The 122,049-nt window shown below is 26.8% G+C and overlaps 1 protein-coding gene across 2 annotated transcripts; it reads left to right on the forward strand.

Annotated features, from left to right (window-relative positions):
* Positions 1-772: 772 nt before the first annotated feature.
* LOC129610601 (diuretic hormone receptor-like) lies at positions 773-102,000 on the forward strand. 2 transcript variants are annotated; one of them, XM_055523216.1, is made up of 13 exons: positions 773-1,016; positions 69,692-69,938; positions 70,265-70,463; positions 70,546-70,639; positions 71,476-71,569; positions 72,768-72,848; positions 77,109-77,185; positions 77,271-77,393; positions 79,826-80,011; positions 80,165-80,289; positions 90,619-90,687; positions 100,877-101,030; positions 101,763-102,000. In XM_055523216.1, the coding sequence occupies exons 1-13, from the start codon at positions 1,008-1,010 to the stop codon at positions 101,790-101,792; spliced, it is 1,488 nt and encodes a 495-aa protein (XP_055379191.1). In that variant the 5' UTR covers positions 773-1,007; the 3' UTR covers positions 101,793-102,000. The 2 variants fall into 2 exon arrangements, with proteins under 2 accessions (XP_055379191.1, XP_055379199.1); XM_055523224.1 differs by lacking the exon at positions 90,619-90,687.
* Positions 102,001-122,049: the final 20,049 nt, after the last annotated feature.

The following is a 122,049-nucleotide window of genomic DNA, read 5'->3' on the forward strand; positions in this document are numbered from 1 at the left end:
GTTCAGTTATTCTTTAGCTGCCGTCAAAATCGTATGCATTTTTCATTTTATAAGAAGTGAAGTATACCGGAAATCATTGATCAGTAATAGTATTGTGTTATACTCTCTACTATAATAAATTGTAATAAATAAGTGTATGTGAATACGTTATTAATTCCATTACCATATTAATATAAAAATGAGTGTTTTAAAATAATAATAAATAAAAAAAAAATAAATTTCATTATTAAGTCCAAAAGTGTTAAATAAAATTTGAATCATTTGAAATTTAATTTAGTTTCTTTATATTAGAATAAGCTCATATATTACTATGCATATAGTTGTCTAAAATAAAATATTAAAAAATTTCTTCCTTGAAATTTTTCAGCAATTATATTAAAACATTTGAAAAAGAATTAAAAAAATTAATATTAAAATTTAAAAAAATATTTTGTTTTCCTAATTATTTGGAAACTGAATATAAAATATAATAAATTTGTTCAATATTGTGTGTGTGAAATATTTATTTTTAATATTTATTAAAATAAAGAATTAAAGTTTAAAATTGAAAAGAAAATTATGTGTTTTTTATTATCTTTCAATTTAAAATAGCTTTATTGGAAATATGAAAGAAATCAAATAAAATAAATGAGAATAAATTAATCGTGAAATTTTGATAAGTTCCTTGAAATTTCAAATTAAAAATTCAGAAATTCAAAAAAAAAAAATAATAGAAAAAAAAAAGATGAAATTTTGTTCAAAATTGTCATTTCATAGAATTTTCAATCTTCAGTACATCCTTGTGAATCAAAATGAAAAAATCTGAAGCAGTTTGCATTTAAAGAAAACAAAAATAACAAAAAACAACAAAAAAAATATTTTTAATAAATTTTCAAAATGGTATTGAATAAGAAAATATAAGAATTGTTCTAAAGGAATTTCTCATCTTTAAACATTGTTAAAAAAGGCCTCCAGAAATCAAAAATCAAAAAGAAAAGAAAAACACAAAGGCAAACAAAATTATAGACATGAAATCCGTAAGATTTGCTGCTTTTTTTATTTTTTTTTTATTTACATATATGTTTTTCTTTTTTTTTAATCTAATAAATATCAAAGAGATTTATTGTATTTAAAATTTAAGATCAGCATCAGATCTTATAAATATACGTTTTTTTTTTTAATATTAAAAAGAAAAACAAAAAAAAAACCCAAAAAGGATTCTCTAATTTTCCATAACATCCGACATACGCACATTTGTTTTCAAGTATATCAACTCATATTTATTAATATTTTATATTTTATAATTTTTTATATATACAGTAGAACCTTCATATGATGACCACTCAAGTTTGTTCTTCCCATAAATAAATTCGTGAAACTAGTCAAACTAACTAGCTATTAGCTTGGCTCGTTGTTTTTTATCTTCATTCTGCGAAGAAGGGATTGGCTTTATGCAACATCGGGAGGTCTCGGTCATTTCAGACTCTCTGTCCTAACAGGGAACACCTACCATATTACGAAGAATTTTGCTCCGGAAATTTTGTATTTGTTTATATGTGTTTTTTTTAACCCCATAATTGTGTATCATAATATCCATATAAGTTATTTTATTTTATTTTTAGTATTTCAAACACTTTATTCTATGTTTGTGACTTAGATCTATTCTATAATTTCTTTTCTATAACTTCTAATTTCTTCTATACATGTTTGGTTTTTATTTTTTTTTTTCATTTTGACATCATATTTTTACCATTTTACCTTGAAATTCGACCTTGAAAACCATTGCTAGGTTTATTGCTGTGTCTTATTTTAATACTCTAGCTATATCCATATTTAATTCTGATATAAAATTTTAGATGTACACATTTTCTTTAATGTAGTTTTATTTTCCATTTATTTGCCCATTTGCTTGTAATAATATAAGTAAATGTAATTTTTTTCTCGATTCTTTAACATTAGACCTGATGCTAATATTGCCATATAACATATTGAATAACATACTATGCTAAAATTTTTACTAAGTTCAAAGGTGACAAAAATCTGTCAAATTGTGAAGTTGGACTCGCCATAGAAATGAATATATATGGAGATTTTACTGTAAACACATACACATATTTTAAAAAATAAAAGAGAAAAAAAAAGTTGCCTTCAGGTTTTTAACTTCTTTTACTTTTTATTCATCTAGATGTAACTTTACATAATTTTCATATCTCCATAATATTAAAATATGTACGTAGGTATACATATATTAAAAAAAAATGAAAACGTTTAAATAATAAAGATAATATCGGTGGAAATAAAGGAAAAACCATAAATTTCCCATTAAAAAGGATTTTTTCTTGGTTTTTTTTGTTATAAGAAAAAAATTAATATGATTTATGCCTGCAAATTTAAAAAAGAAAAATAAACGTAAAAATGTTCAAAAATTTAATAATGGTGATTAGAATTTTTCACCTTGTACTTTTCTTTTATATTATGTGACATGACATGCATTTTTCTTTAGATTATATTTTCTCCCACGGTTTGTATTCTTTTAAATAAGCGACATAAAGGCCAAAAGTGAAAAACCAAGAAAAAATTGATTTTATTTTGATTACTTAATTTTTTGCTTTTTTCACGTCCTAATGAGAACCTTTTATAAATATAGGTACGATATACATTTTCAATTTGAGATAAATTCCATACACATTTTACCCGTAGTTTCTAAATTCATTTTAGGCATTATACATTTTCATAATTTGGCAGTTATGGTCCTTGGATTCTAAAAATTTAAATTTTATTGCTATTAACTTTATAAACCTAATAATAAAATGTAAATTATTAGAAGAGAATTTTGAACAAAAATTTATTTATATTTTTTTTGGCATTAATAAAATAATTGCATTAACACCGAATGCCTACTTATTATGACGTATGCTTATACGTATTTTATTTACAAGAAGTAGAGTAATCAGTCACATAGCAATTAGAGCTGTAGTCAGAAGACCAATATATTGTATAAGAAAATATTGAAGCAATATGTAGAATAAGGATAGTTTAAAAGTATTAGTCAATTTTCTACCCTTATAATTCTCTGGCGAATTGATTAATATAATACGGGCATTATACAAAACTATTAAAAAATTTTATTTGAAAATAATAAAGTTTAAAAGAAACATGATCTTATTATCAGTTACCGCATCTCATTTTATTTATTTTTATATTTTTATTGTAAGAGTTTGAATTCGTAAAAGTTCATATAAGAAAAATTATATTAGCTAGGTGATAAAATTAGCTAGATATTATACGAAGTACTTTTATGTTTCTTGTTTCAATACAATGAAAATATTGAATATAAAATTTAATGAACTCGATTTCTATATAGCCAAGGATGTCCAATAAAACTAGAAGTGATAATAATAATAGGAAAAGATGATATTCCACCAGTTGTACAAAGTAATATTAAAGTAATAATAGCAATACAAAAAAATCTGATGTGGTCAGCACATAACCGACCGCATTGTCTATTGTCTAGTTAAATGAAATTGTTACAGAATATTATAAAAATGTCTTTTAAATACTTTTTTCCAATTTTTAGGACATTAGTAAGCTTATAGTTAACATACCTAGAAAAATGTAAATTTGGCTCTTAGTAGAGTTTCGCTTTGTGCTACCCGAATTATCTGAAATGCGCGCCAGTTAGTTTCGGTAACAACCAGAACTCAAATATCAAATTTCAAGAAATTCCATCAATTCGTTCCGTAGATATGGTGAAAAATGTAAAATCGGCCCTCAGATCAGTTTTCAAGCCCTGTTCTTTCCAAAAAATTTATATGTTCATTGTTTTAATACGAGGAATTCATATTTTAAATTTCAATGAAATCGGTTGATTATTTCTCTTTATATACACAAAAAAGTATATTTGGCCCGTAGTAAACGTTTAGTTGCCGATGCCTGATTTCTTCCAAAACATAGGAATTTTCGCGGACGGTCGAGCTGAGCTTATATATAAAATTTCAAGTAAATTGGTTGAATATTTTCTTCAAAATGTTCAAAAAAGTAAAACAGGCCCGCTAAAAAGTGCAGTTCCCGAGGCCTGATATATACCAAAAGATCAATCCGTGCCATGGTGGAAATAAACTTACATATAAAATTTCATCAAAATCGGGTCAGCCGAACTTGAGATACACTCGTGCACACACAAACCGACAGACCGACAGGTTGCTAAAAATAGTTTATTTACGCTTCCCTACTATGGAGAAGTATGTTCCCACCGAAAACTCGATATGCAAAATTTGTTGCCATCACATAACCTACCTATTGTATACAAAATAGGGTCGGTAAAAATGTAAAAGTATACAATTTGGTTGCAATATCGTTGTAACAGCAATGATATTGGGAAATTTCTATTTGCAATATGGAATTTATCGCACTTCAATAATAGTTAATCTTATTACAGAACGAGTTTTTTTAAAAAATTTAATTGTTAGCAAAAATATAATAATTACATTTTTAGCACTTTTCCAAAAAAATATTGAAAAAAGTGCTTATTTATTACACTTTGTCCGTCCGTCCGTTCGTGGACTTGCCTACAAAACTTCTACACCTGTGAAGACAGAAAGTTGAAAGTTTTTACTAGAAAATTATTTCCATAGAAGAAAAAATTTTACCTACCAATTCCCCTCTATCCCTAAAATGCCTATAAAATGAAAAGGTTTTAGACTTGTAATAAAATGAAAAGTTATAGCCCCTAAAACTCTTAAAATGCCTTTTTCAGGGCTATTTATTGCAGCGAAACTATAAGCATTTTTCAAACGCAGCAAATAAATGGCTGGATTTTCTACCGCGGAATATCATATTTAAATTTAAAAAAACAAAATTGCCGTTAACATTCACCGTTACCTAAATTCCGTTTTTTTCAAATTTTTCAAGTTCTAGACCTCAGATTGTAGAAATCTGAAATTTAGCAACTTTTAGACATCAATAAATGATTAATTTCGTAATAAGAAGATTTTATTCCACCTACACTCCCCTTTCAAGTTATTGCCTCTTAAAATTTGTAAAATTTCAAGTTTTGGCAGCTTATATTTCCGAAACTGCAAGCTTTTCCGAATTTCTACGAATGCAAAATCTAACAATGGTTTTATATTTAAATGAAATCTAACGCAAATATTACAGGTTTCACCTTTCTTCAAATTCGTACACATTATGCACCCCCTTAACAAAACTAATTCAAATAGAATTTTAAGTATCAACGTAAATGAATTTGAGTAGTTAAAAGAATTTTAAAGAGCATTTTATTTAAATTGTTTGCAACTCAAGCTCATTCATTTTGTTGCGCAATGAATTTTTTATGGTAAAAAGTTCGCCGAAATATATGCAATATTTATGAATTTAATTTTTAAGAATGAATTTTTAAAATACATTAAGGTAAATTATTTTGTAAAGCTCAAAGTTCTTTTGGAAATTTGTTCTTCTAATTTTTTAAAGTTATAAAAAGTTCATGTGAATTTTATGTACAGAAAATGTATGGGTAACATAAATTTGTTGTGTTCAACAAAAAGTTGAATAAAAAACAAAAGTTTATAATTCTTATGAGAATATTTTAAGATCGATTATTAAAATATGTTAAGGTTTAAGAACGACATGTTTATATACACATATACAAGCTATAAAATTTAATATTTATGAAAAACTTTAACTAAAAGAACAAAAGTGTTTAAGTTAAAACATTAAAATATACACAGAGCAGCACACACAAATTTACAAGTTTGACATAATCATTTCATATACTTACAATATGCACATACATTATGTGTACATGAGTACAAAAATACTCTTTTAAGAGTAAAACTTGGTACCGTGGTTGATGAAAATTTCTTCATTTTTTTTTTTTAATTGAAAACTGCATTATGTTGTCAAAAAAAAACAATATGTGAAAATATTATGAAAATTCAATATGGTTTCTTTAAATTCTTCTAAAATTCACAAAGAATTTATTATAACTTAAAAATTGATTAGGCCAATTGATTCCACGTGAATTTTCATTCGAATTTAACTGAATTATTGCGTTAAAATAATATCAATACTGTTAATATCGAATTAACATAAAAAGTTGCAATAAACAATTATCCAGAAAATCCTTTTGACTCTTTGAAAAATTCCCTAATTTTATTGAAAATTCCTGACATTCCACTTATATGTCGGCAAGCAATTTGTTCTCAGATTATACAAACCTGTACAAGTAAATAATTATATGAGCATTTTAAATGAAATTTTTCTCAACTTAAAAGTAGGCAATCAAAGTAACGATTTAATTGAAAATTTTTGAAATTCGTCATGTAAATTATTTAATTTATCGTTCTGGAATAATTTTAATTGAAATTTATTTGAAATACAATACTCTTTTAAATTGCAATCTCTTAATGTTTATTCAATTATCCAATTAAATATGATATTCAGAAATAATTTATTTTAACCCATTATAAAACCAACAATATAAAAAATATTTTACATGTAACATAATCTTAACAATTAATTGAGGTTATAAAATTTTACAAAAATTCAATTCAAATATTTTTTGTGTATCATAACATTTCTGTTCAGAACTAAATTTTTACTAAGATCTGAATATAAATGTAGTGTGCATCAACAAAACATAATAATGGATGCATTTATATTTGAGCTCATTTAAGTTTTCAAATTAGAGTAAATTACAGCTTTAACTTAAGATTATAGATGTATTATGGTCATATTAAAGTATTCCATTATTAAGCACTTAAGATGGCTTAAAAACCAATAAAGTATGCACATATTTTATTAAGTTTTATACATTAATCAGTAAAAAAGCTTTAAAGAATTCATTACCTTAACAATATTGCAAATTAAGGAGAGTTTAGAAATATACCATATAAAAATAATGAAGCTATACAAATGAAGAAAAATAATATTAATTTAAGATTTTTACAATAAAAATTCTTTGAGTTTCTTTAATAAAGACATTCATATTAAAAATAACTAACTGTAAATAAAAATTGACATACATTTTATTGATTAAGTGGTCAATTATCTAGAGCTTAATAAGAATCTATTATACATACAAGCATTATAATGTTTAAAAACTATATCATTGTAGAGCCTTATACAAATTTGACCACAATTTTTTATTGCAGCATTCAACTATAAAGTTGTAGATATTTTGAAAATAAATTGCCCAAACATTAAATAAATGTTTTAGATGAAAAACTTTTCAATTCTTTTATTGTTTTGATTTATAAACCCACAAGAATATTGATGAATACACACACAAACTTTGTAAATATAAAGTATATAATGTGGTATGAGGTGAAATATTTTCATACACACATATACATGCATGTCAAATTTTTGTTTTTCAAAAAATTCTGAGAGAAAATAAAAAAATAAATTTCTTTAGGCATAATTTTGTTTTAAAATTTTTAAAAATATGAGAAATTTCATTATTGCTTTCATTATATTATGATTACTCTATATATTTATTTTTCAATTGATGGATTTAATTAAGGATACCAAGATAAAAATTAAATTGCTAGACAAAATTGGAAAATAATGACAATGGCGGTATTTTTAAGGCACATAGAAAGAAATATAATTAATAATCGAAATTTTTTTAAATTAGCTTTTGAACTTACTAGTGTCGAAACAAAGACATTTCTTAATTGAAGAGTTAGCGTTTCCAAATCTTGATTAAACATCATTATTAAATTAATCATTACTTTGAATTAATTTCCTCTTTCAATTTTGTTTATGTAACTTTGTTTTTGGACGACAACTTGTAGTAGTCTAAAATTTTATTGATAATAATAAATCGTTTATTTCGTTTGAACAGATTTTTCATTCATCTACTTCTTCTCTTAAGTTACCGACCTCAAAAATTTTAATTTTGGTTGAAAATTTGAACTATGTGCGTACTGTTTATAAATGAAATATGTGCGTTCCATTTACATCTACACTGTAGTCATGAATAACTAAAACTAAACACAATTAAACAACCTCATGTTGAGAGAAGGTGATCCGTGCAATTGATTTTTGAGCAATTCGAAATTCAAAAATTTTTTTTTTTTCAAATTTGAAATTTTTGAACAGCTTTTAATTTTATTTACGTTTTGAAAATAAAATGATAAGTAGGTTGTCTTATTTTTGTAATTTAAATTGGATTTTAAAAAAATAAGTTTATGTTTTACTCATTCAAACACCTAAAAAGGCTGTTTCATTTTTAAACTATGCATACGGAAGCTCATTAGTAATTTGATCACGTATAAATGGAGCGCAGTTACTATTTCGCATAAAAATACTATTATAGTAAAAAATTCAAAATGTTAAAAATTCTATTATTAATACAAGCCATCTATCGTAATAGATGTGCGAAAACTATTCCAAACTATGATGATTTGTTTGGAACTGTTATACACTTGCTGTGTAATACTTTTGAAATCTTATACTATTTTGAATGGTACGCAATGAATTTGATTCGTTTACAAAAATTAACGCGAACTTTGCTATTATTTGCATACCTAATTGCTATACAAGCTATCTTAGAAGTCAGAGTCAGAGTTATGATTGACTGATTAATGATTAATCATTCTATTTTTATCCTATAATTAAATGTAAATTTTACACTTCTATGTTTAGGGCACTTAACTTATCAAAATATTTCGAAAAAGATTAAAATTCAGTAGCAGCATGATGTAAAAACAACCATCACAAATTTTTCTTGTATAACAAGAAAAGAAACACAATTTTTTTTTGTTGCTGTCAATAGCAACTGCCAAAAAATCATTTTAATTTTTTATTATGTGGTTGTTTAGTCTTCTTCCCCGTTTTAAGATAACTTTTATTTATGTTACGGAATTTTATTCATAGTACGGGCAATTTTTTTTATTCCACATAAGAATTAAAAAAGTTTCCATTTTTAAAGAAAACACTTTGATAACCATTCAATATTGTAGGAAGTTTTTTGTAACGTTACTTATTCATGGAATTCCAGAAGTGTATATAATGATACCAAATAATTCTGCTAATATACTCCCCGATCTAACAATATGAATGATTTGTATAGAATTAATAATGACAAGGGGGAGAACGTAGTCTTAATACGAGAAATATATTATATGGTATAGCATTATAAGATGAGATGTTCAAAGAACCACAGTGAAATTTTCAAGAACAAAAAAAATTTTTCTTACTTTTCAAGCCATAAAACAAAATTTTTATTATTTCGGTCTTTTATTACTTTAACTCTTTCTTCCGATTTTCAATTTCTGATGATTTCGAGTAAATTTCTTTTTTTCCACTTGTTTCGACAAAATTTCCCTTTGAAAAAGTAATATTCAAAATGTTTTTTTTTAGTGAAAACTGAACTGAAATAGTGAAGATGACATTTATTTTTCCTTTTGTTCCAAACGAATAAGTGCTGTATATTCCATTTGAGTAATATAAAAAAAGAAAATGTAAAGTAATGCAATGGAAACTTTTAGGATATTTGTTCGAAATTTCAATGGTTGACGATTACCTTACTGTGTGTAAATACTAGTAACTTGAACTTATTGAATATTTCAAAAACTTAATTTTGATTTTAATGAATAACTGGCGATTACAGAAATTTTCCAATTAATTAAGTGGCTCATAAATATTATAAAATACCATTGTCGTTGAAGTAGTTATTTTGTTATAACTGATTCACATTTAAATCCAAGTTTAATTAACTAGACATGAAATTCAATTTTTAAATAGGTATAAACTTCATTCAGACACAAATAGTTCGGAAAATATAAGGCGAACAAATCTAATTTATTCCTATAAATTATATACGTATGCATACTAAATTTTTAGCATTACAAATTAAATAACAAAATTTTTATGATCCTGAAATTTTTCTTGAGCCGTCAGAAATACAATAATTGTGTACATACAAAGTTGTGAATTTGCTGTTCTTTCCGTTTTTCCTAAAAAGCAAAAATTGAAAAATAAAAAACAAAAAAATTTCTTTTTTTTTTCACCAAACTGATGATATTTACAGCCATGTTCACATATCACATCATCTTTTCGCTAAACAACAGTTAATAAATGCGAAATAATCCTGTAACAAGTAAACTAGCATTTTTCCCTTTAAAAAATATTGCAAATACTACTTTCAACTTAAGTTATTCTCATTTCTTGCAAATTGCTTTTATGAAACAAAAAATTATCGCATACTTTTCGGAGAGGAATAAAAATTCAATCATACGACAATAAAATATTTTGAAAAACTTATGGCTCGGGAAATATAATAAGCTAAAAATTGAAACTTTTCTTACTTTAAGAGATGAGATTTGAGATAAGCCTCTAATAGAGTGTGAGGTATGTAAAAATTTTCTTCTAAAATAAAAGGTTTCACGAAATATTCCATTTATATTACAATTAACAGCTTTATATCTGAGAAAGTAAAAAATTTTTATAAACAGACATAAAGACGAACAGATTGAAAGATATAACTACTTCGTTTTTTCAATTTTATTGGAAAATTTCTAAAAATACGAGTATATCAGTTTTGTATATAGTATTATACACAAACAAACATGAATATGCTCATATGAAAGAATTTCTGGTGACATATAATATACTTATTTACATATTATACAATAATATAGACCTGTTACGAAAATATTCAAATAGATCGCTAACAATAGATATGGGCTTGGAAAAAATCGGAATCATTATTTATTAAATTACATAACAGCTAAAATAAAGTAAAAAAAAAGGAGTTTATTTTTTTTAATGTTGAATGATATATGGGTTAAAAATGACAGTTTATAAAGCCTTTGCTTCTAAATCCTATTACATGTATACATAATTATATTCGTACATACATAATGTATGTCTATTGTCAAATTGAATTAAGAGAATATTATAAAAACAATTGATGTAGACAAATTACATTAAATTTCATTCCATAGAAATTTTTCCATTTGAAAATGTGTAAAATTTTTAAATCTTTAAATTTTCAAAAATTCACAATTGTTACAATATTTTTTTTTTGATATGTATTTGAAAATCATAAAAATTAAATATGAAAAAATGTTTGGTTTTAATAAATGCTCTTGATCAATAATAAATACCTGCCTTGAAAGCGAAATCTGCTCATTTGAACATTTGATCAAGAATTCATTGTTATAATTACTACTTAAGACAACATAAAAACAATTTTTTAATTTGAAAAATAAGTTCATATGCTATATCTTCTTTACGATTTTAAAGTTCCATTACAAAATAATTTAAACTAAGCCCTATGATTCTTCAACATTTCATGCTATCTGATTCTCATAATATTTTTAGAAATAATTTCTATTGTTTAATTAATTCAAGTTATTTAATAAGAAAATTTTCATTAATTTTGATTGATTTTGTATTAAAAATGCCTTGTAAGTTTTATTACTGTAGGTTTTATTTAAATTTCCAAAAAGAAAATATTTTCTTTGAAGAACACTCGAGACACATTTGAGCGTAATATACAAGTACATAATAAATATCAAAATTAAATACTTGAATTTAAAATAAATTTTTCAATGAAACCATCCTGTAAAACAACTCATGTGATTAATTTTTCTCATATTAAAATTATTTGATACGGAAAATAATAATATTTCCAATTATTATGTAATTACTAGAAATATTAATTTAATAAAAATAATTAATTTGTATTAAATTATTCCATGGCTTCATTAACTTATGCGCAGCAAAATATCTAGTTCTAATGTAATGTAGTTGTAATTTTAAAATAATTTAAGACGATTTGTTTCGTACAGTTCCGTACTAACATATAATATTTTCGATAATAATTAGTAGGTACACTGTTATGACTTAATTTATTTTATATAAAATTATTAATGCATTTTAAGTTCGACTCACTGAATTAAGCTATTATGACCAACACAATAATTTTTTACATATTTTGAAAGTGTGTTTTAGAAAATATTTCACTGGACAGAAGTTTAATTCCAATGAAACCAATGAATATTGTTAAAAAAATTAAGCATGACTTTAATTTTTGTTGTAAATATAAATTTTATTTTAAGAATAGATTAAACGTTTCTAAAATTTCGAATTTTAAAATCGAATCTAGTACAGAATTCTAACTTAATCGCATACAAATTAATCGCAAATGCGAAAATTTGATATACTGTTCAGGGTAGCTCTGATTTTAGACTCTGTCGATTTAGACTATATTATTTAAGCCATCAAGTTCAATAAACCTAAATAAGCGTAAAATATTTCGTATATACATAAACTGTTCACACGCTTATACGTATACGTTATTTAACATTGTTATTTTTTGGTGTTACAAGAAGTGTGATGAATTTATAATCTACAGAAAGTCTTTCGTACTTGTTGAAAAATTGATTGATATCTTTAATTTGAAAATTTGTTTAAATAATTATATTTTCTATAGATGCAAATTAAATATTGAAATATTATATGCGAATTTTTGCAGATTGAAATTCACAGATTGCCTCCCATTATTTTCACCCGTTCATTGTTTATTTACTGTGCTAGCACACATCGTTGTTAATTAAAATAAATGTCATTCTTAATTAAATTGAAAACCTACGTAACAAAATTTTTTTTAGTTTTATTTTTAAAGAAAAATTAATCAATATTCCACATAATCTGTGAAAAAATCAAAATCCATTAAAAATTAAACTAAAATTTAGGTTGGCTCGATTAGATTACTGAAACAATGAAAATTTTATATTTAGAACACTGCAAAAAAAAGGAAAATTGAAGTTAATTAAGATTAAGTTGCTTTAAAAAAAAATGTGTTGATAAAATTTTCAAGTTACGATAATAATCGATCAAATATGTTATCGATCAAATATTTACTGGCACACATTTTCAATTGTTATATTTGATATGTAATGCTCTAAATTTGATAGGTAAGTGGTTTTATGCGTATGAATGCAGAAATTGTATAGAAAAAAAAAATGGGATATCGTCAGGACATAACCAACAGCAAACTGTATTATTTAGTTTGGCGAAGATTATGAAGATGACCTTTAAATTCTTCTTTCAAATTTTAAGTATCCCAGAAAGCTTTCTAATAACAATCAGAGGAAAATGTGAATTTGGCTCTGAGTAAAGTTTCATTTCGTGACATTCGAAAATCCTAAAAATTCTCCAGTTACTTCCTGCAACACAAAGCATTCAAATATTAAAATTGAACAAATTCCGTTATTTAGTTTCTTAGATATGTTAATAAATGTAAATTCCGCTTCCAGTTAGGTTTGCGTGCCCTAATATTGGGAATATTAGGGAATAAATTTTACAATTTTATTGTTTTAACACCCTGAATTCGCATATCAAATTTCAAGGAAATTAGTTGATTATATCCCTTTACATAAGCAAAAATGTGAATTTGTACCATAGAAAACATCAAGTCTGATATCTTTTAAAAGTTAGATGGTTTCTCGAACTGTCGGACAATAACTTATGGATAAGATTTGACGAAAACATGCTGATTACATTCTCAACTATAGCAAAAAATGTAATAATAGTTTCCACCAAAAACTCGACTAGCAAAATTTGGTGCCATTATACATAACCACCCTTATTGTATGCAATGCGGTCGGTACTTAAATTACATAACATAGTATCCAAATTTAAAAAATCATTATAGAAAATTCACTGAAAAAAAAAATTGATTCATACTACAACGGCTTGTATTAATATAAAAACATTTTCATACTCATGCAAAATACAACAAATTCGCAACTCAAATATTAAGCAAAACTTAACAAAGGCGTGATTTTGGTAGAATTGAAGATGTAGTTAATCTTTAATCAGCTTTAAAAAGAATCTTCAAATGAACTCAAATTAGGTCCTGCACTGTATAATCTACAAAGTCTTTCCGAAGTATGATTTTTGCAAACGGTATTATGCAACGCTTTGATCAGAATCCCAATCGTTATTCCAAATACAATATTGCACAAATTTTGTTGTTTTAATTTTAGCATTTCAATTTTTTCCAAGTCCATTATGTCAAATATTATGTAAATATTGATATTTCTCGTTCTTGACTTTTCAACTGCACTTATATAACTACATAAATCCAAAAGTCATAAAAACTATTACAAAAGTTTTCTTCAAACCTTCCATAAAAAAAATTAAAATAAATAAAGGGAACTGAATATAAATGAAAAATTTTTCCTGAGTAAATAAAATATTTTTAAAACAAAAAAAAGAAACTTTTTTGTTAATGCAAAACTTGTCTATTCTATGACTTTCAAGGAAAATTTTTACTAGGAAAAACTTAAAGTGTATAAGACGCGATTATTTATTTTAGTAATATTTCTTTCTTCACATTTTAACTTTAAAATTCAAGTAAAGTATTCAAATTGAAAAATGCTAAAAATTTTTCTAAGAGAATTTGGCAAATTCTTAAATAAAAATTCAAACATTTACGTTGATATTGAATTTTGATTATGCAATATTTTTTCCGGGAAACGAATTTTCTCACGAAATTGTAGTCCACCAGAAGCATATTTTGCAAAATAGCACATTTCTTTAACAATTCAACTATAGAATAACTCGTATTTCTTTATATATAGCTTTAGATCCAAGTATTTAAAACGATTTATTACATTTCTCGGATTTTTTATATAATTTTGCATAAATTTAGGCGAATCCAAGAGTTGTAATTTTTGCGGAAATTTATACGAGTATTAATATAAATCATGAATTGTAGTGCTAATTGATTTAAATAAAGAACAACGGTATACTTGACAGTAAGAGAGCGGTCTGTGGATAAATTTATGGTTATATAGGGCAATAAGTTGGATCGCGAGTGAGTTGCAAAATATCAATATCTATAAAATATATTAAAATTTCAAATTCTTGTGAAGGCATGTATAGAAAAACTGTAAATTACGTGTGAAGGGAAAGAAAGATATTTTAGTACAAAATTTTATTTTTCTATCAAGTTTTGTAAACAGACGGACATGAACACACTAACGAACCGAGTCAAATTATCAGCAACGTTTTTTCCAAAAATTGTTTAAAATTGGCCAATGATCATCAACAAATTTGACGAAAATTCGCATAAACAATATGGAAGAGTAGGAGAGTTATTTTGCGAAAAGCGTATATTATCCTTTGTTTTAAGGTGATGCTAAAAATAATGATAGCAAAATATCGAAAATAATAAATTATTAAATGTCAATGTTTTCCGCTAAAATTAAATTACTTAATCAAAAGGGACGTTGATCCTATGGTAAGCGGTTTTGTAACCAAAAATTTTTTCCCTAATTTTAATCTTTGATAGACTCTTTTCATGCATTCCAGTTTTCATATAGTGTTTTCACATGTTGGATCTTAATTAATTTAAAAACTTTTCCAAAAATAAAAATTTAGATATGAAAATTATTGTAAAAGCCATCCAATTTTAATTTAAATCACTCATTTCACTAACATATATACATACATACGTATATAAGTAAAAATATAACAGTAAACCATATTTCAATATATGTGGGAATATAGAAAGAAATTTTAGATAAACTAATTAACTAAAAGCCAATTCCATTAATTAAAAAATCACACTTCATAAAAGTTTAAAAGTAAGCATAATTAATTTTTTTGTTAAATAAAAAAATCGTTGATTGAAATGAAAAATACGTCACCCATGTTAAAAGGAAAAACCACATGAGTTAAAATTGTATTTAAAATTAGAGAATATAATTTTTGTCTAAAACTTAATTTTAAAACTTAATTAAAATTTCCTCTTCAATATCGTAATAAAACACATACACAACAATATTCTATATATGTATATGGTAATAAATTTGAATGACTACATGCCTATTTATATGAATAGAGTTACAGGTTTCCACTGTTCAACATAGGCATATCATGCTGACTGATATTGTATAAAACAAAATCATACAAACCACATAAATAATTAACAGGAAACATAAATTTAGATAGCAAAGAGTAAAAATTAAAATAGTGAATTGCACTAAAAAGTAATTGTAATAGAAATTAATAAGGATAATTATTGTATACACACATGGACATGGGAATAATTGAATATCCTTTTATGAATAGAATTAAGAACATGAATAATTTATTTATGAGATAAATGTGAAATGTAATAAATAAGCCTTTTAATGATAACATTCAACAATTTTGCACTAATTGTATCTTAAAACCGATTCAAATTATACAAAAAAACTTCATGATCCAAAAGCCCAAAACCAAATAGGTTCCGACAATTTATTTTTCCAAACTAATAAAATTTTGTACGAGCAACAAACCTTATTGTTTTCCTAATTAAACAAGCTTTTGTGTTTAATTACGTATCTCAGGTTTTTATTCACCATGTGAGAAAAACGTGGGTGAGAAAAGTAGCATATGTTTGTATATTGTAATTTTCAGATCAAGTTAGTAGAATTTTTTCGTATTCCCTAATCTGCACCCAGTTTTTTTTTCCAAAATTTAGTTATTATTTTTTATTAGTTATGATCTTTTGGGTAAAAATTAGAAAAATTTTGTTGAAAAAATATGCAATTTTATAGGAAAAATGGCATATGCAATTCAATAAAACGAAAATTCCAGTTCGAAAGTGAATTATAAAGGTGACTGAAAAAGCGAGATATTAATAATCAGACTGTTTAGATTCATCCACTAAGAACAGTACTGAAGAAAAACTGAAATCACTTTTATAATAAACACATCAAATGTGCTCAGCATTATAGTATAAAAACTCGGATTTACTAAGCTAACAAATGTTTAAATTTTAAATTTTATTTGATAAGAAAATTGCTGCATGAATATTAAAAACACAAAAGAGATGAAAATTACCAAATTTTCCGGTCATCGGATTCAATTTTCTAGTTAATTGAATTGTTTTGTTTTCAAATAAACGTTTAATATTCCTCTGTTCTTTTAAGAGAGAGAAAATTGTTATTAATCACAGTATGAGTAAAAATGCATATAAGAATACATACATATACACACTCACATATACCGGGATAAGTTATTCTATTTGTTTATGTTCAACAAAAGGGTCATTGTTGTATGGCAATAGGTCCGAAATTAATCATATCGAGTTATCTGAGTTTAATTATTCTCGACAGTCTTGATTAATCTTCTGTATCTCTGTTTTTATTTGCGAAAATGATTTGTAGTTATTGTTATCCGAATTAAAGGAATTTTGCTTTAGAATTTGTTTTGTATATACATGTACATACATGTATAGTTTTTGATTAACAACCATCAGTATTAAAGAAACCATCCAGTTTCCTAAAAATGTCTTCAGATAAATGATTCGGACGAGTAAAAATTAAGCTTATTGTTAATATAAAAAATAGAATAAATAAAAATTCTACTTAACCAATTTAATTTTCAAATCTAATAAAAATTAAATTAAAATTTTTGAAAACTAAATTACAATTTTTTGAAATTAAAATTTGAATATTAATACGATTAAAAATAAATTTGCCCATATCATTAATATTTAAAAAATAATTTCTGTTACATTTTCGTTGGGTATTTTTTAATTTTTCACTATAATTTCAAAATTTGCTACAAGACCATTTATTGTGTACAATACCTATGTGCCTACACTCTAACACTCCTATTATCTATATTATAAAAATATGTTCAGATTGAGCATCATACTATTATTATGTATAATAATTATGTACATAATATTTTAAACAATAAATATATAAAAACGTTGATTGACATTGGACAGCAAAAATTTTGGTCAGTCAGTAGGTATATGAGTATGTAAAAAAAGTCTCTTTTTTTCTGAGAATACCTAAATAACATGTACATATTTCTTTGAAATTTAGTGACCCTGGTAATATAGAAGAATATATAAACCTTCATTAATAACATTACATTGCTTTTCATGGAGAATGTTAATAACATTACAAGGGTTTTTTTGCTCTTTTTTTTGGTAAACATATTAGAAAAAACATAAGTTATTCATGAGACAACGAATGGAAAAAATTTAGAAAACTTTAAATTTTTTTCCTACCTAAAGATATTTGTTTAGGAAATAAAAAGGAATGCAAATTTCGTATTAAAAATAAATTTCAACACTTGATTTTTAAAGAGAACACTGAGAAAAATTTAACAAGTAAAAACGTTTCAGCCGATCTTGATGGACAGAATTATAAAGCAATTCAACAAGAATTTCAAAGGTGTGTCTGAGTGGACACATGACTGCCCGGCGTTATGCAGCTAACATTACTATTTTTGCAAACATTCAAAACTAGGTTTTAGGGTTGTAAAGCTGTTATCTGAACCAATACAGATATTGCAATAAAACTTTCAGAGTATGCATATGATGCAATTGGACACGCGATGCCAAATATTTATGTTAAAAACTTTATAAACTGTTGAAATAATTAAAAAAAATTTCTTTAAATCTTATAATATCTTCCCGATTTCGTTATTTAAATTTATCGCTGTTGAAAAAAAAAAACAATTTCTAAAAATTATCGTATCCAAAAACAAGATGAGCAAGAATTTAATATATACATGTTCATATGGCAAACGACTCTTTCAAGCGATTACAAATTACAAGCGGCGTACCAAAATTAACACACACTTCTAATGCTAACTATAAGATGTAGGGGATAAAAAATCCATATCTAACCTAGCATACGTGTTGTTAAACAAAATATTATCTAACATTGCCCGGTTAGTTGCTCGGATAGACTTCCAATTTTTATCTTTAATTAAAGTTTGCATTCAGTTATTTCATAACCACGCAACTGATTCCAATAACTTGTTTCAATTTGAATGTAATTTCTGCGTTGGCGATTGTATTTTCTAAAATCATTTAAAACTATTACATAGAACTTTTATCATAATATGCACATTCTTACTAAAATTCAAATGCTGTTGAAATGTTAGTATTCTTTAGATAGAAAATAATAATCGCCCATATTATGTATGTAGTTGGTCATCAATAAATTTATCTATACTTGTATAAATATATCATCTATTAAATTAATTGCCGGAAAATTTTTGGACTGTTGATTTGATTACGAATGACTGTTGAATTTCATGCGGCAAATGAACTGATCGTCCATTCAACTGAATAATTGAATCTTCCAAATTATTCATTTTATATGAAAATTTAATTTCTATTTACATTTAATTATAATTAAACGAAAGTTCAAACATGTGCACACATTTGTATATCCTGGGGATCATAATGCAAGTTCCTGTGAATCATTTGCCCAATTTGATCAATTTGCCGTATCACAGAAATTATTTCTTTTATGTACATGTGTATATGTGTGTGTATTTATGTATGTGTCTCTTATTATTCCTATATTGTGATTTCAATATTAAATTTAAATCCGGAAACCCATAATTTTCTGTCAAACCAAAATGTTTATTTTGTTTTCAAATTTTGAATTTATTATTTTAATATCATTTAGTTATATACATACATACATATGTGTGCCTATGAACCCACGGATTTAAATGACGTGAATTTTTTTCATATTCCCAGTGAAAAAATATCCTTCATTGGAATTGTTTTATACTAAAAAGTTAGAAAAACTGAAAACAATTATATTTCGTTCCCAGCAGTAGATTTTTCATTGAAAATTATTTATTCTATTATTATAAGGTTATTATTATTTGCAATGAAACTTTTCGATTTCCCTAGTTGTGACTTATATTTGCGACTAATAAATTTTTAGATAGAATTTGGGGTACATAATACACAAATTTTTTTAGTATATAAGTAGATTCAACACAAATGCTGTGACACATATGTACATACATACAAATATAACAATTACATACACTCATATACATAGATATACATATATGTATCTAATCAAATTATGTCTCTCTACATAAATCGTATAGTATGTGCTGATTGGTTTTTTTTTATTTCGAAATTCTAATGGGTCCATCGGGATCACAAATTTTATTAGTTTATTACCGTTATTAAAACACTGAATTACATTTTTCTTTATCCTGTACTCTTTATATATTAAGAACAAGCATGCACAATTATTTATAGCACAAAATTCATACACAGTTCTTTGGCAGTAATACAGAAATATTTATGTTTGCATAAATGATGCGTGTAATAAGGTCGTAGAAAGAAAAAAAAAAGCACAGAGAATTTGTTCTCTAAAAACTATTAAAATAAGGTCCAAATTAAGAAATTAAAATATATTTCTAATGAAGAGCCCGATTGTCTATCTCGATAATTTTACTCGGCAAGTGAGAAGAAAGTGAGTAATTAACATTATATTTGTATAATGTAATTTTCGAGTGAGAAAAGTTATTCAGTATCGTTCTCGTGAGAAGAGTTATTCAGCATCTCTTCGTGAGAAGAGTTATTCAGTATTAAGAGTTATTCAGTATCTCGTTTTTTACGAATCATACAAAATTCTAAAATTCTAAAATTCATACTGAATTCAAAATTCTAAATTGTTTTTAATAGTGACGACACGTTCGGTCGATTATTTGAGAAGAAATGCAAAAATCCAATTGAAAAAATGAGTAATCTTATTGGAAAAATGAAATATTCATTAGAAAAAGGGAGAATTCTGATCTAAAAGTGAATAAAAAGTGGGTAAAAAAACGAGATACACTATTGAATGTAGCAAACATGTACACTACAATTACACTACAATTTGAAACTCACTTAAATAATAAAAAAGAAACTAAAGTTAATTTAAACAATTATCAAACTACGTATGTGTGTATATATCAAAATTGATGTATGCCAACCTAATCACCATGAAATTTCGGGAAGTTGTCTTGTAAAGTTTCGTGATGCGTATAAATCGTTTTTCCCCCAGTTTTGTTAAAATTGAAAGCTGAAAAATACAGAGAAAATCAACACGAAAATATAATTTGGAGTTATTTCTTTGGTTCTTGCTACACAACATCTCTTTTTGTTCTGAGTTTATACTTTGCATATATTTAATATGATCTAAAAGTAGAACTTTCACTGATTTTATTCTCACCAAACTTATATTCATATATTCCTAATCTTTTTCCGCCATATTCCACATTGAGAACGTTGTTTTAGAGATGTAGATTACACAAAGTAAAAAATTTTTTTTTAAATTTAAAATTTTATCTTCTCTACACTCACACATTTGTAATTCAGGTTTACGAAATTTATGTTAAAATTTTCTTTGTATTTTTGGTACGAATCATTAACACACTGCTTTATCCGGTTAAAACAATTAACACAAGTTCAAACTGTAAGTTAAAAAGGAAAACAAATCAATTTTTCACACTTCTCTACTGTTAAATGAAGAAGATAGAAATTTTTAAAGCTCAGTGAATCAACAACAGAAAATCAATAAAGAAGTTTCTTATCTTAAAGTGTTTTATAATCTTTTAGAATCTTAAATAAAATTTTCTTGTTGCCGCCTTAATTAATTCTCTTTACCGAAAATTAAAGTAAAGCGAATGATTTCTTCATGCGCCGGGATTTCATTTATTAATTTAATTTGAAAGTACAAATTCATTAAAATATACGAAACTTCAACATATAAGAAAAGCAGCGTTTATTTTATCAGCATTTGTTTGCTCTTGTAGCTCGCTATCTCATCACTTTTTACACCAATTGTATATCCCATCCACATACTTAATCATACACTTACACATGTTTTGTTTCACATAAATATAAGAATAATAAACGATGAATTTAAGGATATTTTCAAAATGCTAAAGGACAATTGAAAAGGATTTTGTTCAGATATCGTTTTTTATGCAAATTTATTATTGCTTATAAATTATACGAGATGTGTTCATATATTTATAATAACAAATGCATAAATTACAAAATAAATCAAATTTTCGATTTTAAGCATTTCATTTGAAAAATGCAAGGATTTTTGTGGGTTTTGGATTTTAGGATTCATACAATTAAATTTTTCAAATTATTAAAAAAAATTTGAAAATTTTCGAAGAAATTTTTAATTATTATTAAGTAGTTTTCATAACTTCAAAAAAAAATATTAAAGATTAAAAATCCTTTTTTAATGATCAAGATCAAAATAAGTTTACATAGACATAATTATTATTACATTTTTAAATATTTGGAAAACATTTGGATTTTCTAAATGCGTAACAAAGAGAAAAAGAAAATTTTGATTTTCATCTTTTGTTTTCTTTGCCCTTAAATCATACATAAATAATGCAAGCCCATGGGCAATAAAATAGTTCACAAGGAAACTTTAAAGTGATAAAAGGTAAAATGTTTAAAAATTACTTGTTTATCGAAAAAGGTAAACATGTGTCTGTATATATATAAATTTAAGTCTGCTTGAAATTCGGATCAAAAAGGAAATTTTAAAGATTTCTTTGGAATATTTTTTTATAGCATTTTTCTTGAAAAATATTGTGTAAATCTTTAAACTTTAATTTTACCTCACTTGATTTTATTTGCTTATTACTTATATATATATATATATATACATGTATGTGAATAAGTTCGAGATATAAAATCAATATTTATTTAATGACTGCTTACATTAAATATTTAAGACTATACCTACATACATATGTCCGAAATCATAAGGTAATAAAAGCAATATTTAAAAATTTTCTACTATTTTCATAAAAGTGTAAGAACTGAACGTATGCTTGTATGTATATACATCTATAAGTCTATTATTTTACATCATGTTAATACCATAATATCTCAAAACAATACTAGGACTAAACGTAGAATAAAACAATTGCATTATTTAAGACGCATCACACAATATTTTTACCGACCGTATCGTGTATACAATAGGAAGGTGATGTGATGGCAACAAATTTTGCATATCGAGTTTTCGATGGGAATGCACTTCTCCATAGTAGGGAAGTGTAAATAAACTATTTTCAGCAACCTGTCGGTCTGTCGGTCTATCGGTCTGTCGGTCTGTGTATGCACGCGTGTATCTCAAGTTCTGCTGAACCGATTTTGATGAAATTTTATATGTAAGTTTATTTCCACAATGGCAATTGATCAACTTTTGGGATATATCAGGCCTCGGGAACTACTTTTTTTAGCGGGCCTGTTTTACATTTTTGACCATTTTGAAGAAAATATTCAATCGATTTACTTGAAATTTCCTATATAAGCTCCGCTCGACCGTCCGTGAAACCTTCTAACTTTTGAAAAAATCAGATGTCAACAACTGGACGTTTACTACGAGCCAAATATACATTTTTACGTATATAAAGAGAAATAATCAACCGATTTCATTGAAATTTAATATTTTAATTCTTCGTATTAAAACAATGAACATGTGAATTTCTTGGAAATATCAGGGCTCGAGAACTGATCTGCGTCCCGATTTTAATTTTTCACCACGGAACGAATTGGTGGAATTTTTTGAAATTTGATATTTCTGTTCTGGTTGTCACCGAAACTAACTAACGAGTATTTCAGGAAATTCGGGTAGCACAAAGCGAAACTCTACTAAGAGCCAAATTTACATTTTTCTAGGTATGTTAACTATAAGCTTACAAATGTCCTAAAAATTGGAAACAAGTATTTAGCAGACATTTTTATAATATTCTGTAACACTTTCACATAACTAGACAATACACATTGCGGTCGATTATGTGCTGCCACATCAGATTTTTTTAAATAACTTCGGCATATTTAAACTAATTATGCGAAGTTTGTGAAGTGAATCTAAAGTAATTAACAAAATATTTTTGATAATAAAGATCAAATATGTAAATAACATACATATGTATGTTTGTATGTATATACATTTTTCTAAGCTATTTCTGCTATGAAATGGTTCAGACAAATACCACTATGACATAAAAACAATAACTTTCTTGAACCGTTTTTTTTTCTAATTTTTAACATAATTTTTCCTTTAGTTGGTGAATTGTAAAAGTTAGAAATTTTCACAGATTCTGATTAATCTTTCTCAAAAAATTATCAAAATTATTTAAATTTTCGGTGAATTGTTTTTTTTGAATCTAAAATTCTTCTTGCCGGAAAACTATATTATGGATATGTACATGAGAATATACTATATGTATGAAAATTTCTACTTTTCTCACCCTCTTTAAAAGTTTTGGCTCCTCAACGACATTAAAATGTAATTTTTTGACTTTTTATTGTAACAATACCACAAACATTTTTTAATTTTGTAAACACAGAAAGATAGAGGCCTTAGCATTGCACATTTTACCTTAGCATTGCACATTTCACCCGTTTTTTTTTTCAAAACTTTAGTGGCGTTTTTTTCTAGACGATTAAGCAGCCTTTAGATACTAATAAACAGTTTATTTTATTAAAGAAAAATTTTTTCTTGGTTGAAATCCCCTCTCAAGTTATTGCCCTAGTCTTTAAATGGAGAATATACTAATGGTAAATTCCGTGCAATTCAAAAATTTAATTACATTTCTTAACTCACGCAATTAACCCTTGAATTCGAGCATTATGTTAACGCCTCTTTCAATTTTTTTTTTTTGTCAGCCTAATGTTATGCAATCTATGAAATGTTTTGGTATATCAATAAAATTAATTTTAATAATGTAGTAGATTGTTTTTTAGAAACAGTTCTTATTTTCATCTGTTGATGGGAAAAGTTCTACTTTACCAAACATTTTTTTTGGGTTTGGACCAACTTTATTTAACTATTAAAATTTAAAATAAATAGTTTTCGTAATTCTGAAATAAATTTTCGAAATGCTATTATTCTTCAAAATTAGCAATAAGAAAAAAAAAATGGGCCATATACTTTAAATTTTTTTAATAATAAAATTAAAAATTCATATTGAAAATTTAGTGTTTATCGTGATAAGTACGAGTATTACAAATACATTTTTTATGTACTTATTTCATTTAATATTCAAAATGCCTAACATGTTAATTAGAAAATAATCGTAACATTTACTGCTAAAAATTTTCTTGCTACTATGTAGGCATATTGCAAAATATCGTTAAAACCTTGTAAAAAAATTCTATACTTTATACTTGAAATAATTTAATTTTATCAGTTTTAAAAGAAAATGTCAACTTAAACTTCTTCAATTTTATCAGCAAGTTAAATTTATTACTTAATTTACTTATTTTGTTATTCAAACAATATTATTCTAACAAAAATCCAAAAAAAATTGTGTAGATTATGTAGTTTCGTTGAAATTGTTACGATAAAACTATGTTTGCCTTACAATTTTCATAATTTGTGTTCACTCAATTGAATTTTCAAGTATACAACTTGTTAGAATAATCAGTAAATGCTCAACAATATTCTTTATTGAAAGACATTAAACAAAATACCAAAGTACACAAATTCCTTTACAGTCCCTTGATTAAATAAATAAAGTTTTTAACTTTTAATGTCCTCAACTTTTCCCATAATATACCAAGGATTCTTTTGGTTAGATTCTAAAAATATTTGTTTGTGTATAACATAATTATATTGACTTAAAATTTACAAATATTGATTACGGGTAGTTGTTTTTTTTTTTTTGTTTTTTAAAAGAAAAATATGTTACCGTGGAGTACAAACAAAAAAAAAACAAGTATTTCTATATTAACATGAAAAGGACAATTTTAGGATTTGATAAGCACCTATATTTATATGACATATCTATACATAAATTCCATTGCTTTTTCATATCATTTAAAAATTTAAGAATTTTACGGAAAACAGAGGAAAATTTTGTCACTAAATGACATTTTATACTGAAAGTGTGAGTAATAAGAAACATCTGGCTCTTTGGCAAGAGCATAATTTTTAATAAATACTTTTAAACATAACAACCAATAATCCGCAAAAGGTATTTATTGTATATAATTTGAATGGTCAGCACAAAATCAGATTTAAATATTCGAAAATAATGAAAGAGATAGATTAAAATAATAATTTCAAAGTTTAGAGCTTATTCATTAGATTTTTCATATTAAAGACTTGAAATAATACGCACTCGGGCTATCAGGCACTATAGAATGAATTTTGTCTTAATTGTGGAATTTTATTTTGCTTTTCATTTAAAATTAATAGCGACTAACAAAATGAACAATAAATTCTGATAATATTATTTCAATCCATATAAAAATGGAATTGGTTAAAAAACTATATAATTCTCTATCGATACTATATTATTATATTGCCTAAGAGACTAGAGATTTTGACTGTAAAATGAATTACATATAATATACAGTACGAAGCATATATTAATGTTAATTTTACAATAATAAAGTAATGAACAATATAAAATGTATGACCCCATCTAGATGTAGACTACTAAATAAAAGATAAGCAATCTCAAATATTGAGCAGCCAAATTGTGAAAATAAAAACCTAAAAAATTATTTCGAACTCAAGAGTTTACTTTTCTTTTTGTTTACTTTTATTTCTTGCTAGCCCCTGAATTCCAATTAAAAATGAAATGAGTTTTTATTAACAAGAACGATTGGAAACGAAAAACCTGATAAGAGCGACTTGATCACAAAAAAAGAGAAAGAAGAGAGAATTGCTAGCAGTTTTCATGTTAAATCATTTTGTTCATTTTTTAGTGACTTTTATATTATATGAAGTGTAAAAAAGAACTCTTGTTTTTTTCTTTTTGTTTTCTGATGACAACGAAAAAAATAAAATTAATTAAGAAGTAGAATGGCAAATGAGCAATGAAAAAGAAAATTTCGAGAATTTAAAACATTTCCCCTGCAGCAATTTGTCCTTTTCGCAGAATTTGTGTTTTTTTGTTTTGTTTGTGCTTTTAATTTTTCTCGTCTGTTCGTTTGTACTTACGTGTATTTTATTTTATTATCTTCATTTTCCATTTCGGTTTTTTTGATTACCCACATCAAGATTATGGTCCAGAAACACAAAAAAAAAAATTAAAATTAAAATATGGTATTTTGGCAATACAAATTTTTTTTTCTGTTTAACTGAATTAAAAAATATAAAATTTTCTTTAATACTTCGAATTTTACATGGACAAAATTTTCATTTTTTAAAATGTAAACCTGTAAGGTACCTTTATACTTATAGTTGCTTCATTAAATATATAAATGTGTGTGTTTATTTCTATTTAATTAAAAATTCCCTTGATGGTTTTTCTTGTTGTATGTTTATTTGCAAATTTAATGTTTAAAAAACGTCTGCTTAAAGAAAATTAAAAATATTTTTAATATTCAAGGAAAATTAATTGAATTTTTTTGAAATTGTTTAATGCAAATTATTGAATAATGTAGGTAATGATTATATTATACATGAATTAAAAGTACCTTGTTTTTTTTGACTTTCGTCGCAGAATTTTTTTTCATCATAATAAATATTCTGTTTCTGCTTTTTAATCATAAGCCAAATTTAATATGGCAGTTATTGGTCCTTTTTCTTTGTTTTTCGTGCAAAAATTTTAAAAAGAAATTTAAGATTTTATAAAATCCCATTTCAATATTTCACTATTGGTTCAAAAAAAAGGCATTTTTTTTTTGCAAGGGACAAGGTTTTTGGAAATAATTTTAACAACACAAAAGGCAACATACAGCAACAGAAAATTTTCATAAAGGAAAAAAATTTTGGAAAAATTTAAAAATGGAATGCATTCTTTTCCTTCTTTTCAAACTTTTCAGTATTTTCAGTATTTTCCAAAAATACTTTCTTTTCAGTATTTTCCAAAATCCAAACTATTTCATTTGCAGCAATGCTCTTTTTGAAACTTTTCCAAAAAAGTTTTGTTTATAAAACCTCTACATTCTTCAAGAAAGAAAACTTAAATATAGTTATAACTCCCTAAAAACTTAAAAATTCCATTTTTTAAATATTTATTGCAGCGAAACCACAAGAATTTTTAAAATTTTGCAAACGCACAACAGCAGTGAATGGCTTCTTTTACCGCTGGATACAATATTTGAACTTTAAAGAAACAAAATGGCCGTTAAAATTTACCACTATCTAAAATCCGCTTTTTCCAAATTTTTGATAATTTTTTTCTTCTAGACCTCAGGCTGTAAGGGCCTGAACAGTTCTTAGACACTAATAAATATTTTTTTTCCACCACCAATTTCCTTTCAAGTTATCGACTCTCGAAATATGTAAAATTTGAATTTTTAGCCGCTTGTATTTCTGAAATTGTAAGCTTTTCAAATTTCTATAAATGCACAAAGCTAACGGTAAATGTCATGGCATTAAAAAATATAATTATTTTTCTTAATTCATGCAACTAATCGAGCATTATGTTAACGCCTTTTAAAATTTTTTTTTGTTTTATTATATACAGTGCTTATCCTAAACGTATGCAATTTTTGAAATATATACGTATATGAATGAAAGTATGTAATTTTAATAATGTAGTACATAAATTACATTTAAACACAGTATTTTCACTTGTTGAAGGGAAAAGTGCTAAGTTACATACCATTTGTTTGACCCAACTTTATTTTTAAAAATTTCAAAATTAACGAAAACACAATTTAAATTATTTAAAAAAAATTGTATTTTACACACATTATATAAGAGTAAATGGAAGCAAAATAATTCCCTATAAACCCTTTATAATAAAATATTTAATAAAAAATTGTAGGAACGTGTAAATATTCGTTTACACAATACACAATTGATTCCGCAAAAATAACATGAAGAGTACAATTAGAGAATATTACAATTATATAGTTATTTAATTATAGGTTTTATAAATAACATTATTCAACAAATTCAACACAATTTTTATACATTATACATATACGAGTCATTCATATACATTATACATCCATATGGTGTGTTTAATTGAAAATCACATTTTAAGAAATAATTTGAAAGTTAACAAGCATTATTAGTTCAATTAAGAAATTCTGATTTGAAATTTTTGCTGAGTAATTTATTTTTAATTTAGAAAAATAAAAATTATTATTATTAATAAAGAAAAATTATTTTGGTATTTTTATTTTCATTCAGGATAAATTAAAATTCGATCTAATATTCGGGATATTGCCGTCATGTAGAAATACTTATGTATAAAGTATTGCTTTATTATAGTACAAGAAATAAATAAGTGTAGGTAAAATGAACTTCTTGATGGAAATAAAATAATATGATTGTTAGAAAATATCAAAATTCTTGGAAATTTGTTTTTACCTTTAGGTCATTCATAGAAACAATTCTTATGTTATCTAGTTTCATTCTATATTTTTTGATAATTAATTCATGAAATAACAACATTTAATATAGGAATATATACTCGTAATGATTGCTGTGGACCTGCTATACTGGCCACTTCAACCAACCAAACCCGTAATTTTTGAATAGTTACAATGCGAGTTTTAGTTTTTCTTGAAATACACACGAAAAATTTCTAATAGTTTTTGTTTTCTTTTATTTTATTTTATAAACAAAAGAAAGTTTTCTAGTTGAAAAAAAACTTCTTATTTCAACAAAATATCCAAGAATCTAGAAAAACTGCCACAACTAGAGTTTTCAACTACTAGTTGTGGCAGTCACTAAATAAAGTCACTAGAATGCCAACTTAAAGCCCAACAGCCTTTTTTCTATTTTCCTTGTTTATATTGTTTCTAAACTTCTACAAAAGCAAAAGCATCGAATGAACAATATCCGTCACGTCAGCCGCCTTTTAACATCACCTCATCAGCCTTCTCTAAAAAATTTGAACATGAGACAAAATATGGAAAAATATCTACAGTGGTGTATCGTATATGTATTAAAAAAGGTCGAATCGAAAAAAGCACCGCTTATTTTTGTTATATTCCAAGTATGTATGAGAAAAATCTCACAATTCTCATTGTGTCTTCAATATTAAATGTTTAACATTTAATGTTAAATGAAAAATACGCATAAAATGTTTCTTTTTCCGTTATACTTTAATATTTTCTTTTAATAAATTTTGAAAATACTGCATAATGACATGTTGTTATCCTTTTTATAACGATTACTGCTTCCATTGTATAATTATTATTAAGTCCTACATCAGATTATCATTTTGAATTAGATTATAGTGAAAGAACTAATAAAAAGATATTAAAACTAACATTGGAATTTAGTTAAAGTTGCAATTACAAAAATCATTAAGAAAATGAAGAACATTAAAAGTTTTATGATTTACCTTGAAAAACTGCTTACCTGAAACAAGATTATTATTTTTAGATATAGTTGTATTGTATATATACTTCTTATAATTAAAAAAGTGTAGAAATAAATTGTAAAATAAAATGTTAATGTAAAATTTTTCACACTGATCAGAAACTTGTACAATAGAAAATAAATACATTTATGACCCCCAATTTAAAACTATATAGATAAATTTAGTATAGACAAGGAAAATTTAAGAAGATTATGTTATTTAGAAAAAGCTATTTTTAGTCAAGGAAGGAACTTTTAATGTACGTAATGTCATTGCGCTCACAGAACTAGCGTCACAATATAGAGAGAAGGCCAGAAAAGTAAAGAAGTCAGCAAGAAAAGACAAGAGAAACTACTACAACGAACTGGCAAAAGAGGCGCAGAGAGCTGCAGCAAACAACAATATGCGCGCTCTATACAAGAACATACGGACACTCTCAAACAAGTACAAGAAGCAAAATCAACCAGTCAAAGACAGGGAAGGCCGGCCACTCACATCCACACAAGAACAATTACAGAGATGGCAGGAATACTTCGGGGAGGTCAGCAATGGCGACCAGCAGTATCAGCAAGAACAGCGTCCACAAGAGGGCAGCGGCAACACCAACAGAGTAAATCAGGGCCCGCCAAGCAAAAGAGAAATAATTGATGCTATCCAAAAACTGAAAAATAACAAAGCAGAAGGTCTCGATGGAATACCAGCAGAACTCCTGAAAGCAGGCGCTAAGACAATAGCCGACACTATGCATCCAATCCTGAACACAATATGGAGCACAGAAAGTATACCTAGAGGCTGGAAAAGCGGCATCATAATAAAGATACCAAAAAAGGGTGACCTATCAGAATGCCGAAATTGGCGAGGCATCACAATACTAAACTCTGTTGTCAAAGTGCTAGCACTCATAATCTACACAAGATTAGAAAGTAAAATAGAAGCGGACCTCAGGGAAGAACAAGCGGGCTTCAGAAAGGGACGAAGCTGTATAGACCAGACTAACACGTTAAGGATAATAATAGAACAGTCAGTTGAGTGGAACTCACCGCTATACGTCGCCTTCGTTGACTTTGAAAGGGCCTTCGACACGATTGACCAAAAAGCATTGTGGCGCTCCCTGACAGCTAGAGGAATTCCTCAGAAATTAATAAATATAATCAGGGCACTATATGAAGAAGCGGAATTGGCAGTGCTTCATCATGGGCGCTTGAGCGACCCAATAGAGCTGCGAGCAGGAGTCAGACAGGGATGTCCACTTTCTCCCCTCCTGTTCAATGTAGTGCTTGATGAAATAATGAAGAAAACAACAAACACTGCTAGAGGAATAAAGTGGACCCTCACAGATAGATTGGAGAGTCTAGAATATGCGGATGATATAGCTCTTCTCACACACACACACAACGACATGCAAGAAAAATTAAGAAGCCTGGAACAAAATGCCGCGGAAGCTGGTCTTCGTATAAATATAAACAAGACGAAATGCCTAAGAATTAATGCGAGAACAACAACACCTCTTCAAATAAATAACAAAACCATAGAGGATGTCTCCGAGTTCTGCTACCTGGGTAGTATAGTTACTACAGATGGGGGTGCTGAAAGAGACATAGAGAACAGACTTAAACTTGCTAGAATGGCATTCGGAAGACTGTGGGCGGTTTGGAGGCAACGTCACTTGGCAAGGGGCACCAAAATTAAAATCTTTGACGCGTGCGTAAAATCGGTGCTCCTGTATGGCAGCGAAACATGGCTGATTAAGAAGAACTATACAGATAGGGTGCAGACCTTCATAAATAGATGCCTGCGAACAATATGCAGAATATTCTGGCCTAGAACAATTAGTAACAAGGATCTATGGGATTTAACGGGGCAGGAACCAGTGTACGCCCAGATCAAGAGAAGGAAGTGGAGCTGGATAGGTCACACACTCCGAAGGCCAGTAAGTAACATCCCGCGAAGGGCCCTTGAATGGAACCCACAGGGTAAAAGGAAAGTAGGCAGACCAAAAGAGACATGGCGCAGATCTGTGAACAAAGAAGTGGGGGGCACCCGAAAATCATGGTCAGAAATAAAAGAAATGGCGCAAAACAGAGTCAGATGGCGAAGCTTTGTGGATGCCCTATGCTCCCAAAGGGAGTAGAAAAAAGGAAAAAAAAAAAAAAAAAAAAAAAAAAAATGTCATTGCGCTAAGAAAACTTATAATTGTCAATAAAGCATTAAGGGAATTACGATAGAATTTTCCGTTTGTAGTGAGTTTTCTACTGAGCTTAATTTGAACTATATCTATTTTATAAGCTGTTATTATACGCTAGTTCTCGATCAGTATAAAGCGCATAATTTCTTACATTTTTTCTATAAATATTTTATAAATCTAAAATCCTAATTTAAGTAAATCTAACTGAAGCAATTTTTCGCCTACAATTATCTTAATAGAAACTAAAACTAAAAAAATTTTTAGAATAAGTTTAATATGTATAACATTTCAATGTATTATGAAGAAGAATTTCGGTAACATCATAAAAAATTTAAAGAAAATTATAAACATACACACAGACACACATTAAAAACACTTTATAAATATTGCGAATTTAAAGGAAAAAAAAGCGAAACGCGTGTGGAATTTAGAAATATTTTTCATTTTGCTTTTCTAATAAAACAATATCATATGAATCTCTTAGGATTAATTAACCATTGTATATTATAAACATAAAATGCATATAAACAGGATAATATAAGTATACATACATACATTTTGTGTTGTGCCTTATTGAAGATAAAGGATTTCAAATTATGTGATTAAATAAAACAATAAAAAACCAAAAAAAAAGTTCATTAAGTAATTTATTTAAATGGAACTAACGCATATTGGAGTTGTATTACCGTATTATTACCAACTTCTTTATATAAATTCAAACATAAATAAAAATATGGTTTATTTAATATGTACGCTTGTATGCGGTATAGGTATATATTTATAAAAGAGAACTATATACGAGTATGTGTGCCGTGAAAAATATTCATGACTTCTTAATATTCTTTGAGCTTTGATTTCATTTTCAAAATTCATGAAAAAATTTTTGTTCATTTGTTTCTGTGTTTTCTTTCATTAGTAAAAACAAAACAGTAGTTTGAATTAAATTACATAAAAGGATACAAGTTAAATTTATAGGTATAGATAGGTATATGCCTAAAAAAATGTGCGTAAATTTTTCTCTTTTATCATAAAATTACTAAAAAATTTGTATAAAAGTATAAAAAAAAGTGGAGTAGTAACGAAATTTCAAAAGAATGAACAAATCAGAAAAAAAGCAGAAGAGGGTAAAATAAAAGAATAAAATTTAAAAGGATTCTGTTTTCTTTCACTTATACACTCTAGTATAGAAGGGTTAATATGGCAAAGGAGCAAACATCTAAAATGATATAAATGGTGAGCAATTTTTCTCTGTTTATTTTCCACCTGTCTCATATATGTATATACAAAGAGAGTGAAGGAGAAAGCGGGAAACAAAGTTCTTTTCAGTTCTTTAATAAATTCTTTTAATGCTTTCAATAACCTTTTCTTCAGAGTACGTTGAATGTGAAATATTACAAACAATTTGTATAAAAAATTTTTTTATTCAGTGTTTTTTTTTTGTAACTTAAATAAAAGTTCATAACGATTCATATTGTTTAAAATATGATTAAAAAAATTTTACGGAACAAACAAAAACATAAAAAATGTTTTCTTTTTTTAACTTCTGGCATTATTTGCAATTATTATTAATAAAATTTATGCTTCGATATTTTAATTGAAACTGAAAGTAAAATAGGTAGTAATCAAGTTAATGGACAGTATAGCAAAGGTGTAAATTTCTTTTTTAATCTGACGACAAAAATATTAAAAACAAAACTATAAGTCAATAAGTTGGTGCACAAAGTTTTTCTTCAAAATAAATTTTTCCACGTTTTTTATTTTACAATTTTTTTTTCTATTCAGGTGTACAAGTGAATCATGTATTGAATATAAATATGTAGAATTATATTTTACTAACGTAATTAACAGAGTTTTACTTTGCAAGAGCACTGGAGACAAGAAAGTATAATTCTATAGCTTCAGACCTAAGGCAGGCATATTTGTTGTTGGTTATGTCATAATTAATAAATACCCAAACGTCAAAGTAAATAACTGAACGTTTTCATTATGAATAAAAATTTTGTAAAATATTCATTTTCAACATTTTTCTCACAGAATGAAAAATAATTTCTGAAAAAATGGCCAAGTTAAATATATCTGAATATTAAATTTCTTATCTTTTCGTTAATCACTATAAGTACATAAGCCCATTGACATAACACGTTGGGCAATCATTATTTAATGATCTCCTCACTCACATGTAGAATTCAATACAAAATTTCTTCTTATGTTAATTGATATACAAAATGATATATAAAAATGAAAGTTTTATTGCATTACCAGTCTGATAACTATGAAACTTTTAGAGGTTGCTTTCAAGGCTTTCAATGGCTTCCTCAAGGTGCTATGTGGTCATTCAAGTTTGTTGTGTATGTTGAATATGTATGTTGGTTATGCACGTTGCTGATGCATGTTGGTCATGCGTATTCATCTTACTTATTGTTTATTCAAGTTGGTTATGCATGTTAGTTTTGCAGATTACTCTTGTAGGTTGGTCATGCAAGTTGGTCATACCGATTGCTCATGCATGTTTGACATACAGGTTGCTCTTGCAAGTAGATTATTCATGTTGGACATGCCGATCGCTCATTCAACTTAGTCATGCGTATTAATTTCATTTATGTTGGTCGCATGTCGATTGCTTATGCAACTTGATCGCGAATGTTGACCATACTGATTTCTCTTTCATGTTGACCATGCCCTTTAAAAACTAATATTAATCTTCTGAAAAGATATAGTATGGAACGCGGACTAACGTCATTATTACAAAATGACCATTAAAACTGCTAGCTTTAGAAATCTATGAGAAAACATTTTGTGTAAGCTATGAATTTTCTCTGAATATTTTGGTATTTCTTGACAATTCATTTAAACAATATTTTTTTTTTCAATCCTCCTTATATTTCCCGAATTCTCGCCTCGCAAATTTTTATAAAATTCAAACTTTTGGTATGTTATTTCCCCAAGACTATTGAATTTTCTAAACAGATTAATATCTGTTTTTTCCAGAAAATAAGATAATCTGGAAAGAAGTCTCTCTAACTTTTTTAAAAAATTTAAACTTAATAATTTTTAATTTTAATGTATAAAAATGCATACATTTTCATATAAAATATTTAAATACACATGTATACAATGGTCTAATTCTTTATTATTAAAAATTATTTTAATATTCAAGCGTTTTAAAATCCAACTGGTTTGATTGAAAACTGACAAAATAGCCCACACAGCAAATTTTTTCTTTAGTGTAACGATTATGCTTGGTAATTAAAATTCATAATTGCTTCGGGGAATAATTTACAACCGCTTAGAAAATTCTATGTTCCACCGATTCAAAGAAATCCTTTCCTATTGTAAAGGATCCTTTCTTATTGTAAATCAGTAGTACATAAATAATTTTCCTCGTATATGAAGCATATAATTAAACATAATATTAAATGTCGAAAATGTTGATAACTAACTGCCTTAGAAGTTATTTCTTATGACTACTTTTAATTAAAGTAAAATATTTTGTTTAATATTATAAAGGAAATTATAACAAATTTTCTCATAACAATTTAACCGTACATTTAAGTAATTAATTATGTAAAAAGTACTAAATGTAAATAGGATGCTAACATATTTTCAGAATTTTGGTTTATGAGTCATCAAAAGTAAATGAATTTTTTAAAGGTTGTTATAGTTTTATATCAGTGACGGCGTTAGCTATTTTTAATTAAACAGAAATGCTAGATTTTTTTCAGATACAATTTTAGGATAACATTTAGTTTAAAAAGATTTGGCAATTCTACTAAGTGATTTTTATGTGTAATAAAAATTTCTATGATTTCCGCAAATTTGAAATGTTTCGTACAAATGCATACCTTGTGCACCCTCTGTTCAAAACGAAATATTTAAATTGATAAAATTATTGCGAACCTTATTTTATCAAAAAAATTTTCATACATACATACATACATACGTTATAATAATATGTATACATGTACCTAGAATTACATATTTACAATAAAAATATAGGGCATGAAGTTAAGGATATTTTTGCGTTGGAAATGAAATTTCCGGTAAATCGAAATAATAATTCAATTTTTGAAAAAACAAAGGTCTAAGGAATTTTAGTTTCATTCTTTTGTAAAAAAAATGATGATTGCCTTAATTTTGTAAATAAAATATAAGCATTGAGATTATGCTTCAATGGAAAATATAATAAACCAAGTGTTCAATTTTATATCAGAAGTCATTCTGAATTTGTTTATATTAAAAATCACTTTTACATTGGGAAAGAATAAAAATGGACGACAAAATTTCATGTAAATTGTGCAAAAAGAATTCGTAATCAAAAATGCTCCTTAAATGTATAGATTACTTAATATTTTTTTTTGTTACTAGGTGAAAAAATCTCGAAAGACGAAGACGGACGGTGCTACATGCCTTTTTCCTCTGACAATGGGGGAGCGTGACTCCTATACCCTAAAAAAATCACCTAAATTCTGAACGGATAAAACTGGTCCTTTAGACCAACTTCTACCTCTGCGCGAACTTGGTCTTTCCGTACAGGAATTAAATACCTTCCATAAGGAAATGGTTATTTTGTGTTAAATCGGAAAGTCATGTTCGTTTAAGTCTTTCTGTCATAATGTCATTGTCTAGCAGTCGAGCTGCTTCTATATTTACATGCTGTTCTAGACAAGCCCTATGCTTTGTAGCACAACTTCTAATTTCCTTTACAACCAAAGGAATCCCTAAGTCCCTTTGGGTGTCTCTGTTACGTATATACCATGGTACATTTACCATGCCCCGTAGAACTTTATTCTTGAAAGTTTGAATTTTATTAATGTGAGTCTTCTTGGCACAACCCCACAGTTGAATGCCATATAGTCATATTGGTTTAATTATTTGGCTATAAATCATTACTTTATTATCAGTTTCCAAATTGGACTTACGACCTAGCCAATAATTTTCTCTATATATATTTTCTAATTCTATGTGTTTCTTCTTTACATGCTCTTTCCACCTTAGCTTGACATCCAAAGTCATTCCTATGAGTTTTGCTAAGTAATGGATTACTACGTTCGTTCCATTTGAGTTAATTTTTGAGAACTACTTAATATAACTTAATATGTCAGATATTATAGTCTCGTGTCATTAATATTCTCGTTCAAAAATGGGTAAATAAGTAGTATCAGAGCTTAAGTCTTTTCGAAGAAGGCCAAAATTCACACAATGATTAAAATTCACATAATGATCAAAATATGGATATGACTATTTATATTAGCGCAAACCCAATGATTAGCTTATTAAAAGTCGTGTAATTTTCAAATTCCATCATTCATGTTCATACTTGTTTAAAATTTAAAGTTTCGAAGCTAATAGAAATTTACGATTGACTGATCAATACTTCAATGGTGACCTTTATTTTCCATAAAGCAATAATATTTATAAGAAACACATTCAATTTTAATATTCCATAACGCCAATAAATTTTTCGAATGAACTTCCAAACATCCAAAGCTTGCATAATAGCGTTCATACATTAAATTCCTTTTACCAATTACTTATTGAATGAAAAATAATGGAAAATTATATTTTTTACAAAACAAAAATATTATTATTGTCCTTTACTCATAAAATGTATTCCAAAAAAGAAATAATAAATAGCCGACCAAATATAATATATGTGTGTGCATTACGTATACAAATAATATAAACTATTTTGAAAAATTGTCAACTTTATACAATTGATTTTGTTCACTACTGCATGAAACAAAAAAGAAGAAACTAATAATTTCCAAGAAAATTCGAAGACAAAAGGAAATTGTGATAACTACAAAATAAAATCTATTGAAAATTTACAAAGAACCAAAAAAAACTAAACTTTTCAAATATAGCCAGAAGATTACAAAGCTATATAAGAAATTCTGTTAACATGTATACAAATAATATATTTTCCAGTTTCAAGTTTGTTTCTATAATCAAATTACATTTTCGAGAAAGTTAGTTGTCATGTCGCATTATCGTCGTACTGAGAAGATTATTTGATTTGAAGGAGCTCTTGTACATTGTGCATCGGAAATGGCAATATGTTACATTTATAACACAACTAATATTATGTATACCATTATCTACACATATGCATATCTATGCTCTGAAAATACAAGAACTTGAATGTATATTAGTGATTCGATATTATTCGATATTCAATATGCATATAAAATATTACATCTGTATAGTATGTTACTGCTTAATGTAGAGAGATTTTGTACATAAGTACATTCCATCTTGATAACTGTACATTACTATTATTATTAAGCTAGCTTTTGAAACCGTTTTATTGTACTAATATAATTCAAAATTATCATCACCCTAAACTGATGACAAGACGGTGCACTTCTTTTCAACTTGTTGCCATCTTTTTTAATCTTTTGAATTGATGTGGCGTTTTTTCCAGTTATAGCGTTATCATTTATGTAGTCCTTTCAACTTAGATTTTCCGCAATTTCTATTCATTCTGGCTCTGGTAGTATTCCATCCCTTGGTAGTCGGTTTCCATCTTTTTAAAAAGTGTGTCTTACTTTATATGATATGAATTTTATAAAGTATATCGTCATAAATAATTATTAAGTATTTGCTGCTAAAGCTTTTGGATAACTAGCCTGACTTTAAAATTAAACTAATAAGGTAAAACCGTACAACATAAATTTATATTTAAGTAGCATGTTGAAGTCTTCACCTAGTATGAAGAATCTTGGTTTTCATTATTTTACTTTCATTTTTAAGAATATAATATGTATGATCGATCTATAGTATACATAAGAACTAAAAATAAATTTCAATGATTTCTGTAAGGATACAGAAATCAATTAAATTATTTGGAATTATAGAAAAATATTTTCATAATAGAAATTCCAAAGGAATTTACTTTTAATTTTTCTTTTTTTTTAGAAATAATTGAAAGAAAAATTATTTTTAATTTATATTTCTCTCTAAATTTTACAAAAACCGCATAAATAAACGTAGGAGTTCCATTAAATTTTTAAAGGTATACTCTATAGATTCTATGAAAAAATACTATACAAAAATAAAATTGATACCGGTTCAATCAGGTGAAACATGTCTGAAGTAATCATTGATAGTTATTTGTTGAGACAACAAGCCATACCAAAAGTTTTATTTTCTAAATCAAATTTTATTTCGAAAATATTTTGTATTTTAATCAAAAGAAAAAACTTCAGATTCGAAATACCTTATTAAAGAGGGTTTAAATCCTACATATTTCTTTTTAAAGCACTAAACATGTACAATGGTAAACATACATATTTACATGTAGTTATACACATAATGAACAATATTTGGTAAAATACTTTAATTTCATTTTAGACATTATTCTTCTCCTTCTATATTCTAAACTTGTTTTTTCCTTATAATACTTTAATTCCTTAAATGACGTACATAAGTCTATTATAATATTCTAAAAGGCTTATTTCATAGAATCATTGATATTTCATTTGTGTAACGGTACATTTTTTTTTTTGTTAGAATGTATCTCATTGTGATGCAATAGCTAACATAAGCGATAAATATTCTTCCTTTTATTCTAACGATATTTTATATCCTTTCAAATATTAGAAGGGATTATCTTTGAATAGTGTGTATATGTTCTTTGTTTTGATATTAAATTTTTGATTCTATGATAGTATGCTAAAAAGTTTAAAGATATTTCACGATAAAACCAAAATTGTATATGTTTTGTTAAATTAGACAAAAAGTAAGAATAGATTGAGAAAGCTCAAAGAACTCTCATATACGCAGTGCTTTCTTACTATCTTTTCTGATGAGAAAAGAAAACCACGAAATGGCATATTTCAATATTTGAGAGGCTTTGAAAATTACCAAATAATTTCCGAATGTTCGCTTTCCACGATGAATATTAATTTACATGTAAATAGATACTTAAAAATTTGCTAACCAAAGAGTATATACAAATGTAAAATTGAATTTACGAACTAAATAATTCAATAGTATGTAAGTTACTTGTCAAGTTATAGAATTTTTTTAATAGTAAAATTCAGAGAAACTTTCTTCACAACATCGTACTTTATATTAACTTAGAGGATAAAATTTTACAAAAAAAAAATTTGTTGTCAGTTTTGTATAATTATAAAAATAAAAAGTTGTTAGTGCTCTGTCTCGAAAGTTTCAATAATGAGTGTATAAAACATAAAGTGGGAAAATCTATTTCGAAAACTTAAACTGTTACACAAAAAAATAAAGTTAAAATATTAAAATTTTTTAGTAATGACCATAAAACTATAATGAATCAATTTGAATGAAAAACAATATTTTTCCTAGGTGGTCAAAATTTATTGTAGTTCTAATCAAGAAAGATAATTTGCGACCCCATTTTTCTCTAAACTTTTAATAAATTTTTAAAAGGAATATTGAAATATTTTATAAAAAATAAAAAGCGTTGTAGTGCATGAACTAAATTGCATAATTTTAGGCTACCATTTAATTATTCACAAATAGACTTTTCATTTTAAAAATTATTCTACCTGGTAAAGTATTTTTGCGATTTTAGACACAACGTTTTTAAGCAATGATTTTTAGTCACAACAAAAATACACATGTCTTCTGCAAATATACAAGGATGCCCTTATAGTGTAGCACTACTTAGGAGCTGTGGGGATTTTGTTAAATTTTAATATTTTTATTTACGAACCCTAACATGTATGCCAAAAGATGTTATTACCGTAGGCATTACAGTCTCGTACGGCTTCCATACACATTATTGACAAAAAATGATTTTTCTAAGCGTAGTAGTATCTGAACTAAAGCTGCTATTTAGGTAGTTACATGCATTCGTGGAATAACCTTGTGTACCCTTCTCTATTACACCTTTCTTAAAATATGTATAAAAGTGACAATATATTTCACACAGCCAAAGTTATAACTTGCTTTCAGTAAATTTAGCCATAAAAAAATTTTTGTTTTTAAGAGCCTTCAACTCTTAAATGGTGTGTGATAGAGGTCTTCCTCTCCAATCAAAATTTACCGCTAGTGTATGTTAACGCACCACTATAAGGAACACACTGTATAGGCACCAATATGTACAAACTTTGTAAAACAAAATTTCACATCAATCCGCCTATTTTTCCACACATTAAAAATAACACTCACATTTAATTTTTATTTTTTAAATGAGAAATGAAATTTTTTCGATTCATTTCTTTTATTTTAATTATATCTTAGGCCCATAAAAAAAGAAATCAAATTAATTTTAAAATAATGCCTTTCATTTTGCTTGACTGATTTTTGCTTGAATGGAATTTTTTTCTAAATTCCTACAAACATATGCACGTCTATGTTTACATATATTTGTAAATGTCCATATTTAAAAAAATTTTTACAATTGCTTTGTTTTTCTTTCTGACCGACATAAAATTAATTCCTGAGGGTCCCGAAATCGTACTTATTCCAAAGTTATGTGTTATATACGTTTAATAGACCGATTGAGTGTTTGGGTATCTGCAATATAAAAAAAAAAACATTTTTTAGTTTGTTTTCTTTTGAAAAAAACATCAAAGATCTTGAAAGAAATTCAAAGAAATGAGGAATAGAATAAATAAAAAAAAAATCCCAGACGAAAAATAGAACTAATCACGCCAACTAACAAAAAACTCATAAAGCAACTAATAAAAACCTCAAAAATTTGTCAAAATCATCAAGTAATCCTTAACATAAATAATTTAATTAAAGTTAATATGAAAGTAACTGATGCTCAGTAAACTACTCGATCTTTGTTTTCTGTGTACGTACTGTAAATATTTTCGACAATTTCTGTTTTATATCACAAACGTGCTGTTAAATTAATCTTACCAGAATATTAATTGTGATTAAAAACCATTGTTTCAAATATTCGAGTTTATCATATGTCATTTTTGAAAAATATTTACCAGTACTTAATCAATAATTCAATTTCATCATAAATGTTTAGATTTCTCGTAATTATAAAACATAAAAATTACTAAAATTCAAAAACTCATCAGAAGATCAAATTCATAAGAATTTTAATTTTTTTAATTATGGTTCAGAATTTAGACTATAATTAAAATTTTAAGAAATTCGTCCAGTAAAATTTTTATTAAATGAAAGGTTTATGCCAGGTATAAGCAATGTAAGTTAAACTATTCTTAAGCTTTACATATAACAATATTTCGGCAAGTATTTTCAAAATACATTGTCGCTGTTATCACTATACATAATAAGACAGTATCTTGTTATCTTCCAAAAAATATCTGCTCCATCATGACACTCTTTAAAAGTGTACCTTGAAAATTTCTCACTAGTTTGCCTTAAATGTGCTTGATTTTCGTATTGTAGTCGCAATAAAATTTTATACTATTAAGCATACCCTTTTACTCTTGTTCCTGTAATGCATAAAATCAGTTTTGAAGAGTATGAATTAGAGACTACTCTTAATGAAACTTTCATTATAAACTCTGTAGCGAGTTTTGATAAGAACTAATTCTTAAAGAGTTTTGGAATAATATTGTTAAATATTTTTAGCACTTTTCCAAGAAATTTTTCAGTCCGTCCGTCCGTCCGCTAACATGTTTACAAAACTTCTACACTCTTGAAGATAGAAAGCTGAAATTTAATATGTACATTGATCTTTACTAGAAATTTATTTTCGTAGAACAAAATTTTTTCACATCTCCCCCCTCTAGAAGTTATAACTCTAAAACCCTAAAATACCATTTTTTTAGTATTCATTACAGTGAAACCATAAGCATTTTTCAAATTGTGCAAACGAAAAAAGGCAGTGGCTTGCTTTCCCTAGCGCGGTATACTACAATTAAATTTTTAAAAAAACAAAGTGGCTGTTAAAATTTACCGTTATATAAAATCCGTCTTTTTCAAATTTTTTACCTCGTTTTTCTTCTAGACCCCAGGTTGTGTGATGCCTGAAATTTTACCAGCTTTTAGACACTAATAAATAGTTCATTTCGCTTGAAGAAAATTTTTTTCCATCTCCACATCCTCTCGAATTATCGCCTCTTGAAATTTGTAAAATTTGAATTTTTGAAGCCTTGTATTTCCAAAAACGCAACCTGTTACAAATTCCTAAAAACGCCAAAATCTTAAGGTAAATTCCAAAACATTAAAAAATATATGTAATTATTTTTCTTAACTCACGCAATTAACCCTTAAAATCGAACAATATGTTGATCCCTCTTTAAATTAATTTTTGCTTTATTTCAGACTGCAAAAATCTTAGAAAAAGTTTCGTATATGAATGAAAATAATTTTAATGCTTTGGTACACAGACTGTATTTAAAAGCAGTATTTTCACTTGTTAAAGGGAAAAGTGCTACAATACAAACCATTGGTTTGACTCAACTTTATTAATATGTAAGCTTTTATCTAATAAAATATATCCTGTTAAAGATACTGTACCCGTACATTTCTATAACAGGATAAAACCAAATACACAATGAATTATGAAAAAAGGACAGAAATGTGTAGAAATTGTACTTAATTTCAATGATACGCTAAAAAAATGTGTACTAGATCCTTAATGTTTACGTAATTAAGAATTTACCTTGTTATTTATGCTGTGAATACTTTTTCTCAAAATAAATAAGAAAATGTTACATAAGCGTAATTTTTATCTTTTCATTCACAATTATTCTAGATTTCAAAGACGTTAACACAAGCTAAAAATTACCATTTAGACTATAGTAGAAATTATTTCCTACACTCTAAGATTCTTTTCTTATGCTAATTAAATTAAATATTATTATTATAAAAAATGTCCTACAAGAACAACCATCTGTGTGTTAGTAGAACATTAAAATTGTTATTTATGTGAATTGTATATAAATGTACATATGTAAGTACTATAAATTTAGGACTTCGGCTTTAAAACTGAAATATGTACATTTTATTACTAAAATATTTGTAACTATACTTAAAGTACGTAACTCATATAATTTTATAAAAATATTCCCATTCCATTAGTGAAAAATTAGTGAAAAATTCTATTGGCACATAGTTGTTCCAAGAATTATGAATAAAAAATTATTCTCAAAAAAATTAAATTAATTTTTTTTAAGCTATAAGTAATCATTTTATCAAAAACTCTACCTTTTAAAAACTCAACTTCTAAGAATATTTTTTTTTTTTATTTTCATATACCAATTTTGTTAGAAATCCAAGTTAGCAGATTAATTCAAATAGTATAGCTAACACAAATGTACTATGAAAGTTGAAAATTGCTCGAAGTCCTGGTACCCGTGAAGTCGTTTAATATTTTGTCTAACATATTCTACTTTTCTTAATGGAATAGAAATAAACATTTCAAATTGTCATTTTAATTCAGACTTTTGAATGTTGGTTAGGATCAGTGTTGCCAAATCGCAGCTAATTTTCCATTTAGTTTGAAAGCACTCTGAAGGAGAGAGGTGAAATTAAAAAATACCGTGGCAAATTTAGTGAAAATTTTTGATAATTAATTTTTTCTTATAAATTTTATGTTGTTACACATGTGAAAATTGTACGCAATGCGGTAGGTAAAAATAAAAATCTACATAACGTATAGATGGAACTGAAAAATGAATATTATTCGTTAAGTTCTGCAATTGAAAATTTAAGTACAAAACTATAAACATATACAATAAATTTCTAAACGGAAATTTTTTGGGAAAAATAGGTTTCTAAAATAGAAAAAGTGGAATTTTCGGATAGGGGATGGTAAATTGAGAAAAAAATAGTTGACAATACTGCTTAGAACCTTTTTTGTACCACTTAAGCAATCATAGAATGTTAGAAGAAAGTTAAAAGAAAGTGAATGATTCGTATTCTATAATTTTTACACGTTAAAAATCTTTACCGAATTTTATATCCAAAAGTAAAACCATAAAATTTAATCATACTTCAGTCACGTTCTTTTAGATGGGTGCTATAGCTTATTTAAAAAATGCAAATTTTTGTGTGATACAGAAAAAATTAGTTCTCTTTCTCTTAATCATAAAAAATATTCTCATTCTACTTTTAAAGTGTTAAAAAAAAGGTGAGTTAGAAAATGAATTACAGACTGAAAAGCTGTTAAAATTTTTTTCTTTACAAAATTTTTCGATTAGATATCCAAAAATATATCATTTTAAATTAGATATTATTCATTATGAGAAAACTGTTTACACCTACTCTAAAATGTAATATTCTTTTAAATTATTTGACAACGAGCTGCTAAATACTTTAAAATTTCCATGATTATAGTGAAAACTGTAATAAAACCAATCGAAGATCATTTTTATTTTATAGTATAACCATTCTATTTTTGGTTTTTCAATTCTAGTATATTTTCTATAATATTAGAATAAATGACTACAATTTCGATATATTGTGTTTGTTTCTATATACATATACATATGTACATTAAGTATAAATAAAGTAAAAACTATTCACAAAAGGATAAGAAAACGTGAGAATGAAATTGAATGAAATTTTATTCATGAATCAAACATTGCTTAATGTAAACTTGGGACCTGAATTGGAACGTTTTTATTTTCTTTTCTTTTGCGTATTCAGTTATTATCATTGTGTTCATTACTTTCTTTCCATTTATTTTCATCATTTTTTTTTTTTTTTTTTTTTTTTTTTTTTTATTATATTTCATATTGCAACTAAGAAAGTAATTCCTATCTAGCAATTTCTTTCTGTCTTGAAGTGGGGGTTATGGGCGCATCATCCACCGATGAGTTCCCCGTAACAAAATTTATTTTGATCTAGTCGACGAGTTCAAGTGGTCTGGTCCGTTTTAGGCGTCTTTGCACTTGACCAACATCTAATAGTTGCAGCATCTCGGGATTGTCATGTTGAAGTAATCTTGACTGATGGTGTATGGCGTGATTTTTAATCTCTTCTTTGACTGTACGCACATTCAGATCTCGATGTAGAGTATCGTTACTTACGTACCATGGCGCATTAGTAATGATTCTGAGGACCTTATTTTGGAAAGTCTGTATAATTTTAATATTGCTGTCTTTGGCGCAGCCCCAGAGCTGTATACCATAAGTCCATATAGGCTTAAGAACCTGGTTGTAGAGCAAGAGTTTATTATGTATGTTAAGCTCAGAATGTCTTCCCAGGAGCCAATACATATTTCTAAGTCTGATATTTAGTTCTGTTTTTTTCTTTTTGACATGTTCCTTCCATTTAAGCTTTGCATCGAGTGTCATACCAAGGTACTTTGCTTCGTTGGCATATGGAACTACTACACCATTAAGTTGGACCCCAACCGGATCGTCCCTCCTGTTGGTATAATTTACATGAACCGATTTGGATTCATTCAGCTGAAATCTCCATTTTTTAGTCCAAGAAGACACTTCGTCTAACGAAACTTGCAGCTTACTTGTGGCCTCAACAACAGTTTTACCTGTTGCCAGAATCGCTGTATCATCTGCGAATGTTGCAAGAAATGTTTCATCATTTTGCGGGATATCTCTAGTGTAAAGAAGGTAGAGAAGAGGTCCAAGAACACTTCCCTGAGGCACACCAGCCTCTAACTTTTTGAAGCTTGAGTATTCCTCCTCAAATTTAACCCTGAACAGCCTGTTCGAAAGGTATGATTTTAATATCTTAGGAAACGGCTCCGGCAGATTTTCTTTTATTTTGAAGTTGAGACCCCCGTGCCAAACTCTGTCGAACGCCTGGGCCACATCTAAAAAGACGGTTGAGCAATACTCTTTTTTTTCTAAGGCGTTTTCAATGACGTTCGTCAGCCTGTGGACCTGATCAATAGTGGAGTGCCTAGTCCGAAATCCAAACTGGTGATCAGGAATCAAACCTCTGCTCTCGATAACTGGTTTTAGACGATTTAATAACACTCTTTCAAAAAGTTTTGAAATCACTGGTAGAAGGGAAATTGGTCTATATGACTTCATTTCATTGGCCGGTTTGCCAGGTTTAGGTACCATGATGATTTCTGCGACCTTCCACTGGTCTGGCACATGCTTTATTCGTAAAGATGCATTGAACAAGTAAAGCAATTTCTTTACAGCGATTTCAGGTAGTTTTTTTAATACTTCAGCTGTTATCAAATCGTATCCTGGAGCCTTATTATTTTTTAGGTTCTTGATTTCAGCTGTTAATTCGCCCATTTTAATTTTCGGGATTTGAACAGGAGCAATTTGATTTACTGGAGTTAGATTTTCCTCTGATGTTTGTCTGGGTAGTGGCACAAAGGTTTTTTCAAGGAATTCCGCAAAACAATTTGCCTTCTCTGCATCATTTATTATCCAAGAACCATCGTCTTTTCTAATTGGGGGCACTTGATACTTAGGCCTCTTAACATTTTTAACGGCCCTCCACAAAGAGTAGTCGTGTTCCTTGTCAGCAGATAAATTACTCAAGTAGTTGGCTATAGCTGCATTTTTTATCTCTTTTAGCAATTTTTTAAGTTTGTTTCCAAGTTGGTTAACACGGGCTTTGTCCTGTGGAAACCTTGTACCTTGCCATATTTTACGTGCTTTTCTTTTTTCAGCTACGAGATTCCTTACTTCCAATGGATACAATACATTTTTTCCTTTTATTTTGATTTCTGAGGAGCTATCCCAAGCAGCGTTTTGCACATTTGTGATGAATGTGTCGAGTTCATCCTCAAGTTGGTGTTTATTTCTGAGGGGTACGTTTAGCAAAGTGTTATTTTCAAGTATACTCTTAAATAAATCCCAGTTGGTTGTTCTGTTAGTTAATTTGGGTATATCTGGCTTGAGTATCACTGTTTCGGAGACTGTCAAAATAACTGGAGAATGGTCTGAGTTTAAATCGTAACTTTCACTTACATGTATGTAATTTTCGGAGACTCCTCTACTTATGAAAAAGTCCAAAAGGTCTGGAATTCTATTTCTGTCAGTCGGCCAGTATGTAGGCCTCCCCGTAGAATGAAAAATACAACCCATTCCAGCTGCTGCTTCATATAAGGCTTTACCTTTAGGAGTGGTGAGTCTAGATCCCCAGAATGTGTTTTTAGCATTGAAATCGCCGCCGACCAGAAAATCTTCACCCATACAATCCAGCATTGATTTGTAATCCTCCATTTTCAAATTGTACCTTGGAGGACAGTAGATGGAGGAAATCATTAGATTTTTATTTTTAATATTAATTTTGACCGAAGCCACTTGCATTGTTTGTTTTTCGATATTTACTTGTCTTTGATGCTTAATATTGCTTTTAACAAAGATTGTCGAGCCACCTTTAGCTCTATTATCTGGATGAACAGCGTTATAGCACATATAACCACTTATTTCTAAGTGAGTTTCTTTGGTAAAGTGGGTTTCTGTAACCAAACAAGCGTCAATTTTTTCTCTGTTGAGAAAGAGCTCAAGCTCTTGGGTATGTTGCAGAAGACCATCGGCATTCCAAGTCATAATTCTTAGGGTTTGCGTCATCTTTTAATTAATCTCGAGTTTATTTTATTTTCTAATCTGTCTAATCTATCATTAAAATGTTTTTCAGCTACTTTTTGGTCGTCAAGTCTTTTTAGTATCAATTCTAAAATTTCTTCTGTTGTAGATCTTGAAACCATTTGGGCATAGGTCTTTTTGGTCGAGTTGGTTTTGGCAGTTGCTTTTTTCTCAATTATTTGAGGTATCACAGGTACATTCATATTCTTTGGCTTAGCTTGGGATATTGGAGGAGCCCCCGAAGAAGCTTTAGATTTTTGTCTTGCATTTAGGGCCAAGTTTCTTCTACGCTGGAGTTCCTTAGCAACTTCACATCCCCTATAGTTGGCAGGATGCGCCCCATTACAGTTGGAACATTTTGGTGGAGTATTGCGGCTCTTGTTGCATGCAGAGGTAAGATGATTTGCACCACATTTTACGCATCTGGGAGATTTTTTGCAGTAGGATTTGGTGTGATTGAATTCCTGGCATCTTGTACACTGTGGTATAACTTTTGTATTTTTCCTTACTGGTTCAATTTTGACTCTTAGGTTAAGGATCGATTTGATGTTATATATTTTTTGAGTGTCCTGATTTTTATCGAATGTTAGCATGAACAAAGACAGCTTTTTATTGTGGACGACTACTTCTCCCCTTTCATTTTCTGACCTGTCCTTTTTCATTATGTTGGTTGCATCTTTGACTTCGAAACCTTGGTGTAGAAGATCATTGATGATATCATTTTTTTCGCACGACCAATGTAATCCCCTGGCCATAACTTTGATCGGTCTGTCATTTTTATCTTCATATGAAAACCATTGAATCTTATCTTCTTCTAGCTTTTTAACTAAAGTGCGATAACTTGAAGGGCTTTCGGTGTTAACCTTGAATACATTGTTACCCAATGTAGTTATTTTGTAATTTGTGATGACAGCGTTTAGTAATTTGCACAGCTTGGGGTAATCAGTAATCCCCACAATATTAACGGGAGGTGGTCTGTGCACGTAAGTTTCCTTAATCTCGGCCGGTAGGTCTATGTTATTGTCAGTGTTCCGGGTATTCAATTGTAAGCTGGACATGGTTGGTTCATTATTTGCAGCTGGTTGCTGGACAGTATTCACTTCAGGTGACGACTTTGTTTTTCTCTTTTTACAAGGTCTTTTCTCTCTATGACTGGTCACAGGTTCCATTTCCGTGTCATATCCGGTAAGATCAGACAGCTCACTTGAGCCCACTGCTGCTCTTGAAACGACTGAAGGTTGTCCGCCCCTCGCTTCTTTGATTTGAGTTTTTAAGGCCTCGTTTTCAGACTTAATTTCGTTTATTTCTTTTCTCACGGTTAGAAGAATTTCTTCCATTGATATTATTTTTTGACGAAGCTTTTCATTTTCCTCTTCAAGAAGAGTGCTGGACCTTTCTGAAATGTCTTGGTACAGATTTGAAAGTGAAGAGCTTGTTGCGTTGGCCTTCTTTTCCACATTGTTGGCCAAGTCCGCACGCCTGCACCTTGTTGAGGGTGTATCATGCGATAATTTTTTAGGTGGAGTCCTTGGTGTTAATTTGCTCCTGCTGGAAATATTTGAAGAAAGCAATGTTTGGCCCCCCCCAGAATCCATGGGACCGACCTCCGAAGAGGGTGGATTTTCCAGATCAACTGGTCTGCCACCTGGGGTAATAAATCCTTTTGTTTTCGACATTGCATATTGTTTTTCTTTTTTTCTAAAGATGTAGAATTTGGATGCACATTTATAAAGCGAGCCGCTTGCTGCAAGACAGACGCCCGCCCGGAGCCGCCAATTATTGGAACAGACGCTCCAAATTAAGCTTTGATATTATCTCCACTTAACCGCCAATCTCGTCTGCTAGCCGACCCGAACTACACCATCTGGGTTGGAACCAGATCTTTCATTGGGGTTGCTCAGCGTAACAGGAGGGACCACTTGTAGGTGAGATGTGGCGTTGAGTAGTTTAAGCTAGGCTGCGGTAACAGGAAACCCGACAGCTATATTGCGCAATACTACCCCATTCCCCCCCCAATTTTCATCATAAACTAAGATAAAATATAAATATATCTAAAAATTTTTTTTTGTTTTTTATAATAATAGTTCTATGTAGAAACAAAGTAAATTTTCACTTCTTTTCAAATGCTGAGGAAAGTGTAAAAACTTCATGCTTTCAATAAGAAACGCTTTGTCACTAATAGAGTAATCTAAAAGTAGTTGTTGATAAAAAAAATTTGAATGACACAAAATTTTTATTATCTTTTTACAAGTATTTTATGTTTCATATAATACCACATATACACATACCTTTTGTTATTTTATCTATGCTGTTATATAAGGGGATCTCATCTATATGTGCTTATTTATTTATTTAAAGTGAAAGCAGTTTAAATATGACGTCTCTTTTAAAAGTTCGCTGAGATAAATTTTTTTTCGGTGTTTTCTCAAAGAGTAAATTCTAATACGAATGTAAAATGAATAATTTCTTATCATCATTGTGATGAATTCTGATTGATTTCATAAAATTTTATAAAAGAAGTAATTTTGTACAATTACTTAAAATATTTTAAATTTGATTTTGATTTCTTCGGATAATTCAAAAAATTTTGCCATTAAATTTTGTCATTACAATTTATTATTTGTGTTAATTGAAGAACAACATTAACGCAGATGAAACCAACAAAAGTTTAAAGTTGAAATTAAGGCAATAAAGTACTGACAATCTCACTAATAATCTTTCATAACAATAGCAGCAAAGGTACGTCTATAACTTATGACATTTTGAAAATTATTTTGCAAAAAAATATTCGATATTCTCAATAAAAACCTCACACAAATCCTTTTTTTTTTTTTCTTCAAAATAATTTCAAAATGAACAAAGGTATTACGAAGCATTAAAAGCCTTATATGAAGACAGTTATGAATTTTTGCCAGAAAATAAATATGACAGAAAAATTGTAGTTAGAAATTTCATAAATAATAAAAAATTATAGAGTATGATTGGTTATTTCTATGGTATTAAGCAGAACTGCCTAAATCGAATAATCGAATATTTTGGTCAAAAATTGCAATGAATTCTTAACTAACTATGCTAATCAAATTTTGTGACTGAATAATATAAAAGATAAAATTTAAAACGATTATTAAATAAATTAAAAATCTCCACGTTAACATTAAGTTAAAACTTTGCTTGGATTCGACTTTTATAAAATATTTTTTACGCCTTTTGCCTGAAAACATATTCGCTGTTAATTAAGACACATGTAAATTTGTTAGATTTTAACGGATTGTGATATATGTTAAATTATTGTAAGACTCAATATGAATTAGACAGTTGTTACCTATAACTATATACAAATTTATTTTTCAAATTTAAAATGGATCTAAAAGTCCGTCTTAAAGATTTTATTCTTTCATGTGAATTCCAAAAAATAAAAAATTGAAAATAAAAATATCAAAAACGTTTCCAAGACAAGAAAAAAAATTCATTTTACCTTGAGAAAATTTTACTTAGAATTAAAGATTTACAATTTTTCTAAGGATAAAAATAGCTTTCTTCAACAAATTGAAAACGATTTATTTAAATACTATGGTTATGGAATAATGATTACGCCACATCTCTTTTGTATAGTTAGTCTTATAAAACGAATTACAATATTACCAATCCAAATAAAAATTTAAAATAAAATATTTAAAAATGTAAAATATGCCCACAATCGGTTCTGGCAAACGATTCAATCCCATATTGTACAAATTAGATCATCCCAAATCATATTCAAAATGCTTGCTTTTAAATCAAACAAAAATTTTAATTTTCAAGTTTTTTCACAAAACTTAGGAGGAAAACAGCTTTTTTTTGGAAAATTTCCTAAATGTATAGCTCTTATAAACTAAGACAAAACACCATAACATCATACTTTAATATTTTGCAAGACCTACCCTAGAGTTCTTCTTTATTTTTTAAGCACAAAAAGAAGTAGAAAGAATATTATTTATAGCTTGGTAATTTTTAATTTAACACATTTTTTTTAAATTTGACTACACTGTAAAATATACTATGTATCTTCTTATTGGGTGCGTTTTAAGTCTATGATAGCAGATTTGTATTTATTCATAATAATGCTCAGTAATTTTGTTTCTTTATAGGATTAGCGATTACATTTTGCCACATTAATGATTTGCTTTATTATCATATTTTTATCATCATCTCCAGCAAAAAATTTTATCCGAAAACAATCTGCATGAACATAAATTATTAAAACTGATCTGCCATTTTATTTTATGGATAGAAAAATTAAAAAAAAAAATTTGTTAAGTGTGTACGGTTCGTTAAATTTTTATTGGAATTCAAAGTAAATCGAAAATACATAAATTTTGTTAAAGAAAATACTAAAAAATTGAAATGCAAAATTAATTTATATATTTTTTTTATTAATTTATAACAAAAATGTGGAAATGAACCTATTAATATATTTTTTTCATTTTTAAATCCCATATTTGTAATGTGGTAGTAAGAAAAAAGTAAGATAAGTTGGAAGAGATATAATATTAAAAGAACGAAGAGATGATGTAAAGAGATGACAATCCAATACTTACGCATATTATACGCTATTTAATGCAAAAAAAGTAAACAGTTCACTCATAAGGTAAAGCAAAGGCAATAAACTCACAGCAAATTCTCTTTTCTAGAATATCTTTCCCCTAGAGTCCTCTGACTAACTGTGAGAACAAAATATGAACAGATTCACAAAAGAAAATGTTTTCATGAGTGGAATATTGCTGCCAAAACCAGTAACGTGATGAATAACATCGCAAAAATCTGCAGACTACGTAACTCTTAATTAAACCTCATTAAGTGAGAGCAGTGAAACAGTGATCCTACAGGCAACTTAGTACACAAACACATTATAAGCAATTATTCCACGTGAACCCAGTAATTCTAAATTAATTAATAGTAATCAATTCTCATTGCGATGCAAAGAAGATCAGATTATTCCAGATATATTGATAATTAAAAAATTATACTATCATAAAGTTTTCTTACTTTATTTGTGATTTCTTAAGTTAAAGTTTCTGCAAACTACTTTTTATATTAGTGCATTAACAGAATTGTTTAACCAATTCCAAAAAGAACCGTATTTGCTCTGTAATACTGTATCTGACCGATGACAACGGCTCAAACTTACCAGTCACCGTTGGACAAGATTTCGTTTCAAATCCGAAATTAAATCATAGACTTACTCAAGAAGTCCCGTTTCTATTCTAATATACCCGATAAAATGAAAAAAAAGAGCTGAGAACAGAGTCATTTCTTCGAATACATAAATTTCGAATCGAGAAATTCACGTTTGTAGTTTAGAAACAATTATTTCAAATTGCGTGATGGAATTTCCTAAATTTTTTGCAGTAGGTTTATTAAGTTCAAAAATTTGTTTGCTTGCTTATCTTTATATAGTTCATTTATTATATATTTATTATAATACCCAGCAGGCCAACATAAATAAAATTGCAACACAAAAAAAAATTCCTTCCTTACCATCCATCCATTTCAATTAAATATAAGAACGCATTACCAATGTATCTTTGTCATTCTTTTAAAACTAAAATATTTTGTTCATAGTAATTTCCTTAGAGAGTGACATACATAAAAAATTTTTGTTACAAAAAAAATTTAGTAATTACAAAGTTCTATTACTAACTATCTTTCCAGTATTAGAACTTGGGAATATTTTAAAAAAGTTTCAAAATTTGTCACCGTCAGCTAGCCTACTTAGCCATTAAAAAACTCAAAAGTATCTTTTTATAAAAAATCACTTTATAAAACTTTCTAGTAAAATAATGAATCACCTACGTTTTCCTATATATTCCTAAAGAATAAAACAAAATAGGAATAGCCAAAGAACCGTTTTACAAAACTTTCTCAATTTAGATTTATCAACTTCCAGGATGAAATATTTTTTTACTTTTACCTTTTACATAAAAAAACGTAGAACAATTGCATTTTAAATAAAAAAGCATTTTGTTTTTACCTCTGGAAGAGTAAATAAATTAAATAGAAAAAGTTTCTATGACAAAGAAAGAAACAATTCACATAGGTTTAAAACTTTTAACCTTTCAGGACTAAGAGATAATATTAATCACATAAATTTGAAATTTCAAAGGCTTTCAATCAACTTTCTCTGTCTTATCGTAATATAAATGCAATGAAATATTAATAGAATTAGAGCTATAACAATGAATGAAACCGCGCTATCGAGAATATTTAAACTGTGTACGTTAATAAATATATAAAATTCAATAAAATATTTTTAATTTAAACGCACATTAGAACATTTAAAATATGTAATTCAGGGTTTGTTGAAACAATGTAACAAATGATGATATAACTTCAATGCCCCTAAATATATGCAATATTACTGCAATTTATAGATGTTAGACGCGATGGTGGTCTTCGTAAGTTTTTCATTTAGCACACAATCGACATATTACACAAAATTATCTCATATGAATTGCAACTTGCTCCAATTGAATTACTATGAGTGTCATACAGAGCTATAGTGGCGTAATTCACAAACAAAAAAAAAATTATTTTATTATGTTAATCACTTATGTACGGTTTTTAGAATTTGTTATATTCTAAACTAAGAATTCAAAGCATTTTAATATTTGGTATTTCATAAAAAATGTTTTCGTTTTTATGAATAAAATTTAAATATGGATAATGTCACTGAAGTTCTCAGCTGTTCATTTAAAATTGTGTGCTTATGATTTGTAAATAACTTATGCGAATATCCACGAAACAAAATTAAAAAGAAATGTGCTTATTAACTTTACTTATATTTGCTCGTTTTGATATCTTCTCTTAGTTCTTTCATTCCGCTTCACCTGTATACAAATTTACAAAAATCTGATGTGATCAACACATAACCGACCGCAATGTGTATTGTCTAGTTAATTGAAAGTGTTACAGAATATTATAAAAATGTCTGTTAAATACATCTTTCCAATTTTTAGAACATTATTAAGCTTATAGTTAACATACCTAGAAAAACGTAAATTTGGCTCTTAGTAGAGTTTCGCTTTGTGCTACCCGAATTCCCTGAAATGCTCGCCAGTTAGTTTCGGTAACAACCAGAACTCAAATATCAAATTTCAAGAAATTCCATCAATTCGTTCTGTGGATATGGTGAAAAATGTAAAATCGGCCCGCAAATCAGTTCTTGAGCCGTGATCTTTCCAAAAAAGTTATATGTTCATTGCTTTTATATGAGGAATTCATATATTAAATTTCAATGAAATCGGTTGATTATTTCTCTTTATATACACAAAAGTGTATGTTTGGCCCGTAGTAAACGCCGAGTTGCTAATGCCTGATTTCTTCCAAAAGCTAGGAATTTTTGCGTGGGATCGAGCAAAGCTTATATATGAAATTTCAAGTAAATCGGTTGAATAATTTCTTCAAAATGGTGAAAAATATAAAATCGGCCCGCAAATCAGTTTTCGAGCCCTGATCTTTCCAAAAAATCTATATGTTCATTGTTTTAATACGAGGAATTTAAATATTAAATTTCAATGAAATCGATTGATTATTTCTCCTTATACACGAAAAATTTATATTTGGCCCGCAGTAAACGTCCAGTTGCTGATGCCTAATTTCTTCCAAAAGTTGGGAGTTTTTGCGGACGGTCGACCAAAGCTTATATATGAAATCAAAAAAATCGGTTGAATATTTTCTTCAAAATGTTCAATGTAAAATGTTAAATGTAAAACAGGCCCGCTAAAAAGTGCAGTACCCGAGGCCTGATATATCCCAAAAGTTGATCAATCCGCGCCATGGTGGAAATAAACTTACATATAAACTTTCATCAAAATCGGTTCAGCAGAACTTGAGATACACGCGTGCACACACAGACCGACAGACCAACAGACTCATAGATCGACAGACCGACAGGTTGCTAAAAATAATTTATTTACACTTCCCTACTATGGAGAAGTGCATTCCCACCGAAACTCGATATGCAAAAAATGTTGCCATCACATAACCTACGTATTGTATACACAATACGGTCGGTAACAAATTAAATGAACTTTGCATTTTAATTATGTGAAATTTAAATCACAACTCGTCATATTACGGAATAATATTTTTTTATGAAAATATTCTAAAAAGAACATGATTGCATTACAATTGTGTTTTTGTCTTGAAAATTGCTTACGCATCAACGTGGTTATTGTTCGGACAAATTCAAGTTCAAGTATGTTAGTGAAAATTATTTTTTGCTTCTTTTCGTTTTCCGGTTGACGTGATTTTTTACGTACTTTGCTTTTACGATTTCAATCAACACCATGGTTTTCTAATATAGTTATTAATTTGTTTGTACAAAATGTAAAATTACAACTAGAATGAGTTTTCTTTTAACTTTTCTCGAAATTCTTAAGTGTGTAATTAAAATTTTTTATAATTCTGACATCAAAATGAATCACTCAATGATTTTTCTCATGTGTATGTCAGACCAAATAAAAAAAAATCCGATGTGGCCAGCATATAACCGATCGCAATGTGTGTCTTACTGTTCAGCGAAAGTGTTACAAAACATTATGAAAATGTCTTTTAAACAATTTTAAGGAAGTTAGCAAGTATTTAGTTTCTTTATTATTTCTAGCAAAGCTAGAAAAATGCAAATTTGATTCTTAGTAGAATAGCGATTTGTACCATTCGAATTCCCTGAAGATTTCTCCAGGTATTTTGGATAGCAAGTAGAGCTCAAATATTTAAGTTCAACAAGTTTCATCAATTAGTTTTGTAGATTACAGTAAACAATGTAAAAGTCCAGTTCGATTTCCAAGTCCTGCAAAAAACTTACAAGTTAATAATTATTTAACACCCCGAATTTAAATATTAAATTTTAGGGAAATCGGTTGATTATTTCTCTTTATATGCGCAAAAATTTAAAACCAGTCCGCGAAAGATTCAGATCCCGAAGCCAGATAAACCTCAAATGTTGATTATACCGTGACATAGCCAAAAGAAACTCACATATAAAATTTCATCAAATTTGGTTCAACCGAACTTGAAATACACTCAGACCGCAAAAAAAGTTTATTTTTACTTCCTTACTATGTAGAAGTACGTTTCCATCGCAACTTGATATGCAAAATTTGGTATAAAATGAATAAACTCTAAATTAAAAAATTTTTAGTTTGTTATTATTTTTTAGGTTCTTTGGTAGATTCAAGTTACAGAGTCTTAAATGTATTCTGAGTTTGAAGTGTATTCAGTGCGTTATGATTGATCATGTTTCTATGATCAATTACATTGGTGTGTTTGATTATAATTATATAAATTATATGAAATTATCCTAGAAGTTTTCATAGAATGTCACAGTAGGTCAAGTAGTTGCTGTATAATATTGAAAGGTAAATGTTTTATTATAGTGTGGCTATGAGTTATAACGTCGATTACAAAGTGTTTACTTATTCAAATCACGTGAATAAAAACGAAAAAAGTTATAATTATAAAATGTTCAACTTTTTAAATAAAAGTTTTAATTTTTATGTGCGGAGTTTGATTTTTAATTTTGAAACCATAAATACAACTTTTACATGCATATGATATCCATAAATATACTCTAGTTAGACATCCGTGTATTATTTAAGTAGATATTGAAGTACATGCACATACTTACTATTCGCTTTACCTTATAAAATTAATTATAAGTGGTAGATACGTTTTTGCAAAAATTCAAAAATTATATACAAGGATCATATAAATGTATTTAACTCTCACAAAGTAGAAAGTTTTAAAAGGGCCACTTATATCGACAAACTTTATCGATGTAAGTAGCCATTTTTAAAAATTTTACAAAAAACAAAAAAAGTTTTTCTAAAATGTCAACTGTAATATAGTTTTTAAATTAGTTACAAACTTTCATAAAAAATTCCTTTACTTTTAGACACGTAAAGTTACATACATAAATAAAATTTTTAACTAAAATAATTGTATACATATGTATGTAATGGATTTTTCAAGGAATATACATAAATATAGGGAACCATAATCGGTTTAAAAGAATTAGTTAGAGTTTAGTTGGTAATAAAATTTACTAAGAAGTTTCGTGAAGTATGAATAATTATTTTAAAATATACGGAAACAAAATATACAAAGTATGAATGCAACATACTCACATACTTTGATTCCTGATTCAGCACACAACCAGTTTGTATGCATACATATAAGAACATAATAATAAGTTTAGTTTGCAATTTAAATTATATAGGTTTTATGTATATAAAATTTTACAACTTTTAAGAAGATTTCAAAATATATTATTGAGCAGCATAAAAGATGCTCGTATACTCGATGGTATTTCCGAAGCAGGCTGATAAATGAGTCCAATAATAAATAATGGATGACATTTCCTACTTTTGGTTTTCATTTACAACTCGTTCAACGTTACAACTCGTGAAATATGTTAAGAAGAATGAATATAGTGAATTCATTTTATAACAGATTAAACAATTCTTTTCTTTAGGCATCCGTGAAATCAAAGGCCTCTTTAGTTTAGTAACTATTTAAGTGCACAGTCTAAACTTTCAAGAATATTTTTACACAATCTTTTCCTCAGTCGTCCACTGGGAATAATTGTACGTCACTCAATAACTAGAGATAAAGGAAATTCTTCAAAAATTTTGACTTATTCTAAAGTCTTGTATAATTTAAGGATTGTAAAGAGTTCGCTTATGATTTAAAAATTGATTATTAATCCAATCATTCATTTATGGGAAGAAAACATATAATATGCGTTATGTTTCTATATCATTTAAAAACACTAGCTCTAAAACAAACAAGTCAAACAAGCTAAAACTTATTGTCTTACCTTAATAATGTACTAGTATATAAGATAGATTTTGAATTAGACTATATACAGTTAAATTAACTTACATACTTACATATGTACACAAAAACCTAATTTATATTATTTAAAAGGAGCAATAACTAAAAACTATTCTGCTTTCCTACGTCTTCAAAAACTTTTTGTTCTTTTAGAGCTAAAATAAGATTAAAAAAAATTATTTACTCCACATTATACAAGTACAATTATTTTTAATTACAAAAGTCCATTATTAAAGGAAAATTTTAGCGGAAAATTATTATGTTGTTAACTGCCTACAAAAATTTTCCCAAAGCCATAACTTTTATAAAATTTATTGTAGTGGACAACACTAAAATAACTATATTTTACTACTATAATAAAAACAAAATAAAAACACCAGATTAAGTTTTAGTATGTAAAAGAGAAGTTCTATGAAAAGTGGAGTAGAAATTTATTGAATTGATTTAAGCATGTATTAGAAAGTTGTACTTCTATTGAAATTAAACAATAAAGTGACTCTTCCTCGAACTGAAATTTTGATTTTTATATATGTTGCAATAAACTAAATCTTAAAAGCAAAAAATTTATCATAAAAATCGTAGTTTTATAAACAGTAGTAGGAAATTTTTAAGCTTAATGTATGTATATATAGATAATTGCATATTACATTCATACTATTAATATATGTATATATTATTATTATGTCGAAGACCAAATTTTCAAAAATTTATAGGAATTTTTTTTAGATCATGAGCCTAAATAGAGTTAACACATAAAATAGCAAAAAAATGTACACACATAGCTGATATCTTGAAAATTTTTCGAAATATAGTTCGACTTGAAACAAAAATGTCAATATTTTACTGTTTGTTCCACTCTACTATAACATCCAGTAAAGCTCTTTTAGACAACACGTACATGTATGAAAATACAAGTATGAAAGAATAAAAAAATGTTGCGAATATCACGAAATGGGGTTATGCTGCAGTAAACCAGTAAGGAATTGATCAGCGAGCATCAACAACTGAATTTCACAAAAACCTGGAATTCTTGCACCTCAATCTATGCAAAAATATTAAATAGGTTCCCTAACTTTATAATATTGGAAAAATAATAACGTGGAAAATATTGTTATTGAAACTCTGAAAATTTGGTATATTTATTGACACATCGATTGCTGTAGCGCTCTTCGGGTATTTACAAATAATGTAATTATTATTCACAAAAATTAATTGCAGATTCTAATTATTTAGCATTTTCTTCATTCTCCCTTTATTATTTAATAAATTTAAATTTTAAAAAACAAAAATGGCGTATTAGAGAATTTATTAGTGAAATTCATTAAGATCTTAAATTTGTAAATTTTGAAATTTTTAAGGTATCTTCGGTATTTTTAACATAAAAATCTTGCATAAATATTAATCCACTACAATCAAACTAGAACGTTACATCTAATTCATTATAACATATTTACCAACATAAACAGATATGGTTAAGATGATTTTTTAAATACATATGCAAAAATATATCAAATAATTGCATATATTTGAGATGAAATAAAAAAATTTTGAAAGAGGCATTAAAATAAAGGTCGAATTCAAGAGTTAATTGTTGGAGATAAGATAAACAATTATATATTTTTTTTTTTGGGATAAGAAGCACTAAAATACTTTTATCACTATAATATTTTACAGACTTTCACTATACATCCTTTATACATTTTAGAAATTTTCAAACTAGAGAATAAGGCATTTGAGCTAAAATTTACTGAAGCGCAAACTTAACGCGAACGGAATTTCACAAAATATTTTATTTTCGTATAAATTGCAAAAACAGATAATGCATCGCATAGTTGAAACTATTTGTTATTTATAGAAAAAATTTTTGTATATTATAGGAATCTCAATTCAAATTTTCACAAACTTTGATTTCGTGAACTTTGGTTATTATAGAAATAATTATTATATTAAAAAAATGATATATTAGTAAGATTTGGGTATCCGAATACATTTACTGAAATATCAATTCAAATAGTTGAAGTATGCATTTATGATCATAAATAACGCTTAACCCTTATTTGGTCAATTTTCATTATCATTCCAAGTAAAATTCGTATACTTCAATTTTCATCTGGTTATATTAACTTTTGCTCTTACATTTAATTTAAATGTTTATTACAAATTTCATTATATTGTCATCCCTAATTTAAACGATTTGAATAAGGACTGCTTCTTGAAAAAATCATGAAAAACAAAAAACACTTTTACAAAATATAACTATAAGTTGAAAAATCAACAAAATCGATCAAATGAAAGTCAAAGAAAAGAGCGTATAATGGAAAGTTGATGATAAACTTATTATTGATAAATAAAACGCGGTAAGAATTAAAATTAGCACAGAAAATTGGATATCCTTTAAATTGTATGCTAAAGACTCGAAGAAATAAATAAATAAACCAAAATTAAATGAAGATGCTGAAAATTTAACTTCCTTCAAAAGAACTTGAAAGAGAATTAAACATTCCAATCAAAATATTATTAAACAATGATTTTTGTTCATTGTCAGAATGGCAATTATTAACTGTTAGTAGTTTTTTAATGAATTATTTAATTATTTAATTAGAAGAAGATTTGAGGACGTTGAAAATGAGGTGATACTACATCTAGTATCAGTTAGTGTCTTGTGTCATAGAAGAAATTTACGAAATCCTTCAAATTCTTTGAACTCGAAATAGGATACTCCTCGGTAGTAGGAGTATAAGTCAATTTTTTGCAAAAACCTGATAAGTACACCAATGTAATCTAGAGCTCAAAATACATCTTCTATCAAAAATTCATAGCGCTACGACACTTACAAACCTTTGAAACAAATGCATTTAAATATATTGTTCAAAGCAAAAGTGAACAGTTTTATTAAGTTTTTTTGCTCTAGTGAAAAGTTGATATTTTTGACTTATACTCCTACTACCGCCCATCAAAGAATTTATCAGACAAAGTTTAATATAATAAAATTACATTCGCAGACTTAAAAATTTGTTCTAATAATGATTGATTGTTTCTCAAGGGCTACTAGTTTTTTGAGTTTTTTAGCCCAATTATTATAAGGTCCTAAACTATTTAAAATAACATTTTTAGACACTATTCATAAAAAATTAATCTCTTTTATTAATATTCTCGAAAAATTTGTTTGTCTGGAATCTGGATTTTAGGTTCTCATCACTTATAATATGTCAGTTTCGATTAATTGAATTTGCCTTAAAGCCACAAAATTTTTATTAAAATTGATTTTAATTTTTAATCTCAAATTGTATAATGCTTAAATAATATTAAAGCTATTGTATTTGATTACAATTGTATACAAAACATTATAAATTTAATCACATTTACATATATGTAGTTATTCTAGTTTAAAAGTTAATCCGATCCAAAAGTAGATTAAAAAAATTCTTAATAACTTTATGTTTTATTAGCATATTACGAAATCATGTACACATGTACACGGATTACAATTATACATATGTAATTATGTACAAATGATAATTCATCAACAAAACAAGAGACATACGCATTTATTGTATGTACATATGTATATAAAATAAATTAAAAATTATTAATATTCATTAAAATTAATTAGTTTTTAATAATAATAGCAATAACCGAAACTTAAAGCTCATAAATACACCATTATATGCCCGTTCTGTATCTATATATTTACATAGGTAGAAAATGAGATTTAAGTAGAAATAAAAATATTTTATGAAACCAAAAATAAAAAATTTGTTTCATACCTAATTTTGTTTTGTACGTCCAACATATCTATATGAGAACTATAAAACAATTGAACTTTAATCAAAAATAAAAACAGGATAGTAAAGTAAGTAAGGGTGTTCCAAAGCTTAGTAATAATACGTATAGAAAAAATTATATTGTAATATTCAATTTTGTGTCCTTAATCCTTATTATGTTGTTGAGTTAAATTTTAGCCATTCTGCAATCCTAATACATACATGGTATATATTAAAAATAATTTAGTAATTGCACTTTGAATAATTGAACAATGATTTTATTACCAATTTTATTTGCTCGCCATTATTATAGTAATTTAACTACGAGTATATATAAAATCTCTTCAAACCAATAAAGTTTATTTTTGAAACTAATTTTGAATATTAATATTCCAATTAATTTGCAATTTCAAATGTAAAATTTTTCAAATTCTATACTTGTATAACAAATTGTTTCTTATGCCCTGTCAAGGGTAGATAATTCAAAAAGTTTTGATTATTTTGACTTTGATTTTTACCGACCGTATTGTATATAAAATAGGTAGGTTATGTGATGGCAACAAATTTTGCATATCGAGTTTTCGGTGGGAATGCACTTCTCCATAGTAGGGAAGTGTAAGTAAACTATTTTTAGCAACCTGTCGGTCTGTCGGTCTGTGTGTGCACGCGCGTATCTAAAGTTCGGCTGGACCGATTTTAATGAAATTTTATATGTAAGTTTATCAGGGCTCGAAAACTGATTTGCGGGCCGATTTTACATTTTTCAACATTCCATTATTCCATTAATTTCCATTAACAAGAAATTCCATTCATTTGAAATATCAAATTTCTAATTAATGGAATTTCTTTAAATTTGATATTTGAGTTCTGGTTGTTTCCGGAAATAACTGGCGAGCATTTCAGCGAATTCGGGTAGCACAAAGCGAAACTCTACTAAGAGCCAAATTTACATTTTTCTAGGTATGTTAACTATAAGCTTACTAATGTCCTAAAAATTGGAAAAAAGTATTTAACAGTCATTTTTATAATATTCCGTAACAGTTTCACTTAACTAGACAATACACAATGCGGTCGGTTACGTGCTGACCACATCAGATTTTTTTTTTATACAGTTGGGATTATTATGAGCATATTATATATGCTGTAACTACAAAAGCTAGTCATAGGTAATTGAATAAGTAATTGAAATTGATTGTTTAACATTTACATTGATACGAGTATAAAATTACTAGCGATTTCCATCATATTTCAATTAGCTTGAATATACAAACGTGTGCACGTAATGTATTTTTATAAATTTGAACTTATCTTTATTCATACACATATTACATATTATGTATTACATAATAATGCGTATTTTTCTATTCTATGGCACTAGTATTCATGTACATATATGAATTTCTCTATGAATTTTGTATAACAAACTCATTAAATTGCCTATTACAAAGTCAGATAAAATTGAAGCTAGAAAATTATCTAAATAAATTTTAAATTGGGTTCAGATTTGTTTTTCTTATAATTTCTTCTTTGTATACCGTTATATTATGAAATGAATGTTATAAATGAAAATTGCAAACAATGGCAAAAAAAATTCTTAAAGAAAAAAACCCTTATAATTGAGTCAAAGAGAAAAGAGAAAAGGAGAAAGAAAAAAGTGATTAGTTATGTAACAAAAGGACTTTACGACAATAAAAAGAGAGAGAACCGTTTCTTAATTTTAACCAAAATGAAATAGTGACATGGGAATTTAAAGTTTATTTATGTAGCAATATGCTGAGTCATGATAGAAAATCACAATTAACTTGAGGAATCCTTTATTCTTTTAATGTTTTTGTATATAGAATCGAAGACTGTGATAGTATTTTTGTAACTTATTGGTTGACATCAACATTTTATCATATACTCACTTACATATTTTTTGTAGTCTTCAAGTGAAAAATGGAGTAATTTCAATATTATCACGTGAATTTAAAGTAAAAAATTCTAAATTATTTCGTAGAAACAAATGAGTTAAAAAACTAGTTAATTTCTTTAGTTAAATATACCATAGCTTTAGTTAATTATACATTAGCTTCACTGCACAAGTTATAAAGCTTTAAAGCAATTCTGATAGTGGCCAAGAATAATTAATCAATTTAATTTAAAAATTAAATTTAGCAAACACTAATCGCACTTCAACAAATGTGCCTTAAATTTTGTATATTTCCTTTTCTTCTATTATAAGATTATAATTCTTCTATTCTACATTATAAAAGAATTACGAAGATTGGCATGCTTATTTTCCCGTATAATTTGACGTACATTGATTTACTCTTTACACGAATATACAATATGGAAATTTTCCCGCATGTACGCATAGATAATACGAAATATATATGTATGCATAAGATGTATGTATATGTTTATTAAGTGATATTTGAGTCATAGAACATTATTTTAAAAGTTAAATTTTAGAGAAAATAAATATTTGTTTTGAGAATAAAATTAAAATAAAATTTTCTTTAAAAATCATTGAGATTATTTTCATCCACTTTGTGGTTAAAAAAAAAAACTTAAGTTAACTTACGACAGATATTGTCAAAAATTTTATCTGCAAAATATTAACTAAATCTCGATATATAACAGATTATTTCATAAAATGGGACGACATATCGAAGTTAAGTTTTAAATTTACAAGCATTTTTATATGCAAAGAAATTTGTGTTGGAATTTTTAACTTTGCTTTAACCCTGTTGTAGTATTAAATAGATTTGTTGAATAATTCGAACGATTTCTCAAATAAATCTAACATAAGATCATTAGTTTTTTTCCCTGAATTTTCAAATGCAATTCAGCGAGGAAATAATAATCCTTTAAATTTTTATAGAAAAAACTTTACAGTATAGAAAATTATTTAATTTTAATTTTGAATTTTTTAAAAACTTCAAAATTATTTTACAGGGATCTAGTATGTTTTTAATACGTTTTGAAAACATTTTAATATTTTAAGTTTAAACATATGTATGTATGTAAGTATATGCACATATATACATAATTAGAATTGTGTACAAAAAATGTACATATGTATATATAAAAACAGTTTGGTTAAACAATATAATTTGCAAAAAAATCTCGTTATATTCACAAAAATTTGATGCTGAATTGAATTTTTTATAAAAATAGAAAATTGTACAGGATTTAAATATGTATGTTTGTATGTTATGTATATGCGTATAAAAAAAAAATTAATTAAAAAATTGTGTTGAATTTTAAAAACAATAATTTTTTCAAGTTTTCCCAAATTGCAGCTATTTAATATAAGCCCAAAATGCATCAGAATTAATTCATTTTCACTGATGTAATGGAAACTTACTCTTTAATTTTATATAAAAATAAATTTAGAATTAAAAGTTAAAAAGAAATTATTTGAAAAACTTTATCTGATGTCCTATAATTTCGGGTTAACAATATTTTCAAAAAAATTTAAATACATACATACATACATGTATATCTAATATTTTTCCAAAGTGTCGAGAATATAAAAGCCATTAAACTTTTGAAGAATACTAGAGATGAATTTTACATTCTCGATCATAGCTCTTTAACGAAATTTTATGTTTCAGCCCAAAAATTTAACTAAAAAATTATTAAAGAGAGTCTGATTCAACAATTGAACCTATAATTATCATCTAAATTTTCAAATTATTTCAAAATTTTTAAAATGTAGGGTTCAATATGCTGACGCATCAAATTTTTGCAAATTTTAAAATACATACACAACATTCATCTGCACACAGCCTTTTAGCATTTATGAACAATAAGCATACTAATAACAAATACGTAGTCGCATACCAATTATATGTATATACATATATATATACATACATAATATGCACATGAAATTGACATAAATGCCATAGCATATTTATCTTTGTATATTTATATTTATATTGTGTATCTCACATAGTAAATGTATTTTAATATTAATGTTTGTATATTGGTTACCTTAAATTTATATAGCATTATTGCTATAACGTATGTTATAAATTATATAATAACATATTTAAAGTGTATTTAACATATTGAATAGTAAATCACTCATTTTTTAAATAAAATTTACATGTCATAATAACAATTATGTTTAATAAAATTATGTTGTCAAAATGTCAAATATTGTAAAACTTTTGAAATTATGTCAGTATTACTTATTAATAACATTTAAGTTTAGGTCATAATTTTTATAAAATTCAATTGAAAATCTAATTGATTTTAACTTAAATTTCATAAAATATGTACCTACAGATTTACAGCCAGAAATTTAATTGGCATCCTATTTCATAAACAAAAATTTTTCATAAATTGATTTTTAAAATAGAATCAAACTCTATGTAGTCTATATAGAATACCGACTGCATATTATTAATTCATAAGATCGACTCAAATGCACAATACACAGTTTGTTTGAAAATTCCTATTTGATAAATCTAAAGAGGGTTTGTGGAGCTGCATACATACAAAATGACAGATTTTGTGAGGTTAAATAATATAAAAGCCTATTTTGTTATACGATATACCCAAACTTCATATTTAGTACTAAATCTTATGAAAATATACATAATTCTACGCACTCTTTTTATTTTGTGATTTTGCAAATAAAATTTTTTTATTTTATTTTGCAAATAAAATAAAAACAAAAGAGAAAATACGAACACGTTTTAGCGACGAAAATTTTCAAATATAAATTAAAAAACAATTATTGCTCTAGTAGTTTTTAACCCTGAAAGAAATTGGAATTAGTTCACTGTACGTAAAATTCACGTACGAAAAATTTCAAAGCTTAAAATTTAGATATAAAAACTGACACAATTATCAATTTGGTATCAGTAAAATCTTACCGTAATATGAGTTACAATGAAACTAATTAAAGTAATATTGTTTGTACAGCTATTGCTGTTAACTTTTGATTTGACTTGCAGTAATCCAGGTCTATTAAAGAAACGTAATGGAGGTGAAGGTGGCCCATTACGTAAAAATAAAAAAGGTTCACCAAAAAGAGGTGGACAAATATCAGCTTTAATATCAACTATAGGTATTTCATTTAAGTGTAGCCAAAAAATGTAATTTAACAAATTTTTAATTCTACAGGAACTTTACTACCAAGACCATTACCGAAGCCGAAAAAATCCTCTCCTACTCCATCACCATGTTCACCACCACCAACAACTCCATCATGTCCATCACCACCATCTCCTACACCAACATGTCCATCACCTAGTCCACCACCTTGTCCACCAGTTCCAGTTCCACCCACTACACCGCCATGTCCGCCAGTTCCAGTTCCATCCACACCACCGTCATGTCCGCCAGTTCCAGTTCCACCCACAACACCGCCATGTCCACCAGTTCCCGTTCCATCCACACCACCGTCATGTCCGCCAGTTCCAGTTACACCCACACCGCCTTCATGTCCGCCAGTTCCAGTACCTACACCATGTCCAGAGCCTCCTGCACTTACACCATGCCCAGAACCTACGCCACCAGTATCATGTCCAGAACCAGTGCCGTGTCCAGTATGTCCACCAGCTGGAACACCACCAGATACACCTCCAACAGGTACAACACCACCAGCCACACCTCCACCAGACACACCTCCACCAGATACACCTCCACCAAATGTAACACCACCAGTTACGCCTCCACCAGATACTCCACCCCCAAGCTAAGCAATCAGCGCAATGTAAAAGATCAATTAAAAAAAAAGCGTTTTGAAGATCATCATTTTCTTATCCCACTCATTGTTTTACGTTATCTTTATACATAATTGTTCTCTTTATAAATTTTACTGCTCATTTTATTGGCTTATTTGGTGAAACATCATTATGTTGTAAATTCTATTTATAAAAGTGAATATGTTGAATAACTTCTAATGGTAAATTAATATTTATTAGTTTGTTAATATTTATGTAGTTTTCTATCTTTACAATTATATATAATTTAAATATAATATTTATGTAATAAACAAACTTTTATTAATGTTCAAAGGGTCAAATTTTTCGTTCTTTACATATTGTATATAACTAGTTTCCACGGCGTTGCCACAACTTCGGTTTCTCATATTTTGTCGAGAAAAATGTCGAGAAGTCGTATATGTGTCTTATTTGTGCATCCACCATCGTCTAACTATAATATACTAAAATTACTTAGAAGCTTCAATTCGTGCACTTATAATTGTGTTTCATATTAGTAAAGTACAAAAGACACACTTTGCATTTTGTTTCAAAAATTTTCAATATATTATTTGTATTAAATTTATCTACTTAAAATGTTTATAACATGCAAGTCTTACCTATTTATTTTTTATTATTATTTAGTCATCAAGTGAAGTTGGAGAACTAAGTGATCTAGAGTTTTTTATACATTCGAATACATCGACGGCCAATCAAACAGCTCTAACCCAATGCCTTATTCGCCAATTTGAAGAGCTATCACTTTATGAAAATGATACTTATTGTCCAACAAATTTTGATTCAGTATTATGCTGGCCTAGAACTCCTCGGGGAACGATAGCATCATTACCGTGTATGGAAGAATTAGTGGGCTTGCGTTACGATACATCACGTAAGTGAATTTTTTTTAAATTAATAAAAAGTATTGGGCTTCTTTTTAGGATTCTGCGAAAAAGTTTTGTGAAGATTTTTCAAATCTTTTACTATGGCATTAAAAATGATCATACAAAAGGAAACTTTCATTCAAATGTATGTTGAGGACTAAAATTTTAAAACTTAACAATTCACCGCTAAAAGTTTTTTTTATAACAGATATAGTTTTTAATGTATTTTTAGATGATCGACCACAAAACCTCTTTTTCCTGCAATCGTCTACATCTGAATCTATTCTTTTTAAAAAAACTTATGTTCGATCTAACCAAATTTCTTTTTTTTTAGAGAATGCGACAAGGTATTGTCATATTAATGGAACATGGAATTCTAGAACAGATTATGAAGCCTGCGATTACATTAGTTTGAATACGCCTCCAGAATCTGAATTTGGAATAGCGGAATTAACAAGTATCACATATTCAATAGGCTATTCTTTAAGTCTTATATCACTATCATTGGCGTTAATAGTTTTTACCTATTTTAAGTAAGTTAATATAACTTTAATTTTAAAATGAATTTTTAATAATTAAAATTTAAATTCATTAGCTTTACTTTTTATATTATAGAGAGCTAAGATGTTTACGTAACACGATACATGCGAATTTATTTTTTACACATATTATGTCCGCTTTAATGTGGATTTTAACGCTTTCTGTACATGTAAGTATATAATAATTGGCGTAGATTAGATAGAAACAAAAAATCAGCAAATTTTTTTACCTATGTATATGTGTATGTAATCGAAATTCAGTCAACATAAAATTGTACCAAATGCAAATATTTTTTTTAATTTTATGACGTTAAGTATTTTTGCTGACTATTATTTTTCTAATTGTAGTTTTTAAAAGTTTTTGTAATATGCGTTCGCTCTGTTTTTTTGGAAAGAGAAAAATTTTACACTCATAGATTTTTTTTTGTAGACTTCTTCACTGCACGAATCAGACAAAACAAAGACTTTTTACAAAAAGAAACAGCACATTAGCTTTGATTTTTTTCTGATTTTATTTATTTATTTTTTTTTATTGTATTTAAGATACTTCATATCCTGTTGTGCTCATACTTAATTTTATTGATGTTACTTATACAATTTTTGCTTTTCAAATAAATTGATTTAAACATGCACACAAAAATTGTAACCTGTAAAAGCTATATTCCCAATTGAATCGTAAAAAATGGAGACTTCTTTCGTATTCTGTTGAATACAATTTTAAAAACAAAGTACATAATTCAAAAACGGCTGAAAGTGCATAGCATTTTATTTTTGCACGCTGATGAGCAATACTTTTAGTCAGAAATTCATTAAATAAAGCTCATTTTAATTGTCGCTGAAATTCAATCTAATTTTAAACTTAAAATTCTACAAGTTATTCAAAAATAATTTAAAACTTAGTTTAGGTGACTATCAAAATTAACAAAAATTCATACAGCTATATATAAGCTTTACATATTATACAAAATTTCTAGTGAAAATTAAATTTAATACCCTGTTTTTTCAGATTTCGGTGCAAATTGGTGTAGCAGGTTGTATAGTGTTAGTATTCTTATTAAATTTTTTTACGGTAACAAACTTTTTCTGGATGATGGTTGAAGGTGAGTTAAATTTTTTTTTCTTCAATCTAAATTAGAATTATTTTAAATTAACCCCTATGTAAATGTAAGTGAATGTAAGTAAACGCTCAGGTGCGAATCAAATTTTGATTAACTTTTGTTAATGTCCTTTCGTTTGCTTTTGTATACATTTGTAGGAATGCACCATAAATCTTGAGTGTTTTTTCAATACTTTTCAAGCAAATTCAGATACTTAAACTAAAATTTTAAAATGGGGATTTTTTTAGGTAGTTTCCCAATAGATTTTTTCTTTTTCTTATTTTCTCTCTCTCTTGAGAGAGAGCATTTTTATAAGAAAATTGTTGATATTTTTAACATTTCGTTTTTTTGTTGTTTTAAACTGAAATAAAAGTTTAACATTCTACATATGTAATAGTTAATTTTTTTCGTCTTTACTCACTTTGATTTAAGATTTTACTATCATGCACTAGCCCTATACTCCTCCTGGGAGTGAAGAAGGAAAAAAAAAAATATGGAAAGGCTATTGCTTAAATAGCGCTTTCTAATTACTATATGCGGTGAGCAATTTGTTGCGTGTTTTGCAAAATACCTATGTCAATTGCTTACCAAAATCGTGTTAATTAACACTTTTCACCAATTTTTTTAAGGGGCTCGTGCAATCTCTGATCTTATATCTGAATATGTGAAAAAAAGTGAACGTCATATGCAAGTAAAGTGAACGTTGCTTTAGTAGGTGGCCTATTTTATTGAAATTTTATTTTAAAAGCAAATGGCAACGATTTCTTCATCAATTCTGATACAAGTTGAATAAAAGTTTTATGTTTCTTCTTCTAAATATAAAAAGCTTCAATCACCCAATAAAACAGTATAAAGTAAATAATTTTATTTTCTGTTTATCCTAGTTCGAGATTAAAGTAAATGAATCGCTTGCTTAAGAAAACTATCTTATTTTATGCTTTAGAAATTTGAAATATTCTGTTGTTCCTTCTTGGAACAAGAAAAAAATTATTATAAATTGGAAAATTTTTATAAAAAACCTCCTCTTATACGTTGTTCTCCATTTGAAGTTTAAAGTTTTTAATAATTCTGGTCGCTTTAAAATTTAGATTTTAAATTTTTAAACTTTGTTAATTATTACAAAAACATTCTGCTTTTTTTATAATCGATATTAATGCACTTTAAATTTTTTTCTTATCTCATTTTTATTCCACTTATAAAGGACTCTACTTATACATTTTAGTTGTAAAGACATTTTCTGGTGATAACATTCGCTTTAACATTTATGCTCTAATAGGTTGGGGTAAGTATTCTAACAAAACGTTAAATAGAAAATTATATACACTTCCTCATTACATTGTGGTTGAATATAATATTTTTATACATAAAACTTGGGCAATATTTTCTTATATTACAATAACAAAATCATTTTGGGGTCAACCAAACGTTTTTTTAAGAATTTTGCCATTATTTTGCGATAATTTACAGATTAAAAAATTCTCTGTTTTGAATTTTCTATATGTAGTCCAAATTAACAACAATATATTTAACTTTAAAGAAATACCAAATTTCTTTTAGAATTCTTGCAAATAAGTTCAGATTTTTAAGTTTATGAATTTCAAAATTTTAAGTTTACTTTTGAGCAAGATCATTGTAGGATGAAATCTTGCTATTTATTTAATGCATTTATAAATATTTTACCGATTTTCTTTTTTTGGAATATTTAAAAACACACAATTGGTCTGATAAATACATCACAAGTCACTCAGAATGTTACAAATTCGAGTAGTTAAGCAAATGATGAACATAAACAAACCCGTATATTTATCTTAAGTAGGTATTTATCGGAGAAAATAATTGAATATTATATGCATTTTCGTTTATTTTTCAGAAAATTATTGACGCCATTTTCGAAAATCTTGATGAATATAAAATCTATATCCGTCAATTCAGCGAACCAGGAAAATTTTCGGGAAAATGAGTTATCAAATTGTACTTACATTTTCTATAACAAATTCAATTATTTTTTCATCAGTAAAAAAAAAATTGTTCTTTGTATATACAGGGTGATTCAGAAAGGTATACAACAACATATACCATTGGTTAGAGGATCGAAAATGGGTAAAACATTAGTTCCGGACTGGGAGCCAAATCTCAAGGGTTTCCGAGTTCGAAGGATTTTAACAAATTTTCAAGAAATTTTTACTTATCCAATTTTTTTTAAATAACTTCCGTTCTGAAAAAGATGGGGACTTCAAACAAACAGTTTCAGAAAGGCCTAGTAAAGGGCTTAAAATAAACAAGTTGCTTGATTTTATATTTTATGTAACTTCGGAATTTAAAGAATTCAAATAATTTCGTAAGAAATTTTTTAATACCTTGAAATTTTTTCATAGAGTTTTTCCCAGCTGTTTAAACTTTAATTTAAGTTCTCAAACATTAAAAAATATTAAAACCATTTCTATGTCAAGATTTTAAAGACCCTAAAAGGCAAGGATTTTAAGCGTTGTAATTATCAACTGTCATTAATGACAAGAGTCACTCGAAAAAACAGTTGGCATTTTAAGAGCCGTTATTTTGATAAAAAATCTGAATTTTAATTTTTTTATTGAAATGTAACAAATAATAATAAAATTGAAACGAAATTTTATACAAACTTTTTAATTTAAAAACAAAAATTGAATTTAAAAAATTTGAAATTTTTGAAAAGAAAACTAGAATTTTGTATTGGCGAAAAAAAAATCTAGTAATCGAAAATTTTTTTCCGAAACTTTTCTTGGTAAAGAAAATTTATAGGTTTTTAATTTTTGCCTGTTTTCATAAGAAATGGTACCTATATGGTTTGAAATTTTTAAATGCATTTTTCTCAAATTGGGTGCAATTTAAAAATTTGAAAAAAATATTTTCGGAATCCAGACTCCATTTGGCATCTGAAGTTATTAAAATTATCTAACTGGAGCGAATTTTGAAAGACATGCCATATAAATTTTGACATTTATTTTGATAGAAAAAATTTTTTTTAATAGGAAAATTTAATTTTTTACACAAAATGGAGTTTGTAGATGATACTATTGTATTAACATTATAAAGCAAATAAATAATTAATAAATAATTTAATGGGATTTTAAATAAATTTCAAACATATTTCTACAAAAACTAAATTGGTGTACGATTGATGCAACTAAAGAGGTGTCCCAGTAAAGCAATTAATTTGAAATATATGCAATTGAATAGAAATAGATTTTAAAGAAGAAAAACAAATTTTTGCCAAACAAGGTGAATTTCATAGGAGAATTTGGTGTTTGTTTAGAAAAATTTGTAAAATTTTTGGATAAAGGAATATTAAATTAAATTTAATTTTAGTTTTGTCAACATCTGGTTTGATTTTAATTGAATTTGTGGCTAACAATACTTGGTTTTTGTGCTATATCTTCTGTAGCATAAAATTTTTTTTAATGTTTGAGGATTAAAATTAACGTTTAAACATCTGTGAAAAGTTCTATTAAAAAAATTTCTTACGAAATTATCTAGTTAAAAAAAAACTGAAAAAATAAAACATGGGAAAAATTTGATTTTGGCTGAAGTTCGAATGCTTAGTATTCCGAAGATACAGAATCAAGCAACATGTTTAATTTCAAGCCCTTTACTAGGCCTTTCAGAAACTGTTTGTTTGAAGTTCCCATCTTTTTCAGAACGGAAGTTATAATCAAATAAAGTTGGGTCAAACCAATGGTTTTTTCTATGTATATCCACCACACTATTAAAATTATTTTCATTCATAAACGAAACTTTTTCTAGGATTGCGTATATTTAGGATGAACAATTTATGCAGTCTTTGAAACAAAGCAAAAAGTAATATAATGCTCGATTTTAAGGTTTAATTGTGTGAGTTAAGAAAAATAATTACATTTTTTAACGTCATGGAATCTACCGTATGCTTTTTGCGTTTGTAGAAATTTGAAAAAACTTGCGGCTTCAAAAATATAAGGCGTCAAAAATTCAAATTTTAGAAATTTCAAAAAGCGATAATTTGAGAGGGGGTGAAGATGGAAAAAAATTTTCTTCTAACGAAATAAATTATTTATAAGTGTCTAAAAGCTGCTGAAATTTCAGCGTGAAACTAATAAGCACTTTTTTTCAAAAAGTGCTAAAAAACTTGGATAAGTAAAAATTACGTGAGAATTCGTTAAAATCCCTGGAACTCGGAAAGCCTTGAGATCTGGCACCCAATCCGGAGCAAATGTTTTACCAATTTTCGATCCTCTTTTAATAGAGGATCCTCTATCTTTTTATAACAAATTATAATTTAGGCGAAAACTCATGTACATATATTCCCTTTGATTGGGAATAAAATACTTTTATTTTTGATAATATATTTCGTGCGCTATATTCGCACTTTATCAAAGCTGATTTTCTTCTCATTAGCTTTCTTTTCTTAGATTTCTTCTTTAGAAGAAAATAACAGTATAAAACACTGTGGAACCCCATTTTCTATGGTTTTGAAAGTACTATTCTTTAGGTTTCATGCACCTAAAAAAAAATTTATATTTCGAAATAATTACTAACACTTTCATTGAAGAAATTTTTTGATCATATATATAATTTTATGTATATCAAACTGAAGGTATAAATACATGTACATATAATAATTGAAAAGATCAAAATTTTCCATAAGTCTATACAATAAAATGATTCCAATATTAAAAGAGGGACCCTTTTACTTACATATGTACATTGATATTATGAAAAAATAATACAAAGGTTTCAATTTGGTTCGCTTTTAAAAGAAAGTATAGAAACTAAAAGTGGTAATTAACTCAGAATCGAGTAAAATTTAACTTGCAGCATAATTTAAAATCCGATAAAAATTATGTTTCTCTGGGAATTCGTCGAAATCCGATATACATAGATCAGAATATCCGAAATTTTTATTTTATAGTTGAACTCTATACTTTTTCATTTTCTGCTTTTAATAAGAAAATCTTAAACTTACCGGATTTTTGAAATAATAATAATTTTATAATATTCGGTTTAAATTTTTTCAACATGCGATTTCGGCAAATTTTCTACTTGATTTTTACTTTAAAAACTTAAAAAACTTTAAAAATTTAAAAAATGTTTTTTAAAGATATTTCTAAATTAAAAATGTTAAATTTTGAGTTTTAATAAAAATTATCTTCTAACGATTATTTTCATTTGCAAGGCACTATGTGTATGTATTTTGTATATGCTATATCATTGTTACTGAAAGAAACCTTATAAAATTTAATCCAGAGAAAACAACTTCCAAAATATAAATATATTTTTTTTATTATCAAAATATAATCCTTTTACATCACTATGCATATCCTTCTCAAAAGAGACTAACATTTCACATTTTAAAGCTAGTTAAATAATAAATTCCCTCAAACATAAAAAAATAAATTATCATTTCTTCAAAAAGTCAACTATAATTAGTAGGATTTTCATCATTTAGTTAAATTAAAATTTTAAAGTTTTCAAATTATTATGCTTCTTTATGAAATTTAATATTTTCGTTTCATTTTATACAAAAATAAAATAGCTGCTCCTGCCATCATTGTGATTTCATGGGCTATTCCTAGATCCATTGTATCATCGAGTGAGGAATCTAACGACTTGGTAATTGTATAGCAATAGTTCTATTAACCTACTAAAAGTGCTTCTTTTTTAAAAGTTTTAATTTAAAAAACTGTTTCGTTTTTAGGCTCATTTAAAATTAGCAATTGAATGTCCATGGATGAAAGAGTCTGAAATTGATTGGATATTTAAGGGTCCTATTATAGCTGCACTAATTTTAAATTTATTATTCTTATTAAGAATTATGTGGGTATGTATACAAAATAATATTTATAAAATTATAATATTAAAAATAAATATGAATTTTTAAATAATGGGAATTGTTTATTTTCTCAAATACTGAAAATTCTATTAAATTTCATTGCTTAATTATTACCGACCGTATAAATTAGGTTATGTTGTGACATCAAATTTCATATATGCGGCGGAAATGTGCTTCTCCACGCTAAGGAAACGTAAATAAATTATTTTCGGAGTGATGTCAGGCTGTCTGTTTGTTTGTCCGCTCGTCTCTCTGTCAGTCTATCTGTCTGTGCAGTCGCTTTCCTTAAGGTCAGCTGAACCGATTTTCACGAAAATTTATGTCTGAATTTACTTTGAACATGTGAGTGTATAATCAAATTTTAAGCTGTGTCAAGACTCTGGAACAGAACTTTGGTCTTAATGTAAAGAATTACTAAGAAAATAGTCAGCGGATTTAAGTGTAATAATTTTATAGTGTGCCTGTTCACATTACATTTATATTAAACTTTTGCATTATTATTGCTTTCTTATTACTAAACTTTCGTGACATAAAAATGCAGGACAAAAAACTTTATCATTTTTTAAATTTTTGTATATTCTTAATCCTTACTTTCAACTTTCTCCTAAAACAATTTTAATAATGCATGATATAATCAATTGTAGAGCTAAATGCGATTCAAGAACCAATTTTAAACAATATTTTCTGTTTAGTTCTCCAAAATATTAAAAATTTTCTTTTTTTCCTAAATCTTAATTTTTCTAAAACTGAACCGCCTTAATTCAAACACTTCGTTTCGACGAGAATTCCAACTGGGTTATATGTAATTAGGAGCACAATTTTCTTATTATTAAAATTTATCAAAACATAATTGAAATATAAATTATATTTTTTAATTAAAACTCATTCTATGTCAACATTATGTATATATGTACGTATAAACACAATGCTATATATTTTCACGATTTTTTAAAACTTTTAATGTACACCTTATACAGAACAAGTTCAAAAATTATTCTGGAGAAATTTAAGATAAAATTTAACCCAAAATAATGACACTAAATAAACTTATAGAATTTTTTAAATATTTGTAATATCCTTGTATAACAAGTAAAGTAAACATTTTTCGAAAAGGAGCAACGAAATGAAAATAAATAAGAATGAATAATAAAAGAAAAAGAAATTTTAAATATTAAATTTTTTTGTAAAATAAAAATTATTTACTCAATTTCGTCTTGTTTCACCTTTTTTAATAATTTATTTAAAACAAAAAATGAATTTTTTAATAACTGTCTTTCTCATTTTTAACTAAAATATGGCGTTGTTGTGTTTCGCATTACAATAACTCGACTATTTAATTTTTTATTCGGCTATTACATAATGAAAATATAAAAGAGAAATCGACCAATTTGTAAAGTCAATTACCTCAACAAATACGTTGTCAAATTTCAAAAGTGGCATTGAGGAATTTTTAAACAAAACAATATTGTTTAGTACAACGTACCTTAAGTGTTGTACACCTAAATTAACACGAAAAATTTTAAGTTCAATCTGGACGAAGACTCAATATAAAATGTGTTTACCAATATAAATTTTGAGAGCAACTAGCCGTATGCCGCGTTAATTTAGATTCAGCAACAATGATTTCCAATTTGAATGCAACCGTCGCAGTTTGTCAATAATTGTAATTAAACTATTTAAGAAAAGTCAGCATTGCGAATTCGGAAAAGCCAAAAAATATTAAATTGTCCAAACGGCTAATTTTTGTTTAAAGAAAGAAAAAATCGGTTTAATTTTCCTTTTTAAATAACAAACTCTCTCAAATGAGAAAATTATTAAGCATATACATATCGTCGGCAAAACTGTGATACCACGAAAGCGCAAATATTTCCAAAAGTACTTTATCAATTTTTTGTTTATGATATCACAAACAGTCCATGTTTAAAATTTACGAAACAGTAAAAACTAATAAATAATTACATATTCTTTAAATAATTTTCATATTTTGATAAATTTGTTTGACATTTCCTAAACAGAAAATTGGTAAAGTACTTTTGGAAATATTTGCACTTACGTGGTATCACAGTTTTGCCGACGATATGTAAATACAGTGACTTCAAAATTACTTTAATATATTGAAACAAAATTCAGCAAATGCAACTCATGAACTGATTTCTTTATTAATACTGGCTGTTACTGAAATTTATAAATAATTCAAATTCTTGTTTAATGTGAAAACAAATCTTTTCCAAAAATATATATTTTTCATAATTTCGAAAAAAAAAATAAATAAATCCTTTTATAAGAATCACATTATAAAGTCATCTTTTTCTGGAAAAAATTAAAAAACAAAAATAAAAATAAACAAATATTTAAACCTGTTTTTCTCATTAAAAAAAACAATATCTAAATATTCTTATGTATATATACATATATAACAGGTTCTTATAACAAAACTTCGTTCAGCAAATACCATAGAAACAAGACAGTATCGTAAAGCTGCTAAAGCTTTACTAGTATTGATACCACTTTTTGGAATTACTTATTTAGTTGTTTTATGGGGACCAGATCAAGGTGTTATAGGAAGTATTTTTCAAATCGTAAGAGCATTATTGATAAGTACACAGGTAAATAAAAATTTTTTTGTAAAAAACAGAAAACTCAACGATAAACAAATAATTTTTCTTCTCTTTGTTTTCTGCTTTTTACCCTTATTTTTTAAACTTTTATCCTTATTAAATCTTGTTGATGTTTTTTTTTTTGTTTCGTTTCTATATCAGGGATTTTCAGTATCTTTACTTTACTGTTTTTTAAATTCTGAAGTGAGAAGTGCACTACGTCATCAGTTGAATCGATGGCAAGAACAAAGAGATATACGTATTGGACAAATGCGTCAAAGTAGAAGGTAAGATATAAAATATTTTAAATGTTTTTCAAGGATAATAATTAAATTTTTATTTAAGTATTGTGTATGTTTGCAAGTACAGTTAAAAAGTTGTTTTTTTTTTTAATTTTTCTTAAACAAAAAGATGAAAAACATTTTGTTCTCATACAAAAATATCACAAAAAAAAAACATTTTCTTTTGGTTTTTTGAAATTGTTTTACTCATAAAGTTTTTCTACAAAAATTTGTGTACCTTTCAAAATATTCAAAATTAAATTCACATCTTGTTTGAAAAATTAATCATTTTTAAAAAGCTCTTCTCAATTGGAAAAAAAAGATATAAAACGGTGTAAAAATTTTTGAATACCTTAAACCTTATAATAGGTTTTCATATGGTTTTTATTTTCCGGAGCGTTCAAAGCAGTATCAAACAAAGCAATATTATTTTGACAAGTAAAAGGAGAGCAATATCCAGCACGCAATACAATTGCTATGCATGCATTCTTCCTTCCAATTTACTCAATGGGCGACCGCCTTTTTTAACGCGACAAATCAGGAATAAAGAAATTAGTTTTTTCATATTGGTATACGTAGCCGTTTTAAAATTAGGCAGATATGAAAAAGAGGGTTTAGTTTAGAGCAATGGGCTTTTTTTCTCATTTTATGATATAATGGTCTCCGCTGTGACACTGGGTCTCATTAATATTGTGTCGTCACGCATTTTTTGTCAAGAACCAAGACAATGGTTCAGTTTCTGATAACCCAAGTTAAAAATAAGGCGCGAAAATATCTTAACTATATCACAACAAAATCGAAAAAGAATAAGATAAACTCAAAAACTTCATATAAATTAAATAATTGTCAGCTTTTGAAAATTTCGTTTCTTCTTTTTTTGTAACTGTTTTGAATAATTGTATCGGAACTCCTCTATTATTTATTCAAAGAAAAGAACTCATTTAATTTCATATTTGTTTATGTATTTTTACCTATAATTTCCTGAAAAGATGAACGTACTCAGAAAATTGTATTTGTTAAAATCCTGTATCTATACAAAGAAAATTTTCATTTATCTTTACATCCGCTTTAAAAACCGTTGGCATTGAAATATTATTAAAACAGAAAATCTAGCAGGATATTTAGATTCTAAAAATTATTATACCACTAACACTACATATAACAAAAGTAAAAAAAAGCAATATTTTGTTTCTGGGATAAAATCATTTTCCCGAAAAATATTGAAAGAGTGTGGTGTAAATTCCATTCCACATAAAATTATGACAATGAAATTTAAAAAAGTGCAGACAAAACTTCTTATTTATCTTCTATACACTAGTCCGGAAATAAAAAATTTCTTACTTACGTTTTTATATTTAATAAGAAATTTTAAACTTAATTTTTGCTATACAAACCTACTAAAGAAAATTCTTTAATAATTTATATTAGAAAATTTAATATTTTCCCCGTCCTATAATTCAAGAAAATTTTATTCTTTTATTGAAAAACAAAAGTAGATTTTTAATATAAATTTACATTTTCCCCGAAAATCTCTAGGAGGCTCTATATCTGTGACGTATTACAGATAATTTTCAAATAATATATTGTAGTCAAAATGAATAAAGCACGACATCCGTTCCGACCTGTACACAAATTGTTTTCAAATAACAATATAAAATCCCAGACATTATTATTTCTTTATGTAGTAGAAAATTGTAGCGGGTTAAGTAAATTTTGACACAAAATTGAGTTAATAGTTTCTTTGAAGTTGTCGGATTTATGTATTATATTATGTTTGATAATGTCGTATGTATGTATTGTATATCAATAATAAGAGCAAAATTTGAGTTAATTTGGCCCATTCTATATGATGCTTTATACAAAATTTTCTTATGCGAAAAAACTAAGTATTTTTTATAATATTAGACAATGTTATTAAGAGTCGATTAAACATTTTCAAGACCAAGCAAAAAATAACATAATTGTACATTAAGTAATCGAGTAAACAATAATTATTGACCTAAAATCTTCCAACTCTATTCTACCAAAGTTCCTTACGTTGAATTCTTTTTTAAATATTCAAATCAAATTTACTCGAATTTACTTATTTTGACTTAGCCAATTTTTTTTTATCGCCAAGAGGTTTTACGGCAATTCCTTTAACATTTAAAAAATAAATTTCCAAATTTTTTCATAAAAACGGAAAAACAAAAATTTTTATTATTTTAAACAAATAAATTAAGACTTCCGTTCTATAATGATAAAGAAATTTTTTTTAAAGAATCGATTGGCAAAAGCAAACCTTGAATTTTTCTTTTTATCCTGAAATAAAAAAAGAGAAAATATGAAAAGTAAAATGATATAGCGAACTTAAGAAAAATAAAATCTGATGTGGTCAGCACATATCCGACCGCGATGTGTATTGCCTAGTTAAATGAAAGTGTTACAGAATATTACAAAAAGGTCTGTTAAATACTTCTTTTCAATTTTTAGGACATTATAGCAAGCTTATAGTTAACATACCTATAGAAAAATGTAAATTTGGCTCTTAGTAGAGTTTTGCTCTGTGACACCCGAATTTACTGAAATGCTCGCCAGTTATTTCCGGAAACAACCAGAACTCAAATATCAAATTTCAAGAAATTCCATTAATTTGAAATTTGATATTTCAAATGAATGGAATTTCTTGTTAATGGAAATTAATGGAATAATGGAATGTTGAAAAATATAAAATCGGCCCCCGCAAATCAGTTTTCGAGCCCTGATAAACTTACATATAAAATTTCATTAAAATCGGTTCAGCCGAACTTGAGATACACTCGTGCACAAACAGACCGACAGACCGACAGGTTGCTAAAAATAGTTTACTTACACTTCCCTACTATGGAGAAGTGCATTCCCACCGAAAACTCGATATACAAAATTTGTTGCCATCACATAAACTACCTATTGTATACACAATACGGTCGGTAAAAAATATATTCAAAAACAATATGGTTGTATTATTAAAAATTAAATTTATTGTCAATAAAAAAATCTAAAAATATGATATTCACCTTAAATACTCAAAAGTTTCATATTAAATGTGAATTATGAAAGAAAACTCTATACCACAAAGTCGTATATAAGCGTAAAACATTCCGTTTCCTCCCTAAATCTCAACTATAATTTAAACTCAACTACAATATAGAATTTATTATTTATTCCTATTACATGTACGACAGAATTTTAGGGTACCTAAAGTAAAAGTATATATATATAAACTTTTCTATATAATTAAAAACTCTACACAGTTGAAAACAATCTTAAGAACCGCCACCGCATGTATAAATTAAATTTTCTTAAAACGTTCTTTTAAAATATCCTTAGGGGGAAATTTAATTTTCATATTGAGCTATTTAAACATGGTAAAATTGAAAAAGAAATTTCTTGCAAACGTTTTTTATTAACACAGACACACTTATACAATAACGCTTTGTGTGTGAGTTTCGATTCATAAAAGTTAAAATATGATTACAATGCAAATGTCAGGGATGATACTACATTTTTCTAAGCTTAAAAGTACCTTTTCTTGAATAGAATGTGTTTCTATGCAAGTACTTGAATTTCTCTTAAAAGAACTTTGAAAATATGAACTGCGAAATTTTTCATAATTGTGTTACTCTTTTAAAATTTGTATAGCTAGCAACATTAACAATTAGCAGTCAAATTAGCAGTCAGTTCACGTTTTTAGTATATTTTCTATAATTTTCTGAATTTTTTGAACTTCAGCTCTGAACCGTATTTTATTTTAAGTACATAATTTATAATATAACGTAAATTAAATAGGAAACGAAATTTTTGAATAAATTATGAATTTCATAATTTGATATTTTAATTAGACTTAATTAATGGCAATAATTTGTACAAAAAGAATTCAGACACCCCAATTCCATTTAAATTTTCACACACATATGCCTAGTTTTACTAAATGTATTGTATTTTAAAATAATTATGTATGTATGATTTGCTTATGTACTTATAATTCAATTACTTTTTATATAAATTCATTTGCTACTCTGTAAAATTTTATTTATTAATACTCGTAATTATATTCAAAAGCATGTTAATTTTATTATCACCTTTTAATGCTACTATCAATATTTTTGGAGACATTTATATTTTAATCCATAAATGGTAGCCGCAGGAATTTCTAAAATAAATTTATGAAAAATGTTTTCTTTATAAAATCAGAAAGTATTATAAATTTATTATTACGTCCATTATGGAAAATTAATTGATATAAATAAAAAAGTTTATATGCATACATAGCACACATACTTAAGTTAATAAGGTTAAGAAATTTGTGTAAAATTTTAAATTTTATGCGTAAAAGGAGGCATGTAGATTGGTTGTGAAATAAATAATTTGTATACATATATAGATATTTTTCAATTAATGAATTCATTATGACCGGCCAAATGAATAAAATTTGTGGCAAATTTAAAATTTTAGTGAATAACTTATCGAATGTAAATTCTGTTCGAAACTCTAGTCAAACCAAAATATTTTTAGTAAACAAACTATATTTTGAAGTTATAATAACGTAATTTTTGGATGTCTTGAAATAAGCACATCTTGGATCAGGTAACTTAAATAATTCTCGATTCACGATCTTTGGATAATGGATAAATTAATTGACTACATTATAAAATAAGGATTGTTTGTAATTCTTCGAACACTTAGATTTTTATGAATATTTCGATTACATCGATAACTCAAAACATAAATTGAGCTAAACTCACCAAATTTTCAGATATGATTTGTAATAGGAAATGCCGGAAACCTATTTAAATTGGATGTGACTTTGGCAGTGATTCGAATAAAGATGCCCTAAAATTTCAAAACTTATTTGAATATATCCCAGAAATTATAGAACATGCAGCATTAAAATTTTGCACAACCAAATGTTTAATAAGACTCTTATACTTGATAAAACTATTTGAAATTTCTTATATTTGGCTTAATATTCTAATATGGCCATATTATTTTCAATAAAAGTCTTCAAGATCGTATGAGTCTATATGGTAGCTGCCAGTATATATAAAACACTATATATATAAAAAAACCAGGAGCACAACACTTTAAATCATTCATTCACACGATAAAGAGTCGACACGGTCAACTCTACCCATTCTCGTTTAGTCTATTTCCTTGCATAATAATATTTTCATCGCTAAAGCCAAGACATCTCAATCCCAAATTAATTCAAAACTCATTTAAATAAAATTTATTAAGAAAATTAATTTTTATTTTGAAAACCAGAATTTTAAATACTCATAATATATAAATTTCATATCCCACTCATTTATGCTTCAATATCCTATGATAAAATGGTTCTTGGAACTGGATTCATAAAAATATCAAAATATTTTAAATTCAAATATTTCATTTTCGTGTGCGGAACACCCAAACAACACAATATTCAATAAATCCCGAACGAATGATAGAAAACGTTTTTTTTTTTAATTCTCTTTTTGTGGAAAATTCAATTAAATTCCGAATTGAGGATACGCATTGAAATCTTGTAACTCGTAGTGTATAGAAAATATTTTAATTTTTTTTTTGTTAATATTTTATTCATAACATAAAAATTAAAAATATGTATAAAAAAAGAAGAAAAAAAACAAATAGAAAAAGTTATTCAATATTTCAATGTACTCGGCAGTGCTATTAAAAAAAAAATCCGAAAAAGTAAGACTAGGAGACTGGATGATTTTTCTTAATTGATTTCTCTTAGGCGATTCTTTTCTATCACCAGATGGATTTTTATAAAAGGACGGTCTGAAAAAAAGGATAATCGCAGCTGCTTTCTATTTTATTCTCTTAAATTCTCTTTTATACCCCGAAAATTTATTTTTTTTTCCATTTTCTATATGAATTTTATAAAAAAAATAAATAAAACCATAACTTTTTAGCATACACATACATACAATACTACACATCACATATACATGTATTTTCCAATCATGTTCATACCAATGAACTCATATATGTTTATAAATCTGTTGATTGTATGTATAATTTGATTTATAAATAATAAAATGTATATGAGTTTCATACAGATAATCAGGGGTGAACAGTAATTAGATCAGTGGGGTTTATGTGAAATCAGTCAAAAATAGTAGATCCTTTTTTTTATTGAAAATTTTATTTTCCAAAATTTGGTATTATGTTTGGCTTTTATAACTACTTATATGCCGCATTGAAGTTGGCTTTAATTAGGACAAAAGAATGCAATAAATTATATATATGCCGAAGTACACTGATCATAAAAGCCAACAATTGAGTATCACAATTATCAGCCTGTTTTGACAATTAACTCCTTCGTAAGCTTAATGTAAGTAAAAAAAACAAACGTACCCTACTACAACACAAAAATGTAAAATTTTTTGCTTATGTTTTTTAAGAAAATCATCCCCTTAGATTGAAATCTTCTTTCCGCGTTAAGCCTGAGACAATCTCAAGAAAAAAATTGAAAGGGAAACGTCGGAACTACAAGGGAGTCGCCTAGAGTTGCAGCATACCACCGTTGCAGTTGGGTTTGGATTCTGTGTGGAGGGAAAAGACTTTGATAAATTGAGATCTCTGATTAACAGTAGAAGCGGTTTCGTGGTGTTGAATTCATTGAAAGGATAGGTCTCAGAGGAGTACTCGATAGGCGCCACATCTGCACTTAGACGAAGCGCAGTAGAACCATGGAACCTTCTAAACATTTTCTTCTATGAAATCTTCACTTTTTATCCCTTAATCCTCTCATATACGTACTTAGATATTCTGAATTGCACATGTTTAAGCAATTCAACAATATTTTAATATAATTCATAATATGAATAATATTGAATAATGAAAAAGAAAGAAAAACTTCTATTAAGAAACAATAATTTAAAATTATTGGCATTTTTATGGTGATTTGCCATGTGACACATAACTTGAATTTAAATATGGAGGAGAGCAATACAAGAAAAATTTCATATTTATGTGCTTAATATTTAACCATTTCTTCAGTACAACAATGTTTTTTTTTAATACGAATTTTGATTATAACTTGTAAAACTTTTTCAAGGATAATTTTATTATTCATTTTTCACATTTAATAAAATTTCACACCTAAACATACTTTTTTCTTATAACATGCTCTAGTTGTGTATGTAAAATTTTGCTTTATTTTTACAAAATTTTTTTATTAAAATATGAGTTAAATAAATTTATATGATAAATTCGTAAGACGTCATTGGTGTTAGGGTGGGTAATGCTATTTTTAATATCTTAATTTAAAGTGAAAGGGTATCTAAAATCCTAATAAAGTTGTGGGTTTTAAGAGTGTTACGGGTGAATTTTGAAGAATGACATATATACTTTAGGATATACATTGAAAACACCAACATCCATATTACGATTTATTAACGTTTTTAACGATTATAACGGTGTACAAATATAACTACTTGTAAATAATTGTACAAGCAGATTTATATTTAAATTATAATAATTTATATTTAAAGACGAAACAGAATGAAAAATTGGAAAATTAAATCTGAAGAATATTCATTCCACTTCTAGTCAATAACAAAATAAAAACTCGGTCAACACAGGTGAATGCAGTTTAGTGCAACTTATTCTTATAATTCACGTTCTAATTCAAAACGCAGTGGCTCATTTCAACTCAACATTTTCATTTGCAATTGAAATAATCGGTATATAAACTACCGAAGGCTAAAGCTTTACAACAATCTTTAACCTATGACATACTTGTAATATGACCCACAAGGTAAAATTCAACAAAACTTACTTGCATCTTTTTTATTAAACCTAAGCAATCGATATTCTACTCAATACAAAAATGAACATACAACATGCACTTTCGATGTCTTACCCACCCTGTTCATTTATATTTGTTATCCTAATGACTTTATCTAAATAATAAATAATGCTCTAAATTTAATATTTAAGATTTATGTGTAAAATTTGGCAATGAATAATAATGACTTTTAATGTTGTAAATATTTAGGGTCCTTTAAAAGTAATTCAAAATGAGTAATACAAGCAATTTATTGTAATAGGCTAACCCTAATGCAACAATAATACTCTTATAAAAATACTTTTTGTTTTTACTTTTTTTTTGGTATAAAAAAAATTTTCAAGTATTTACCGAACTCTGCTTTTTTTCTCTTTACTTTTGTTTTATTTTTCAAAGATTTTATTTTATTTTAAAAATTTTACAAATAGACTTCATTAAAATTTGATGACATTTGAATTTAAACCCTAAGAATAAAAATCATAACCTACAGAAGTAAGTTTGACTAATCGTTTGTAATTTGCATACATAATTTAACAAAAACCTTAAATTTATAAGAGATTAAATCTTCGAAATTCTAACATATTTATCTGTATGACTTTTTATTACATGTAAACCGTTGTATTGTATTATATCTATATAATACATTCAAGAAAAACGAAAGGAAAAACAAAAATTATAGGGAATAAATTCAGATCAAGAGTTTTCATTGTAGCACATTTCCCTTTAAAAAGCGAAAATAGCTACTGTCGTTAAATTGCTTTTATTAAAAAACAAAATATATTCATTAAATTTTGCTTATTACATTTAAGCTTTTACATTCAAGCTTATAGGCCTGTAATTTCGAAAACTCAAGGCGTCGATTACTCAAATTTACAAGTTATAAGCAAACATCTAAAACTTACAGTTCATGTTTTCATGCAATATTTAACTTACCAAAATTTTAACAGAAATGCACTTTTTCGTGTTGGATCAATTCAAAACAACTATTTTTAGTAAATTACCGGAGATTGAGTAAGCAATTGCTTCGGTTCGGTCGCTATAACTATCCTTTTATTAAGAGCCAAATTTGAAATTTTGACCATTTTTGAGAAAGTAGTCAAAAATCAGCAAAATATCTAACTAACCTATTAAGAAAATCAGATTTCAGAAAGTTAATTTCCAGTTATAGAATGAAATAGTTAAAATATAAAAGAATTTCATTGAAACTTTTATAATATTATAAGTATAAAAAGTATAAAAAAATGCAGTCTATTTTTCGCTACCCATATGAGGTTGTATGCTCCTCTATTTTCGGTTCTTTTCTTCCCCCGAATTTATAAATTATGTCCCTAAATTTTACAACACAAATACAATTTCATTCGCACCCCAGGTTTCGTATCTAAAAACAATTTTTACAATACCATATTGCTCCAAAATTTTTATATACGACGATTTCTTAAATCACTTTCACAATAGATACTTCAAATTTTGAAATTTATATCTGCCTATTGAATATTAGTATTTTTATATATCATTAATTTGCTTTCCACCTGTTTTCTTGGTAAGTCATTTAATTCAATTTTTCATCATAACTTCCATTTACCGCAACTTAAATACATAGTAAATTTACGATTAAACAGTTAACTTAGTAAAATTTAGTTACGTCGCATAATAAAAAATTTCATGTCTATTGCAGGAATTTAATTTATGATTGTGGTTTTCGTGGAAACATTTTTTCAACTAAAATTACCAACTGTTATACATGTAGTTGCGCTTCTGTTGGTATAACAGAAACGTTTATGTACACAAAGTTTTTAAATGGAATAATATAAATGGCTGATTCTTGTGGTTATCTTTATACTTTCAAAAATCCTTTAAAACCAAAAACCTCAACTACCTATACCTTTTTTGTTATATTTATAGAAAATACAAGTAATTAATTTACGTCCGAGTAAATAAACTGTTAAAAGAAGATGTTTTCAAAACAAGAAAATATTTTTATTTATTTTGCATGTTCCTTGTTACTAAATTTTATTATTGTTGTTCTCATTCATACCGCACACGTACCCCTTATGTATGTTTGTATACTTACAAAATTTGTTTATTGATATTATACAATTTGTGGAAAATATTGTTTTTTTTTCACGCTCTTATTCATCTCCTTCTCTACAAAAATATTATTATTAATGATTTTTCTTTTCCTTTTGGTTTTGCTACACATTTTTTAACAATAAAAAATTTATTTATAGAATTTTTTAAACTGTCACCTACCTTCCTTATTTTATAATTTTCTTTCTTTTTTTCTCATTCATTGTTATCTTTATTATTGTTATAAAAATTCCATATTGCCATTAATCCAAACATTACCGTTAAAAGGATATAACACATATAAATATACATACGTGCATACATACAATAATAATTATGTAAATTTTTGCATGAAGAATTGATTAAAAATAAGCTTACAAAATTTTTTTGTAAAAAAAAATAAAATAAAAAAAAAACCTGATGTATTAGCAACCACAATTAACTTTTTTCAGGTACACAACAAAAAATTTGATAAAAATGAATGATGGTAACTCACCTGCAACGAAAATTGAGTGTACCAGGTAAGAGAATCAATAAAATAAAGTAAAAAAGAAACATTGAAAAAAAAAAGGATTTGATTTGTGTAAATGTGTTGTGTAATTAATTAAAAAAAAAAATTGTATACATTTTGACATATGTATGTGCACATGTATATTGTCGTACCCTTTTATATATTGCTCATTTACATGACCTTTTGCTTTACTTGATTTATAAAATTTAATCTACAATATGTTACCTCTACTTACATTATACTTATTTATAATGGCTTTTTCATTTAAATTTAAAAATGTTGCCGACAGCCATAGCATTTTATTTAAAAAGGAAATTATGTATTATGACAAAAATGTATTTTACAAATGTATTATGACAAAAATGTACATTCGCCCTTCAACAAATTTTCATCAGATCAAACATAATCCATGATCAATATTCGATATGTCAGCACTGCTTTATAGTAAATTCATGAGCTGCATTTTTTATTTATCATACAACTTCTTCTTGTTGGCCTATCCTACCTTCCTTAAACTAGCCTTATAAAATGCGGTTTTTACAACTCAATTATTTTTTAAAAATTTTCAATTTTAATTTTTATTAGCTAATTAAAGCGTGTACTTAATAATAATAATTATTCCATACTACTTACGTACATCTAATCATATTGAATTATAATGTAATTTGGTAACCTTAAATTTACTAAAATTCAATATATGGCAAGACTTTTCGATTTTTCTACGAATTTATATGAGAATACAAAAGAGAAAACAAATATAAAATTTTTTATAATTGTTTAAGGAATTTTTTTTGTTAATAACAATGTTACCAAAATAATTACTAGTATATTATATTCTCTTGTAAAGGATGAGGAACTTTAAGGAAATTTTTTTGTTAAAAATTATTCAAGAATTTGAAAAAAATCTTTAATATCGTACTGCAAAATATTAAAAAACCTAATCAAAAATTGTATTCTCCGTTTTTCCTCATGCTTTACATTTCATTTTTCGTCAGAGATCACTCCTATATAACAGTTGGGACAAACCACTGGTTTGTATTGTAGCACTTTTCCCTTAAACAAGTGAAAATACTGCTTTTAAATACAGTCTATGTATACCTATCACAGTATTAAAATTATTTTCATTCATATACAAAACTATTTCTAGGGTTGCATATATTTAGGATGAACGATCTATTCAGTCTTTGAAATAAAGCAAAAATTAATATAAAGTGTGGGTTAACATAATGCTCGATTTTAAGGGTTAATTGTGTGAGTTAAGAAAAATAATTATATTTTTTAATGTCATGGAATTTACCGTTAGCTTTTTGTGTTTATAGAAATTTGAAAAAGCTTGCGGTTTCGAAAATATAAGATGTCAAAAATTCAAATTTTACAAATTTTAAGAGGCGATAACTTGAGAGGGGGTGGAGATGAAAAAAAATCTTCCTCTAACGAAATAAACTATTTATTAGTGTCTAAAAGCTGTAAACTTCAGACTCCTCCAACTAGATGTTAGATAACGGTAAATTTTAACTACCATTTTGTTTTTTTAAAGTTTAACTATAACATGCTGCTATAGGAGAAGCAAGTAACTGCCTTTCTGCGTTTACAAAATTTGAAAAATGCTTATTTACTGCTATAAATAAATAAAAAATGGCATTTGTAAGGTTTTGGAGTAGAAATAACTTGTAGAGGTGGGAGATATAGGTAAAAATTTTGTTCTACGGAAATAAGTTTCTAGTAAAGATCTGTGTACGTAATAAATTTCAGCTTTCTATCTTCAAGGGTGTAGAAGTTTTGTAAAAATGTCCACGGACGGACAGAGTAAAACTAATAAGCTTTTTTTTTAAATTTTTTGGAAAATTGCTAAATGATATTTGTAGCAAAAAGTAGCACTAAATTCTCTTTTATGTATAAAACTTTCGGAATTATTTTACCCAAATTTTACTTTATCTTGTAGTGGTTCACTCATTGTAAGTCACATTAGATTGGTCTTTACGATAAAATAATTTTAAATAATTGCATAAGAGTCTGAGAATATTCTATTTCCGACCGATTCGAAGTTTATAATGGTGTATAACACATACAAAAGTACTATATTAAATTACAACAGTCATCTTTACATATTTTGCAATATAAATTTTGTTCAAAAATCATTAAAATTGTTTATGGCTTAAATAAAATTTTATTTTTACATTCCATACACATTTTTTTATTTGAAAATAAAAATAAAGGGATAGCCATTAATAATGTTTTTTTATGAAAACTTAAATAAAATATTTTAAGACAAAAAAAAAACAAAAATAAAATAAATGAAAATCTCATAAAATTTTCCTCATCTCTTTTCCTTAATTTGAAAAAGACAAAAACGTCAAAAAGACTTATTTACGTAAATCTTTAATTCGAAAATCCTTGAAAAAATATTGAAACAAAATAAGATCTTCTAATTTAACTATCTAGTGGAAAAAACAAAAAAAAAACTAATGCTCAGCCAGTCGTTTCTAATTAATTTTACATAAATTAAATATTAAATCAAAGATTTTTTCTCTTAACAACCCTCACCTTAAGCCTCTAATAAACAAACTCTTACCAAAAAAAAATCATCATAAATCATTATCGATTTTTAATTTACCGAAAATTAAAATCATTTTTGTACTCATATTTTCACCATATCCGAAACTGTGAAAAAATTTCAATGAAATTCAAAAAAAAATCATCAATTTTAATAAGATTAATAGGATTAGAAAGTAAAATTTTAAAAGGATTAAACTTTAGTATTTAAATTTACCTATTCCAATTAATATGAGGCATTCAACATAATTTTTATGATCTTTTAGCAAATAATTTTAGAAAAGCAATTATAGTCAATTGAGTCAACGGAACAATATAAAAAGAATTAAAACCGATAAAAAACTTCTCATAAACCTCTTTACAGAGCTGGAAACTACAAAAATATATAATAAAAAAGATGTAAAATTGCATATTATGTGATATTTTGAGGAAAAATTTCAACCCTCTATAAAATTGCAGCTTTTTATCTCAAAGAACGTGTAAAAATAACTTTTGTTAGCAGAAGTGCGAGAAAATAGTGGAGCTAATAAGTATTTCGTTTTCGAAATTTGTTGGATATTTTATATAATAGACAGAATATAATATTTGGCATTTTGAAATTATAAACTTTATCTTCAGAGTAAATTTTCAGAGTTCAGTTTGAATAAATTTTTTAAGTAATTTTGATTTACTCTGTGCCAAAAAGTATACATTCATTCCTACTTATACAGACAATTAGAACGGAATGCATACTTTCTGGTGTAACTGTATGTATTCTAATTAAATATTTTATAAAAAGCTTAAATAACGGAAATACTTAGAAATTTTAAGTAGAATATCAAATATAATATTATTAAATTACTACAATTTTAAACAGAAATTATTTCATACCAAATATTAATAAATCCGATTATAAGTTCAACCTTTACTTAAAACAAAAAATACTCATTTGATTTTCATTCAAAGATTAATCCGAACGTACATAAATTAATATTAATTTCGAAATTTCAATGTTACTAGTAGAATTTTTCTTTGTTGCTGTGAATAATTAATTTAGTGAAATTTTCAGAATTAAAATTTAGTTATATGGTTTCGAATGATCTTCTATACAGTAATGTTTAACTTGTAATAGCCGTTATGAAAAGAAATATATTCTAATATTTTATTCCCACATTTAAAACAAAATAAATAAACGGTAATGAGGCCCACTTGAAGTGAGCAAGTAATTATGTCATTAGTGTTACATAAATAATATAATCGTAAAACGAAATCAGCGAAATATTTTGAAATTTATAATTAAAAAAAATTAATTAAGAATTTAAAATTGTTCTTCAACTATTTAGGAAATGCATTTTTTATATTGCACCAATTAATTATTATGTGAATCCAATTAACAATATTAATATATTACAGAGCTTTAGAATTTAATCAATCGTTTATGATTTTAATTATCGCACTCATTAAATATTCAGTTTTTAATTGAGTTTCTAATTATCTTTTTAATTCCCTTTCTCTTTCATTTAAGGATTTATTGGGAAAGTTTTTAAAATATATATTAAATTTTCCTACATTAAAGTCCAACATCTTATCCTTTCATTTAATATTCCTTTTTATGTAAAATAATTATGATTTTTCCGTATTTGATTTAAAAAAAAAAATCAATAGCAAAGAATTTTATTTTTTAGTTTTACAATAAAAATTTTAATTACAAAGCCTCTAAATGAGCGTTATAACACAATGATATTTAATTTCAAAACTCTCTGTAGAAAAAAAATAATATGTTAAAAACTTGTTGTTGTAATAAAACAAATAAAAACATTTCAATTGATCTTAACCGACTAAATTATACCTCACGCCTTCACAATGTGACTAAAACTAATTTTTAAAGTATTTAAAATTAGCTTTTAGAATTGTATGAAAGCTATTCAAACTGGTCAGGCTATTCCACAAAAAACTTTAAGGATATACCGGAACTGCAATTATAGTCAGATATATTGGCAGTAATGCAACTAACTTTATTATTTTGATTTGCTGTTATTTGAATTGATAAAATGGCAATATCAACCGTCTTTGACTGAAAAGAAACAATTTGGCAAAGTTTGGTGGTGTTTGATTTATTCGTTTTTCAGTCATCGTGCGATCGAATGGACGGACATGTCCAAATCAATGCAGAATTTTACTGTCTAATGTCTTCTTCAAGTTGTCAGATTAATTAAAAAATTATGAAAATTTTCAAAGAAAAGAAAAATCTTAGTTATTTAAATTAACTTAAATGCCCTAAATTATCTCCTGTTATCCTTGTAATTAAAATTGTCAAAAGAAAATGTAAATTTTTTTTTTATTGAAAACGAATAGATTTTTACTAATTTTTATATTTCAAAATTTGATTCAATTAAAATAACGAGAAAAACTAGAGTTGACCGTGTCTACTCTGTGATACCCGTACGAATTTGTTACTCTATGTGGAAATAAATATGTCATAGCTGATTAATGGACAGACTATGATTTTAAGGTGCCAAATTGATTTATGCAAAATTTCAGTACTGTTTTTCCAATATTTTCTAAGATAAGGTTACAAAACTACTATCGAAGTTATAAGGCAGGTACCAGAAATAGCCAAGCAATTTCAATGAATTTTATCAAACACATTGACCCTATTAATATAGTCGCTTGTATGAAATTTCAATACCACAGCTCTTATAGTTTCTAAGATATACACAAATAAATTTTGAAGTTGTACGGCAGCTACCCGAACCGGTAGCCCAATCATATCCAATTTGAATAGGGTTTTGACAATTACTATAATAAATCATTTGTGAAAATTTGGTGAACTGAGCTCAATTAGTTTTTGAGTTGTCGTTGGTACGGACGGACGGACAGACAAATTTAAATCGATCTATATCTCAGATCATTATTTCTTAATGTTACTAGCGATAAGGCAAATTTAGTATACCCTTCGAACATACGTTCGTACAGGTATAATAATAATTTAAATCTCGTTGGCCATAATAGAAAACCATTGGTTACAACAGTTTCTACTAACTTAAATTTCTTTCTATATTAACTAATTTCAAAGTTGTATTGAATTTAGAAACTAATTCAGAGATATTTTATATTTTGTAGATAAAGTCACAGTTGACATTTTACTTCAAGTATACTATAGAAAATGTGAATGGTATGTATGGTATGAAGTGAAATGTAAACACATGAATAAAATCGGTTATTGCATGCATTCAGAGTTAATTTTCAAATCTGCTGGTATAGTACAACTTTTAAGTCAAAATATCGAAAAGTGGTAAAGAATACTACCCCCTGCCTTTAAGAAAGAGCATTCAAACAACGATTAAAATAATAATTGAAATTAAATGCGAGACAAAAAAATATCAGTCAAGTAGCATACAAAATGGCAATTAAGTGAAATATCGTACAAATTTAAAAATGTGAAATTCGAAGACGAATTCATTTTGAAAATATCATTAAAATAATAACCAAAATAATAAGCTTCACGATAGTTTCATTTTGTATTTGTACCTAGATGAATTTGTTGATATTCAAAATTATGTTAATTTCCTCAATATCTCATACTCATCAATTTACCATTCTCTTATCGGAATTTAAAATAATTCATATATGATGATTAACAACATTTCGGATTTTAGAAAAGAAACCTATTCTATTTTTAAATTAATTAAAATATTTTAAATAATAAAAGGTTTTTTTGGGTAATAATAAATTGTAATATAGCCAAGTTTCAAATTTAATTAAATATGAAAAGCAATAAAAACAGTCTATGATAATTAAATGTTTTCAAGTTAATTTCTCATTCTCAAGGATTTTCATTTTACCTGAAGTGGAAAATTATTATTATTTTATATATGTAAGAAAATTTCTATTAATATTTATGTATGTATGTATGTAGTTATATGTGATTTTTATGGTAAAATCAAAACATGAAACGAATCCTTATGAAATTTTATTTAAAAACAAAAGAAATAATATAAATGTGTGTAAATAAAAAAATATTTACAATAAAAAAAATTAAAATAATTTTTCAAATAATTTATTTTGCGCTTTTTTTTACAATTTTTATTAATTAACAATTTTGCATACCTAATACAACGAATTATATTTACCAAAACAAAAACTTATTGCAAAGTCTTTATTAACTTTTGGGTACATGAAATGAAGTCATTAATAATTCAAAGAGGTTGAGTTTTTAAATTAAATTTATTTTGTAACTTAATTATAATCACGAAATTAATTATGATGATTTTCGTATATTATGTATAATTTATACAAATAAAAATACTAAAATGAAAACTGAAATAAAAAAAATTAATCCTTACGTGTTTGAATACAAAAATTTCAACAACTTATATTTTAATTATTAAAATCATTAACTTTGATTAGAATAGAAGTACTCTAAGTCATATTTTGAGAGTTTTAAAGGAGAGCGATAAAATGATATAAGAGAGTAAATTTCATGCTTATATTCGGAACTATTCTAAATTCCAATAGAATAGACCAGTCGTCGGCGAAGTGAGGCCCATGGACAACATGCGGCCCATCATTCTGCTTGCAAAAAAAAATATTCGATTGAGATTATTGAAATTTGAATAATAGATAATATCAATAGAAGCATATAAAATTCCATACAAATTTATTATTCTTGGTAGATAATGTAAAAAAATCGAGTGGCACATAACCTTTACTCACATAGTAAATATTTGTCTATAACCAACACAAGTTCGCCGACTGTTGAAATAGGCAGATATAACTTATTTCTGCAAGCTCTAAAAAACATGTTTTGGAAATTAATTTTACGTACTAGAACTCTTAAAGAGCATATATTGTCACAGCAACTGCAAACAAAGGACTAATGAACGAATGAAAAAACCCATTTTGCAGAAACATATAGGCTTAGAATTGTTCTGATCTAACATGATGAAATGATTGTTGTTCATGTTTATTTTGATAAAATAAAATGTTAAAAATGTAAATAAAATGTTAAACTTTAGATGATAGGTGTTGCCGCTGCAACAGAATTTTTATCATCTTTTTTGTCAAATATGACGGTTTGAAGAACATTTACACTCTTTTATTCTTTGTAGAATAAAAGAGTGTAAATTTTAAAATTTTCAATTAATTTTCAGCCAGTTAAAATAAGATAATAATATTTCTTATTAAATTATTTTATAAGAGACTCGACTCGTATAACTAAAAAACTAAGTGGGCTTCCTAATGTGTTGAATGAGTCGGCAATTTTCGGTCGAGGAGCCTCCAAGAACCCTCTAATCATAGTTTCTTCTAACATCTTTATCATTTAAGTTTCTTGGATTGAACTATTCCTCGATACGAACAAATTTAATCATATTCTTATACCCTTTAACATTTCAAGCCTTTTAAAAAATTATCTATACTTTCCTCCTTTGTCATAAAGCTTATATAGATTCATTTTATTCGGTAACATCAATTACATAAAAAATGAAATTCTTTATAAATTTTTTCAACAACTAGAAAATGGAAAAAATTATTTAGATCACATCTTTTATGATCTGTACATGTTTAAACAAATTTTCAAGATAACAACGTCTACACAATTTGTGCCTGTTGCCTTCGGACACATTTTTTTCTGTTTTTTTTTTATATATTTTGCATGTTTAACTTGAGTTTTTTTTTTATAGTAAATAATGTACGAGTATGTGACTTCACTATTTTATTTTCTACCCAAAAAATTTTTAGTTTTCAATTCCATTTTTTTTCTGTATTTCTTTTGTTTTCTTATAAAAATACAAACTCATTTGAATTTCTCTTACTCTTACTTACAATATCCTTTGACATCAAATGCTCTACATCAATTGAAAAAATTAGTAACACTGCTTAGTTTTCACTACTTTGGTAAAATAATTTTTGTAAAAATGAAAGGTGCTAATAAAATTAAAAGTATTCTTTTAATTTAATCCTAAAAAAATGGTCAAACTAGTCTACTATATAGACTTGCACGAATTTTTTTTACCCAACATATTAGATTACAAAACTCTCTGTAATTTAATTCAACTTTTTTTTCACTTACTGCTACGGTCGGTGAGAGGAGAAAGTAGCGATCGTTCTTATATATATACAAATGCAAATAATTGTAATTAAGTGTAAGTCTTCTCCGTTATTTTAACTCTTAAATAAATAACAAATGGCAATAGTCATTTGTTACGAAGTCGTTTTATCAAATCCCGAGTAACCTGTCAGGTTCTTTTTCTGTCACATGAGTCCAAATATATTCACTCTTTTCAGATCAAATCTGTTTAATGTCGAAACAGAAACAGTATCTTGTGCCACATTTTGGATAAGGTTTTAAAATTGCTTTGCTACTCTTTAGATTTTTTACTATAGTTCTTTTAAATAAGTACTTTTCAATGTCTTTTTTGAGAAGTGTTTGAAATTTTGAAAAAAATGACTTATGTTGAAAAAGTCTTGAAAATTTGTTTAAAGAAAAATTTGCCCAGCAAAAGGATTTACGAGTACCTAGTTTCAAATATTTTTATAAAAAGCTCAGTTCATTTCATCAGATCAGCGCATGTTACACGTTTTCTTATTTAAATGTTTTATAAGTTGTTTTAAAAGTAAGTCGAAAATTGAAACCAAATTTTCCAATTTCTTTATTAATTTATTCTTTTTTCTTACCTCTATATATGCATATAGGAAAGAAAAGGAATTTATTTTCTTACAAACGTGTTTTACAGCTTTGTATCTGAAGAAATTCGATTATTTCCCTATTTACATATGCATTATCTAAATAAATATTTAAAAACTCATTTCTATAGTTAAATTTTACTAGATAAACTCTCATTACGTATACCCGTACATGAAACTAAATATAAGGAATTGCATGTTAGAGTTTAGCTAATATTGAATATGGTACGTACACTCTAACGCTGAAATTGTTTTTTGAATAATTTCTTAGGTTTTTATTTGAATTGTTGTATAAAATTCTAGGCAAATTTTATATTACCTAAATAAATGGTAAAATTCCTTACAACTCCATTTGCAATTGGTATGAAAATATTGTAACCAAATTGTGCAGTAAATGAAATCGTAATCAAATACAGGCTAATACAGGAATCAATTTAACTTGCACCCTCAATATAATCCTCATTTATACTTTAAACAATTTAATTATTGCAGTCTGCTATCAAGAATATTTCAGCATTTCTAATGAACACTTTACTTGTAATTCAAAAATGCTCTTACATTAAAAACCATATACTAAAATTGTATATTTGTTAAGGAGAACTGCTGCACTTTATTTATAAACTTTAATCCGTGAATATATAAAAAAAAATTTGAAATTATTGGAAATTCCGTAAACTATTTTTCCTGTACCTTTCTAGCAAAATACAAAGGCGTTCAACATATATTTACAATAAGAAATTATGACCTTTTGAAACTAGATTAACATTCTGGGACAAGAGTAACATACTAAATAAACTTACTATACATATATGCTCTTATTCATTCACTAAACAAAAAAAAAATTCAATCTTTCAATTTACTGTAATAGAAGGTTTTTATATAAAATTTATTGAAATGCAAATATACGAAAGAATAGTTTTGTAGCTTCTACACAAAACAAAAAAAAAAGATTTATTTCTTTTTTAATTTATTTATTAAAGACCATTGACATCAAAATATGATAAGAGAGAATCATGTGCATCAGTGACTACAACAACATTAATTGGTACATCAACAATTCATCAACGAGGATCCAATGGAGCGCTTCAAAATATTTCTATATCAAGAGCTGTCAGTCCCAGTAATCCAAAACAGGTAATTTTATTTTGTAATTGTACGTGCTTCCAATGTTTTATGTTATTAAATTATCCTACCGTATTACATACAGAGTGCGAATGATTTAAAGTATCTTAATTAAATACTTTAGCATCGGGAAAATATTTTTAAAAATTAATTTAAAACTAATTTAAAAACATTTTGCCTGATATAAGTAAGAATTCTGATAAGTATAATAAAAATTTCGTTCGAAATATTAATTGTTTATAATTGTTGTTAGATTGAACGAAAATGACCATTTCATATTATGCATTCACGAAATTTCAAAAAAATAATTTAAAAGTTTGAAGGTCAGAAATCTACTGTGCTGCACTGTTCTTGTAGTATTCTAAATATCAAAATTTTTTGCAAACAAGTTAATAATTCGAAATAGTTCCTTACCATAACCTTAGTAATGTTTAATTTTCGTAAAATGACATCAACTGGAAAAGTTGCTGGAACTCTTCCACTCATAGTACACAAGCCTATGAATTAATTTATCAAATTAAATTACTCAGAAAAAAATTAAAATCATTAATGTAAAACTTAAAGACAAAAAAAAATTTTTAAAATTCCAGCTGGACCCACCATATTTCAGTTCGAACTCATCAAATATAAATGATCTATTTTATTTTGCTAAAAAACACATTTACACTCTGTATAAAAAATATTTTTAAAATTTTAAAATAATATTATTTTTAATAATAAAATGTCAACCTAAAACAATTACAGGAGACACAAAGGATTCAATTTAAAGTTTAAAGAAATAACTTTAGCCTTGGGAGGATAACAAAATACGTTGAGGTTTTTTTTTTATATACCAACATAGAAAAATTCGAAATTGATTATTCAATTGTGTAAACTATCGTATATATAGATTTTTAAAATAGTTTTATTCTTATTTAATTTAATAAAATATTTTGTACATATGCACACAAATTCAATAAAATTGCAAAAAAAAAAAATTCAATTTTAACAATTTTAAGAAGAATGCATATACAATAGCTATTACATACATATATATGTACATATATAATAATAATATGTGAAATACATTTCAAGAAAATTTTAACATTATATATCGTACCTACATATGTATGGATATATAAGCATATAAATTTTTGTATTAGGAAGGATTGTAAATAGCTACACACACATAAATATATAATGTAAAATATAAAATTTAATATGAAAATAATTAATGTAACTTTTTTTTATAAATGGTAAAATTTCTGTTTTATATATCTATATATTATATGTTTATATATACATATATATATATGTATATGTAAATTAATAAAAGATTTATATTTATTTTTGAAAACTTACATAAATTAATTGATTTTATTTTCTACTCAATTAATTTTCCAATATTAAATTATTTCATTATTTTACAGGCATGAAATTGTTTTTATAAACCCATACGAACGTATGGGTTTTTATTCGATAAGTTTTATAAATTTTTGCAATTCATTTGTAAGGCTAAGAAATGACAGTTTAAAATAAATATTTTTGATTAGCGTCGAATTTTGACTTGATTCAAACATATTTATTCGTCTGCCTTTCCCAGTCAGAGTTCAAAAATTCATGGGTTAAAAATTTACTAAATTTTCACAAATGCTTTATTAAAGTAAATTCCAGAGTCATATTTAAATTGGATTTCCTCGAAGAAAGATTCAAGTATGTGCTGCCACATAACTTCAAAAGTTGTTTGGTTAAAAGTTTGTTTATCTCATATAAACAAATATAGTATCAGGGCTGTTTGATAATATTGGGTGACTTCCTATCATTGCTGCCGTACAACTTTAAAAATTATTTATCCATATCTTATAGATATTTGACCTAAAAGACTAAAATTTAGCACAAAAGAATATGTTAATATAGTCATTATTTGCCAGTCATATACATTTCGGAAATTATGCAACCATACTAAAAAAATATTCAAGCTACATGCTTGAAATTGAATAAAATATTAGAATAATATATTAATAAAATTCACTATTAAAAAAAGCATAACTAGCTTCTTGGGGGAATACCATACAATTCTTCAAATCATTAATTCTAACAGGTATTTCACAGAATTGGCACGATCAACTCTATAACTGGATTTTCAATAATTATGAATTCTATAGAATTTTGTTTAATAAATTTGGTTCAAATCATTGGTTTGCAAAAAAGTACATTTTCCAAGAACAATTAAAAGTATACAAAAATAATATTGTTTTCTATAATTGAACTTCAATTAAATGACATATTTCGATAATAAAGAAAATTTCAGTTAAAACCCAAGTTTATATTTTATAATAAAACCCTTAGAGGTCCAAACAAAATCATTATTCTTTGTAATTCCAAAGAATCTATTTCTAGTTACGTTTCGTATATAATTTTTTCACAGATCTTAATATACAATCGAAGCATAAAAAAAGCCTCAATTTGAAAAAATGTGAATATTATAACAATTTCGAAATCACAATTTCAATTGTATACTTTCAAAAGTTGGTACGAAATTTAAAACCCACCTTAAAATAATGAAAAAATTATATTCGGTTGTGTGCAATTATAAGCTAATAATGAGAGGCTCAGGAGCAAAGTGACCTAACCCTCTCTCCCAATTTTTACTACAATATGTGAGTTATGCCACTTTAGCACTGGAAAAAATTAAATTTTGGGTTTAGGCCAAAAAAAAAACAGAATGTTTGACTTTTTATTACATTTGGGACCTAATTTACTTTTCTAACAAAAAAGCGAAAATTTTAGAAATGAGGTTTAGGCCACTTTCAAAACTTAAGTTTGATTCCCGACCAAAACAAAAATAAAAAACAGTATTGAGTTAAGTTGGATAAAGTCATAAAGTTGGATAAATTTCACATAAGACCAAGAAGTAATTTTTAATTCACAAAATTAAAGATAAATTATGTAAGTGTCTGGAAAATTAAATCTGAGGCAATTAAATAAAACTTTTTTAAAAGTATGTAGAAAGATTTCCGTTCAAGTCAATATTAAACATTATTCAATTTTAATTCATCAGAGAAGAGTGTGGGGTGGGAGGGGGGGGGGGGGAATGGGGTAGGGAATCCTATAATTCGAACAACAATACATACACATGTACATAATTATGTATGTACATACATAGCCATAAAAACAGAAAATTTCAAATATCTTTTTTATTGAATGAAAACTGTTGAATTTTTCGACGTTCTTACAAAACTAGACAGTAAAATTTTTTTAATTAATTTGCATTTCTTTTATAGAATATTTTCATATACTAAAAGACGATCCTTATAATATTTACAAAAGGATAAGTTCTCGATTTTTCATTAAATATGAAAATTTCAAAAATTAATTATTTTAAAAAAATTTTGATGATTTAACAAAAACTTTTTGACAAAAAAAAAGTCAATAAATTGCTTTTCAGTAAAACAAAAAATATTTACTATGGCTGTAAATGTGAAATTTATTCAAATCGTTGTTAAAATAGAAAATGGAATTTTTTGTTGACATTCGAGAATTTGAAAGTGTTGACACTTAAGTTATTCTATCCTTTTATCCATTTGAAATAAAAGAAATCAAAATTGCAATAAAGTACGATAAATTAAAAATAATATTGATTTACTGGACTGCACACTTGAAATTCTTTATTTCTGTATTTTAACAACAGTGAACATTTATAAGGTCACTGTTAATAAATATTGAACCTGAAATAAATTTTGAAAGGAATTCATAATTAAAGAAAAATGCAGATTCAGACTTCAGATCATTTAAATTATCAGACAGTAGGTTCCAAAAAATTTAAAATAGCGGTTAAGCAGGTGAGGTCAGAACTCCGGAAAACCACCACTAAACTAAGAACCATCTAGGTGATTATAAACTACAAGAGAATGGTATAAGAACAGGACAAAAATTTATACCAGCATAGGAGAGATAGTGTCGACTGAAGAAACACCTAATTAAATCGAAGAGCAAATTCATTGGCAGGAATTTATTACTGAAATCGATCTTGGGAGCTCTAGTCCTGGTTAGGCGCAATAAATCCTCTTGAGTGACGGTGCAATGTCAGTCCAAACTTGTATCTAATTTCTTTAATTCATAAAACTTTTTTAGATTATACACAAACTACTGCTGTTTGCATTCATGCGAAATTCATTCAAACAACAATTTGTTTTAATATGAAAAAAATTATTCAATAATTTCAAAAACTCTACAAGAACCTTCTCATACTTAATTGATATAGATAAATTAAAGTTATTAAAGCAAACTTATTAAAAGAATTTTTTCACATCAATTCACCAGAAAAACATTGAACATTTAAAATCAAAGATTATTAGAATTACACCATTCAATAATATCAAAAAATAATTTTATTTCTACATAAACAACGACTTTAATTCTCAGTTTCGATAATACTGTTAAAGAACTTTTGGAAAAGTTTCAATTTCGATAACATCAATTGAAATTCCAAGTTCGCACCTAATAATCAATTTAATTAAAAAAAAATTTAACTTTTATTATTAATTTCATACAGCTAGCAATGAGATATAAAAAAAAAAGTTAAAATGTTCAAGACGCAAAACAAAAACAAAAATTAAAGCAAAAATGAAAATTTTCGAAACAAACAGTCTTTATAATCTAGATTATTATATTTTCAAGTTTATGGTTAAGTTTTATTGAAAAACTTTTTTTCCTACACCCAGACACACTCTTGAACCTCTGACAACAACAAAACAAAAATCAATTGCTAAGGATACTGTATATACCGCATTATAGAGAATAACAAAGTTCCATTAAAAAACGTTTTATAGATTATATGTAGACATCAAAGTGACTGTATATATACCTTTGGTCGTAAATTTATAGGTTATACAACATTTATGTTGAATAGATTAAAAGAGAATATAAAATCCTAAAGATAAAATTTTTTATATAATATACACGAATAACATTATAATAGCTATATACACATAGGCTTCACTGTATATTCCATAGTGTACAATTAAATTCAAAGAACGTTAAAAGAGATATTTGGCGCCATTTCTTTCATATTAAAACGGATTAGCATAATTAGCGAGAATATCAAAAGAACAAAAATTTATTAGAATGGTAGTAGGTACTTCACAAAAGGATCCTTGAAATCTTATCCAAGAGATACTTCAAAACTATTATCGTCTTGGATTTGACCATTCGGTATTTTATTTTATTAAATTTTTCATGAAATTAATATTTTCTCCTGCATAATCTATAAATTTCAAACGTAATCATGTTTTTAATAATATGCTCATAAATTAATATTATTGGGTGGTAGGTAGTAAGATTCAAAAATATAAATAAAAATTGAAATTGATTTATGAAAACCTTTAATTACTTAAGAAAAATAAACTAACCTTGTTGTATAGGCGATGGTGTAGGCGTTCGCGTAAATTCGAGGATTTTGGGATATTTCTTAGCAAATAATTAAAAAAAAATAAAAAGTTTGAATTCAGAAAAGAAATATTGTATTTTATTAAGCATAAATTGGGAAAAGTGTTTTTAAGTCTATACAAAAATCCATGAATGAAGCTTTAAAAGCTTTACGGTCCAACTGTAACAGATGAGTTGCCCGAAATTCGCTAATATAACGCCTTCATACAACCTTAGAAAAACTGAATGGCGAAGATAAAAAAAATTACTTTGAAGATATTGAAAAAATGTATTCTCAAAATAGAACTTTAGGGCAGAGATTTCGCGTAATTACTGAACCAACTAAACCATGACGAAGGTATAAAGAAATTATTTTCAATTTACTCCCTATGTTACATTATACTCGTATAAAGATTTAGTTTGTGAAGTAGCACTTTTTTGTATGACAAGTGCAAATACTGCTTTTGAATACAATTAATTTTGACTGCTTTTAAAACATTACGTATTAAAATTACTTTCATTTACATACCAAAATATTTTAAAGATAGAATAAATTTAGGATGAGTAATATATGCAATCTTTGAAATATGTTCGAATTTAAGGGTTAATTACGTGATTTAGGAAAAATAATTATACTTTTTAATGGCATGGAATTTCCCCTTAACTTTCAATTTCGAAAATATATGGTGTTGAAAATTCGAATTTTACTAATTTCGATAAGCTATAACTTGGAAGGGTAAGGAGGTGGAAAAACATTTGCGTCTAACGAAATAAACCCTTTCTTAATATCTAAAAGCTGCCAATCTAATTAGCATATTTAAGACTCCTATAACCTATTGTATAGAAGAAAAACGAGATAAAAAATTTGAAGAAAAAGGGTTTTAGATGACGATTAATTTTAGCAGCCATTTTGTTTATTCAGTATTCAATTATGCTGTGTCGTAGTGGAAGAAACCAGCCGCAAATTTTTGGCGTTTGCAAGATGTTTAAAAATGTATATGCGTTTCTTTAAAATAAATGGTCAAAAAATGGCGTTTTTGGATCTTTGAGGGGTAACAACTTTTAAAAATTTTATTTTATGGAAACAAGTTTCTAAAGAAGATATATTTATGTATAAAATTTCAACTTTCTCTTTTAGAGGGTACAGAAGTTTTGCAAACGGATCCACAGGTGGACGAATGGATGCTACGAACAAGATGAAACTAATAATTACTTTTTTCCAAAGTATTTTTGGAAAAGTGCTAAAAATTGAGAAAGAATGATCGAAGCTATACAAAAAATATTTCATCTTTCAAATTAAAGCAGGAGAAATTATTACAGAAAGGAACACATTCTATTACCCAAAGATCTAATTCCGCCCATTAATACTGATCAGCGTATTAAAAATTTCCACATATTGTTTTGTGAAAATTTTCAACCTTTTCTCCCTCTTTCTGTATATGAGTTTTGCTCAAGAGAAATTGTAATAAACAATTTCACAGTAACATTGTCCTACACAATATTATTGTGTCTTAAGTTGCTAAAAGAGTCATATGTGGGCAAAATTTATTCAATAATCAAACTTCAATGCTTGAAAAACGTTTAATTTGATTTGCAAATTATGGGTACAGAATGAAAGCAATAAAAATTGTTTACTTATTTTACCAAAAAAATTGTATTTGACGTTATAATCGTAAATAATACAGACCAGTTAGTAGAGTAAAGAACAATCAATACAATTTTTTAATATCAAATTTCTTCGTATAAGCATTAACCATAAATTATTATTCTGTCTATCGTCATTTCCTTTGCAAAAACGAGGTCTTTTTTATGTTTTTAAAAATTGAAAATGGAAAATACAGCGGAAGAAAGTAAAAAACCGAATAGTCTCTTATTTTATGGAATAGGAATTCAGAAATCCTCTGGAGAAAATTAAATCAATAAAACCTAAATAAGTAATTATGCATCCTTTTTGACATTTTTGCTATATAACACAATTTTTTCAGAATTTCGCATAAATTCTATGGAGATTAAGTCAATTTTATTATATAGTTTCATATTACTAACAAATAAGCTCGAGGAAAAAAATTTGTAAAACTTAAAATTTAGACCAACTTCTGAAATATTCTACATATTCTGATATTGCAATATTATTTGCAACATGGGAACCACGTTTAATATTGATGACCCTTATTTAATGTGTAATACGCGACAGGACACTTTATATGGTGAGACTTTTAATAAAATCTAATTTAATTATAGCATTCGAAAATCTACTTTTGCTAGTAATAACAACATAAAACCGATAATCCCTTTTAATAACAAATGAATTCTAAAATTATGGTAAACCATCAATCCAAAATACTTTACCATTACCATACTTTCCATAGGAATTATTTTAAAATGGATTTAATGATTAAAAAATTCCTTGTAAAAATAATCGCTCAATTGATAAATTCGACGAAAAAATATTTCCTACTGTTGGATGTCGATACGGTTTGGGTAATCGTGTTTTAAAAATTACGAAATTAAACTTGATACATACAAATTTATTTTGCTGTATATTTATACCCGTACGAACGTATGTTCGAAGGGTATATACTAAATTTGCCTTACCGTTTGTAACGCTAAGAAATAACGGTCTTAGATATAGACTCAAGTGTATGTTTTTGATCAGCGTCAAATCCTGAGTTGATTTAGCTTTGTCAATCCGTCCGACGGACGTTTTTCACAATCATTTTTTTCATTTTCAAATTTTCACAAATCATTTATTGTAGTAAGTGTCAGAACCCTATTTAAATTGGACATGATCGGGATACCTGTTCACCCAATTACTTGGCTTCTTCTGATACCTGGCATACAACTTCAAAAATTATTTGGTTATATCTTCCAAACTATAAAAGCTTTGGTATTGGAATTTCACACAAGCGAATATATTAGTAGGGTCGATGTGCTTAATAAAATTCGTTAAAATTTCTTGGCTCTTTCTGGTAGCTGCCATACAACTTCAATAGTAGTTTGGCACACACGGGATATTCATGGGATAACAAATTCATTCGCACATGGGATAACAAATTCGTACGGGTATCACAGAGTTGACACGGTCAACTTTATTTTTTCTCGTTTTTATTTATAAATAAAATAAAAAACTAAAATTTAATTTTTTATTCTTCAATCTGAATCTGTTCACAGGGAAAAAATCCTATCCCAGTCTCATTTAAACGAAAATAAACTATCTAGTTCGTAGATTCTGTATTGATCTTCAAAAATAGCATACTCTAATATATTTTAAAAAACAAAATGGAAATTTTTTAATATTGTCAGATTTTAAATCTAAGGCTAAGCCTTTTTTTTTTACCTAATAAAGTATGCTGCCTTTTAAATTCTGAAAACAAATAAAAAAAAAACATTTTGCTTATATGTATACACATTTCAAAAAGAGGACTCATCAGTTGGATTCGTCGATTTCTTTGAATAATATGACTGACTTTGAATGAAATTATGGAATTTCAACTAAAAACTATGTTAATAAAGTCTAGGTTCATTAAAAAATAAGAGGTTTGCGAAACAACGGTAAGTTAATTTTTACTCTTTTGAATACTTAAAGTATAATATTAAAGAAACATTTGCGAGTAATATGAATCTGATTGATTCTACAGCAATATTTACAATATTCAATGCAAAAAAAACCTTCTAACTCAAATATTGACTGAAAACTCCCAACATTTTAATAAAAACAATTTTTTGAGCAAAATTTAATAAATTTTATTTTTATATCCAGCTACTACTTCGTGTATTAATTTGTCATCAATCAAAATCAATAAAACTTTTTACTTTCGATTTAAGGCAGGAAGAAAAAGAAAACGTAATATGCAATTAGTGTATTGTTCTAAGAAAAGGTAAGATAATCAATCTTTAAATCATTTATTTCACTTTAACATATTGTAAATTGGATTTTTGAAGCTTTGAATTTATTTTATTTTTTTGATTAAAGCGCTTATGCTCGTTATTCAGTGACATCTTGTCAAAATTGTATAACATAAATGTAGAAAATTCGAAATCTGTTCTGAAATTTTTATTGGTTTAAAAAAATAATAGTGGGGCTCAGAAGCAAAGTGGCGTAAGCCACAATGTGGGTTATGCCATTTTGCTTTTGGAAAATCAGAAAATTTTTACAAAATCAGAAAATTTTTACAAAAGCAAAAGTACTTTTGTGAAAAATAAATAGGAAAAAAACTATTTCGAAACTGGAAACTGATATTACTGATTTTAGAAGATTTATATAACCCATTGCAGCAAAAAAAATTTTTTGTTTTATTTGTGGCTTACGCCACTCTGCTTCTGAAACCCTCATATGAGAAAACACTTTTTTCACTGTTTATAGGAACCGATTTTACATTTTTTTACCATATGGACGAAATTTCTTAAAACTTATTAGTTGAAACCTGTTTGTTACCGGAACTGACTGATGAACTTTAAAGCGTATTCGGATGGAATAAAGTGAACCTCTACTATGAACCAAATTTCGATTTTCATAAATATTTTGACTAAAGCCCTACAATAGCGCTTCTAAAATTTTTAAAAGAGTGTTTAAAGGAAATTTCAATAATCCTGTACAACGAACTTTCGCCAAACCAAAAAATAATGCTTCTTTGTTTAACGTTGGAAAAATGTTAATCACGTCTCTTGCAGTATTGAAAAATTTTGTCAGATGTGACATCATCATAACTTTCTTGTAGTTTGCATGAGGAATTTTTATTACTTTCAATGTTTAATTTTCTTTTGAACTTCTTTTGAACATTTCAACTGAATTATCATAAATTTCTCAAAAACTATTCATTCTCTCGAAACTCACACAATTTGTTTTGTAGCTGTCAACAAATTCAATAATTCTATAATATATTAAACACTTGGAGTCGTCACTGCATCATATTGCGTTTAAAGATAATCGACTCTGAAATATCCTATCAATCAGCTTTAAATTAAAAGATAAAGAAAATAAAATCAATATTAATTTAAGGGAATTTTTATATTATTTGACGTTTAAGCATAAAGTGAATGTGTCATACCAAATATGGATAAACTCTGTTTTTTTGCATCATAATTCTTTAATGTTAGCAGAAATTTAAATGTAATATTTTAAGATTACTCAATCTTTAATTCCTGTATCCCAAAAAATTCCAAGACAAATTTTGCAAGAACAATGGAAGAGGTTATTTAAAATCTATTTTTGTCATTAAAAATCAAAAAAAATTCATTAATTTTGCTCATTATGACGATAATTGTTATTCGGCTATTAAAATACTTATTGATCTTAAACTAAACTCTTACATAAACATTCTACTTCGAGTTTATTTATAAGAAAATCTACTCAATCTTCAACATTGTAAGTAAAAGAATATTCCCAAACATCTTATAAACAAATAGGATATTAAAATTGTATGAATAAATTCATAAAAATAACGAAAAAAATAATTTTTTGCAACGAAGAAAGATATATGAAATAAATATGGTAGCAAAAATATGTTTTATAGCTAACTGTGATACCATCTGACAAACAAACAAGTTTTCTGTTGAACTTTCTCTTATTAAAGGTTTAATAAAAGATTCTTATCACAATTTCTATCCTATTAAGTAGTTTATTCTATACCTTTAGTATAGAAAATATAAGTATACGAGTATATTTGTGTACTGTTTAGTCAAATGTTATTTAAATCACATTTTTATATCTGCATTTAATTTTTGTGTTTTCCCCCATGTTAACGGATGTATATAAAGAGAGGAAAATTAATTACTCAGGAAATGAGAGTTTCCAAGAATTCGAAATAGTTATTAATATGACAACTTAATTTATGGAGTATACAAGCATATATGGAAAAAGATTTGATATAGAGTTAAAAGAAATAGTAGTCAAAATATAAATGAAGTATCTATTTCCTTACAACAACTATAAAATGTGAAATAAATTGCATTTAGAAGCAATTAATTTTCTTATCTTAACAGACAACAACGCGATACTTTTACACTCATATAAAATTACCGGGTACATGAAAATAATTTCGTTTTTCTGGAAACTTAACATTTTTATTGGAAGCTCTATAGTTTTTATGGTTTATACAAGTATAAGTCCTCTTCAATTATTAAACTTACTTTGAGTGAATTTATTTACTCTGCAAATACTCTAGTAAACCATTCTGAGAAATCAATTCTGACCGTTTAAATAAGTAAAAGTTTAAAGACGTACAATAAGCTAATTAAAAAAGACTTAACCAATTATAACACAAGTACGACCAAATTTAAACGGAACGCAGGTTTATGTATCAAATGTTTCTTTGAAATGTAGCGGAGAAAAAAAATAAAAAATTTTCAGTGGAACTTTCGATTTTGCAATGGAACTTCTTGATGAGTATAGAGTTTGAATTCAGTCAGTCTAAGATAATTCCTCCGTGATTGCAGGCTTACTGTTAGAAATCGATCTACAACTATATCAGGAAAATATATAGAATATATACGTCGTAGCGCTTTCTACGTAAAGCTATTACATGTAACGCGTAACAGGTAGTGATTAACTATGTTTTACTGCGATAATCACGTTTTTTTCTACTCTCCTTGAATTGATTTTTTTTGAAAAATGCATATTTATTTATTTACTCACACGTGACGATAAAAACTCAGCCACATAATCCCAATACCTATCAGGCCAAAATCTATTTTCAAGTTTCACAATATAATTATAAAATATTCATAGTCCTTAACACATCCTTACAACAAAAAAACTTTGTATGATAATGTTTATCTGGTAAAAAAATACAAAAACATAAACCAATATTCAGCCTTTTGTAAGATGGGAAATCAAGGTTTCCCTGAATCAGGGAAATCAATGATTAGATATGCCAGTGTAAAAAGCTATGGAATTTAAAAAAAAATGGGAAACCAACCTCTCTTTACATTTTTATTAAAAACAAAATGATTTGGGTTAACCACTTAATTATGTCAGATGAAACTTTTTTCTTTTTAATGAACAAAGAATATTTACAAAGAAGTCTTCTTTTTTAATTAATGAGCAAAATAAGAAAAACAAAAAAGAAATTTTCCCTGTTCTTTTTTTTTGTTTATTTCTTCCTGCATAAAAATGTGTAAACGTTTTCTCTGTCAATGGGGTATTTTCATCCCATGATAAACAATCAATTTATGTAAGTGCGTACATATTTCTGTCTGTTGTTGAAGATTCTAATTTTTTGATTAATTGTTGCCTTTTCAATATTTAACAGGCATATTGTTTTTTTTCTCTCCCTCTATATGGATGGTTAAGAAAAGAAGCGCTTTTTCACGTAACTTTTGGTGTTGTTTTCTTATTTAAATAAACTTTAACATGAAATCATTAATCAAATCCATATTTTTAATTTTAATAATTTTGTTCTTATAGGAAAGAAAGCAGCTATTTTGAAATGAAACAATTAAAAATGAAGTAAATAGAAGAAAAATCATGTTAATAGTAAAATTTCTAATTTCTTATTCAAGATTAATAAGAAATAATATTGTTGATTCAATTTAAGGATATTTCATTTAAGAAAATGTACCAAAAAATAGTAAAATGTGTTTGAACCGAATGTGTTTGAAAAATTGATTTATTATCATTATTGTGGCTGATTTTGTAATTTAAGGGAAAAATCATCTGTTAAGCTTTCAATTGCAATTTGAATAATAATGGTCCCACATTCTAAGAATTCTACACGCCTCGGTAATACATCAATGTAATATTCATATTAAATAAACTTAAGAAAAATTTTAGAACATTCTTTAAAGAAAATTAGGAAGGAACACAAGTTCACATAGTGTAATTTACTGCAAACCCTTCCTGAGTATAGAAATATTCTGTTCTCCAATTTCAATCCCTTATAACAAAACTAGATCGTAACTTAATTTAAACATAAGAAAATACTATTATATCTGATTTTAAATTGCACTATAAATCACAACTTCATTAATTTTTAATACCATTGATTTAATCTAAACAAAACCCCAGCCAATTTCGAATATAAAAATCGTGTAAAACAAATTTTAAAGTCTAGTAATAAAATCGTAATAAAAAAACCATGAACCTCGCACAAAATTTCTGCTTACATCAACATTATCAACTTTTCAGGTCTCTATTTAGTATGGCCATTAAATAAAAAAAACTCAAACTATATTTGGAAAGTAAACAGTTACTTAACACCCAACACTCATTCAAATTTTCCAGTTTATGATAAATTTATTTATTACTTTATAACCCAGCCTGACAAGATATTTCATATGATGATAAAAATCACCATATTTGCAAAAAAAAAAATATTTTTAAATTTTTTATTTTAACTTAAAAAAATTTATTTTTGTTTTTATTACCCCCTTTAAATCCCATAGGAAATATAATCGTTCGAAAGATTTTTTTTCAATAAGCTATAAGCATACTAAACGTCCGAATCGTATGCTTTGGTTTCTTATCATTTTCAGATAATAAAACTAAAGGAAAAAAATGAAACAGCAGCACACAGTCTATAAAATGATAATCAAACAATGTGACAAAATGTCATGTCGGTTTAAGAATTTTACAAAGGAAATGTCATAAAAAATTACTTTTCTTACAACTACACAAATATGTGTGCCCGAATAATGAAAAAAAAAGCATAAAGAAAGTAATTTTTCGATAAAAAAATATCCTTTCAGATAAAGTTTTTGGCAAACTTTTAAACTCAAGAATGTAATTTCAAATCAATGTCATCCCTACAACTACAACTATGCATACCGTAACAACAAAAAAAGAGGAACAAGGAGAAAAATTATTATCTAGTTTTCCTTAGAGACAAGACAAAAAAAACAACAAAAAGATTTGTTATGACGTATGAGAAAGCCATTGTGTTCTTACCAAACATATGTGAGTATAATATGTGTGTAAATGTCCTTTGCATACCCATAATTTTTCTTATTATTAATAACCTTCATAAATTTAATATTTTTATGTAAAAGACGATTCACACAAAAAAAAAGTTTCAAAAACGAAAACAAGATTTAATCAACTTTAGGATAGCCATACAAATTTTTACAAATTTTGTGTGGTAATGCCAAATTTGATTTTACTGGGGTACATATTAAAAGGTCCTTACATTTATTTTAATTGGTTTTCTTCTTATCGTTTATTTTGCATTAATTATGCATAACAACAATATGAGCATCGAACAATATCCGATAACTATTTATCGGACAACGATGAAATTTGAGAATGCTGCTTCTAACTATCATTGTAAGTACTAGCCTTAAATTTTGCTAACAGTTAAAGTCGGACTGCGTACTAACATAAGGAGCATTGTCGGAAAGGAATTGAAGAGAAAGATTTGAATGCGTCCGGCAAAATTGTTAAAGCACTACATTAAAAATTCAAAAAAATGCCACTTCCTTTCTATTGCCAAATCACATCGATGTGCCACGACCTGATTGATAAATAGATAAACATTTCCGAGAACAGGTAATAAAATATCCAAATATCACTCAACATGGATTTACAAATTACCAATGGAATTACAAATTTTTTATACCATTTTAAAAAATTTTCAAATAGCCTTTACAATATGTTTAGAAACCTCAGAAGTATTACAAAGTTAGAAATGAAATAAAGTCGAAATTTTACAAATTTTGTTTTTTAACTTGTAGCTGTAAATCTTGTATGTAAAATGAAATTTTCTGTCATGTTAAGATAAAAAATGAATCACAAAAAAAAAGTGTCATGATTATCCTATTCTTAATCATTATTTTGTTGAAAATTTCAAAAACAAAGCATAAAAAACGTTTAGTAGAAAAAATATTTTATTAGCCCATTTCTTTGAATTATTTTGATTTTTATTAGAATGTTTTTAATGAACCCATCATATTGTGTTTATAGAAACAGATTTTTGTTTCTATACACATTGAACCTTAGGATATTATTTATGGCAAAGATAAATTATTTTCGCCTATAAAATAGATCATATTATAATAAAGAAGTTTTTCAAGTGAAATTACATTAATTTGCAAGAATATTTTTGTTATGTAATTGAGAATTTTGGTCAAATGTTCTAATATAGGTATTTGGACCAGTATCAAATTCAGTGAATTTCTCTGCCACTCACCACACTTTCTTATTTATATTTCGATACAAATTTTTATATTAAAAACGCTAACTTGTTAACTCTTTTGTTTTTTGTCTTTCAAAAGCTCTTAATTCTCTTAAATAATTACAATATTAAGAACCTGTTACTATCAATAACAAACGGCTGCACTGGGATACCCCAAAAGTTTTTCATATTTGCTGTTTCGGAATTGAATGCATTTTCAACATTAAAAAGACATCAAGCAATCGAACATGCTCAGCATTTATAAGTGTTTGGGGTGACTTTGTTAACAAGCAGGACTATATTTATAAATAAACAAGAAGCCTGGAACTGATCTTATACATTTAGCAAGCCGTATTTAAATTTTTACTGTTACTAATTTATTCAACATCTTCTGGTTTTTATAAAAATATTTTATATATTCCTATATTTCATCTTAACATGAATTTACATTTTTTAATAAAATTTCAAACGCTTTTTCAAATTTATAATAGACAATGAACTTTTGTATAATTTATTTGCTTTAGGCTTCGGTTTTTTTTTAGATAAAACTCAGTAGCTGTTAATAAAAATTAAAAAATGTTTCTTACTTTTTGCAATAAATTTGTTTTTGGTTTTACATATTCGCTGACCTCAACTTAATATTTCAAAATTAAGTTTTCTTGATAAAAAAAAAACAAATTGCTTTAAATAGTGGGCATAGAAAATCAATTTTAAATAACGTATAATTTGTTGCTGATTCATTCCTTTACACCTATGCATTAATATATGTACGTTTTGTTTCGGATCCAGCCCAAAAAACAATTCAATTATTTTCTTTTAGATTGAATTTGTGACTAACAAAAGGGTTGCTTGCAGCAAATTGCACTGCTATATACCATAGCACAGGGTCTTATGAGTAGATAAAACGTTTTTGAAGTATAAATCCACCGTTATGTAAGACCGGCCGTTTTTTAAATATTATTTGGAAGCCCAACAATAATAAGATTTCTCATAAATATTTAGACTTCGGAATCATATGACTTTAAAGTTCAAGAACTTTTTCGAAAAATGTTACTTTCTTTAATGTTAATTGTCTAGGTGACGTTACATTGGAGCTTCTTCCAATTTTTGGACATGTGGCAATCTTGTTAACTGAGCTTCAATTTGGTGTATGAGTCATCATGCCACTTGATCTTGTTTATTACAGAATACAAAATTCGAGTTTGAATTGATTTGAATTCCCCTTTCGTCCCGTTTGACTGATTTCCTGTTTGACTGATTTGAGTTCCAACTCAACTATATTGAAAATTTATTTGAAAACCAACCTAATTGGAAGGAAACTCAAAACTTACATTAAATAACATCCGTAAAACAAAAATGATGAACTTATTTAAAAAATAGAATATTTTTAAAAATTTTTACTATACTAAAAATGTAATAAATTTGGAGTATTAAGTACAAAAAGAAATTTTTTTTTGAAAGATTCAATTTATAAAAAAACAAGTAAAAACGTTTCAATCGGTATAAACCGATTGAATTATACCCTGCACCTTTCGTTATTGTGTAGCAATTACTCGAACACGTGAAGACATTCTATAGAAACTTCACGGATATGTCTGACCTATTATTGGACATCCGACTGTCAAGTTTCATGAATCTGACTTTATAATTTTTCCAAATATTTAAAATTAGCTTTTACAGTTGTATGGCAGGTACCTGAACCTGTCAAGCAATTCCATCAAAACTTCATATATCTGATCTACAATTGGACACACAACTGCCAAGTTTCATGAATCTGGCTTTATTATTTTTTCAAATATTAAAAATTAACTTCTGGAGTTATATGGCAGGTACCCGAACCTGTCAAGCAATTCTTCTAAAACTTCAGAAATATATTTGGCCTATAATTGGGCACATGACTGCCAAGTTTCATGAATCTGACTTTATTATTTTGCCGAATATAAAAAATTTGCTGTTGAAGTTGTATGGCAAGTACCCGAACCTGTTAAGCAATTGTATGGCAAGTACCCGAACCTGTTAAGCAATTCCACTAAAACTTCACAAATATATCTGATCTATAATCGGACACACAACTGCCAAGTTTCATGAATCTGACTTTATTATTTTTCGAAATATTAAGAATAAGCTTTTGGACTTGTATGGGAGCTACTCGAACCTGTCAAGCAATCCCACCAAAACTTCAGAAATATATCTGACCTATAACTCGACATACAACTGCCAAGTTTCATGAATCTGACTTTATTATTTTTCCAAATATTTAAAATAAGCTTTTAGACTTGCATGGCAAGTACCCGAACCTGTCAAGCAATTCCACTAAAACTTCACAAATATGTCTGATCTACAATCGGACACACAACTGCCAAGTTTCATGAATCTGACTTTATTATTTTTCCAAATATTTAAAATTAGCTTCTGGAGTTGTATGGCAGGTACCCGAACCTGTCAAGCAATTCTTCTAAAACTTCAGAAATATATTTGACCTATAATTGGACACATGACTGCCAAGTTTCATGAATCTGACTTTATTATTTTGCCGAATATAAAAAATTTGCTGTTGGAGTTGTATGGCAGCCACCCGAACCGGTGCAGCTATCCCATTATAATTTTTAGAGCATGTGTAAAATGTAATTGGACACATGTGTACAAAATTTTATATTTATAGCTTTATTAGTTTTCGAAATATTTAAAATAAACTCTTTGAGTTGTATGGCAGCTACCCGAACCCGTTGTCCGAATTAGTCCAATAACAATAGGGTTCGTCCTTGGCACAAAAGAAAAAACTTGTGAAAGTTTGGTGTCGATAGCATTATTCGTTTTTGAGTTATCGTGCGATCGGACGGACGGACGGACGGACGGACGGACGGACGGACGGACGGACGGACGGACGGACGGACGGACGGACGGACGGACGGACGGACGGACGGACATGTCTAAATCGACGCAGAATTTTACGCTGAGCAAGAATATATATATATGTCCATACCGCAGATGACTCCTTCAAGTAGTTACAAACTCCATACCAAAGTTAATATACCCTTCACGAAGTGCAGGGTATAACAAGTATATAAATTAATAACGCAGTCATACTACAGACAAAATGAGTATATTCTTGCTTTAATAAATCTAAAAGAAAGTATCCTTTTAAGATTAAATAAGCCGTTAAAAATTTATACAATTATTTCTTTTATATTTGGGAGTATATGAAAATTAAATCAATAAATTAAATGTCTTAATAAATTAAATGACAAAAGTGCAATATATGTCATAATATATGTAGGTTAAACTTACACTTCAACATAAACCATAAATTCAAAGGAAAAGAAAAATATTTCCAACACAAAAAATTTTTAACACAATCTTATTTTTAAATTAAAATTATAACCTTAAAAATGCACGTGACAAGATTATATAAATGGAATCAACCACACAATTTTATTATTTCATTTCTTCGTTCAAACAAAATGTATCAAATGTATGAAAATAACTTGTTGTCTCTTAAGGAAGGATGTGTAAGGAATCACATATTTTATTTTCCTTTCTTCCCGGAAACAAAGAATTAAATAATAATATTATATTATATTCTTCCTTTTTAAACAAAAAAACATTAATTTTATAATAAGATTATAAATATAAGTTCCAATGAAATCTTGAATAAGATTTTAAGTGTATATGTTGAGGGAATATAAAAATTAAAAGAAAAATTTACAGCTTCCATTTTTGTACAGGAATTGAAAACTTGTTCATTTTTTCTTATTTTAGCAATTAATAACATTCAAAGTTAATGCATGTTTGACAAGAAAATTTTTATTTATTCGTTTAATTCACCTCCAATACCCTCTAATATCTTTTACTAATTATAGAACATTTTATGATAAGCACATAAATCATGGCATGCGTTTTTTTTCAATTAAACTTTGATAATTTTTATAATTGGAAATATTTTCCACATACTCCTTACATATTATGTACGTCAAAACAGAAAATCACGAGAAAATTTTATATAATTACCTAGCTTATTTGCCGCACGTTAAAAAATTTTACATGTTTTTCAAAAATATTTAAAATTCTGAAATTTATCATAGTTATTAGTAGTAAATTATGCCATCTTTTTTAAATAAAGAAAAAAACAATAATGCTTAAATTATGCAGTTCAATATCAATGACATTAAGTTCAATATTATTGACATAAGAAATAAGTTTCTCTAAGGTTTACATGAAATTGAATATAACCAAAATTTGATTTGCAATTTGATTATTTGTACAAATTTGAAAAAATTGCATACAATTAGGCGAAATTTAAAAAAGATATATAAAATTTGTAAATAACAAATAACTAACTCGCAAAGCTCAATTTCTCATTTACCGTTTTTAGCACTAAACTAAACTAAAATTATTGTAAATTTCTGAATCGACCTCTTCTTAATATTTTCTTAATTTATACACGTTATCGTACTTATATGCTCTTGCAAAATATAATGTTGATATACGGTGATTCAGCAACAAGTTGGGAGCTATAAACCATCGGGTAGCAAACGGACAAAATTCTGTAAAGAGATTTTAGAAGAATCATATAATTTCATGAGAAATTATCGGGACAAAAAAAAAGTAAAAACATAAAAGATGTGGAAAATTAGAAATTTCCTAAAGTTGAAATGCTTGTATTTCGGAAAAAACAAGTAAAGCCATATAATGCGTTATTGTTACATTTAAGCCCTCTAAGGTCTTTTTTAGGAAGAAAAGTATAATTTCTTCTCAAAGTTAAAATTTCACCAAATTTCCTTAAAAACTTTGTAATTTCGAAACGATTCTGATTTGACAGTTTTGTTCCAAACAAAAATTTTTATTTATTTTTGACCGCCTATCCGATTGTATATGAATTCTTAATTTGAATGTTACTGAATCACTCTGTATATTTATATTTGTACATTAAATTAAAATCAACAGAGTACGTTTTACATGGCTTCTTTAGTAACAATCAAATCAATATGAAAAGTAAAGATTGGTTTCAAATTAATTTTTGGGTATTTCACACGTGGATTCAAATTCACATATTTTTTTGTAAAACATCACCATAGTTAAATCGAAAACCCTGAAAACATTTAAGAATATGCTTTTCAACTATAAGTAATTATTTTTTCAAATCACTCGAATTTAGGCCCTTTGTGATCAATATTTTAATGAAACTTTATTTTGAAATTAAAATGGAAACTGCATATCATTTCGCAATTGCAATTCTAGAATTTTTTTTATATTAATAGAGACAACCTAACATTTCTTATGTCAAGAAAATTTAATATAATTTATTAACTTATTAACTAATAAACAAAGTATTTAAATAATTTCAAACGTAACTGTGTATAACCACTATGTATTTAAACACAACTTTTAAACGCAATTAAAAACTCCGCCAGAATGAAAAAATAAAAACCTTTTAAAACAAAAATAAGAAACGCTTAAAGTCTTAAACGCAATGCACAAAACAAAATATTTCAATAACAAGTAAAAACGTTTCAATCGGT

Source organism: Condylostylus longicornis, unplaced genomic scaffold (assembly GCF_029603195.1).
Source record: "Condylostylus longicornis isolate FDR11 unplaced genomic scaffold, ASM2960319v2 ptg000004l, whole genome shotgun sequence".
In the NCBI taxonomy this organism is placed as follows: domain Eukaryota; kingdom Metazoa; phylum Arthropoda; class Insecta; order Diptera; family Dolichopodidae; genus Condylostylus; species Condylostylus longicornis.

Coding starts and splice junctions, on each gene's coding strand:
- LOC129610601 (XM_055523216.1), top strand. Junction 69,939..70,264: donor CTTGCGTTACGATACATCAC/GTAAGTGAATTT, acceptor CTTTTTTTTTAG/AGAATGCGACAAGGTATTGT. Junction 90,688..100,876: donor ACGAAAATTGAGTGTACCAG/GTAAGAGAATCA, acceptor TATTTATTAAAG/ACCATTGACATCAAAATATG.